General features: G+C 38.4%; 2 protein-coding genes across 11 annotated transcripts; both read right to left on the bottom strand.

Moving 5' to 3' along the window:
* Positions 1-13,498: 13,498 nt before the first annotated feature.
* On the bottom strand, positions 13,499-58,248 carry limk1a (LIM domain kinase 1a). Of its 3 annotated transcripts, XM_088428158.1 has the most exons (16): positions 58,085-58,248; positions 55,107-55,206; positions 37,911-38,049; positions 24,381-24,490; positions 23,118-23,333; positions 22,838-22,943; positions 22,317-22,528; positions 21,728-21,914; positions 21,202-21,288; positions 20,049-20,180; positions 19,911-19,970; positions 19,612-19,677; positions 19,149-19,317; positions 18,983-19,038; positions 17,061-17,218; positions 13,499-16,208 (listed from the first exon to the last, which is right to left on the bottom strand). In XM_088428158.1, exons 1-16 carry the CDS (start codon positions 58,140-58,142, stop codon positions 16,040-16,042), a joined length of 2,025 nt encoding a protein of 674 aa, XP_088284284.1. In that variant the 5' UTR covers positions 58,143-58,248; the 3' UTR covers positions 13,499-16,039. The 3 variants fall into 3 exon arrangements, with proteins under 3 accessions (XP_088284284.1, XP_088284285.1, XP_088284287.1); XM_088428159.1 differs by lacking the exons at positions 55,107-55,206; positions 58,085-58,248 and adding an exon at positions 38,259-38,394; XM_088428161.1 differs by lacking the exons at positions 37,911-38,049; positions 55,107-55,206; positions 58,085-58,248 and adding an exon at positions 29,398-29,628.
* A 2,728-nt stretch (positions 58,249-60,976) lies between these two features.
* elna (elastin a) lies at positions 60,977-116,670 on the bottom strand. 8 transcript variants are annotated; one of them, XM_088427908.1, is made up of 54 exons: positions 116,566-116,670; positions 104,749-104,808; positions 101,501-101,548; positions 100,850-100,945; positions 100,651-100,677; positions 84,039-84,104; positions 83,845-83,919; positions 82,803-82,832; positions 81,978-82,013; positions 81,809-81,889; positions 81,189-81,236; positions 81,040-81,102; positions 80,807-80,836; positions 80,662-80,727; positions 80,308-80,349; positions 80,130-80,216; positions 79,996-80,046; positions 79,790-79,912; positions 79,614-79,646; positions 79,359-79,505; positions 79,142-79,288; positions 78,858-79,020; positions 77,743-77,876; positions 77,228-77,371; positions 76,978-77,127; positions 76,037-76,162; positions 73,852-74,022; positions 73,655-73,720; positions 73,119-73,220; positions 72,899-73,000; positions 72,536-72,778; positions 72,212-72,364; positions 71,709-71,840; positions 71,455-71,586; positions 71,214-71,336; positions 70,990-71,118; positions 70,796-70,912; positions 70,581-70,673; positions 69,514-69,621; positions 69,025-69,150; positions 68,781-68,852; positions 68,570-68,695; positions 68,447-68,482; positions 68,135-68,185; positions 67,116-67,142; positions 66,640-66,693; positions 66,320-66,373; positions 65,775-65,855; positions 65,613-65,669; positions 65,053-65,121; positions 63,568-63,612; positions 63,440-63,475; positions 62,832-62,906; positions 60,977-62,249 (listed from the first exon to the last, which is right to left on the bottom strand). In XM_088427908.1, the coding sequence occupies exons 1-54, from the start codon at positions 116,639-116,641 to the stop codon at positions 62,200-62,202; spliced, it is 4,779 nt and encodes a 1,592-aa protein (XP_088284034.1). In that variant the 5' UTR covers positions 116,642-116,670; the 3' UTR covers positions 60,977-62,199. The 8 variants fall into 8 exon arrangements, with proteins under 8 accessions (XP_088284034.1, XP_088284035.1, XP_088284038.1 ...); XM_088427909.1 differs by having other exon boundaries at positions 72,218-72,364; positions 79,614-79,649; XM_088427912.1 differs by having other exon boundaries at positions 68,781-68,828; positions 79,614-79,649.
* Positions 116,671-127,936: the final 11,266 nt, after the last annotated feature.

Genomic DNA, 127,936 nt, shown 5'->3' on the forward strand with positions numbered 1-127,936 from the left:
AGAGGTCAACACAGGCCACAGGTATGTGTCCATGCTTATGTGGACATTAAAAGAAACAAACCTTGAAGCACAAGGGAGTGATCCCTGTAAGTGGGTTAGATGATTTCAGAAACCCTGGCACTCAATCAAAAAACACAAGCAAAGATCAGGTGGAGAAGAAAAAGAAGTTAGTCAAAAAAGGAAAAAAGGTAGGGCTCAAAGATAGAGCAAGTGAGGCAGGGGCCACGTCTGCTTTGATCCTTCAACGAGACCCATATGTTGTGGTTTGGAATTCTCAACACTCACAGAAGCACATTCTGAAGCTTCCTTCCTTTAGTCATACTGAACAGAGGCCTTTAAACAAGATCGGTCAATTCACAAACCATCAAGAACAAGAAGAATCATGGTGTCATCACAACATGACAGAAATCAATACACATATGAACAGACCTGGTAAAATTTACATTGAAATGTTTGAACTAAATGAAAATAATCATTGGATAAAATCACTGATTTCTTACATGCAGAAAATCATCCATCCATCCATCCTTCCATCCATCCATCCATTCATCCATCAATGCATCCATCCAGTGGGCGGGGTACACCTGTTTGGCAGCCAGCTGCAGGGCACACAAAAACGAACAACAATCCTCATTCACACATACACCTAATGACAATTTCCAACACACCTACAGTGTACAATATACCTACCCTGAATGGTTTTGGAATGTGAGAGGAAACAGGAGCGCCAGGAGAAAACCCATAGAGGCACGGGGAGAACATGCGAACTTCACACAGCAAATCAATGACCTTCGGATGTGCTAACCAGTCTGCTACCATAAAAAAATTAATAAATAATTATATATATATATATATATATATATATATATATATATATATATATATATATATATATATATATATATATATTACTTTTTTAAGATGATTCTATCAAATTGTAGCTATTCCTAGAGTTGGTTAGGGTTAGGGTTATCTTACATGATCACAATTACAGACACACTAGCAACAGTAATGATTGTGTTGCCTGAGCTGTCACCTGGTAATGCTGCGGGTGTCGATAATATGGCAAACTTCACTAACAGTGCCAATACAATGACGATGCCCATTTCTTTTTCTACTCCCAGCTCTTAAATGAAGACATTAGGTCAATTAGTTCCCTGTCTTATCAACTGGGAAAGAAGACGTGATTTGCGTTCTGCGGACATAAACATCTTTCACTACATCTCCACCATCTCTTCCTGCTCTTCCTTTTGGCTTGCCTGGCATTTCCTCTGGCTATCCCGGGGCATCATGAGAGCATCTGGACATATTTTCTTAAGGGTGTGAAAGGAGCTGCAGCTGATGACTGCTATGGTCCCAACACACACATCTGACAGCTAATCACCTTGCATCAGGGAAAACCTCAACATAGAAGTGTGGTTGTTGAACAATTTGACATGCAAAAATATACTATTGTAAGATAAGCAGTTTCAATCAATACATAAATCTTGTTAAGTGTACTTGAAGGCGGTGGCATGGCCCGGATGCACCACAATTATGGTTGGGAATGAATCGACCATACGGGAGTTCTCCCAAACTTTCCGATGCCCACAACGCCTATGCTGCAATTTTATTTGTATATCCCCCCTTATTTTTTGTGACCTTTGTGACTGTTCATGACATGTACCATCATACAAAATTTATGACATGGATATTACACATATGAATCTTCAGTGGAACTCTACATACCAGTCTCCTCCCAAGTTCCAGACTGAAAGACTCAGAATTGAGAGTAGAGTTGAGAGGTTCGAGGTTAGGAATGGAATTCCACTGTAAATATGTTATAAATACTTGAACGTTGTAGACATGGACTGTGGGTGTGAAGAAAAAAATGGTTGGAATTTCATTGTGAAGTCATTTTCACCACTACGTCAGAAAATGTAAAAAACAGATCTTCAAACTTCTCAACTTGATGTGTGCATTGCTCTTTCAGCCTGAGGGGAGAAATTAAGAAGGCTCTACCATGAACTTATATTTTATTGCTTTCTTTTACTATGCAAATTTTATTTAGCAGAGAAGGTGATCAGCTTTTCTGATGTAGGCCTTGCATTTGTGCTTTGCTAGCTGAGCAGCAGGAACCAGTTGGGGGCCATGGGAACTGGGCTCAGATTATTTATAGCGGGAGGGGGGGGCTTGGCAAGCGCTACATCTACTGTATGAGGCTTTGGAGGAATTTCCAAGGTTGCCCTCTGACCAATATTTCTGTTGAGTGCTGAGGCTGGAGTAGCTCAGGCTCAAGTGGGACATCTGGACTGCTGAGGACAATTAGCTTGAGGGTCTGACAAGAAGACCCAGCAGGAAGTGGACAGAAGTGATAAGTACTTGGAGCAACGTTTCATTAAGGACTGTGTTTGAAGGGGGACCACTTATGAAACAAAACGTAATCAATATTTCAATTAAAAAAAAAAAACATGCACTCTAAGGTAATCACCGCAAAACCAATATTAAAAACATTTTAGGATGAACCCTAAGTCTGTTTCTGGCTTTTTGCACGGCAAAGTTACAAGAAAAAACAAACACTAATGCAGCACATCACGTGATGCACATTTTGGATCTTGAGAGCGAACATGGAAAAAAGAAGAAAAATAACATATTCTACAGAGTTTTCCAAAAGTCATTGCCACATTTCAAGTCCTCATATCTACTAATATATGAATGGAAGACCATGTATGTAAATGGTACAATTTTAAATCTAAATTCATTGAGTTTTTGTTGAAAGGCTAATGCTTTATACAGTATGTATTTTTCAGGTTCAGTAATGGCACTCAATAAGAACGTGTTTTCTTTCCTTGAACTTTTAGCATTAATTAGCCGATTGGGTTGACCATTTAGAAAATGGCGCTTACAATGAACATCTTTGAGCATTTCACATAAAAATTGACGTTAAACGTTTCCAGAATTTGTCAGGCAGGTTTTTGTATCGTTAATGCTTTTAGAAATACTCAGCGTCAAAATGGGCCCAAGAGCTTTGGAACACTGTGTCTGACCAGATGTTATGTATCGCAAACTCACATAAAAAGTGATGCAACCCTATGCATTGTCACTTTTGTTGCATTTACATTTTACCTTCGTTAATTTCTTATTACACTTCCATAACAATTAAGAATGTTAAAATTATATTTAAGGAAATTGGCCATCTAATTAATAGTAATTTAACAAGTATTTTTAACTTTTAACCTAAAGAATGAGCATTTCTATTTCTGTATTTTCAAAAGCTGAACAAATTAGAGGTCTGCTGACCTTTGAGCTACTTGAAAACAGTCACACAAGTGCTTAGGCTACAATCTTTCGTTGATATTGGCTAGCTTAGCACACAGACAAGGCATCCTATGTGCTGCTATGTAAATGCCTTGCCCTTAAAATAGAACACTGGACACAGAAGGATGCCCCCTCTTGAAACATTCATCTTCGACTATGTCTTTGTTGTTAGAGTGGCCGCGTGTTCATTGAAGTGTAGCGCGCCTGCTCCCTAACCCGATTGTTTGTCCTTTCATCAAACTGCAAAAGCCCACAGGGCCGATTGTCAGAGCCAATCCCGCAAGCCCCGCTGCCAGCAATGTCTGCATCGCAAAGTGTGTCACTGCATTTGAGTCCGGACTTGTAAATGAGTGTGTCTAAACATTTGGAGGAAATAAAAGTTCTCCTTCTACAAAATCCGCGCCATTGCGGGAGTGTGGTATGTAAAGCATCATTTCCTTGGCTCAATCACAGGTGCCGCTTTGCTCCTAATCAACGCTGGTTTACCAATGCAATGTCAGTGACGTTGGTAGGGTGTGGTGCAACGTATGTTTAAGTTGTGCCAATCTGAATGACAACTGCTGGTTGGCAATTACAAGAGAAGTAAAAACAGACTATGAAGGGAAGCTATTATTGCAAGAACAGCGAGCAAGCTAATAGGCTAATAAAGTCCAAGTATAGTTTGGCATATATTGTACTGTCGTTTGGATGCTGTGGGTGGCAGCAGATGAAGGCAAAGAGAACTTAATGGCTAGTTCAGCAAAAGCCACAGCGGAACACATCACTCTGAATGTGTGGGTGAGCGCAGAGGCAACCACTGTCCTTCTGAATGCTTCAATGTGGACAAAGCTCCCGCTCACTCACTCAATACACTTGGCGATGCCTTAAACATTACATGTATGGAATCCAACTTTTTGGAATACCGTGAGTATGGGGAAAGACCTTTTATTTCCAACATGACTGAGCCTTGTTGGATGACTTTGACAACCTGACCCCAACCCCATCAAACATCTTTTGGATGAAGTAGGGGAGAGATTATGAGTGAAAACGGTCCAAAGACACACTCCTGTAAAACATATTTTGCATTGACAAACTGTATTTCAATCAAACCTTAAAACAACAACAACAAAGACTGGATTTATCTGCAATCTGGGTTCGCCCTTCAAACATTATTTGCCTTTAGTGACACCTCAACTCTGATGATGTCTGTCTGTCTGGCTCTCGCTCAAAGAATACAAATAACTGGGGGAGGGGCAGTCATCTAAGTGTTGAGACTTAGCTACCGGACATACAATTTTAATTAACAATTTTAAAAAAGTGGATTATAAAACACATGAAAAGGAAAACTGGTACATTTTAAAAATCGGTCTTGAAAGTGTATTCTCATCATCAGATTTATTTGACCTCAAAAAGTTAACAGTTTGAGATGAAAGTGTCAGATGAAATTTAAACTAAACCCAGGACAAATCACCTGTTCATTACAGGGTGAATTTGAACTGGCCACTGCGATGGAATTTGGTACCGCCCCAGTTACAGTTGCAGGGAACTCAGCAATGTGAACCAGTACACAATAAATGACAGAGACAATTAAACACAAAGGATCATGTAAAATGAATATACATAGATTAGAGCCTCAGCATTTATTTCTAAGAAAAGTCAGCTTAGTCACAAAGGTTTGTTATGTAGTTGAAGAAAGACTACGTTTGTCAAACCCATACAGATCCACTGCTCTCCAGCCACCTGTGAAACTCCTACGGCTTAAGAAAACAAACACACTCCCCTTTCCTCCCCATGCAGGGTCCAAACACAGCTGTCAAACTTTGACATCAGAGAGAGGAGGAATGACCAAGCGGATGGGGAGGGCAGGCTTGACAGTGAGGTGACAGTGAGCTGCCACCCACTGGAAAATGGACCACCAAACATCAGTAAACTGTACATCAGTACAGCTGGCTGGCTCAACAATAACCAAAATCGCAGTCAGCTGGAAGACAAAGTGAGCAGACGCACCCATAAACAGAATGCTGCCTACTGTGATGAGGAACAAGAAAATCTGGGCTTTGTTCAACATACCTTTTCTCGGCATAATCAAAGGAGCGCTCCATAGCACATATGCGATTTACTTGCGGGTTTGCTCTCAGTGGGTATCATGGTCATTCAAGGTTAACGTTTATCAACAGTTCAGTCAATGCTATGCCACCCCCAATCACCCCCCCACCCGCTACTTTTTCTTCCCACCGAGTGGTGGGATTAGGTAAAAGTGTGGCTTCTTACCTCCTCGTCTGGTCAGGGTTTGGAGCATATACAACCAAAGGCATTTGTGGATCCAGACACGGAACGTGGAAGAAGAGCAGAAAGAGAAAAATGCCGATAAGTTAAAACAGAATCTGAAAAGCACAAGCAACCTTTTGAAACACTGTTACTGGGGTGATAGTTTGAGAAATTCCAGTCATGTAATCGGCTTTATAGGTTCATTTGAGCCTTATTATTAGTACAGCATTTTAGGACTGAACCACTTTCATGGTACATACAGTATAAATCGGTACATATATAGGCTACTGAAAGAAAATAGTGCAATATTTATCAATCTAAATAACATCTGGGAGTGTTTAATGAGTCTAGAAATACTAAAATAAAAAAAAATTAAGGCATGTAGAGGTGGTTCACATACAAACATGAACAGTTTGTAGAATTTTGATCTTTACTTATTTGATAAACAGAGTGATACTATTCTGAAGCGTGACCTTTAGATTTTTCCAAAGGCAATAGTGTTGAGCAACGTTCATACTGGTATTGATTACATAATATGTTATTAACATTTGAAGTAATGAGGAACTGCACTGTCACAATGGGAGGTGTCAACTAATTTTCTTCCGTCAATTAGTAACAAAAGAGTGTCACAAACATTTAGAAAACACTGCACGAGCAGCATTATATTGTGTTAGTCACCATAATGTTGATGCTTTTCAATGTACATATAGCTGTGAAGGTCAAATGCTCTGCTTTCATAATTTAGGCCCTACAGAAACATCACCACCCAAATACCACTATGATAGCTGACAGATATTGCTTTAGCTGGATAAATATACATTTTCTTAAAAACCATCTGGAAGCAAAACTAAGTTTTAGGAGGATGAAATGTAAATGAATAGAAAAGTTCAACATTTTACATTTTACCATCTGAACCTACTTGCCAACAAAACGGCGTTTTATAAGCGACGCACAACACATGTGGTCCACATGACATTCTTGAGCAGCCCTACGGTGGCAATTTGCTTGGCTTATTCCTATCCCCAGCGGTCTCCTCCCTTGACCTACATGCCCAGATCCTCCACCAGTGATGCTGTCAGGCGGCCACAAACGGCATGCAAGGACAATCTCATTTGGGAATGCGTTGCTCTCTGTGCCACCAATTCACACACCGCTCACTCTCCGAATGGCTGCCTTTCCACCACGCTTCAATTTTTAAAAGATTCAAGCTTAAAGGGAATGTGTTGCTTTATTTATGTAGAAAGGTTACGGGTTACATTTTTTAATGTTTTGATTGTAAGTGTTTCCTGGCAGGTAGATAGAAAGATCCATGTCTGGACTCTGGAAATAACTGTCACATTTAATCCTAATCAAAGTGTTCCTTTCTGGAATGATCCCTGCCCTCTTAACACACCCAAAACCCAGACATGTAAAAACTAACATTTGAACATACCACTATGACGTCGAATCTAAAGGGCCCACAAAAATAAATTGTCAGGGGCGGGGAGCTGCGGGCATGACCATAGAACATGAACCACAATAATTATGTGAAATCACATTATGTTAAGCTCCGCATGTAACTAAATCCATGACAATAAAATGCCACAGCAACCTACATTGACGAAACATCGTTGAATTGAGGCCTTCCCACGTACCAATATTAACTGAGCATTATCTTTGTAAAAAGCTTTTTTAAAATTGACTGAGTATATCTCCATGACTAATCTGATATAAATCTACGGAAACCTCTACCCACTCTCTGAGTTAGATCTCTGCTCATCTCCCACATGTATTATCTTCCATCAACCATCATCCACCTCCTTAGAATAAGGACAATATTTAAGCGTGACTGGCTGCCTCTACTTCTGCATCGCGAGACTTCTCCGAACAACTTTAGTTACTCAGCTAGAGAGCTCATGAGATCATGAATGTCAACGTTCGCCACAATGAAATGCCAAAAGCCGCTTAATGGCATATTAGCGTGTGACAGATGTGCTGCAAGGGAAGTTGCAGTGGAGTGCAGCGGTGGGGATGATCGTCAACAATAGTTACAACCCCTGTTTATCACTGGGGATAGATTCCAGACCTCACCTGCAATATGTGAACATTTGTAGTATACCTAATGGTGAGATTTAAAAAAAAAAAAAAAAAAAAAACACTTTCAAGAAATAGTGTTACGCACCAACGGACTTTTTATTTGCACATATACTCATTCTTTTGCTTGCACAGTTCTCCAAATAATTTGCAAAGCATGCTAGCTTCAAGCTGTTTGACACTACTAGTTGATATTTACAGTAAAACTGACAGACTAAACCTAGGAGAATTCAGCATTGCACATTAAAACACCAGACGTGTAGGCCTAAAACATATCATTTCATCAAGCAAGCAAGTCTCCCATTCCAATGCAAAGCAGTGTTGACAATATGTTACCTTAATTTTAAACTTTCACAAATCACATTTACTGTACTTTAACATCCATTGAGCAAACACATACAAGCTGTAAATACAGGAATACTGACAGACGTATATTTTGATTTTTGGAAACAATGATAATGGAACATATTGGGGCTCCTCTCGACCTTTTCTTTTTGCTGTTATCTACAGTACTCTGCATCTGTTGCAGTAGAGTTTTACTGGTGCCTGGCACGCACTGTGAATTCAACTGTGAATTCAGATTTGCCTGTATACGATGAAATTCGCAACAGTGGGGAAAGGACTCTGGATGGGAGAGTGTCTTCCAAGTCTGTTCATTGGAACGGCCACAAATTTCCCATTCAGAGCAAACAAAAAGAGCCCAAATCAAGCACGGATCTTAAGATAGTGAGTAAGAGTGATGCTTCAGAGGCGAGAGTGAAAACATGTCTCGTGTTGAAGATTCCTGCAGAGTAAACAGGCAGTCTTTCTGCAGACTTTATCCGCAGCCCCGAATATGATGCAGTAGAGTATGGTTTGCTCTAGAAATAGTTGAGAGTGGTGAACAGTGCTGCTGTTCTTGCATAACTGCAGGGAGGATTAGAGGGAAAGTGCCATGGTGTTTGCGAATTTGGGTTCAGGGCAGCCTTGAACACCTGAATAATGTTGACACTCAGCAGCATCTAATGAGCGTTGACTCACCGTGTCTCCCCCGTGATGACGCCGTTTAAAGGGAACATTAACAATGACCTGAGACGGCCGGCCGACCGGCCGGCATTCCACTCACCGTGGTTGAACATTGCCGAGCGAAGAAGGCGGTTGCGGCCGGACGAGTACTCCATCGCGTTAACTTTCAGTTCAACCTTCTTCTCGCCCTCTTCTTCTATTCTTTCAGTTCCTCTTCGTCGTTCTTCTCACTCGTTTGTTTTCTTGGTCCCAAGACAGCCGTAAAGAGGTTGACACTTGTCGTGTCCGACCAGACAAACCCGTCCTTTCCCTGGCTCTGCGCGTGCGTGCGTGCGCGCGCGTGTGTGCGTGCGTAGTCTTGACTGACTTGCTCGCTTGCCTTCTGCTGGCTCAGTGACGTATGTGGCCATTATTTTTGCTAAACTATTTACAAAATGCCGCTTTCAACCCACACATGCACATGTACCAAAACATCTTATCCGTTACCACAGTTGCAAATGCGTAACGATAATCTACAAATGCGTGGATGAAGTCAAAAATGTGAAACGAGAAGAAATGCACGATGCATGAATGAATTAGACACACATTCGTAACGAGATTCTGAACGTGTCACCCAAATCTGAATAGTTTACGTATATAGAATCGCATTGTAAAATAAATCTGCTAGCGCCTGGACTGATTTAAATGCGCAAACACAAAGTTAAATAGGTTAATACAACCGGCCTCTTGATTGGTTGATTCTTACAAGCTTTTTTTTTTAAATTCCAAACCTGTCATGCGATTTGCAAACGCCGTGTATGGAGACTTGTGAGTTGTGCTACACATTCAGACCACCAGGAAACGCTAGTACTCTGTGATCCGAATAGTTCACATGTTGCACGTAGCATCAAACGTGGTTTTCCTCATTTACTTACTTGTCTTGGGAAGAGGGTTATCGTTCCTTGTCGATTGAAGCTCAATAAACTTGATTCTCACTGACCACTTGCGACAAATATTGGCACAAAAAGAACGACCTAAAAACTTTTATTTTAATTGTAATAAAATTGTATTTTTTTTATTTTATTTTATTTCAATACCATAATTATTAACAAACAAAATTCATAAAGGAAGTAATCCTACTCGTTATTTTCAAAAGGTCAGAGCCACTGGAGAAGAATGAGAACCATATGCAGCTCTTGGAGCCATGGGTTGCCGACACCTAACCTGACCTTTACCCTTGATTAGGCCCAATCGACACTCCAAAGAAGTGTATAGTATAGTGCCTTGAAAAACTGGTTGTGTCAGTAAAGTACACTGCAGTCCATATTAAATATTACAATTGCGCCATAGAAGCAACATATCCGACTTTATACTGATATTGTGTGGTTGTTGCAAAACAGGACAGTTCTGTGGTACATCTTGACCACAAGCACAATTGTTTTAACCTTCCAGCTCATACATATGCAACATAAAATTGGATGTACAGGTACTACCCTAGATATTAAAGTATCTAGTGACAGTTGTTTTATTTTGGCAATTTATCATAGATGAAACCAACACATTTCATTGGGCCATTACATTCAAATTGATATATCTCTAGCAGTTCCCCGTTGTAACTTTGCTGATTCAGATTTTCAGCTTATTAAAACCCTGAATCCTCAAACTTCAGAAAATTAGATTAATGTGAAAAACTTCAGTTTTGGAGGTGCAAAGAGTCCATTTCTAATCAGATATTAATCCAAAACACCTGCAAAAGGGTCCTGAGCCTTTAAGAAGTCTGTCTTATGTTGGCTCAGAAGAGTTCAGGCATGGGGAAGACTGCTGGTCTGACAGGTGACTCCCTTCACAAGGTGAGGAGAACACAGAAAGAGATAGATAGATGTTCTCAGAGTGCTGTCTCAAAGCTTACACTGCTAAAAGTATAAAGTCTTGCTTCAATGACCATGCTCGATGAGCCTGAAAAAACATCTGTACTGAACCCCAAAGAAAATCTTTGGGTCATTGTCAAGAGGGAACTGGACAGGAAACAAACAAACAAACAAAGGAGAGCCAAAGGCTGCAATCGAACCATGCTGCTCTTCCATAACCTGTGAGATATGCAACAAAATGGTAACATCCATGCCACACTGGAGCTTGGCAGTGATTTAGACAAAACGCGTCCCTACTAGGTACTAAACACAGGTGTAGAAGTTTAGTTTTGTTTAATTCACAATTCTGTTTTTAAAATCCTTTTTACATAGACTTTATGTAATATTCTGTTATTCAGAGTTTTTGAATGATTTTTTTTCTGAAAGACCTGATCAACAAAATCCAAGTAAATAAAACTTGAAATTGATATGCATTTTATTCATGTAGTTAATGCCAAATTCACCCATTAAGTTGTACTGCAGACATGCAACCTTTTCAGGATATTTTAATTTAATTGTATGAAAATGAATGCTTATTGTAGATTTCTTTTTTTCAATCTTGGATATGGTTTTGTTATTAACTTCTGTCAGATTGTTGGTTGCGCAACACGTTTTTTGTTTCTTTTACGTCCGAGACATCGATTTGCTATAGTGAAAAGTCCCCTGCTGTGAAAAATCTCTGGCTGCAAAAATGATTTTGTTGGAGTTCTACTGTATAGGCTACTCCATATGTAAAATATTCAATACCTTCCTTCCTCCCTGGGGAGTTTTGTTTAATGTGATTTTACATCTAGCCACCAGATTTCGCTTAGGGGGATCTTTTGAACATTCCAAATGACCAATTCACTCAATCATTGTTGTTCATTGTTTAATTTTTGCCATTCCAACGTGTGATGGTAAAATAAAGCCCTGTGAATTGTTCTTACCCTTCAAACAAATGTGCCAGCACATGTACCAACGCTTCATTTTGATTAATTTGCTCTCTGGCGGCATCAAGAGTTCACTAAAATGTACTAGAATCTGATTTCCCTCCACAAAAAAAGTGACACCATGTGCTTGTTTCATTGGTTAAAAAAAAAAAAAAAAAAGATTGACTGAGGCAGGTTTTTTTTTTTTTTTGGTATTTCTCCTGCTTTAGAATGAAAATCTTCTCACAGTGCACAGATGATAATAGTGTAGAAAAGGAAAAAAGGAAGCCACAGCTACTCTTTTTGGCCATTCTTACCAAGGTAAATTTTTGTATCACAATGTCTTTTCCTGCATTTTCTTTTGTGTTTGGCAGGTGAACTCAAACGCATAGAATAAACTCTTCATCCTCACTCCCAAACCAATTGTCATGTACTAGGCATGTGCACATAACGGGATTGGTGATATACCGTATTGTGATTTGAAAAGTCACGGTTATTTATAAGTGCTTTTCCCTCCCACGTCATCTACCTTAATGGGAAACTGCACTGTGCAGCAGGAGACACCTCTCATTGTGTATCATACATGATAGTGTGGCTGATACTGATAGAAGAGGATGACAGCAGCCAATCACATTACGACTGCTGTCGTCCACTTCCTGCTTCGCCGGCTAACCACCGCAGATAACTTGGCTAACATGCCATCATATGCTACTTTCGTGGAGCGCAATGTCCTATTGCTGAAAGTAGGACTCCCAAGCTGTAGGATAGCCAACCAAATTGAACTTTACCCCCACCCAAAAGAACCAATTGGATTATGTGGGAAGAATTCAGCTTTTGAATTTTGATCGGTGACCGTTGCATGTATGCTATGAGCTAGCAGCGAGCGAGCAAGAGAGACAGTGCAGGGGGGTTTGTAGCACGCGCACATGTGTGTGCTGAAAATAAACGCTCATCACTATGAACAGACTCCACATTGTACCAATACATGATACATAAAGTAGCTGGAATGATGGTAGTTTATTTCAAATCTATCATGTTATTCACATTTAAATTGGATGTGTTCAATCAGAAAGAATTCATGTAGCTAATGTATGTTTATTATTGAGCAAAACCCGTTTTGCTCACTGAAGGGTTATTTTATTTACAGATTTATTTTCATTTAGCATGGTAAGTAATATTGTAACGAATTTTGCTTTATATATTCATTTTAAAAAATTAATGTGGAAAAATGGCTATCCAGCAAAAAAAAATATTTTAAAGTGTTATGTGCACCCTAGTAAAAATTGTGTTGCGTGGAGTGCCCCTTCTTTTATTTAAGATTGGCATACAAACCTATTTTCTTTTTTTTTTTTTTTATCCATTTTGAAATAGTATCCTGAGTTTGAAATTTTCATACAAACCAGAAACCCCCTCGGCTGCACACAAGACACAAACTGACATCCAAAAGGTGAATGATGTTGGCGAAAGTTTCCTGACAGGCTCCCATGTCATTTAATTGGCCATTAGTAGACCAACAATTATCTAAATGTAGAAAATGTTGATTTGATAGAACGTTTACCCTATTAGTTTTAAAAAATGTTGTCTAAATATTACACAGTCCCTTTCAATTTGTACATATTCTCAGTTGTATGGTGTTTATTTTCATACATTGTTACAAGTATTACATCACTAACGTCAAACTTTTACATGAGTACACTATGTCAGAAGGGTGCGCGATGCCGACATACAAAGTATTGCGAGCGTATTGCAGTTACTGTGATGTCGGACTGGTGTTGTGACGTCAATACAAAATGAGAAATTATCCCACTTGATGATTTTTCATTTGACCAAAGTACAGTACTAAAGGTTGCGCGTGTCGTTCCCGTCATTGATAGCAACACTGCACACGGTTCAAATGACATTCGGTCTAACCGCCAAATCAGTGAACCACTTCCAGAATTAGTCACGTGGCTCCGGAAACCGGAAGCTGTTCATAGAGCGACAGAGCGCAGAGACACACAACAGTACACTGGAAACCAATATATTACATCGTGTATGGAGGTTATTTCTGATGACATTCTTATAAATGAACACAGACTGGGGTTTCTTTAAGGAGCAACAATTTTATTTTCAGCCGTGACAAAACAGGAAAAAAAAACACTCGGTTTCTTCAAGAGTCCGAATGTTCACGTTCAGGATTTAAAGTGCAGAATTGTTTTCACAGCTTGTGTAAAACTTAAATAAGACAACCAAAGAAAAACTAGAATATTAAAATATCTAAGCTGAGAGTGAGGCTCAGGAGAATATAAATATAAGTATCGACAAGAAGAAAATCTTATTACAAACCGTATCAGCAACGATATTCAGTCCACTGAAATCAGGCTCGCACATTATGATACAAATAAAAAGAATCACAAAATCAGGTCATTTTTCAAGTTGTTGGCAAGGCTAGCTTACAACAAAGGCACAGCATTGATCAGAGGTATTGATCCTTTGCAAAGAAGTGCTGCGGCAACATTCTAATTGATCATCACATCTTTCTTACAGACATCATCGACATGCTGACATGGCTCACTCGGGGATTACAGATAGTAACGTACACTAGTAACACATAACCGCGGAATGGTTTGCTATGAATCAGCAATTTTGAATAGCAGGTTATTACATGCGCTTTACATCTGTTACCACTGTGTTCTGGATTGACTTCATGGTGAAAGAACACCAGGAAATGACGGCCCTGAGCCAAAGGGGTGTGATGAAGAGGCATAAGTGTTGCTTTGGACAAAAGACTAAGGGTTAGTGTTTGCAGACCAGCCATCAGCCACTACACACAATACAGTTGACAAAGGACCACTGAGCAAGGCAGCAAGCAGAGTTGGGACATCCCATCCTCGAAGAAGCTAACAGGAAAAGTCTAATCCTCTGGAACTTTCAAACTGGACATGCTTTATTCTTGAAAATCTAAACTGTCACCGCAGATGATGTTTAATCGAAAAGGTGTTTGTAAAATGTTACATTATTTTACTAAACAAGTCCAGTTTGGTAAGAGGAGGATGGCTTTTTCCTAATTGTAACATTTTAAAAGGCTCAACCAGTGTCTTGCATCATTATAATCAACCTGAACCAAAAATATTTCCTTATCACAAGTAGCCCAAAGAAGGAAATAAAAGAAAAAATGTCTTAAACCACCCATTTGGTTAATATAGTGCAAATGAAAATCTATACAAAAGATTTCAGTGGTTTTCTTATATGTATAAAACAGATGCTGTTTTAATATCTATTTAAAAATGTTATTCAACATCACAATATTCAGGCTTATAAAGGCAGACCAACTCTAGCAATTGTACCATGCAGCTTGTGTGAACATAAGCCAGAAATTAAACAAAAGGTTTACAGCCAAGAGATTTAAAAGGTGCAAGTGAGAAATTTTGTGGAAGCAATCATTTTCAAAGCGGTACTATTCTGTACATTAACGAATGAACAGAAACAGACAGACGTGTAAAGACACACAGTATAAAGTGATTTTTACAGATAGGATGTACATGTAGATGGATACACATGACACAAAGGTATCTGGTACTATTAATACGAACAAGATATACTGTATACAGTATAAAGGGACATACTGCAGTTCTTTTAGAATTTCAGAGTTTAAAACGTTTTTTTTTTTTTTTTTTACATCCTGTTTCAAATGGGAAGGGAAAAGCTTCAATACAGGAAACTATTGGAGCTGTCACCCAAAGACTGGACTACACATTGAAATATCTCATGAGCGCAAATGGAGGACAGCGGCGTAACAATTATCTATCCAATGCTGACCCCTGTGAACTGCAGTCAAAACCTTCCAGTTTCCACAATTGTGAGTCAGACCAGCCAATAAAAATATGGCAATGATGCAAAAACGTATAGAAAATATGTCTTTACATTTACAATATTTAACACATTTACAATGTCGCCACCTATGTACACTAGTGCACGTTAGCAAATGGAAGATGAACCAGGAAGGAGAGATGCAAAAGATGACTGAAACACATTTCAGCCATAACTGTGTGGGGGTACCACAGTTGAATCAGTGCTACACAATCAGCAGTAACAGTTTTGGGACATGAATAATAGGATAAAACCAAAATGTACTTGCATGCATTCTCTCGACAGCAATAGAGAATTTTTTTGAAATTCGGTTGCATTTGTCCACATTTCGTGACAAACAACTAAATTAGCACTTGCAAATTGCGTGCGCGGGTGCTTTCTGTAGAGGTGCAAACTTGAAGACTCGTTTTACTTATTGTTTAGCTTCTTTAGCCGCATAAATATATTATCTCGTAACTGCAAATGTAAATCTACATTATACAAGAAAGGAGTTATGATTCGAAAGTGGATGCCGACTGCATAAGTCATGTTCTGGGTTAAGCATCAAATGCAGGAGAGGCCAGCTGTCGGAGTGACGGACTCGCCACTGGACTTAAGACTACGCGCACACATCTTGAACAAATGGCTTTTTGGATGCACATTTGTTCCCCTGAGTCAACTCGCTCGGCCTAAAGCCAGGCTGCGTGTCCTGCAGTCAGCTCGGGGCGTGGACAGACTTATGATACATAAATGGGAGTAGGCTATCACTTGGACCTGCTCCCGTCCCACCCAACGTTACTCAGGCTGTTCAGGGTGGATGTGCAGGCCGTTCTCGGACCGAGCAATGCTGTGGTTCTCCCAGAAGGCTTTGTGCAGCTGCTCTACTTCAGACACCAGTGGCAGGCCCAGCTCCAAATGCATCTTCAGGTTCTCCAACCATTCCTCCAGTTTGGTGAAAGCAGGGCTATCAAATTCAAAAGGAACAATTAACATTCACATACACTTAAAAAATACTTGTTGTATATATGAAAAGGACAATTCACCCAAACAAAATCTGGCTGTGAATGTGACTTTCTTCAAAGGAAATCAGTGCATCTCATTTGTAGTCCAACCCTGTCCTATCTGTCTTTGTAGTTTGTGAAAAGATTTGCAACTCTGAATAAAATATTGTGCTATTGTGTTATTAAATAGCTCAAAGGAGCATGAAATTTTACCTTTGGCACATTGGGAATTTTGAAATATGATTTTTTTTTTCTAACCAGGAAATTAACTGAAACCCTGCCTTTCAGCATGAAGGTGCGACGTCCCCTTCATGATGTTCTAAAAGCCGACCAGCCACAAAACACTAATGAGAGAAAAAAACTAACATCACCTTAGAGTATGAAAACTTTTGTGTGCACTTGATTTTACAAGAAACTCAAAGCAGATGTAAACAGTACTGTACATTGAGTGCTGTACATTGAGAAACCATTAGTAGCAGTAGAAAAATGCCCCACGAAGAAGCAGTCTTTATACTGCTTTAATGTGCACATCGATTCACATGCTTCATTTCTATACAATGAAGCTAATGTGTTCTTACAACTATAGCCTCTCCATTGGGTGCAACTGTGAGAATTGCACAACTAAGAATTCTCATTGAAAAGCCAAGGAAGAAAAATAAAACTTGGGGTGTGAGAAGTGAGTAATTAACATTGTAACATGGTTAAAAGCTTCAAAAAGTTGATTTTCCATGGCAGGGCCCCTTTAATCTGAATCAATCTTTATCTAGTGCAAGTAGATAACTTCAATTTTACACCTAATAAGAGGAACATCTGACCGTTTATCAGCGTCAAGGTCACAGCACACAGCAGCAATGGGGAAGAAAGCCGAAGGACAATCTGGAGGACAGTAGTGCTCAAGGAAGCCCGACACGTTCAGTCCAAAGTCCACTGCCCTGGGAAGGTAGTCTGGGTCAGCATTGACCCTGCCAATGATCTGAAAAGACACCCCCCCAAAAAAAATCATAAGTGAACAAAAACCAAAATTCTGCCCTTTCGTTGTTGAAAACGAATACAAGTTCTTGACCTAAGATGGTTGTCTCCAGCAGAGCAGAGCGACATTTTGTCTTCCTGGCAATAACCACGAGACAACTTTTAGCTTGCACTACTCATGTTGAAATACATGTTCAAATACATTCAGGAGTTTTTGCCCAGATTAGGTGAATGGCACCACCAGTTGCATTATGAGTGGATAGTTTTTAGTTCTTTGAAACTCTGGCGAAAGATTTCCTCTAACATGATCACGGGTGAACAAATAAGCATTGGCTCTATTTTGTGGGTTCACTCATATTATTGAGACCTAAATTTGCACTCATTGTGGGATGTTACCCTTGAAATGTGAAATGTGCCAATCTCACTCATTGCTTGATAGAACTTGTGGAGAACATATGTAGTTCAGCATATGAGGCTGAACTGCTAGAAAATGGATGGCTGGACACGTAAGACAAGCCAAATAATTTCTTCACAGTAATATAGTCTAAACAGCCACACTCGTTTAAACATGGTAATATGTCTACTATTGAACTTCTGGAACTCCAACAGCACAATACACTAGTTTTTAGCCATCTCAGGTGGTGAGCATTTTGGCATTTATTGTGAATAGAAAATGACACCGGCTCAGCTGGCAAATGTTACAAAAGCAACTATAAAACACAGTTGAGCCGTGATCTGGTCCTTATCTAAACAGATGGCAAAATAGCTGCCTCCTGTAGCGGATAAACATGACTGATTTTATCTCAGACATTTGACATGCAATCCTCGGTACGTGTTCATATCTTTTTCAATTATTTTTCAAGTGTTTATTCTAAAAGTTTTCTAAAAGTGTTTAAAAATGGCTGGTACTAATTGGAAATATTAATCGTTTCCTTTAAATAACTTTTTCATTAAGAACTAAAGTAAAAAAAATACTTTATGGATTAAAGTAATGAATTCATTGTGGTACTTTACTACTATTATACTTGACTAAAGTATATGATTAGTACTTCAATAACTTAAGTAATCTATTACCTTAGTACTTCTTTTTCTTCTTCTTTTTCATTCACCAGCCATTTTAACACTTTTACTCTCATTGAGACAATGTGTCCCACAGCTTTTCAAAAAAAATTGCAGTGGGAATAGGAATGGTAGCAATAAGATGAAATGGCATCCTAGTGATTCATTACACACGTACCTACAGATTCTAGTGGCATTAACCAACTTTTCCATACACAACAAGTCAGTGCTGGGCCGAATGTCAACAAGCTTGCTCAATTAACCATCTCGTACTGCGGAAATATATTGATAATATGTGCTATGTGTGTTACTATAGATTGCACTGATTACTATGTATCGTAGGCAATTGGTGATCATTTTCACTTCTCTGCCAAGTTTTTTTATACAAATATCGGGGTCTATGGAATATACAGTGGTGTTTCTTGGTGAATATGGAAGTGGGAATTTTTTAAACAAATTTCCCAAGTAAACTACACTTATAAACAAGTAGTTTATGCCATACATTTTTATTAAAAAAACAAACAAAAAAGAATCAGTAATGAAAGGGTTAAATTGTGCTCAGCCAAAAACCTGAAAAAAATTCTGGACTCAAGAAAATATATGTCTTTGGGATTGAATGCGTTAATAGTCCACTAATGCTTGTGTACATTTAAATAGAATGTTGTGCATATTCAAGTCATCACTAGTGACCTGGAGAATGATGACTCACCTCGCATAGCATAATACCAAACGAGAAAATATCCACCCTCTCATCGTAACTTTTTCCTAGGAAGGCAAAAGAAAAATAGATTAAGTATGGACTGATTACCTAACATTTGAAAAAAAAATCCTAAAGGGTGACCCTATAAGATGCATACGGGTGTCCTCATTCATACCATGGATCATTTCAGGAGCCATCCAGTAGGGGTTCCCCACCACCGTGTACCTCTTCCTGCGATCAGGCTTTTTCAGACCTGACAGCTCACCCTTTGTAAACTTCTCCCCGTGTTTGTCATCCACCATCAGCCGTGCCAGTCCAAAGTCTGCCACCACCACTGTGTTGTTCTTCACAATCACACACAAAAGGGCGTCAAGTTAGTATTCACTAAAATTGAAGGATCAGATTAAAAAAAAAAAAAAAAAATCACAGAAATGGCAGCATTATGCTTGAGACCCACATTCTACTATTTGTACGAAAGTAAGTGCAGCTTGTGCAAAAAAAATAAGTTCAGCCTTGTTTTGTAACTGGTCAATCCCATGGATTGAATATGGGGAAACAAAATCAACAGACTGTTGTTGTTAACAAAAAAAAAACAAACAAAAAAAAACACATCCTTGAAAGCACACGAGAGTTCTTACCTCACGGACAAGACAGTTGTGAGAGTTCAGATCTCGGTGGATGATGTTCATGGAATGCAGATACGACTACACGGAAATAAAATAAAATAAATGCTTTTAGTGTAAGTAAGGAAAAAAAAAACTAGAAAGGAGAACAAAAGCACTTTATTCTATCCACTTCAAGAGGGCAACATTGTAACAGCAGGAATTCAAGTAATGCATGGCATCGATCATTGTGCAAATGGCAAACTAACTACACAACAAACAATGAACTAATCCTGATGGAATTCATCAACGGTTGACGTTGTTTTACAACTCACCATTCCAGCAGCTATGTCCTTGGCAAAACTGACCCTCTGGTTCCAAGGGTAGTTGCTATCCTAGGAGAGGAAATTCATTGTTAGAAGTTGCAGACAAACCTCTGTTTAGAACCACACTAACATTCAAAATTCTCTCACCATTTTCTTGATGATTTCCCTCAAGGTGCCACCCTTTATGTACTCCGCTATGAAGTTCAATCGCTTGTCTTTGTAGAGGACGCCGATGAATTTAAGCACATTGGGGTGATCCAAGCAACGCATGACCTTCACCTGATGACAAATCACAGAACACTTTTAGGACTTGTGATCAAGAGCAACAGATAATTCAGAATGTCCTGTAACATATAGGAAATCCTCTTATGCGGTCAGTTTTAGATTTTAGAGGTGCTTACCAAATTGATGTCATGTTGAGTGAAGCTCTCTTAAATCAAATTCATCTACGTTACCAGGTTTTCATTTGTTTTGTCAACTAGTCAGTTCATTATTTTTTAGATTGTGATCATAAAGACTCAATTTCTTTTCAATGTGTTAAAATCAACCTTACAAACCGCACTTAAACACAACCGTGTGGGAATTGTTCTTCCAATCAAAACATCTACCCGCCATTAAACAATGCTTAGCTTAGCTTGTGTAGCCGTGTGCAAAAATATGAGAAAAGTACATTTTCTTTGTTCTTTGTTTATTACAATAGTCCACTCACATGCTTGAGTATGAGTTCACCTTTTGAGACCATCTGATTATGAGACATATGAAATACATGACTCTGAAAATGATACAAAAGTTGCGCCTAATAAAGGGGTTTTTATGTATTCACCTTTGACTAGTTCTGATCTGTGGTTATAGATAATAATAATAATAATATAGCATTGAGGGTTTATTAAAGACGTTTTAATATACAAAGTTTCAACACTGTGTAAATTTGTGTTAAGTTGTTTTATCGCCTCTAGGGGGCACTAGTATCTTGTCTCCAATGAAACTGTGATGACACTGCATGCCTGCATCCTTCCTCCTCGTCAACCACTTCAGGATATTATTCAAGGTGGTTCCATCCTCTGTTCTTTGACACTGAGCCATCACCATTAACATGTGGACCCCACCTACTGTCACCATGTTGGCTGGGACAAGCATCTATGGGGCCATTCTATCATTGTAAACCTACTTTCACTTGATCCGGCCGTTGCGCAATGACAATGTGATGAAATTAAGGAAATGTATTCCTTGACACTCAAAGGGGAGGAAAAACATCAGACTGACTGCACATAATGAGAGGAAAATATCCACACCCAATTACCTCTTTCAGGAAGGTTCTTTGCGTTTCATCATCGAAGCGTATCAGCTCTTTCATAACCATCACCTCTCCCGTCTCCCTGTGGGTCACCTGGAGTCAAGAGCAACTGGAATTAATACGAAGCATGGGACAATCTATTAGTTTTCTGTACAGCTTGTGCTGATTAGGGTTGTGGGTGAGCTGGAGTCCATCCCAGCTGACAGCGCACACCCTGAACTAGTCACTTGCTATAGAAAGGCACATCGAAACTAACGACTGCAGTCACTTCAGATAGGCTAATATGCTTTTTGGGGGGGGGGGTAAATCGACATAAGCAAGTATAGAATATGCATATGCCACGCAAGAGGGGCTGAGCTGACATTCAAACCCAGGTCGACCCCAGTCATATTGACCCCATCGCTGTTTGAGCGCTTGAATCCTCTCACTTTGACACGTCACATTGTTGCCACCTTCGGGATTCTGTGAGTATGACTACTAAATCAAGCACACTGAGATGAGCTCCACATAATTCCAATGCAATCATATGTACCTTGATGGCCTGTCCAAAGCATCCCTTCCCAAGCACTTCTCCGTGGATGAGGTCAGACGGGCGAAAGATGCGGTGCGTCCGGTTGGAGACGACTCGAAGTGACTCGGAACGATTGATATCTTTCTTCGGGGAGACAGGGGACGAGGCTTTGCTGGAGCTCGGCGACTTATCGATGCTGTAGCTCCTCCTGGAGATTAGAATTCAATTAAAGCTGTTTTTTTAATGGACCATCTGCCCTTTTCATGAGGGCTGGTAAAGTACATGCTCAAACAGCAACAACTTTAGTATTGAGAGCTAACAGAAGCTGTATTGAAATCCTGCTTTGAAAAATGGGATGAAACTCATGTGCAAATTGACACTTTCAGGGTTAAATATGTTCAATATGGATTTAATGTGCAGTTACTGATTTTCGAAGCAAAAGAGAGCATTACAGAAAGAACCGATGATACAATTAAATCATTGCACTGTTCGCTTAGTATAAAACAGTCTCTTAAGACTGAGTGGTGTCAATGAATTTGCCAAGCATTTCTCAAAATACAATAACTATATAATATACATAACTGTAAAAAAACTGAAGTTAATATCTTACGTTACAAGGCGCGATTTCAGTTTGCTCATGTCAGAGATGGGGGATTGGGTGATAGGCAGGATGGGGCTGGGCCCCGCAGACAGCGAGGGGGACAGTGGGCCATCCACCTGCTCTCCAATCTCTGAAGAGCTCCCCTCTTGCGACTGACTGTGTGGGTCATGCTCGATGGTTAGCTGGAGCCGCCGACTTGTCTCCTGAATCAGCAGGTCGATCTGAAAAAGATCATACTCAACGGTCAGTTATAAGTAACAAAAAAAATAATTGTTGATTGGTGTCGAAATGGTGATAGAAATTGTCATGAAATATGTCTGTCGGCTGACTTATAATGTATTGTAATAGAGAGGTCCCGAGCAAACTTTTTCTGCATCTGAGTCGAAGTTGAATTTCAAAACAGTTTTTCACCCCAGTGTAGAGGCACATAAAATTCAAAAATGTGTTCGGGTCACCAATTTATACAACAGCTATGAATCTGTAAGAGACGTACAATTAATACATTTTTTTGATGGCTGTGTGGTAAATACCTCATCCAGAGGAACGTTGTGAATGGGCGTCCCATTGATTTCTAGTATTCTATCTCCCACATGGATGGAATTTTTTACATCTGGGCTGATGCAGTCAGTATCCACCCTGAAGAGGGGAAGCACAAAACACTCATTCTTATTTGGACTAAGGCTTGTTGTCAGATACAAGCTTTCATCTCTCTAGTTCACACTCTCCTTTTTGTCACGTATCTCTTCTTAACCCTACCGTAATTTATTGCTCTCTATTTGACTTTTAAAAAACATAACTTTGCAGACTCACTGAGAGACCCTGACAGTGCGTCCGAGCTCAGAGTTGCAGTCTTCTTTGGGGCTAAACGGCTGGTCTATAGCCACAGAGAAGCCCCTCCCCCGGCATCCATTGGTACCCTCGGCAGAGGCGGGGATCGACACCAGAGTGACCGTGTGAGGGATCCGTGAGCATGGCGAGTCCGGAAGTGAGACGGGAGTGACGATGGTTTCGTAGTAACAATGACCACTGGTGCAAAGACGGAGAAATAGATCGAAATAAGCAATTTGGCAATCATGATTAGAAAGACATCACACATGTTTATTTTCTCATCACATTCTCTTATGGGTGAAGACTGAATACTGGTTGGCACTGTAACACTCACACAACCACTTAACTAACCAAACCTAACAATAAGCACTATTTGACACATATACTTATAAGCCTCCAAGGCATAAACCATCTGGTCAAACCGCCAGTCCAATTATTGCAGCATCTAAACGTGACCAGACGACTCATGCAGATTGGTTTTGTGTTTCCAAACTTTATAAAGCACAGAAACACTTATAATCAGAGTTTGGAAAGCATTTTTAATACATTTCATGTCGCTTCACAAAGACCTTGGAATATGTAAGTGATTTGAGCATGATTAAATAAAAGAGGGAGCTCAAGCTGTACTTTTACAGCTCATGAAAAATTCAATTTATTTTCTCTTTGGTCTACTGCTTGTTATTTGTGGTTTTGGGTGCACTTCAAAAGGCTCAGAATATTATTTTTTTTCATTTAAAAATGTGTTTCATCATAGCGATAATTAACTTCAATTCCGGGGAACTTAAGACAACCACTAACCACACTATGAGACCGGTTTGCAAGAATCCAGTGGCCAGAACGAACACTTAAATCAAATGCGATGCAATTTGGGCTGTAACCTAGGATTTCTTTTTCTTCTTTTTTTCTTCCAAATTAATCCACAAGTCGGCTGATGAAACTTATTCAAAAACAGGACATTATTTCAAATTGCAGTGCAGAAATTGCACAAATATAAACTGATTTAGTGGTTTGCTCCCTTTCATCTAATACAATAGGAAAAAAATGTTGATCATTGTTATCCAAAGTAGAAGTCATTTGTTCACAAATGTATTCTTCCGATTAAACAATCTAGGGCATTCTGTATGCAGAGCAATGACCATTCACATTCAGGCCAGAATTCAGAAGTGTGAAGTAGACCTCCTCCTAAACACTAACCGACCGTGCTGCGGAGCCATAATAAAAACAAATACTGACAAGTCATCTTACCAGTAAAGTTTGGATCGCTCCACCAGCGCGTATGTGTCTCCATCGCCGATGAATGTCCTGCAATTCAGACAGGTGAAGCATTCGGGGTGATACTTTTGCTCCCCTGCAACCTGTGACAGAGAGAAAGAGCAACATTAGGTGGATACAGCAGTTTTCTGTATCAAGCAAGCAACACAAGGCTTGTGACTGGTGTGAGAAGTAGGCCAAGGTCTAGTAGATTAGGTTTGCCGTTGCCAGATCTCTTGCTGAGCTTAGGGCGGTGGTGCAAAAAGCAAGAGAATTGAGTTACAGCCAAAAACAGACGCGGCAATGAGCAGATCTGCTCCCTGTACAGAGCTCATTTGTCCATACAAATGAAATTTAATCGCTAATTGTAAGATAAGATATAAAGTGCACATTTGATGCTGTTTTGTCTGAGGTTAAACAATCCACATTCAATCAATCCGTAGTTGTGATCTTGATTAAGTGGACATCAACGCCATATATCCATGTCAACCATTCATTTTGTCTTTTTTTTTTTCACGAAAACTCTTTCCAACTGATTGCAACTGCCATTGTTAAACATGAGGTCGGGTTTCATTTCCTCCCAATGTCAAAGAAAAGCCATAGTTATTTTTAAATGTGAACATCATTTTATGAGGCGTGTTAAACATTGAATTTATTCCCTTGAAGGCGAGGCAATTTTTTTTTACTGACTGTTCGTATAATTAACAATGAATTACGTACTGTAATGTGTCCAATATTTTTGTTTTTAGATGAAAAAAAATATACTATGGAGACCCTCTGTTTACTTCAGACAACAAGACTTCAGTCTTCAAACTAGTTGAAAGTGAATCAACAGCACCTCTGCTGGTTGAATCCTCGTATTGAACGCCATTAATTAATTACATTATTATTAATTATGCCCATCTATATCAGTGAGATGAGCATTTGTACCCAAATTCAGTAGAGAAAATCAATAATAATAATAAAACGTTGACTATAGGAGCTAATAGACAATTGATAAAAAAAAATAATCATCTCTGTATGTCATCTGTACAGAAGGCATGTAATGTGATTAACAATAACTGTTACAAAAATGCTTGGTAATTGTGTAGGTGTACCGTCAGCTGTGGCTATGCATGTAATTGCATATAATGTATATACAGCATATATTAGTTAAAAATAATCTGGAAATGATCTAATCAGCAATATATGTTTTTGTGTCATACAGTGTGTTAAAAATAAAATGTGTGCAAAAACATTTAATTAGCACCACGAGTCCATTTATAAATTGCCAAACAAACAAAATGAAATGGTGTCACTGGAGACAAAAAGAGGAAACATGGGCAGCATCAGTGCAAGTAGAATCAATTAAATCAATGTCCACGGCCACATGCCTCCTGCCACACCCTCTTGGGAGAGCAGCACTGACAACAGAACCCGGAGCAAAAATCTGCTCCAGCATTATTAGTCACAGAAATACCAATTAAACAATAAACAAAAGACCTAAACTGGCTTAAATTAAAGAATTAAGATGAGCTCTGCAGTCATAATCAGAATTTATGACATTGGCTGGGCATTGATTGGATGCATACACCATCTCATGCAATTAAATATTACAAAGAAAAGAAGCAGGAGCATAAATGATACATATCATGTAAAGGAAATTCATTGTGATATGACTTCTAGAGTAGAAATAATTTAATGCTGGATAACTAATCAAACGAGAGATTCAGGAAATGAAAGTAAGGTCAACGTGGTGTCTCTGTTGTGATAGAAACACGACCCGTGTGTGTGTGTGTGTGTGTGTGTGTGTGTGTGTGTGTGTTCCGTCAAATGGGAAACAGGAAGAAGAGAGGACAGCTGGACTGTGATGAAAAGGGTGTGTGGCGCTGCACAATATGACACCACGGGTGCTATTTGCTTAAACACACACACATACACACACTAAAACCACATAAGGCAGATGACAGCTGTTGTCGTCATGGTTAGGAAACACATCTACCCCAAGGTGGTAATTATAAAGGTGAAAGATATTAATGCTCGAGAGAAGTTGTGATAAAATGTCCAGATAAAAGTAATATTCTCTTCTGGTGTTTTGGGCATGTGACTGTTGAGCAAACTCAGAGATTCGACAAACATCACATGGATAAACCATCACATAACATTTTTACTATATGAGATCGTTTGATATGTCTTAGCTCAGGCTGCTGTAGTCTATCAACGGTGTATGATCTCATCTTGGTTTGGACTGTGTGAGCGAATGCTTGAGTCTGACAACCATGCGGCCTTGTGGCTTCACTGACAACACAACAAACTGTGACCAAACGTATTCCCCACAGGAAAAGGGCAGATTGTTTGGTGGATTCAGAGGAAAGCTTGTTATTTCACAACACAGTTTTGTATTTCAATGGCTGCAGGCTTTAAGTCACAGGACATTATGATCTAATTGTTTTGCTTCCTCCAATTTCAACATTTGCAGGTCCTCAAAAGGCTGAACGTCTGCATCGGTGCTTCGTATAATAGTTTCTATATTTCTTTTTGTTAAACGAAACGTAATTTTGAAGCAATCATTGCTTTATATGCCAGCAGTACACAGGGACCTACTTATTGCTAAATACAAGATGAATACAAGATGGCTAAAGTGACATTCAGTTAACAATAAAAGATAAATGGAATGTACATCAGCAAGTGAGCCATTTTTAATCTTCATTTGAAGACTCACCTCCAAGAAACAGATTACCGTATTTTCCGCACTATAAGGCGCACCGGATTATAAGGCGCACCCTCAATCAATGACATACAGTATTTTAAAACTTTTTCAATCACGAAATAGTAATACTCAAAGTAATAACAATAATAACCTAAACAATAACTCTAAACTCTCAATAGCGTAATAACTCAATTTCAATATGACCAACCTTGTTCAACTGTAAACACACAAAAGAAACAGGTAACGCTTACTTTATCAGTTCATTCCCCATATACGGATCCCAATCTCAATATTGATCCATATATTAGGCGCACCTGATTATAAGGCGCGCCATCAGCTTTTTTTAAAAAAAAAACAACTAAGGCTTTTAAGTGCGCCTTATAGTGCGGAAAATACGGTACTCCCTTGTGCATCTATAATTTATTTACAATATAGGACTACCACAACTTACAAGGGTTTTTGAAATATGTGCTGTCGCCGACTATCATTTTGATTTGTGAAATAAATGTTGAGTTATGAGAATTCACTGTTGTCAGCAAATTTCACAACAAGCAGTAGACAGTGAGTTTGTAAAAATAATGTATATTTATATTTATAAAGACAAGTATAAAGACAAGTTTCCTTGCAATCAGCCATATTTGTTGTTTACATTAGCTTAGAACAGACCAGGATAATTCTAACTTTTCTGGAATGCAGCTTTATTTGGAACTGCAATCATCATCTTTTCATCATGAAATACAAGTAGTCTGTCTTCATAAATGAAATTGACTGCCCCCTGGTGGCCTGGGGTGCAACCAGAAAGTGCAACAATATAAATAAAGCATGCTCTCTAGAAGGGACTGATTCTCATAAAGCATGGTCATGATGCAATCATTGTAATGTTTTAAATTGTAAGGATTTCTCCTATTACTTTGTTTTTTAAAGTGCAATGTTTTTACTATATGGTCATGAACCCAGTGTTTTTCTTTTTTTCAACTCTGGAAACCGGAAGTCTGTGCAAGTTCAACTAATGCACAACTCACTGCAGTTTTCTCTAACTAATATTTGTTAATTTACAGAATTACTTTGCTATTACACATTGTCAGTTCATCAAACACAGCTCAAGTCTACTTAATGTGGCATGGAGTTTTATTTTTTATTTTTTTCAAATGATTAACATGCATGACCTTTGCTTGTCTGTGGAATGTGCAAGGACACTTTTAAGCCAATCTGCTTGTGTGTGGAATGTGCACGGAGACTTTTAAGCCAGTTGTGCAATTCATGTCCAAGTCAAAATGTGGCAAAACATGCAGGTGAAGAGCTGCTTGGCATTCTCTGAGTGATAACATATATAAAAATAGATTAAAACAAGAAATTAGCAAATGATGTTCTATATAATAATTTGCATGAGATGCAATGAAAGAGTGTCTATAAGTACACATGTATGTATGTGCATTATGACCTTATCAAAAGTATCTACCCATTAGCACAGGTCAAACAGTCTGGCTAAGTCTGACTTAAAGACAATGACCTCATGACATCAGTCGAAACAACAAATAGAACAGTGGGACCGGGCGTGCTTTAACTCATTGTTCTGAACTTGCCCACGACACAAAGCCTAAATTCCACATGAAAGACAACACATTTGACGGCATTTAGCTATACGAATATCATAATTCGATTTGAAAAATTGGCCAAAGCAAGATATTAAATTGGTCACAGATACTCTTTTACAAGAAGAGTTCAAGCTCAGTCAAGTTTGACAAATGTTAAAACCATTTCCTGCGTTAAAACCCCGAACCTGATCGAGGTAGGCAGATGTGACGTTGGACTTCAGAATTACAGAAGACATTATCTTGGAAAATTCAATGAGTGTGCGAGCCACAGAGAGGACAGTAGGCGCAACTGATGCTCAGAATGGAAACCCCCTCTTACCCCAACCAGGAAAGCACACTACCGAGATACTTTGAAGACCCTGGTAATGTATTAACATATAGAAATTACACCAACTGTGGAGCTAAGGAATCATAGCCTGCAAAGGCAGAAAACAAGTTTGCATGATCATAGAATCAGGACACTCATCCGGGGCTTATCAGTTTGAGGTGAAGAAAAAGCCTTGAGCGCCTTTCAGAAAAGAGGGGAACACTGGTATTACGCGGCGTTAAAGTGACCCACATTGAAATGACACATATTCTGCAACTGCACAATATCGCCTTCCAATTTATAAAGGAGAAAAGATGGAGGGAATGGCAGACAGTGGCCGGCAAAGCATGTCAGCCACTCGCGTTCTCCCGGCTCATGCATACTATACATCACCGCATCAGCATCCGTACTCCCGCTCACCTTCTTGTCCCTTTTCCACAACCTCAGACAGCAGAAGCTCCAGAAAAACAAGTCTCCCACCATGTCAGCTACCGAGAGCCGGCGTCCTGTGCTGTTCTAGTGCATTCTCAGGAAAACCGGCGGCCAGAGTACACAAAACAGGCAGCGGTCACAGCGGCAGAAAGCTGAAGCAGCACTGGGAGGGCGGGAGGCGAGCAGACCTACGCCTCTGCAGCTGAGCTCATCCCTCCTGTCTGCCCTCCTACACCAAGTCCCCCTCCCTCGCCTATTTTAGCTATGACTTCATCACTTCCTGTGTGGCCCCGCCCCCTCTTGCACACGCGCTGGCCGGCTGTTTCACCCCCGACATACACACACATGCACTCTTGTGTCATCAGCAAATGCCTATTCTTACTTTCGAATCTCCGACATCGGCACATTTTCACCACAACAGAGTGACTCACATGTTGGAAAAAAAAATTGTGTGGCATTGGTTCAGTCATACTGATTATTATTACATGATTGTTATTATTATTACTACTATTACTTGGAATTAATTTTACATGTGAACCAAATCTTGAGATTGAAATATTTTCAACTGTACAATAGCTAATACTAGTTTACAGCTAAATGTATGCCGCTTACAAGAGATTGGTGTAGTAAATTATTGAATGAGTGATCAGGCCTCGAATCGTTTGAAGCAAATAGAGTGTACCACACTATTTGACATTAGGTGCTGTCGATTCAGGGACACAGTCTGTGTTATTGTTTAGGGAAATAAGAAAAACAAGATGTCAGCTATGAGAAGCTACAACCACACAGGCCTCCACAATGAACTACTGAGTTCATATATTTCAGAGATAAATTAATATTTGGGTGCACCTTCTTATTAAATGTGTTTTATTTTCATGATTATTTACATTCTAGATTCTCAGTGAATTCACCAAAACTATGAATGAACGTGGATTTAAGCATTTAAAAAAGGTGGATGAATAGAAAACATGTTTGATACACTGTTTTCTTCAAAAGAGCCATCTTGTGCTCTGATTACTGATTTGCACATTCTTCATTCAAGCACATTCAAGCGGTTATCATTTAAAATGGTTTTACACTTTGTTGGTGTGTCTAATCAGGGTATATCAGTAGCAGTAGTAGTAGCATCAGTTGTATCGTGCAGAAATTAGGTTAACACATACTCGACAGCCCTGTTGGACAGCTATTAAAATTCACATTATGGACAACTGTTAAAATTCACATTGTGGCAAGCTACCTAAAGAAAAACAAGTCACCATCATTCCTTTAAGAAAATGAATGAGACAGTGTGTCCAAACCTTTGACCTGTATTTGTTGTTAAAATACGATTAGTTGGTAAGTTGATCATTTCAAAATGCCCAAAGCTTACTTTCAAATGCATTTTTCAACATTATACAGTGCTATTCTGATGCAATTTTGCTGGTACTTTTGCAATGCCAGTAATTCTTATCCATTATTCCAGAAAATGTTATATTGGATGAGAAAAGAACAGAAAATATGATTAGACTGAAGATAAGAACTCATGGTATAATTTTAATTCCATTTTTCTTGCGTGTCGGTCATTTGACACATTTAGTGATATCACACATGAAAATGAAAAAGTTGAAAAAAACATAGTGGTCGCAATTTTTTCCACGGCTGTAAATTTAGAACTGTTAATGCTCTGATAGCTGTTTTAGATACAGTTCCTGAAATTACAAAAGTACACGTTACAATAAAGATGGAAGAAGAACAGTCTTCTCTACCCACCAAAACAAAACAAAACAAAACTGGAGCAAGAAGGAATTCACCAAATAACAGTGAACAGTATGTCAGTGTTAATAGACTGTACCCATGCTGCTCATCAGGCATGTGATACACAACGTGTGAGATCCGTTAATCTTATTATCACTGTCCTTCCCCTCTCAACCAATCTCTATCACACTGCTGTGTCACTCCTACGCCAGATCAGCGTCTCACTCGTCCTTGTCGTCTGAGTATGCTGATCCCGCCCCGTTGTTATATGCATGGGCTCAAGGCCATCTCAGCGGTGAGGTATTAATAGGCGGCCAGACACATTGCACGCCGTTTCTGCAGACACGTGGCTTCTGAGAAGTCATGAAACAACTACTATCGATGCTCTGGGAATGACAGCATTGTATACTATTGGTAAAGCTTTAAAGGGGGTATATTATGGAAATGTTAATTGTAATATCTGGTATACAAATATCTTGGTCTCCTGGAGTGTGTGTCCAGACTTCAACTGGGAAATTAAATAACCAAGCAAACGGTAATGCCACGGTTACCTAGAAGGAAGAAAAAAATAAACATAGGATTCTTTACTGATGGATTACCTGCCATTTTTTTCAACTTACGACACCTCAAACATGGCGGTCAGTGAGCGTGCGTGACTGTCAGTCGTTCCGCGCTCATATGTCTATACACACGTCACTCCCGACGTTAACTACAATGCTGGTCAGCTATTGGTCGGCATCACGACTCCCAAAGATGCTGGTCTGCTATTGGTCGGTGTCACTCGTTTCAAAGTGCCAGAATGTTAAAGCTTTGTTCTAGTGTGAGTGATTACCATATCATATTTTTTTGTGCATTTTAGTGCTTAATTCAAACTTAAATTGGGTCGCCATGTGTTCCCAGATTGCTTGTGATGTTAAAGAGAGATGTAAGAAGATGATTTATATGGGAATGAAGCTGGAAATGATCAAGAAATACGAAGAAGGCTAGCCTAGGCTAGGCTACCCTCACTAGGGAATATGGCCATGACAAGCTTGTCACATCGCTCAAAGGTAAATAAATCCTTTATATAATTTTTATTTTTGATGTTATTTAATTGTATACATGTATATTGTATATAAGTAGCATATACTATACTACTAATATACTATAGCACTACTATTTTTGATACCAATTTTTAATATGTATATATAATTTTGATGTTTTGATTTTTTTTTTGTTTTTAAACTGTTTTGCTCAACAATAAATGTAAATGTGAATTATTTTTGATTGAACCAATAATTTGTGGATAAGAATGCCTGCCACAAATATGACTACAGATGGATGTGGCTTATTTTTTTTGATGGAGCTGAGTCATGTAGCGATTAAAAAAAAACCAGGGTCATGAAAATATATAAAATAATCCAAATACTGTAAGCAATATACTGTAATCTGTGGTTAATATGGGCCTTATCAAAACATTCATGTAAGAGTAAGGTCTAACGACATTTCAGAAGTGAAACCTCTGCCTAAACAGGGGATTTTAGCTTGCAGATGAATGTCACAAATTCAAGGAAAGGGGAAGTGCTTGAACACCTCTGACTCATGTACCAATTTTACCTATATTTTGATGTAGCACCAGTTTGGAATTGAGGAAAATAATGTCCTGCTTTAATCTTGGGCCACTGTTTTGTGGGTAAACTTTGTCTCAAAGTACTACTAGTGGTACCGGTGATTACAATAATTGTATAGATTGGTATAGATTTATAGAAGAGACAATATGTAAGATTTAGACCATTTTTCATTAAAATTGAATAAATTAAATCATTACAAACTGTAAAAACTTGCAAATAAATGTGTTCTTAACAACCAACAGTATGATTTAAAAATAATCATAGGTCTAGTTATCATTCAATGATATTACATGGGGTGTGGGACTTCTTCGTAGGCTGCTATGTCTGTTATAGCTAATGAAAACCAGTCTAAATCTTACACATTGTCCCTTTAAATAAAATGGAACCTGTGATAACATAAGTATTGGTGTTGTTTTGAGTTTTGTAAACTTTATTCACTTTACACTGACAGTTGTAACTGATGAGAAATTGCGAAAACAGGTGTTTTAGTGCTTTGCATTTTTATATAATTTCTGTTACAGGGTAAATGTGCATTTTTGCTGAGATGAGTCCAAAACTGAAGGTAAAAAAAATATAATTTGGTGTTCCCATTTAATGTCTAGACATTACCGTGTTGTATCTAGACATGCATGCGTAGGTCTACAACAGTGAAAACTTGTTGAAAAAGTGTTCATATAGTTTATCCAAATAAGTATGTATTTAATAGGGCTGGGAATCTTTGAATGTTTCACGATTTGATTCCCAGGGAATCAGTGAATGTTTTATCATTTGATTCCCATTTTGGGGGTCTCCGGCTGGATTCAGAATTTAATTTGGATTCTGATTCATGACTTGATTCAATTCAATTAAAAATAATTTCCACTTCAATCTATAGATGTGCAAATAGTCAACATACTACTACAGTCTGCTTTGTAAAACAAAATAACAAAGGGAGAGTGTCTTTTTTTATACACATTAAGTTTTTAATTGTAAATCCCAATTATGTGAAAAACTGTTACCCAAATTAAAAATATTAATATTTCTCTACATTTATGACAAACAAGGTATGGAAGGAAACTTTTTTTTCAAGTGAGCAACTAAATTGACAATATGAAGCAAAGCATGAAACCTGCGCCAGTTTGTTCAACTTTGAGCACATTGGGAGCATTTTGTGTCATTTTATTTTGTGGACATACTGAAGTTTTGAGTTGGGTTGCATACAGACCATTTGTGTTCTACTTTATATGAATATTTGTTCCTGGTTAGCTCATTGAAATCACAGGCGCTCAAGAGAGAAAAGTGCGTTAGAACAGTTGGGTGTGAGGAGTGAAAGACATGACAACGCTTTCCCTGTCGTTGGATCTTTGCTTTGGCTTTCGACAAGACAGTTTTCAACGAGGGCGGGCGTTGAATTTACCCCATTCTCTATTTTCGTGCGATCCCTGTTGCGCAGCCCCCCCCCCCCCCCCGCGCAGTGCAGACTTGACTTTCCAAAACAGGCACAGCACGCGAACAACATAGTACGGAAGCAGACAGGAAGCTGATTGATTTCTTTTTATGTTTAATATCGATTTCCGGACCATTTAAATCAGTTTAAATTGTAGTAAATGACAATTCTGATTCTTATGTGAAATATTTTACTATTTACTATCCTAGTATTTACTATCAGAGACGTACATTTTTTTACTATGTCACTAAAGCACGAAGTACTGTACCTATTAAAGTTGTTATTCATATCAACACTACTATACATGTTTTTAATTAATGACAAAAAGTAGGTGAAGCGCTTGTCCAGGGAAATACGTTTTTACTATCAGGGAAGTATGTATTTACTATGTCACTAAAGCACAAAGTGATATTCAATTCTTTAAGTTTATCAACAATGCAAAAGTAGGTGAACTGCAAGTCTGGCATGCATATTAGCCACTGCATTTAAACAACCTCATTTCATCAGCTACCAAATCCTTAATGAAAAAAACAAAAGTTCACTCTCTCTAGGTCGTCTGACATTACAAACATTCCATGAAACACAAACCCACCTCACAACCACAGAAGGTTACCAAATACGTAGTTTCTTCTCATGCCTGGAACTTTCCATTGGTTTGGTTTTTAGTGTACCAGTGTTTGCAAATTCTAAGCTCACATACTATAGGAATCACAAAATAAGCTAAGTAAAATGAAAAGTAAGCTGTTTAGTAAAACAAGATAAAGCTTTTGCAACAAGTAGAACCACTGTCAAGTGTAAAATCAAAAGTCACAAATCCATGCAGGTTAGCTGTCCTTTAAATTATATATATATTTTTTACTTTCAAATAGAACCAGTTCCATATCTCGGTTTGTGGATGTCACTTGGATGGTTTTGCATTTCTTCTCATCGTCCTTGAATGATCGATGATACACACACACAGCAAAGCAGTGGCACAAGTTCATTTCAAAGCAAAACTGAAAACAACAGGCGGAAAGTACAGGATGTGCAATGCATGTGATGTGGACTTTCATTCACTGAAAAAATCTTTTGTGACTTTAAATTACCAACTTCTCTCATTGGGGATGTTTTGAAATGAAAAACAAAAGCTAAAAACATCCCCCAAATGCACCAAATATTAAGTGCGACGGCAATGGTATTACCAGAACATTCAATAAAAGTGGCACAGAGGCCGTGAGAGCCCCCTCCCCCACCAAAAAAAGAAAAAAACCTTAATCCATCATGATAGATCACGAAATACAGTACAATTCAAATATCATTGCGCAGCTTTATTTTTTTTTTTGCATTTTGCAACTTTTTCTACCTTCTGCAGAGTTGTTTACTCAAAGAAATTCAATGATAAGAGCAAAGTGAGGGTGGGACAGGATATATAGTAATTCAATTACAAGCGTGAAAGACTCAATTCAACACGTACACCCTCAGGAAAGTGCTTCAATGGCTGGAGTGGTATCTGACAAGTGAGTTATTGCCTCTGCAGGTGCTGACAAGGAAACCTAACACGTTTTTGCTAGTGCAAACAATATGGGGGGGGCACATATTTATATTCTAATGCTGTTTGCAAGGTTTTCATCACATGGATGTAGGGCAGCATTTTCAGATAGTGAGGTCGCATTTGTTTTTTTGTTTTTTTAAATGTGAATTTTCAATCAGAACTCTGTACAGTATACAGTGGGCCCTCGTGTTACAGCGTCCCTGGCTTCGTTTTTTTTTCATGTGGCGATGTGGAATACCCGTGCCTTCGTTTTTTTCATGTTGCGGTGTGGAATACAGAGTTTTTTCATACCCTCTTTAAAGTATTTTCCCGGATTTGCAACAAAAACAACTGCCAACTCCCAAGGGTCATTCTAGGGGATTTGCTGTATTTGTGTTGTTTTGTCTCCGTCTGCAGGCGTTTTTAGGTAATTGCACTTATTTTCTGTTGCCGTCTGGACGAAGATGCTGGTCTTCTATTGGTCGGCCTCACTCAATTCAAAATGGCGGAATGGTAAATATTTGTTGTATCGCAAGTCGTTACAAAACAATATTTATGGTGCATTTTACTACTTAATTCAAACTTGAAAGGGTTAGCCATGGGTCCCAAGATTGCTAGTGATGTTACATAGAGAAGTAAGAAGATGATTTATATGGAAACGAAGCTGGAGATAATCAAGAAATCTGAAGCTAGCCTAGCCTAGGCTACCCTTACTAGGGAATATGCGCATAACAAGTGCCACTCAACGCTAAATAAATCCTTTCTATATTTTTTTTATTTATGATGTTTCCTGATTGTATACATGTATATTATTTATACGTAGCACTTACTATACTATTTGGTACCAATTTTTAATATGTATGTACAATTTTGATGTTGTTACCTGGGGTTCTAAAGACATTAGCTATTTAACATCGGTTTGGATTGCCCGCCATATGGTGAATTCGTCTTTTGAGCCCAACCACGGAAAGGATTAATCTCGTAACACGAGGGCCCACTGTATATATGCAGCCAAAAAGCACAATGCCAGCTATACAGTATTTGAAGTCAGACAAAAGCCTAATGTAAAAAAATGACAGAGCCTTCCTGCATCTATGTCCACCACTCCCGCTATCACGACGGCTATCCTCCCTGCTACGCCGCGCCATGACATGGCGTTACCTACCGCTCAGGTATAGTAGTAATGCACTACAAACACACCACCATGTGCTTAATTTGGAAAACAACAACTTAAAAAAAAAGTGATGCCAGTAATCTTAAAAAAAACTACTCAACAAAATAATTGCCAAATAACAAATTTCACTGCACTGATTGAATGCATGCATGTCAAAATTTAGTGTGTATACCTGTAAATAAAATAATGACTTGGAATTCAAAGAAAAATAGAAAGGCAATACTTTGCTTACAATAAAAGTCTGCTTAAACATTTACAACGATACAATGACTGTGACTTGATTAACAAGATGCTGTCACATCGATCAACATCCTTGCTTACTTAGTGTAGCTGACTTTCTACTAGTATTGTAATCATACAGTCAGAAACTCACAAAGTCCCATTCAAACGAATGTGCTTAAGAAACTACCGTATGTATGGACAATCTCACATACTGTATAAATCAAAGACCATCATTTTGAGAGCAAGAAGAGCAATAAACCAGAGAAGGACACAGAGGAGAAGGGATGATGCTTATACACTTTAGACTCCGCTGTTCCATTATTGAGATTGCACAGCAGCAAAGGACACACACACACAAAATGTGTGTCAAGAAGTACTGCATTTCATCACATGTAATGAGTCTGGCCTGTTTTGCTGGAATCATCAATTTCCTGAGTCGGGTACTATAGTATGAAAAAAATGGAAAAAACATGCATAAAGCTTATTTTTCATTAACATAATTATTCAGTGTTTGCTCTAAATGTTTGTGCTGTAAGCTAAATGGTATGGATGCAAATTATTTTTATATAATTTCTGTCCAAATTCAAGAGTAGCCACTCCAATGACAATCCTATAAATTTAATCTTCTATTAATTGATACACTACCAAGGCTGACAATTATAGACATTTTGTTCATCCTCACAAATGATAAAGGATTTATTCTTCAAAGCTGATTTGTTTTGTTTTTGAGAAAGTGATATACTGCTGTACAGCTTCAAAAATGCATGTACCAACTGAGGCCCAGAAGGTATAAGAAAAGATGGGTTTGCAGTATAATCCTCTTACCATAATGAGGCCAGTGGTGATAAGGTCATTGCAGCCATGGCACAGCTCCCCAAACTTGGCCCAGTAGTCATTTTTGCAGAAGAGCCGTCCGTCTTTTTCATAGTACCAATGGGACAATGAGCTGCTGCACTCACAGCATCTAACATAGAAAATACAAAAAAGTAACACATGAACTTTTGGGTACAATGCATTACTGTACATTCTTATTTTTGTTCTTAAGGATATGCAACATGACCAATAAACATTATTTTAAGGATTAGCAGAATTGTTACTTTCACTTTCTTGTATAAAAACTTTTACATATGATGTGTATTATTTGTAGTTGAAGCAGTCTGACTAAAAACCTGCCTCACTGTCATTCTTCAACACCCAAGTCAAAAAGGGGGAAAACCGAATAAATCTCTCGTTCTGATGCCTGAGACCTTTACATTTCACGCAAACTCGAAAGATAGCCCTGCTAGTGATAATGAGTGTCTTTGTAAGGATTATAACAAGCTCCTCTAATGAGGTAGGACGAGCAAGACAAATGAGATCACATAAAAACACACAGCTATGAGTGGGCCTTTGTGCTCTTGTGAGTCTGCAGTGACTGTTTTTCAAAGACAAAAGCATTGCTGTTATCTGCAACATCATAATGACTGGATTGCAGTATTGCCCATTCAAATCCAAATGAAAGAATGCTGGATTTATACAAGTTGAAGACGTTGTGCGCTTTGGATTGTCCAATAATTGGTTGTTCAAATTTTACCTTGCTAGGTTTGATGAGTGCCAACATTCTGTTGACTAAAAATGATTAACCTGAGTGGGAGCTTTGGTGCATGGCTTTATATGGCGTAGGCTGAGCAGCTGCCTTACATCACCAAGCACAAGATCAAGTGTTGGAGTAGAGTAAGACACAAGTAGACTCTGGAGAAGAGCCCACATGTTCTTTGGAATGAACAACAATCCTCCTCTGCTTTTAACTCAACCCCAGTGCCAAAGGGAGTATAGATGCACCGAAACGCTCGGTTCAAAACTCAAACACTAAAGAGATTTTTTTTTTTTTTTCCCCGTACATTTTTTTTCGGTAGCCCAACAGACTAAAGGGGACTAATTTTATTTCGCTCCATTTTTTTGTGGTAAATATGATATGTAGGTATAACAAAAGCACGTTTATTCTTCATTTTGATTGACATAGCGACCACTAGAATGTAAGATAGAACATAGTGATTACATTTGGTATTGTACCTAAGTGGTTGACCATTTATTGTGGTTAAGTAAAATATCAAAGTAATTTCATTCTCATCATTTTTCTTGTGTTGGCATTTATGGATTGATAGGAAGCCCAAATTTAGGCATTTGCTGTTGTTAGCATTTAATGCATTGACAAACTTTTTTCCTGTCTGACTTTAAGATGTCTGATTGCTTTTGAATGCACCAAGTGAACTCCAAACATAGTTTGCAGGGAGACACTAGAGACTTGTGTCATATTCTCCAATGACACCATCATTGATTAGCTGTTTCTTAGCGTCCCTTATTAGCGACTGAATGATCTTTTCTAAGGTGCTGTGTTGATGCTGGCAACTCTGCGGTGTGACAACAATAAAAATGTGAATCACGTGGACTGAAGTTAGCCACTCCACTACCACAGCTACAAAGACTACTTCAAAATAAAATACTATAGTGGCAATTGAATTGTTCTGTATTATTTATTTGATGTATTTATTTTGAAGTTGGCGTATGATGCGATATTATTTATCTTCCTTTAGTCTACAGACAATGCCTTCAAATACTGTACTCCTAGATCAAAGTCAAGAGCATTTACTCTGTCCAAAACTGAAAAGTGTGCTAATCCCTACTTTTTATTATGCATGTGAAAAAGATGTGGTTGCTTGTTTGTTATCTGCCTAAATGTGTGTCTACCAGCTGTGACAAAGTGGGTGTCTCATCAACTTCCTTCCCACCAATTGGCCTTCTGAATGTCCAGTCACCGATTTACAACACACATGGTCATGTTTGTCCCTTTACTGGCATTCCTCAGCTTGGTTCCTAATGTTTATAGCTGTAAACCAGGGCAGGCGTTGATAATCTTTGCAGGTGCAGCAATTTCTTGCTTTGACTTTGGTCAAGGTTGTCTCCGTCAGCAAGGCTGCTGATTCCCACTCACCTTGCAGTGCCTGGGTGCACAATTTATTCACATGGCACTCCACTGCGGGCACACCCTCTCTCTTGTGCATCTGCAAGGAGTGCTTCTTAGTACACTATGGCGAGCTGCTTCAGTATGCAGCATGTTTGGGAGGGAGGAGACTTGGAAGTGGGTCAATGCTTTTAGAAGCATCTTGGCAGCTTCTAGACAGGAGCTAGTTTGCTGTCCTCGCCCTTTGCCCTTTAATAACACCTCTGGAGACAACATACACACCTCCTGCAAACCTGTGTCGAGACAGATTCACACCTAGGGGGTTCACATTTGATAAAGCATTTATTTCCATGCAAATACACGTAGCTGAGAGTGGCAGAATTAAATACTTTGGTTACTACAGTCTCGTGGTGACCAGATTGTGATGACCAAGATAGGAATCTCAAAACTGGATATATATATATATATATATATATATATATATATATATATATATATATATATATATATATATATATATATATATATATATATATATATATATATATATATATATATATATATATATTTTTTTTTTTTTTTTTTTAAATAGGGGGGTATGAAGTCATTATTGCAGTAATTTGTGTGCATCCAAATGTTCACATTTGGACATTTTTTTGTGTGACCGAATTTGGAGTTGCATAGCCCTCCATAAGAGGATTATCAGCATGAAATACTCAGTCTTGGCAGACTTGATTTTATGCATGTGCACTCGCTGACTCACGCACATGGACAGAATGTGAAAATATCACCAAGAACCCGAGTGATTTGTTGAACTTAAGGCACGTGCCTCGTGAAAGACAAGTATCATAAGATGTAATTAATGACCATGGAAATTTGAAGAGGGACTCAGAAAAGATTTGTGATATCCAGCTGGAATCCCCCAAAGGGTCAGAAAACAGCCAATACCTGAGGATATGGAAATGGGAGGGAAGTCCATAAATCTAAAGACTGTCTCCCTCCTCCTGTTGAAATCCTCAATGGAATTATCTTAAGTGTCTGACAGAGAAGTAAAATCCTTTTTCAAGGCTTGATCTCAAGTCTTCCACCATTTTGTGTCAGGTAAAAGGACTTCTTAGATTGTGATTGCAAGTGTGGATTAAGGTTGTTTTTCAAAAAGCACTTTTCATACAAAGTCAGCTGTGAGAGGCTCCAGCTCATACGTGGACCTTGTGAGGCTAAATTGTATAGAAGATGGACGAATAGATGGCATTAGTCTAGACACATATATTAGACCCCCAAGAAACAACCGCACAATTATCAATGCTACCAATTTTAAAAAATGAGCGCATCAAGCAAACATTCCTTGTGACTTTCAAAACCCTACAGTTTTGCTCTGGGATTTACAAAAGATTAGACACCAAACTGTTGTACATCGTGTACATAGATAGCTATTGGAACCAGTTGTGAGCAACAGGTTTTTAATTGTTCTAAGGTACAACTGTTTGGAAGGGGATTAAACACGATGCCAGGGGTGCCAATATATTTTTTGCCACGGGATCTACTTTTCCAGCAGCCAACCTCCTGTGACGCATGGGGGAGGGGATGGGAGTTTTAGTCCCATCCAGATGGTGACAACGTGTCCAAAGTTCAACATGGCACATTACCAGGAGAGTGACATCCCGTTGGCTGAAATCCTGCAAGAATGATGTGGAAGAAAATGAACCAAAAATAATCAAAATACTGCACAAGGGTTGAAGCAGCATGTGCTGTACACAAATGTCAACAAAACTGAATGACAGCCGTCTTGTTGTGCACACCTAAAAATGACTCAAGCTCATCTTCCAGGAGTTCCTCCACACCATCAACCTATTCAGTAGAATATATATTTACAATAGTATGTTGTATCTCGTCCCAATAGTGTAAAAACAATATTCTGATTAATATTATATTTTGTGGATTATGAATTAAGACACAAAATCCACATGATCTAGTTTTGCTCTGCTCATTTCTGTCAACTGAAAATGACATCACAGTTGCTCAGGGATCAAACAATGATCAATCACGGCTCAACTTGCAAACATCAAATGTCCAGATTCATAAAACAGGTCAACTGTGCATGATTGGTCGTTAACTAACCCCTTGGCAACTGTGATGTCATTTTCAGTCGACCCCAAGTGGCAAAATGGGCGCCCCTGAAATGTATAAAAGTGGGTGGATCTTGCTGCTTAAATCATACTCTATAAATGCAAGACTAATCAGAATCTGATTTTTTTTTGCTTCATTATTACTAAATAAAAGCTGAAGGTGCGTATTAAGAAAAACTAGCTGGAAACGATTCATCTAAAGCCATGAACGACATTTTTGTGTGTTTTTGCAACTTGTTCTTTCTGTGCTATTATGGGCTGAACTAAATATCAGAGTTGGATTTGTTGTGCGACATTGGAGATGGCGAGCCACCCCCAAACCCCTTGAACAGTTCAAGTTGAACTGTAATCTCACACTGGAGGGAAGAGCATTTGTTGGACAATATATTATTTCTTCAAACTTGGTTGGACCTATCCATTTTTTTCCCCTACTTCATCACAGCGCATTCTCCAATTTAGGATTGGCTATTCAAGTAAAACAGAAGAACATGATTAACTGGAGCTAGAGACATTGAATATTCAAAGTTGTACAGTCTGTCACTTATTTTCTTAGCCATACATCGTAATGCTGGAAAGTATCATTGATTTGTTTCAGTAAAAAAGGGGAAATGGTTGAAATGTATAGGTGTAAACTGAATTGAAACTATTCCAACAAAAGCGGAGTAGTTTAAATTGATTCAGAGATAATAAAAGTAGAATTTTGTAAATAAACCGGGTTGAAAATTATGTTTGTTAAACTGAATAGTAGGTTTAAAGAAAGAATAACTTAAGTTGAGAACCATGTCCATTTCAACGAAATAAGATTAAAGAGAGCAGGATTGAAAACTAGACTTTACAAAAGCGGGAAATCTTTTTCTCAAACATATGTTGAAGTAACTGTGAATTGTATGTTTCTTGTTAAGTCATTCATTCAACTACAAACCCAATTCCGATGTGTCCAGGACATTGTGAAAAATGGAAATTAAAAACAGTAAATTCATTAGCAATTCTGTTTTCAAAGCGGAATGAAGAAGTATCATGATTTTTTTGGACCCTCTATACTGTAGATTGACGTAGAAATATTTTTTAATTGAATCAAAACTTGCGAATCGAAAATTGTTCTGATTCTGAATCTAATCAGACAGTCAAAGATTCCCACTTGCATTCCTATTTGCACTCTGTATCAGTCTTTGGAACCTGATCAAAACTGCAGCCTCCATCAACGCCGCACGGAAATGCAAGGCGACATTTTCTTCATCTGAACAATCAGTGTATCTATTTTCACTGACGGCTTCCGATTCATCTGGCTCAAATATATAGTTGGCCCATTTCTTTTTGACTTTGGCCAGAATACTCAATTTTAGCAGTGACAACCTCTTGGTATATCACTTGGTGGGGTAAAGAAAGGCCCCGTCAACGACTTGATGTTAAATCTGTTCCCAAAACAGTGCTGTCCTTTAAAATGAAATGAGTGATTTTGGTCAAACTGTTTTGGCAAATACAGGATGAGACACAAAAATTGGAACTCCAGATATTTATCAAACATTACAATATAACACTCTTTCCCTATCAAGATCTCAGTTTTTGGATCTCAGGAGGTATACCCAATTTAATATAGGTTTTATTTTTGCAAATCTTTTTTCCCCCTATTAACATATTACACAAATTCCCAACTTCGTTCAAATTGGGGTTGTAGAATAAGCCAGCAGTTCAAACTTATTCATTGGTCTGTGGTCAATCATTTGGTTTATATTATCACGAAAAGTGAAGCAGTCAACCTTAGCAACTGGTCCGTAGTTCTAACCGACTGTAATCGCTGCAGAAGTGTTACACACAGAACATATTATGGTAAAGATTGTTTTTATTTGACTTCCCCTTTAACAGCAATTATTTTCATGTGCATGTAAAAAAAATTTTTAAATACATAATGACCTCCATATGTTCCTCTTTATCGGCCCATTCCTTCATTCATATTTATTAGACCCCCTGAGGTAATCATTAGACATTTTCATGATGTAATGTAGTTTGGAACATCTGTGCATCCTATTAATCATGTGGAGCGCCAGACACAGGTCAAAACTGAACATGATTCATTTGTCCCTGCAAGTATGAATGAGAGACAGTTTGATGAGAAAAATGTGCTAACGACAATAAAAATGTGCTACATGTTTTGGATGAAACAATGGGTGACATAAAGGTGCAAAAACAATGCAAAACATTACATTTGTACTTAATCTGCACCATTCACTTTTATATGGTAAATCTATATAGGATTTAATGGTTCCAGGACATGCATGCAATGTTCTCTACTATTTAACATATGGCACAAAGTGCTAGGAAGAAGCTTAAGGTCAAATGAGTTTGTGTGTTCAGGTGTTGCCCCTGGCCATTAAATGACATGCACATCAACACTTCTGCAGGAAATGAATAGAACCAAATGGACATGCTAGATGTGAGCCAAGGATCACCATCGGTTGACAGATGCAAAACTGAAAAATTGATGAGGACACACACCCATAACCTTGACTTCAGTCACTTCACATACTCCACCCTCCATTTTTTTTTCTTTACAGAGGTCAGCTAGAATAGTAAAAGAAGATTTTCTTCATTGTGTCACTAGACTATTGTTTTCATAACGGTAATTCTCAGACTATTTACAACAAATAACATATCCTTGATTATTTTTCTATGGCCAGTGACTGTGGCAAAATATCCACTAAATGAAAGAAGGTACGCAATTAATGAGTATTCACTCATTTTTGTCTGGTGATGTGTCAGGAGGTATTTTCAAAGTATACCAATAGACTTGGCTTAATAAAAGTCAGATGCTACAGCATCATGAAACATGCACAAATAACTACTCACACACAGAAATGTAGCTGCTTATGCATTATTAAGCATCCATCTTCTTGTATAAAGCTCTGAGGGACATCCATCATCTTTATCTGCAAGGCATGATGGAATGCTGTTGAGCTCTGATCAATATGAAGATATGTCAAGGACAAAAGAGAAAACGAGACAATATAAAATTAGCAAGACTTTTACAACTTCTCTAACTGACTGACGACGACGAAAAGATATGCATATGCTGCAAAAAAGTATCTTACAAAGCTGAAATCCTCACTGAAAAGGATGTACCCCCCCCCCCCACACACACACACACACACACACAAAATCATGAACACACTGCCTGAGGAAGGCATCTTTGATCCCGCCCATAGGATCATGCAAATTGAGAGGATTACGTTCCCATTTTCAAGAAGGAAAATACGCACAGGATTCCTTGACACACACAATAACACTCCTACTGGGACATCCTTTTACCAACCGAATTAAAGTTTTATTGCTGCTCAGCTCTCATACAAGTCCCAGGAACCACCCCAAAACAACGTGCCCCTTTTCAAACCCCATCTTTTCTCCTCCTCTCGCCATGGTAACCAAGAATGCCACAGCAATGATGTCACCGCCTTGTCTGAGAGAAGACATTAGCTAATCATGGTGACCTCCCACCTTCTCTCCATTGGGTAGCACTAAACCAGGAAATCTCTTCGCCAATGATTCCTGTGACATTGGCAATATCGAGTGAAAGTCTGCGTTCATGGTTGAACATTTACTCCATTTAAAGAAATCCCTCAAATGGAGGAAAATAAGCTCTGCTTTACTCTAGGGAATGAACAGGGGCTCCGGGCTGACAATGTCTGCATTTGTGGCACTATTCAGCTGGTAAACAGGAGTCCGGGTCGCCTGTGAGTAAAGGCTGTGCATGGCAGCAGTTTGCTTTGTGAGTGTTAAGCTACGAGCTCAGTCTGGGAACTTCTCACTTGTTTTACTGGCTGGGGAACGATAAACGAAAGCTCTGGAAGCTGATTATTGTTCAGTGGGATTCAGAGACAGGCGATTGTCTGCTCATCAGCATTTACAGAGAAGTCTGTGTCGGTCTAAAGTATTAGCATGAACACGGATCGACAAAAGGAGGACCCTTAACATTATAGATTTTTGCTATACAATATTTAAAGCGTTAAGCGGCAAATGAGCTTAGAGGACGCCGTTTAAAACTTGTAGTTGAGAACCATCCTGAGCAAGATTTTGAGCTGGAAAATTAAGTATATGAAAGCGCCCTCTGCATGCAATTGTTTTTGTGTCCCGCAGAGGACGACCAATCTAGTTTCTGTAATGTGACACTTTGATTATGACAATATGACAAATGATTCTTTTAAAGATAGCTTCATAAAAACGAGGGATGGTCAATTAAAATCTCGCAGGGTGGGGTCCTTTATTTTGTAAGCAAATAAAAAATGAATAACAAAAAACAAACATGTGGACTTCTGTAGGAGGCAAAAATATTAATGGATTCTGGCCTTATGCCAGAAAAAAACACCAACTTGGCAACTAATTTTTTAAAAAAAAATCTATAACGAAATGAGCAAATTACTGGTACTACTTATTCAATGTTCATGGATTGCCCTGAGGGAAAGGTCGCTCATGTGCATGCACCAAGCTAGTAGCTTGGTAGCTATAGTAGCTGATATGGCATGCTCCCACAATACACTGTGCCAAATGTAAAGAAATACTATTTTGGTAGGGTAGAAAACTTGCTACAAATTTGAGGAAAAAAAAAAACACAATGGAAGCCAAGCTGTTGTGCAATAGTGCAACAAAAACCTGGGACAAAGTCTTTTTCATCAAAGTAAGACATGAATTCAATTAAAATGGAATGTTGCCCGATAAAAGCTCATTTTATTGCTGCTTTCCATTGTAAAGCCTTGGTATGCTGCTGAAGCTATTCTGCCAGCATAACTGCATAAACAAACGCATAGAAGGATATGTCATGTGACGAGCGGAGGACTTACACCTTATGCTACTTTAATGAATAGCAATAGACAAAATAGTTCTACATTTTGGTCATGAATATTGTTTTTGAAAATTTCTGTGGCTTTGAAGCCTAACCTTAGCTCATAATAAATAGAAAGGTGCATGAAATTTGCAAAGGGGTATCATCAACAAAGAAAGAGCAATTGTTTTGAAGTTGCCCTGAAGTTGAAAATTTCAGAAAGTAGGCCTATCCATTCAGACGGCAGTTTATAATCTGATGTGCCTTAGTCCGAAAAATACGTTGTGATGAATGGAGTACAAATATTGCTAAACCCACAACTATTGATCAATTAACAGCCCACACTGCAATTTAACATTATGCTGTTGGCAGAAGCACCTCCTTTGAAAAATACATCACAAGCCACTTTAAAAATATCACACAGTATACACATTCACCCACGATAGACAAGGAAGTCAATAACCATGTTGTATATTTGCATCCAGACAGAAGCTGGAAGTGGTTAAGTTGGGTGATTGACGCCTGAGTATGAAATTAGGAAGTGAGCTGATCTTCACAAAGACATTTCAGAAGTGACATCCCTCTGAAAGAAAGACACACCTAGGAGTTTTCAGTAGCTCCATGCAATTCATTTTATACTTTGCCATGTGATTTATATCATCACCTAAGAAGGACCCAGTGTCCTAATACTTGCATAAACCCACAAAGAGAGGAGAAAGAACAAAGTCAAATGTATCACCTGACTGATCAGGCTGATCAATTCTTTGAATACAGTGAATTGATAATTAGAAAAACCATTAATTTTGTTCCTTAATGCATGTCTCCTAATGATATACATTTGTATTGTATCTCAATCCACTGCCCTTCAACATTCACGTTTATTGACAATTTGACATGTTTTTTTTTCAATTTGGATCTTGTATACAAAAAAATGACAATTTATGTTTGAAGAAGCAGTAAAGAAAATGTTTGCCTTTTGAGAGACATGCACAATAATATGCTTTTGGACCCCACTTCGCAGATAGAAAACGTCCACCCAGGAGAGGCCTCAATCATGTTTGTTGAGTTTCTTCGAGTCTATTTTGTTAGTTACGTTTAAGAAATACGTATTTATTGACTTTGAAGCAATTGTTTGTGGAAGAACCAATTGTCTTCTTTGGGTTGTGACTCAAGGAAATGTAGCTATATATTTTACTATTCATATAAAAACACACTTAATAGATGACATTATATTAAAAAAAATATTGTTCTGTAAATTGAGGTTAGAAACAGGTTTCTAAAAGGGTATTAGTAAACAGAGCTGTTCAGAAGTTACATCTCAGAGCTCCTCAAATATCTTAAAAAACTTCACTCCAGCACATGACTTTAGCCATTCAACTTACTTGGTGTGCTGAAGCTGTCTCTTGCTGTGCTGATTCTTTCCTGACATTTCCCCCACAGGACTGAAGGTGTCGTTTTTACACTTAAAAGCCACACTCATGTTCGCTGTGGTGATGCTGCACTCGCAAAGCGTGACAAGCTTCAGAGCCTGGCAGTCGCTATCATCAATGACACTCTCTAGTTTGCTTCTCCCTTCCTTTGTTTCCTCCCACAGTGCAGCTGCCTTTTTGGTCCCAACAACTTCCTGTTGCTGCTCTGTCCTCTGGGAACATACTTGCCTCTGTGACATCACTGGCTCAACCATTGAAACTTGCGTTCTTCACTACCCAATTTCATTCAATTCTTCAGAAAAAAAACGAATGATTTCAATAACCCCAAAAACACACTAAAATCCCCAGTAATGAATTGCAATTTTGGGGGTTAAAATAATAATAATAATAATCAGGGCTCCTTTAACCTCTGGGTGTCTAGGGATTTTTCACTAACCGGGCCTTATTAATACCCAACTTGGGCTGACTTTGAAAGGCGTCAAACATAAATATTTTTTTTTACTTTCAAACCCTCAAAATGTTGGCATCAGCCCTATACATATGTATATTTACCTACTCCTTTTAGAATTCAATCATTTTGTGAGAAAAAAATAAAAATGTTAATGGCGTTTTAATATAATAAGCATTGCATGAGCTTTGAGGTAACATTTAGTTCTTGGATTGAAGTCTTTTGCCAACTGCAAGTCTTGCATTGCATTGTAAGAACTTTGCATTATGAGAGTCAGGCTAAGCCACTCAATGAAGTTATTGAAAGGCTTACAAATGTCATAAGTTGTCCACTATTGCTTCCGGTGGTTTTATGGTCGCAACACAAACATTTCTATTGCAGCCTGTTAGCGAGTTGCCAATGCAAGGATGAATGCAAAAATCGAGGGAAATACATGATTAACAATATTTCCAAATTTGAATGGCAGTAAATAAGCCCGACATGGGCTAAATTTGACACCAAAAGGGTGTACCTCTTGACCTTCCGTATGCCAGCATTTAGAAGGGTCGTCAGGACGGCATATTTAAAGTTGAAATGTTTTGATGATCTATGCAATAATTTCTAGCTTTCTAGTTTTTTTTATTTTTGGTATACTTTTTCTTTGATATCACACAACAAAAACATCTAAAAGCCCGAGTTGGTTCAACATTTCCCCCAGAGGTTAGAGTAACACTAAGGACCTTTTCAAGCTTCCTAATTGTTGTTCATAACCCTTCTGATGAAACGTAGCAGTCGACGCATTAAAAATGAACATTTAATAATGCTCTGCTTGTCAGTTGCTGACACTGATAATGCTGGTGGACAAGTCCACTGACACTTACTGCAGCTCTGCTCGACTTGTGGTTACAACAAAATGCGTGGGCTGTGAAGTGGTTGCTTGAAACTAGCTACTCCTTGTCCAGCCAAGCTTCCAAGTGGTTGCCAATGGTGGGAGAATCTTTGTTTAATTCTCACTCACAAATCACAAATGATTTACTAGACTCGAAGTGCACGCTTGATGATTACAATTTTTGCCTATATGTTCCCTATCTTCAATATTTTCCTATTTTCTCAAAACTGAGAAAAGTACAGGCTTTGTTGCAAAAAGAGTTTGAGTTCACATACTGCAGCTTGCGTTGCCAGGCAGAGTTGCTTCTCAAGCAGAAGCAGCTGAGTCACTGCAGCCTTTTCTGTCGTCTGCTGCTGAGGCGATCCTCACCGTTACCACAGCAACATTATTTTGACACTTAGTGATGCAGTCAGAATTGTGTCAGTCTCAAAGCTTGACCAAACATTTTCTCGTTGTAAGTTGCTTGTACAGTATGTTGAGAAGACCCCCCCCCACACACACACACACACAAACTCCGTAGCCCTGTAGCGAGGAGAAAAGTGCAAAGCACAAGCTTTTTTTGCAGTCCTTGGGGATGACTGTCAAAGTGCCGATTGTCAAACTGAGTTAGTTTCACTGCGGTTGGATGCTGCTGCACGTTAATGCAGTATCACTGCAACATAGAGCACATGACCTCTGCAAATGAAGATGAACAAAAAGCATATTATACACATCTCTCAGTATGATGAATTGCAATACTGCACCACAACACATTACTGTACTACAAAACATTTCATACATACAGAAAAATATATTTTTCTCTGACCAACTTGCTCCGATAATTCAAATCGTATTGATCCTCCTCCAGAATGAAAAAGAGGTCTTCATTTTATGCTGATGCCTGCTCAAACCAAGCTTATTGATTAGGCTCTTCATGGGACACGTCCCACGCTAAGTCAAGCATTCAAGAAAATGACAATAATATGTATTATAAATGCCTAATCTCGGTTTTGAAATAATAATAATAATAAAAAAAAAAATACCGTTTTTGTTTCAAATATTGCTGGCTCTGAGATGTAGAGGAAAAAACAAATATGTGACATTTGTCATACATTACTCACTTGCCTGTCATGTCCCAAATGGGGAGGAGCAGTGTGCCCTCTTTTGGACAAACTGTGCACTGGCAACACTGAAAATGACCAGCGACATTCATCACTGCAGTTGTATTGATGCTAGCTAGCGTTTGTGTTTAGTTGGTTTAATAACAATTACAAATTACTGGAGTACAATGAGAAAGGCAACTAGAATAAATGAGAAAACTAACACCAATCATTAATATAATCCACCAAACTTATTTGTACAACAGATTTCCAAATTAAAAATATTTCAAAATGTCAAAAATGTAAATAAAAAGTACAACCCTTTTCTCCTTATTCAGAAACGTATTGCAAATCTATGTTGTCTTGCAGCAAATGTTAGTTACACTATTTGGAATTTAATCTCCTGCCCAGCTGAAATTACAATTACATTTTCCATGTGGGTCTCACTTAAAGCCAAGGCTTCTGTTTCCATGAAAATCCTTGGATATGGGTCGGGTGTGTGGGGGTGGGGGTTAAATAACATTTTAAGAGGAACAGCATATGGATTTAACGATAAATTAAACTTGCAAGGAGAAGAAATCTTCCGTGCCACTGATTTACATACATATGTAGGTGGTCAAAAATATGTATACATTCATCTGAGACAAGAATGTGACATTAACATATTATAATATTTTAAAGATGTATTTGAATGTATCTTTTCCACAGTAGCATGATTGACGCAAGATACTCTGTGGTGGAAATCACATTTTTGTTTTGTTGGGGCACTTCTGTCACATGCAAATTCCACCTACATTTTAGTTACCAAAGCTATGTTCTGTACACAGCCAAACAGACCATGGACTGAGAAGGTGTCTGCCAAAAAAAAAAAAGAGCTCATTTTCTAAAGTTAAATCTTCAACCTAGGAGTATGTTTATAGGGGTTAAGGCAAAGCTAAGCTTCAAACAAAGAACACTGCACTAACTGTCAAGCATGGTCACATGTTTTGGAGCTACCTGTGATACTGGTATAGTGAATAACAAAATGATTAAGTATGAGAAATATCATTAAACTCATGAAATTCACCTCAAAACTACATCACAGAAACATGGACACAACTGGGTAGTTCCGAAAGGGCAATATTGACAAACACACATTAACCCTGATTTTAGAAGGAATTAAGAAGGCCTGATCACATCATTTCCAGCTGATCGGAACTGCAAGAAAAAGATTGAGAATTATATTTTTATTTTATATGATATTTATTAGGAATCCAGAAGCACACAAAGCCTAAACAAAAATAAATTATATACATGCTTAGTGCTCTTGTTTGTCTGTGTCCCATGCATTATTTGCCAGGAACGCATACTGTTCAATCAACGTGTGTACATTGGACGCAACATTTATTTGTAAGGGTGTGCCTAATAAGTGTTTCACATACAGCAATTGCAGCCTGCAGCGACAACTTCCTCTTGATGTGACTCATTCTCTTTGGCTGCTGCAGCCAGTCACGTCCACTTCCTGGTTTGTCGGCTTCCGTACCACTGTAAGTTACTGTGGCTAACTACCGTGTGTAACTTGACTAACAAGCTATTGAGCTAGAGTGCTGGTCAAAAAGGCGAACCTATCGAACTTTTCCCTCCGACCAAACAAAGAAAGTTGTCTGGGAGGTTTTCGGCTTCGAGGAGGCGATATTGTGGATATGGTACGAGTGAAAGAGAGAGGGAGAGAGCGAGAGAAAGAGAGACCCAGAGCTTTTTAGTATTGCAATGTAAAATGAGCACTGCATGTTTTATAGTATACAATATGACAACACAACTGGAAATTTTGTGCGTAAACACAGCAATTGATGATGGTGGTGGTGTTGGGGGTGTTCAGGTGGTTGTTGCAGGGAGCTAACATGACACTAGCATCATTTAAGAGTGATAATGTCAGTCATAAGGAATTATTTTAATGTGGAAAGCGGAACCAGTGCAAAGGCGACTTGCAATGTGTAAAAGTTGAGCATTTTGGGAAAAAAAAAGTTGAGATTTGTTTCAAACAACTAATTTAATAGTGAAAAATTATACATCAAAATAAATAAATATGTAAAGTTTTAATTGGTTTAAATTGCTGCTCCACTAGCCATATACAAGACTTGTGTTTGAAAATTCTTGCTTAAAAAAAACAAAAATAAAAACACTTACAGCAATTTGGATACACGTTTTTCCCCTCAATAAATTGTGAAATTATTGGATTGGGAGTTCGTATCTGTAAAGCCTCTAACTCACATGACATGCAAAAGTAATGTGATCAGGGCATGGCTAGCTAAAACGTCTGTACAGCGTTTCAAAAATTCCAACCTCAACTTCCAGAATGGTTGTAATTTATGCTTGATAGCTGGACCAGAATTCTGCGAGAAGCTTGTTGATGGTCAAAGTGAAAATTGCTTAGGTACTTTTAATCAAACATAAATGTGCACACTTTCTGCTTTTAGCTAATTAATTGAATTTGTTGCATAGACTGTATATTAGAGCAGAGTGCAAAGACACTTTGAGCTGATATCCGACACTCCAAATGAATGTAAAGGAGCTGACAACACCCTGGGCTGAATAGGCGACATGAGCCTGCTTCAAAAGAGACGCAAAGTAGTGCAGAGGGCCATTAATGAGCATCGATTGTGAAGCCAAACACACGCACGGACGGACACCACTGAGGCCTACACACACGCACAAAAGATTTACTGCCACGTGTCCAGATATCCTCCTCATGTTTCCCCATTCAGACCACACCACCGATGGAAATCACAAGTGACGCACTGAGTGCTGAGTTTTCCACAAAGCGAGAGTCAATTTGCCGTGCGTCTCAGATGAACTAAACTGTGAAAGGAGAAGGGAAAGTAGTGCGGGTGGCAGAAACTGAACAGAAGCTTGGAAAGAGAAACTATATATATATATATATATATATATATATATATATATATATATATATATATATATATATATATATATATATATATATATATATATATATATATATATATATATATATATATATATATATATATATACACACACACACACACACACATCAAAGTAAGACATGAAAACACACACACACACAAGATGTGAGCAAAAAACAGATACAGATATTAACAAATGTCGCACTATAATGTATTAAAATAATTGAATGAATTTAGAAATTGCAATTAGGATTAGCGCACTAGCAATTACCCTTTAAGATCAAGAAACAACTAACTACCATTTATTTTAAACATGTACATTACAACCGTAATAGTGTCTATAAAGTCACTTACAGATTATGCTTCAACAATATTCCATGGGTAAACTTAAGAATGGAGCAGCCTGTTGGTCTGTTAGGTCAACAACCTTCTTTGCTTTTTGTAAAGTTCTTTCCTTTATTTTGGGGACCATGTGCTCATATTTTCTTTTGACTCATTCAATCTCAAAGATGCATTTTTATGTTTTTAAGAGTCCAAACATTCAATTCAGGGAACTAAATTATGTCTCTTTCAATTGTTTTTCAAGTGTTTGGCTAAAGGAGTGTCTAAAAACGGTTGTTACTAAATAAATTACTGTTGGTCCTAAAATAATCAATTACTTTAGGTCATAAAGTAGTCATGTAAATGATTACTTTAGGTAATTGCCAAATGATTGGGATTGAAAGTTAATGAGAGACCACTAACTACTGAATCACAAAGTGATTTCAAGCACACAAAGAGCCATTCGGCCAATAGGTGGTGCTCCAAGACATGCAATGGAGCTGCATGTAAAGACTGTCATTTCATGTTTTTTTTATTTTTTATTTTTTTTAAATACTGTTGTGGCATGCTCTTTCCACTTAGCATTAGTTGAACATTACTTTATTTTGTTACACTTTTTTTTTATTTGGAAATGAAACAAAACTCATGATGTTCCATATTTTGGGGAAGTCTTTTTCGCTTGCTGACATTGCAACCTTGCATATGTTTGCAAAAAACGACTGTGCAGAAAATGACAATGCGAACATGGTTCCGTTGGTACATCAAGGCAAATATTATTAGTCTACCTATTTTTCCAATCAACTTACCTGACTTGGTTGACTTTTTCCCCAGCATAAAATAAATATTTTTGAAAACATATACTTCTTAAAGATTGAATGAAAATTTATTAAACTCAAAAGTTAAAGTGAGGTGTATTCAGGCGATTAGTTCTTCCAGTATTCTTAGAGAGGCTAGTGAGATCTTGGGAAGCACAACTACTGTATATTGCACTTAAAATATCAATATTTAGTGCACTCCGTACACGAAGTATAAAGTCATAAATTAAGTGCATGGCTTAGTAGAGAAAATGTATTGTACCTGAAGCAGACGGTGTGCCAGTCAGTGTTGAGAGCCTGAAGATACTGCTCATCATAGATCCTTTGTTTGCATCCCGCACACACGGGCAAACTTCCTCCAGCTGCAATGAGAAGGACATAATTGGGGATTGAGTACCATGCAGTGCTGGCAGACACCACAGCAAAAATCAACTACCAAGATAAACCCATGTTAAAATCAATATGTCTGACAAACAAATAGGAGCATTAGCATGCAGTCATTTAAAATGAAGTTACAGCAACTATTTTGCCCCAAAGTACACCATTGGCTGTATTAGGAACGCTTATTCATGCTTGCATTTAAGAAATGCTGATTAAACCTTGAGTGGAAAGGCGGAAGTAGAAGCAAAAGACAGCGAGGCATAATAGCTCACTGAAGCACATTTTAAAGTTAATCCATCTAAAAGCATCACACATCCTTTTACATCTGAGGCTAAGGAGACACAGTAAATGCACTGAGAGGCTGAGTAAGAGATGTTAACGTATTTTATCATTGTCAGTCAATAAGTTGCCTTGTTATAGAGAGCACAAGTCATCGTAAGCTTACATTTTACGAGAACTTTCAATGAACTGTACAAGAGTACAGAATACTGAGTTCTGAGCACACACATTCAAAATGTGGTGTCACTAAAATAAAAACATGTCGCAGCATTGTATTTACTATTGAGCAAACATGTTATTAAATGTAATAATTACTGCAGATGTGTAACAAAGGGTACGCACAAAATAAAGTAATTACAAATAAACAAACATTAGGGCACAGTAAAGCTTACTTACCAGGCAAATAAGAGTAGTGAGAGAGGCTATAATAATATGTTAAATAGTACCTAATACAGTACTACTACAGTTACAACAAAGTAGTGACTGCTCAACACATGTAATGACAGGACGAACAACTACTGACTCAACAAAGCAATGACGACTCAGTTTAAGTGCAAGGTCATAAGATCATCATAACATGGTATTTAGTGCTGAAGAAAGGGGAATAAGTGCCATTACTGTGAAGAAACCAAGCAATGACAGAGCAATTACTACATACAGTAATGACTTTTGAAGTGCACATTTATTAAAAAAAAAAAAAAAAAAGACTACTCTGGATAAATAGAATACCATTTTGTCCATATGGACATTATCATCGTGTGACTGCATTAACATCACATTTTACATGAATTAACCAAAAATACCGTATGACAGCACCTAAACAAAAAATATACAGATTATTTAGGTAATAACTTATAGACTTAATGGCTAAAGTACAGCTATTTTATTGATCTTGACAAAGAGAGCAAAGCCAATAGCCACTTATGTCTCTCCATTCTCCAACCACCTCAGCTCTTCATTAATTCATATTTAGCACCTTGTCTCTTTATTATGGAGCACTTCACATGCTCATTATTGCAAACTTTGGTGTCTGCAACAGCTACGGAAACACTTTAATAGCTAAGCTAAAAGGAATACAAATAGGCAAAGCACAATAGCGCAAACACTTTTTTTTTTTCGGACTCATCTATTCACGTGAGCACTCACTGACTTTATTATTAGATGAGTCATCACAGTCAAGTAAGGAGGGTTTGCATTGCTATCGCTCTGGCACAATTATTAACTTTTTTTCATTTATGTATTCATTTTTTAAACAATGCGTACTTCAGAATAGAAAAAAGACTTTTACAATGAAATACTTAACTCAGGAACTGCCTGAAAAAGATGGATGAGTGACTGGCTAAACGTCAGATAGGTCGGTGGGTAACTAGATGTTTTGGCAGAATAAATGGTAGGTTGCATGAAAGGATGATAGCTGCTGTATCTTACGAGAGCGATAAATAGAAATGTGAGTAGGAAGCTACTTTTTCAGATACTGCCAAGGTCTGGGTTTTTGTGTTAGAATTTTAGTTCTGTTCACGTTTTCTTGTCTTTTGTGTTAGAATATTGTTAGTTTGATTGTGTCTACCTGTGCTGGTCAACCCACTCCCTTGTGTTAACCTATCAGCTCCCTATTCTTGTTATTTCTTGTCCAGATGTTCCTTGTTGCCTATTTAGTTTGAGTGTATTTAGTTACCTGTTTATTATCACATCTTGTCGGACCATTACCTTGTCATTTCATGTGTACATGCCAGCTTGTCTTTTGTCCTGTTTACCCGCCTGCCTGTGTTTTGTAGTTTTGTTGACATCCTGCCCCCCCTGTTTTTGCTTACTATTTTTGCTCATTAAATATGGCCTCCTGCACTTACTTACTAAGTCGAAGTTTGCATTTAAAGTAAATCCATTTGAAAAGCTAAGGTACTGTATGATAGAAATGATTGGCAATACATGCTCAAAAAGGCTCCAATATGACAAAATTCAAATAGTACAGCATAGATGCTAGGATCAAAATTTCTTCACAACAATGCAAAAGGTTTATCCAGCTGTTATTACAACTGCTTAATTTCAGTTACTGCAACCAAGGATGGCACAACCGAGTACTGTATTAGATTCAGAGGCAGCCAGGTTACTTTTACAGTAGGGCCAAATTAGATTAGGATATTTTCCCCCAGCCCAATAAACAAAATCTGCATTTTCAGAACGCATTTAGTTTTTACTAAATTTAGTTTTTCTTTGTAAATGAAACGTTTAGGTGTGAAACCTGTGTAAAAAAAAATCTGTAAAAAAATTCTATAAATCAACAGCACTTAAGATCGGAAAATAGGATGGCTATGACTTCAGCAGATTCGTATTCGGCACAGGAGGAGTGTGCATGACCTGGAGGTGAACAGTTGCACGCATGCTGGACGAAGAGAGCGAACATGGCCTCATTTAGACAACCATCTGGTCGTGCAGCAATTACAAGATATATTGGATAAGAAGAAACTTAAAAAAAAATCGCGAGCCTTGTACAGTGCAGTAGCATATAAAGTCAAGAACAAGTCCCGCCCGGGCGGAGTACTCGGGTATTTAATTCCTAACACCCCTTTTTTCTTCCTTTACCTTCCTCCTCTCCCATGCGTTCGTCCTTCCAGGTGCAGCAGAACAGCATCAACCGCATTCACTCTCCGATAGAGAGCCAGGAGACTCAGGTCGACGGATAACCGGTGCCCAAGCACCTCGGGCCGGCGGTGTCCTCGCAGCGGTTGGCTCTGTTTCTACCTTCTTGCTGCCTACTTCGGGTCCGCTCCTCTGTGGAGCTTCATTCAAGAGGGGCAGTAGACCAATCAAGTTGCTCCACTCGCCACAGGACGACGCTGATTGGTCTAGCGTAGTTGTGCCCTCCTTTCCTTGTCAGAGGGGTACGGGTGGGTTAGAAGAAGAGAATGGCTGCTGAAAACTTCTTATGATGGTTAATATTTAAACTTAATACGAACTGGTCAAACTCAACGGACACGTTGGTAAAACGTATGCATTTACACTCGAAATAATTTAAAAATGGGATATTTCTGAGCTCTTGCTAAGGATTCCACAGAAGAAAATGGAAGATGGATTGAGAAATTGAAAGGTGGGCATTTTATTTATGTATTTATTTGTTTGTTTATTTATTCATTCACTTATTTATTTATTTTTTGCTGGCTCGTCAGTCGCGAGTCGTTGATGCCCTATCCCCCTTGCGTAATCACCAGTCTGCCACTTTTGTAAGTGGAAAATTGCAATTGGCAGTCATCTCTCACTCTCTCATCACCCCCCCCCCCCCCTCAAAAAAAAAGAAACCCTGCATAATACTACAAAAATATTAAAATAAGTAATCCCCTGGAAGAAAACACAATTAAACCATACTTTCCACAAATTAGCCTGACTCAAAAAGCAAATGCTAAACTTATTTCATTTCCATCTGTCAATCCATTTTCTATAACCCCTTATAGACCCTTACACTTGGACAAAGAACCATTCACGCACCCAATCACACCTATAGACAATTAATTTAGTGTGTTTAATACTCCTGCCATGCATGATTTGGAGGAGCGCAGGACGAGGCCGGAGTGCCCGGCCAGGGCACATGCGAGCTTGGGGAGAACATGCAAACTCACAGGGAGGCCAACTAAAATTGAACTCTGGTCCCTTAACTGTGAGGCATACGTGCTAACTACTCTTCAATCGAACCACCCAGTTTTTGCTACACCTGTTCTAATTATGTGGGTGAGTTTATATAAGACACTCAGCACTAGATTGCAATAAGCAACGCTCGCCACTAGAGAGCAGACACATCCAACACCATGGATGTTCGATGTGTGCAGTTTTGAATTGTAATTAGCAGTCACGTCCAGCAGGTATTATCTTTGTCCCTCTAACGATTTTTAATCTTTGCAATCTGTCCATCCATTTATCTTAATCACTTAAAAAAAAAACAATTCAAATGCCCCTTACATAAAATAAAATTCACATTTGACCACATCTTATTTGTCACATACACGACAAGTAAAAAATAAGGTTTTGCTGATTGTAATTTACTCGATAATGCTTTTTTTTTTAGGGCAATTTCAAAACATCTACCTTGCATTTTCTGGCTAAGACCCAATCAGAATGAGATTTTCACTTTACGATGTGCCCATTGGTTACTTGAATTGGGTCATCTATTTGTGTGCATAAAGGCATTGCAGAATGCTTTGCTGAACTACGTGCAACCGATTTATTCATTCAAATCATATAAAAAATACAAAATTACATACAAACTCTTCAAACTTAATTCTTAACTTTGATTATTCATCAGGACTGTACAGTGATTGTGTTGATCAGGTTTTTGTACACATACGGATTTCATCTCATGAAACCATGACTGATACTCAGCACAAATAATGTGCTGAAAAATTACTCTCATGAATGTACATCAGGTGATTTTTGCTTGCTGTAATACATTATTAACCCTGTTTCTTGTTGCAGCAGTATCCTTATGCTTTACCACTCATCAGTTAGCCCTGAGTGCATATTGTCTAATTTCAATATAATTTATACTCTCATGCTTACATGCACAAAGCAGCTTCATCATTTATCATAAAATCTGAGAATTCAACTGGGTGACAGATGACAATTACAGCGTGTTCAGTGACATCAGCCAAATATACTGTATATATATATATATATATATATATATATATATATATATATATATATATATATATATATATATATATATATAATATATATATATATATATATATATATATATATATATATATTTATATATATATATATATATATATATATATATATATATATATATATATATATTTATATATATATATATATATATATATATATATATATATATATATATATATTTTTTTTTTTTTTGGGAGCGGGTGTGTCCCCCTTTGTACCTATGTACACAAATTGTAAAAATGCAACACAAGCAAAAGTAACTACGCTGTACAGTATATTTGTTATCTCGTAATTAGAGTATAATGACTTTTGACAACTTCTGCATTATGGGAGTCCAGGCTAAGCTAATCATCAAAGTTATCAAAAGGCTAAGTTGGTCACTCGCGCCACTCGGTGGTTTTGGGGTGTCAGCTCAAAAATTTCTACTGCGCCCAATTTGCGGGTTGCCATTGAAACAATTACTGCAAAAATCAGGGATGCATGATAAAACATCAGGCTTTCAATATGTCCAAAATTGACAATATTTCCAATTTTGAAAGGCACTAAATGAGCCCGATATGGGCTAAATTTTACATACATGCAACCTCCCGTTTGCAAGCATTTAGAAGGGATGGCAGCGTGGCATATTGAAAGTCGTCGGATTTTAGAATCAATGCGATGTTTTTAGCCTCCTAGTGTTTTTGTATGTTTTTCCAATATCGGACACCAAAAATATCAAAAGACCGAGTTGGGTCAAAATTTCCCCCAGGGGTAAAACGAGTTGTCAACAAATGGCTCAAGTACTGGCTCATGTGTTTTTAAAAACAGATTTTATTGAATTATTTGATGATGCAAATACAATGGCAGGCTATATCAAGTCGTGAGTGTGTGCATGTCTGTGTGAAAACATTTTTTTTTTAAAAGTGCAAAACCACAATGTTCCTCCTTGTAGAAATAGTCTTAAATAAAGATGAAGTGTGTCCCACAGCACATCTGACCCAGTGAGGCTCAAGGTGCTCAGAGTGGACGAACCAATGCCAGCAACCTTCATATTAGTACAAAATACAGTACATAATTTCAAAAAGAAAAAAAAGGGCCATTTAGCAACGGCACCCATGAACCTCTGGTCAATGAAGCTTTTTCTTTTTTTTTTTCTTTTTCTTTTTTTAAATCTAAAGCAGCTCAAGTACATGAATAATGGGGCTTGGGTGCACCATTAAACAAAAGTGTTATTCTGTCCTACAATTCTTGAATACATGCAAGGGCTAGGATTGACTGAATGCCCACACATATAATAACTGTAAGATATGAGTTAGAAGCCTGAATGAACCTTATTATATAAGCAAATAAAATAACTCTTGAAATGACACATGAGAAAAGGCACCACAAAGTGAATGGGCAAAAAAGCAAACTATCTAGAAATACACTGGAAAAACAATAGTATATAAAAGGAAACACCATTTTTGAGACATATCTCAATAAAACATTTGTTGAAAGTAGAAATGCTTGGGCAAATAAAATCAGAAAAAAAAACATTAATGAGAACAGAAGGGCTGGCTGGAGTCCAATTTCCCACTACTTTAGACCCATTAGAGGCTAAAAATAATGTAGCATAGAGGAAGAAGGCGGGCCCGAGACGATATTGCCACTTGGCCATAAAAAACAGTCTTCTCACGGGTCCGAGAGGTGCTGAAACATTTCAGCCTGCCGTGTTTGACAATTTATCATGGCGCTCCAGCATCCTGCACAAGTCACAGTGACAGACAAGCGTTTCAAGCAGTCTTTCGCTGTGTTATCATATGTCTAAAGGGGGGGCCTAAAGTAAAACGAAGTTCACACATTTGTAATTAAATGCACTGTCGGCAATAAATGAAAAAAAAAATACAAAACTCTTGGTCGGTGGGTTTGCATAAGAGCAGACATTAAAGTCAAGTAAGTACTAACAACATTGAATGTTTGTGTTCTAAAATGTACATTCTAGTTCATGCAGTAGCACCATGGTTTTCTTCAGGCCACATCACACCTCAGAAGTACATTTACTTCCTCCTGCCACAGTATTTGCCCTGGCATGCTGCTCCTGCTCCGCCTGTAGAAAACAATCAGCATACACAGTGACATGTTAGCATTGACAACCGTTTACAACAGAATAGCATTTTTGTTCCATCTTATAAAAAGAGTGGCCGTATGACACTTCTAGTATTCAAAGAACATCACAATTATTGTGGTAAAATACAGTATGCCTTATACTTCTGTGTTTTGCGGCATCTTTGGATCAAGTATAAATGGGGAGGGGCTTCATGAAAAGGGACTACTCTCCAGGAAGCTAAATGACTTTAAATGTACTTGCATTAAAAATTGAGACTCTATACATGTGGTGACCTAAAGTATTTACAGTGCTCGTCCTCTTTTAACATTTATTTAAGACTGATATGCAGCTCCAGTCCAATATACAATACCTACAATGCATGTTTTTGGGAATGCGGGAAGAAACCGGAGTAACTGAAGAAAACCCACGTGGGCATGGAAAGAATATGTAATCTCAAGATGGAAGGCGAGAGCAGGGAACCACGACCTCTGAATTGTGAGGTGAACGTGATAACCAGTCTGCCACTGTGCCATCCATATGGTATACGCATCTTGTAAACCTTACAAAATGTATGTCTCTTACCTCTGTAAGCTCCTCCTCCTCCTGCACCACCCAGAAAGCCTTGCAATGGATTCCCTATGTACTTGGCTGCTTTAGCTGCAAAAAGACACACAGACTGTAAGCCGTTATTATGCTATTGATTTGACAACACAACTAGGTTGGTTAGAAGCTTATGAATATTTTGTAACCCATGATGAAAAGTAAGTGAAAAATCACTATAATGGCATAGTTAAAGACGAATGAATAAAGGGTGGCAGTTGACCTGTTGGTATTATTATTAGAGCGATCAAAATTCCTGGCATTGGCACCATGAACTACAATGTAGTTGGTTGCTTAAGCCACATAAGCTGTAGAACATCAACCCAGCCACCTAAGAAAGCAGATGGGGTTGCCTTGAAATACTGGATTACCACCAACAATAATCTCCACTATTCAGGAAAATGCAGATTATCATACATCCACACTGGTTGTGTCAAACCATCTGCAATGATGAACACACACACTGCATTGACCCCCTATTTCATCCAGAAAATCTGGTGTTTGTCACAGAAGAAAACTGGAAAATGAACCGAGGTGCTGAATATATTGTCATTGTATAGCTATCATCATAGTTCATGCTTGCCAGGTACCTTGTTGAGGAGTCAGTGGGGCTGGCACATATCCACCTGTGTACAGATGGGGAGGAAAAAAAACGATGGTGAATTTGTCTAGCACTGATGGGAGGAGGGATCATTACTTAAAGTGAGATGATCCTTACCTGGCTGAGGCTGGTATCCACCACCACCTCCAAGATTCCCATAGCCTGTTCATAATATAAAATAAGTGAAGGGAAAAAAATGCAGTACAGAAATAACAATTTGTGATTCATTTCTTGTCTCGTTATCCCAAGTGAACTCACTCAATAGCCTGAGTGAAGTTTGTTCTGGTCTACTTTAGCTAAATTACATCAGAAGTCTCCTTGGCTCGATGTTATCTTCAAAGAGTCACACTTTTGATGCTGTGCAGCCAGCGCAATGCAACAGTAATCACAGTCTAATGGGAAATGATGCCATGCTCTTTGGCAAAACTGTAAACCACTGCAATGTGAGCTCATTTCAGTGAACATCAACGGTTTAGCCATGTCTGACTATTGCTTGTCAGACCAGTGCTTTTTCCTCACACGCATATATATATATATATATATATATATATATATATATATATATATATATATATATATATATATATATATATATATATATATATATATATATATATATATATATATATATATATATATATATATTAGATTAAATTTTGGGACTGATCGATTACCGTTTTTTGAAATTATTGGCGACTTCAGGGGAAGTTCTGAAAGTTGTAATTTATTTATTGATTTCACCAAAACAAATCCATAGAATAGAAAATGCTAGATAATAGCATATTCCTGATTAAAAAAACAAAACATAAAATGAGATTGAGGAAATGGACCATCCTGAGAGTGTCTCTCACATTTTGATTTGTCCTTAAAGTGACACTTTGTAAGATTTAGACTGTTTTTCATTAAAAATGAATAAATTCAATTTTTATAACTTTCAAAAACTTGCAAATAAATATGCTCTTAAAGACCAACGATGTGTTTTAGTATTATAGCTACGGACAACGGTAAATTCAGCACCTCTTTCTATCCGTAATGGAAATCTAAATCTTACACATTGTCCCTTTAACAATCAATTCTAAACATTGCTTTTTATTTGAGGCCTGTACAATGAATGTGTTGAGCAAAACTGTGTACAGTGTGCAGTTTCAGTTTATGAGACCATTACTGAAACCTAGCGCAAACACTGACCTCCCAGCCTTGCTGGTTACCCTCAATGAGGAAAAAGTGTTGCTATTTGTTTGCTTGCTGCCTATTTAAACTGTGTTTACACTTCCATGCTTCCATGTACAGTATATGGCAGTTTAAACATTTCTCAGACAAGTAGAAGATTTAACTGGGTGAGGTGACAAACTGTTACGAAGAGTGACAAGTGACACAGGTGGTGAAAATTGCATTGATGGATTAAGATGACAGACGAAATCTACTGTTCTGTTGGTCTTAGTCTTTAGTTGTTTTTAAAATGTTTTCATCATTCGGCGGTCCCTAGGCAAAACGTTGGTCAATCACTGATGAACTGCCCACCCCCCCTCTGTATATTTCATTAACAGCAGTACTATAGCACAGCTCATACTTTAAAAACATTTTTGAGTATAGGGTGCATACCTGGTTTGGGGGCTTTAGCTCCTCCCCCGGCACCACCCAGTCCACCTGCTGAGGCATATGGCAAACCACCTGAGCAAAAGGAGACTTGCTTCAGATGTGGTTGTGTTAAAAATGTCTGCATGACTGATTACTCTCCTCATCCTTCTAACTTTACACACATTAAAAAGACTTATCAGCTTTGTGCACAGGAAATGCCAAAGTGATGTTCTTTTCCTGACCAACTGTCACTTCTGTCACTGGGCTAGAACATTGTTGCTTTTGTTTTGTTTATTTATGCATTTGCAAAAACCTCATTTATAAATACCCTTTCCACACCCACATTGATAAGGACTGTATCCCACTGAATTGTGATGACATAAAAATGGGGCATTGTTGTCCAAAACATTCATGAAGCTTCCACAGTGTGTACTTATTGTGGCTCCCTAGCAAGAATACACAATGAATGCAATTTTTCCTGTTCAGATTTTTTTATCTCATTTTTGTGTCCGTAAAAATTCCATATTTGATGCTGAACCAAAGCAAAACTCGTGTTATAGTGCAGAAATGTAATGCTGTCTGACCTTGATAGCCTCCTGCTGCTAGTGGGATTCCCGCGCCACCTCCTGCTCCCCCCACAGCTGTGAGAGCAAAAGCAGTTAATAGAGAAACAGCATTCTACAATGTTGATGAAATATTAAATACGCCATATATTTTCAGATTTTTTTTATTGCGTGTATACATACCAGGAGGCTTCAAGGGCTTTGCACCAGGCAGCGCTGCAGCTCCTGTTCCAGTTCCTATACCAGTCCCAGCCCCATAGGGAACTATAGAATGGGGGGGGGGGGGGGGGGGGGGGGGGGATGATAATGTGTTGTTATACTATAAACTGTAAATCAGAAGTACCGCAGCAAAACAATACAGCGAGAAGCAAAGTGTCAATTATGATGGCAGATATTTGCCCTGAGCAAACGATATTACACATGAACGTAAAGAAAATGAAGGCAATCGAATATGTATGTATAGTGTGGAGAAAATTCACATGGACACGGAGCAGAAAGTGAACCCACAAGCCTGCCACCATGTCACCCATACTGACATTACAATATAACCCTTTACCAAGTCATTGTACTTTGCACAAAAGTTGACAACAATTCAGACTACAGAACTACAGTATAAATAATGGTCTTAACTCAAATATGTCACATATATAGTATTGACTCACACAGGAATGAACACATGTTGGTCACTTTATCTTTAAACACTAATTAATACAAAACAGGTAACTTGCCTCCGTAAGGGTAACCTACTCCTCCGGGATTCACACCTGTTGCAACACCTGTGCCTGTGGAGCAGAACACAATTAAAAATGTGAATCTATTTTATTCTGAAGATATTTTATAATTAACATTGCATGTGTAAGATGTATTTATATGTTCAATGCTGAATGAGGAATTAACTACATATGTTTGTTAAACTGCTTGAAACGTCCTAAGTTTCTTGTGTTCAAACCAAACAATTATGAGTTTATTATTTTGGTGTACTAGTTAGGATATAAAATGCAATGTACTCATGGACGGCATGTAAAAGTGAACATATGGATTTTTGAACCTTGTGGGAGTGGTTTTGGTGCCTTGCCCGCAGTGCCAACATCAACACCAACCCCTGCAAACAGGAAGCTCTGATCAAGCTGGTTTCTTTGTCTATGTCGCCCCCATGTGGGCACAAGCACGTATTGCATTTTCTAAGCATCCATATAATGTGCTGGACAACCTTCTATATACTTTTCTTATCACATTATATTACACAGGCTCCATTCACTTTACATAATCCGTTATGATGTTGCATTCAAGGCGATGACTATTGAGGCAGTGCATACACATGCTATGACATGCTGTGTTATGTATTATTCAAAATGATACAGTACTTGTTTGGGTGGGGGGGGCAAAGTGAACCGTATTTAAGAAATGTATAGTTTCACTTGAGAAGTGCCATAACTAAATCAAATCTGAGATGTTCAGAAAGTGTGATGAAAAGACCATGTTCTGACATTATAATTCTAAAAATGAGAGCTGGATCACACTTACCAGTTGGACTTTGACCTTTCGTACCAGCTAAAACATGCAAAGACATTGAGATATAGTCATACCGAAGCAGGAAAAATGAAACAACATTAAGTATATATATTAAGTATATATATATATATATATATATATATATATATATATATATATATATATATATATATATATATATATATATATATATATATATATATATATATATATATATATATATATATATATGTAAAATATGGTATAATATGGTATGTCTACAGCCATGGCAGTGAATGAGTTTTTGGCCTATGGGATATACATGGTGGTGCAATTTTAATGTGTGATTGTGGTTGCGAGAGCAATTAAAAAAAATGCAAAGCCAACTTTGCAGTATTCTACAGCAGGGGTGTCACAGGTCCAATCGTGATCCGAAACAGTATATTAAGTTAAATGCTAGCTAGACGAAAACTTGGTCAGTGCAGGTAAAGGCATCCTCATTGTTACATGTAATCTTAAATAAACCAACAAGGAAGAAAGAAATGACATTGCCAGACCACCGACATTAAGTTTAAGTCTAATGTTGCCACCGTGTTACACATATGGCTGATTTGTGTTGGGGAAGATAAGGAAAGTTTGCGACCAAAAAGACTGGAGCAATCACTTACTAATAGTGTTTGGATTAAAATGGACTGTCAAAAAAACTCATATTAATTTGTTTTGATTCATGTTGCATTTTCTCTAATAGCAAATAATGTAAGCACTATTGAAAAAAAGTAACTGCCCAAAGCCCAAATTTTTCCATCTACATATTTACTTTAAATACAAATAATGCTACTCCTACTACTACTACTAATAATAATGATCAGGACAATAATAATTTATATGTTCTGGCCAGAGGTATGACAGTGTCAGCCCCATGTTACTTGACTGCGAGCATTTCAGTACTGTCATTCTATCTTTGTCGCCCACATCCTTTCAATCCCGCCTGAGCTCAATGTAGACCTTAACAGATGGCTAAAGAAAGATCGCAAGCAAACAGTTGGTCTTACTGGGCTGTGGAAGCTCTGTGGCCTTGCCATTTGCGGCAAAAGGTGTGGGGCCTGCCAAAAGAAAGGAAGCACAGGTGGTTTGACCAGAAAAGTTAGTTAATGTGGCCGCAGCAGGAAGGCTATAAGCTAAAGGTGGTTAATAGCTGGGTAAAGAAGCGATATAAAGTAACTGTGGTGTACAAGTATTTTGCATGTGTGAAAAGATGATTTACTGTATATGACTTTGTTAACTGTACTAACTAGTAGTGTGACTAAAATACGGTCTTGTGGCTAAGACAATGTCTATAAGAAGGGAAAGGAATTTAACAGTACCTGGAACAGGAATTCCAGAAGGGCCTACATCTTTTGCTGTAGAAATAGTAACAAGAAAATCAGTGTAAACAAGTACATAAACAGTCACGTGAGAAACGATGGTACCATTCCCCTGTGCCTTACGAGGCTTTCCAGCTGCGGTCACACTGGTGCCACCTGGGACAGCAGCAGCAGAACCATCAGGAAGGCCGCTAACTGCAGTGTGTGGTGTGGCTCCAGGCAAGGCAAGACCCACTCCTGAAATAGCACCTGTGAAAGGTTACAAAATAATAATAATATCTTTCTTTCATCATTCAAATGCAGCATATTTTTTGCAGAACAGTGTGCTGATCACCTCCAGCTGCTCCTGGTCCTACTCCTACTCCTCCTGCTGCTCCAACACCTGCAACACCTCCTGTTGAAACCCCTAATACAAATAATCGGGCTAAATTATATATTGACTGGGAAAGGCGGTATATTAGAACTTGGGAAATAAAAGAAATCTTGGTCAATCAAATAGCTTTTTAAATCTCTGTGTAATGAGAACATCTGGCGTATTTGAATGTCTTAATAAAAGCAGTGTGTGTTATTTCCTCTACCATATTTGGCTGCCTTTGCAGCGGCAGAATATTGTCCGCCTCCAACTCCTCCTGGTACCAAACCAGGCACTCCTCCAACTCCTGTTCCACCCAGTCCTGTTGTTCCCAATCCTGTTCCTGCTCCTCCTAGAAAGAGTTTAAGAGAAATGAAAGCTAGTGAATCTTTATCAAATGACAACAACCGTGAAGTTAAACATGAATATGAATGTAAACCTTTCTGAATGTAAACTAAAGTAAATCTACACTATTTGTAGAAAATGGGTGAACAACTCGGCTACTCTTAGCTCCTGTCTTCCATACAAAGATGTAGAAAAGTTGAGATGTACTTCTACAATATTTTGGTACGAATCGTTAACTGTGGCTTTAAAAAAAGCCCAAATTTGTCCACGAAAGGTGAAAAAAACCCCCCACAAATAACTTAAGAATAGTGAATTACAAACATGACAGTTCACTGGATGCCAATGTCTAATAAGTATTTCCCCTTCAGACCATATTTGGCAGCTTTCGCAGCAGCAGCAGGGTATTGTCCCCCCCCTGGGACTCCTCCGACTCCTGTTCCCCCAAGACCTCCTGTTCCTAATCCTGCTCCAGCACCTCCTGTAGAGCAAAAAAATCATGTTGCTGTTAGTTTTCTTTTTCCTGCACCACATATAGAAACTTTTTCTGCATTTATTATATATTTATATTATAAATTATATAAACTATATATAAATTATAATATTATTGTATTATTTATTATAAATATTTTGTACAATTCACAAACTTAGTGGATTGATCATCCCAAAAATGTTATACTGTGGACCCCTAGTTTTTTTCACCTTACGATGTGGACCGCGACGTTATTTTGTCCCCTCTTAACGCCATGTTTTTCACTTAACCACATTATATAAAAAAAAAAAAAGATCTCTTCTCAAACATGGCGGTCAGTAAACACGCCTGTCTACTTGGGGCAACGCGCTCATATGTCACTTCACACCTCACTGCTTACATCACTACAATGCTGGTCCGCGATTGCTCGACTCCCTAAGATACTGGTGTACTATTGGTTGGCGTCACGGGTCACTAAGATGCTGGTCTGTTCTTGGTCGGCGCACAGGTTCACAAAGCTGACTCCCTATCTTAATTTTTTTTATTTATTATGTTATTTAATTGTATACTTGTATATTATATTTAAGTAGCACTTACTTCAGTATACTATTTTGATACCAATTTTTAACATGTATATACAACATTGATGTTTTTACCTGGGGTTTTACACGCATTAGCTAATTAACATAGGTTTGGATTGCACACCATACGGCGAATTTGCGTTAAGATTCCAACTGTGGAACGGATTAATCTTGTAAACCGGGGCCCACTGTGTAAATATATATATATATATATATATATATATATATATATATATATATATATATATATATATATATATATATATATATATATATAGAGAGAGAGAGAGAGAGAGAGAGAGAGAGAGAGAGAAAATACTTTTTCATGGAAATGCTTATATTAAATATTATATTTAGCAACTTTTGCAGCAGCCATTTATTGTCTACCTCCAACTCCTCCGGGAACAAAACCAGGACCTCCACCAAACGATCCTCCTTGTCCCCCGAGGCCTCCTGCTCCTAACCCTGCTCCTGCCCCTCCTGACCAAAATTAACATAGCATAGCATGTTTACTAATACATCAAATTAGAATGATAGCCACAGTATATTAATAGAAAAATTATATTAACTGTGTATAAGATGTTTACAGGTGTTCTGTTTACCATATTTAGCAGCTTTTGCAGCAGCTGAGTACTGTCCACTTCCAACGCCTCCTGGAACCAAACCAGGTACTCCTCCTAGTCCTAATCCTCCTGTTCCTAACCCTGCTCCTGCTCCTCCTGTATGTCAAAATTAGGGAAAATGAAACAAGTATAAGAGACATTCTTCTGAACATGCAAGGCTCTGTTTCCTGTACCATATTTGGCAGCCTTTGCAGCAGCAGCATAGTGTCCACTTCCAACTCCTCCTGGGACAAAACCTGGTCCTCCACCTACTCCACCACCTCCTCCCAGTCCTGCACCTCCTAATCCAGATGCAGCTCCTCCTGTAGATCAAAATGATTGGAGATAAAATTGGTTTGTTAAACTCTAAATATATTTGAATGTGAAATTAATATCTGTGTTACTGTATTTACTATACCATATTTGGCAGCTTTTGCAGCAGGAGAGTCTTGTCCACCTCTGACTCCTGGTCCCAAACCGGTTACTCCTCCTATTCCCGTACCTCCCAGTCCTCCTGTTCCAAACCCTGCTCCTACTCCTCCTGTCATTCCAAATGAAATAAACCAGGAATGGTATTTACTTTTTAACTTTTGCCTTCAGGAATGATTCCATAAGTTTTATAGAGTATTGACTAATAATAGCTGAAAAACTGTTTATACCATATTTTGCTGCTTTGGCTGCGGGTGAATATGGACCTGAGCCTGGAAATCTCTGAACTCCTGGTACTGCATATGGTGCTCCACCTGGAACACTGCCTGGTACTCCTCCTGGTACACCACTCGGTACACCTCCTGTTGAACATTTAGACATTTTTTCAAAATAAACGAAACTGGACTGGACAATATCTGAACTTGTGTAACGATTGAACATGATATTTGCCCTGAAGGTTACCCACCAAAATCAACCATCATACCATATTTTGCTGCTTTGGCTGCGGGTGAATATGGACCAGAGCCTGGAAATCTCTGAACTCCTGGTACTGCGTAAGGTGCTCCACCTGGAACACCACCTGGTACTCCTCCTGGTACCCCACTCGGTACACCTCCTGTTGAACATTTAGACCACGGGTGTCGAACTCCAGTCCTCGAGTTCCAGCCGGTATCCTACATGTTTTCAAACCTTTTCCCTCAAAAACACCTGATTCAAATGATTGGGATCATTTTGAAGCTCCCGCAGAGCTTGCTAATGAGCTAATTATTCGAATCAGGTGTGTTGGGGAAAGAAAACGGGAAAACATGCAGGATGCCGGCCCTTGAGGACTGGAGTTCGACACCTATGATTTAGACATTTTTTCAAAATAAACGAAACTGGACTGGACAATATCTGAACTTGTGTAACAATTGAACATGATATTTGCCCTGAAGGTTATCCACCAAAATCAACAGCACATTTATAATTGAGAAATGTGAAACGTACCCATACCGTATTTAGCTGCTTTCACAGATGGTAAATATCCACCACCTGGTATGCCACCTGGAACCCCACCAGGTACACCACCTGGAACACCACCAGGTACACCTCCGGGTACACCACCAGGTAAGCCTCCTGGTACACCACCTGGTACACCACCTGTTAAAGAGACCCAAGTAAAATGTTTGTATTGTATGCAGCCTGATCTAATTCAACAGATTGAAATATGGATAAAACTGCCCTAGGTACCGTGACCTGCTTTGCACAGTAACCTGTGCCAGAAATTGAACAAGAACGGAAATTTATCACTGAAAAAAATGGTAAATATACCGTATTTCGCTGCTTTGGCTGATGGCAAATAGCCACCACCTAGAACACCACCTGGAACCCCACCAGGGACTCCACCAGGGACACCACCAGGGAAGCCTCCAGGGACACCACCAGGGAAGCCTCCAGGGACGCCACCAGGGACACCACCAGGGAAGCCTCCAGGGACGCCACCAGGGACACCACCAGGTACGCCACCAGGGACACCACCAGGTATGCCACCAGGGACACCACCAGGCACGCCACCTGAAAAGGAGACCCAAGAAATATGGTGATAATTTAATGAAAATTGAAAATATGATGTTTTTTATATGTGAAATGACATCTATGCATCTGTTTTGTATATCATTAGACCATTGCACATGCCATATTTAGCTGCTTTAGCTCCTGGTTGATATCCACCGAATCCTGGTACACCGCCAGGTACACCTCCTGGTATGCTTCCTCGAGCTCCACCTGGTACATTACCTGTAAAGAAGGTCAAAGAAAGTTGTATGCATACACATGGGTACAGTCCACATGAGCTAAAGCAGAAAAAGCAATACCACCAACATTGAGACTTGTGATCAGCATTCGGCTTCCATACCGTATTTAGCTGCCTTAGCTGCTGGTGAATATCCACCACCCCCTGGCACAACCCCTGGTACACCACCTGGAACACCCCCTGGTACTCCACCCGGTACACCACCTATCAATCAGAATCATGCTATGATGAACACATCACAGTGTTAGCAGTAAAATTAAAAAGCAAAAAACAGTTCCACCAACATTGAAAACTATAGCCGGCAAAATTAGTGTTATAGTATATTTAGGTGCTTTGACAGTATGTGAAATAATGATTTATTATATAATTGCATGTTTTTCTATACATATACTTCACCTGTACCACCTGAACAGTGACCGCTGCCAGCAATGACACCTTGATACAATTGTGATGAATAGAAATGTGTCCATATTGTACAGTCATAAAACTCCAACCTTTGGAGTGGTGTCTATATAATACTGCTCTGGATAGACTCATCATCAGTGCTATCTGAATACCAATGCCAAGTAGATGTAATAGGTATAAGCAGAGCAATGTCAATAGTGTATTATCTGCTTTGGCGGATGATTGATACCCACCAAATCCAGGCACACTGATTGGTACACCCCCTGGTACACCACCTGGCACACCCCTTGGCACACCACCTGTCAAGTAGAACACAGAAATTGTGTAAAACTATAGTGTATAAAGCATTCATGATGTTTACACACTTTGATGGCAGTAGCCCTTGAGACAAATTGCACAATGAAACTGTGAGAAGCAGTGCTGTTCATACCGTATTTCGCTGCTTTGGCTCCTGGTACATATCCACTACCTAGTGGTATGCCACCTGGTACACCACCCGGTACGCCACCAGGTACGCCACCAGGTACGCCACCAGGTACGCCACCAGGTACACCACCAGGTACGCCACCAGGTATGCCACCAGGTACTCCACCTGGCACGCCTGTTAAAAAGATACATGTAAGATTGTTTTGACTGCAAATTTTCAGGATTTCTACAAATTATGAATTATGTTTTCTGTTTGAGATGCAGTTCAGTAAAGTCCACCTGTGCTGCAAAGTATATGTGTTGAGCAGTGCTCAATTCACCTCAGATACTGTAGGGTTCCTGGGACTTGTAATACTAAAAAGCAATGGGTCCCAACAAAAATGTTTGGAGTTCCAAAAATTGTACAATAAAAAGGACAAAATCAATTTAAGTTTCAAACTGCATTTATAAGACATGAGCAAAAACCAACTACAAATATTAATAATAAATGTCACAGTAATAAATAATAGGCTGATCTGATCTTTAACATCATCTTCTTCATATTGCAACTACGGATATAACTTAGTCCATTTTGGTAGAAAAGCCCACTTTTTACTTTTAGTGTTCGTTTGTTTAACTTCAACATGTTTGTTTTGTCCCTCTTCTCAATCTTTCAAAGTATTTCATTTTCACTTTTCACTTCCTGAGTCATTGTTACCTGATTGTGTACTACTTGACTTGTCACTGATCCTAACAAAATTGTCCAGTTAATGTTGTTTCAGGACTAAGGATAACACTTTTATGAGGCTTTTTTTTCCCCAAAACGAGTTCTTGCAAAAATCTCACTTCAATGAGATCTTGGGTAAAACGAGACGGGACCTGCGAGATCAAATAATATAATAATATAATAGAAATACAGTATATTTACATTCAAAATTATTTTCAATTCAAAATGATTTCTACTTCAATCTATAGATGTGCAAAGAATCGTCATAGAACTTCAGTCTGCTTTGCAAAACAGATTAATGGGAAACCGTGTCTTTTTTTTTCATTCACTAAATTTGGATTTGTAAGGAACATGCCTTTTTTCCCCCCAAAAAAGCATTTGGCCAACTGCTACTTTTTCAAGCTACCCATGAGATACAAATATAAAAAGGTAGAACACTATACATTGTCATTTCAGAGGAAAATGCAGCACCATTTACACCATTTTAAATATGTTAAAAACTGTTGCCCAAATGAAAAACATTTCTTATTACATTTATGACAAATGAGATATGAAAATAAACTTGTGAGCAGCTAAATTGTATGTGCAAAGCATGAAACGTGTGCCAGTTTGTTTATCTCTGAGCATATCGGGAGCATTATCAGTCATGATTGTACCACAGTATTTATTTATTTTCAATGTATATAAGTAATCAGTCATGATTGTAACATAGTATTTATTTATTTTGAATGTATATGAGTAATATGTGTGTGTGTGCGTGTGTGTGTGAATTAATTTGGAGTTTGCATAAATTGTTTTGTATTTTTTTTGTTTGTTTTGTTCTATTTTATTTTGTAGACCTGCTGAAGATTGTGTTGTGTTGATTACGGGCCATTTGCTCTCTGTTCTGTATGAATATTTGTTCCCGATTAGGTCATTTAATTCATGTGCGCGAGCGAAAGAGAGAAAAGTAGAATGAGGACACTGGCGAAGACTGACCTTTATTCCTGTCGTTGTTGATTTATATAGTAGGAAGGCGGCAGAAACATTAGTAGGAAATGGTGCACTCACATTTGTGGCCGCGTGGCTTTCATGCATCACACAAGTTTACATAACACGACACGACTGCTTTCAATTAGGATGGAGTGGTTGAATTTCCTCCATTGTTCGTTATTGTGTGTTGTGCTGCCATTGCATGACTTTCCAGAACGGGCTGTGTGGTGACGTCATTGCACAGCGTCCAGCAAACAAAAGAAAAAGCACTGAACCGGAGCATATTGATTTCTTTTTTTAACCTAACATTAATAATGTGATGTTTTAAATCGATTTAAATAGTAAATGAGTATGAGTATGAGTAGTAAATGAGAATGCCTATTCTTGTGTGAAAGAATTTTTTAGCACGCCTCTACAAAAACCTTGCATCCCTGACAAAAGTTGTGCATCTATGACAAAGGCAATCAGGAGCACTGGTTAAGAATTGCAACCATCAAAGTGGTACGCTTACCGTATTTAGCTGCTTTGGCTGATGGAGGATATCCACCACCTCCTGGTACACCCCCTGGAACGCCTCCTGGTACACCACCAGGTATGCCACCTGGTAAGCCCCCTGGTACACCTCCAGGTACGCCACCTATCAAGCATGACAAGACTTTGTATATACTGGAATTACACGCTCACAAAACATCAGGTATAAAGCTAATTCAGCTTTATTTGTCAAACATAAAATGTGCTATAACCTATCAAGGTCAACAACCTTCATAAAACCTTTGAAGTCACATGTGAATCTTGTCAATAAGAAGACGAAGCTGATCAGCGAAATTAAAAAAAAAAAAAAAAAAATCTTTTGGACCCAGGAATTGACCAATACATTTCCCAAGATGCCTTCTTCTATACATTTCTGCCTATTGATCTAGTCTCTGTGTTGCAAGCGGCTGATATATTTTTGAAGTGTCACTGTCAGATTAGTGGCTGTTGTATTGGTCTCATGTGTCAAAATGTGATCGCTACAATAAAAGGCATAGTTTAAAGACATATTCTATTTGAACCGGGAAATGTATTGTTGCCAAGTCAAGGATCATACACCTTTGGTGAATTTTAATGTTTGGTTCAAATAGAAAGTTGCACTGAAACATCGAGCAGCTGGTCGTCAAAAGCGGCAATCAAAAGTTGTAATGAGTTCAAATGAATATCTGTAAAAGTTAGGGTGCATTATAAGTTCATCCTGAGATGTCAAGTAGCACCTCAATTTCCTGAAGCTTTTGTAAGACGTCTATTTATATTCTGTAATAATAATAATCAAATGGTAAGTATACATAGAATTATTATTAGCAAAACAGTAGCTACACAAAATCAAACTGCTTTGATTAGATAATATTGATTGTAGAAATGCATAGTCCTCTCTGGATATATTAGTCCTTCTGTGCCATTTGAACACTGGCAGCGTACCATATTTAGCTGCTTTGGACGCTGGTTGATATCCACCAAATCCTGGTACGCCACTTGCCACACGGCTTGGTACACCACCTGGCACACCCCCTGGTACAACGCCTGGTACCGCCCCTGGTACACTTCCTGGTACCCCACCTGGTACGCCACCTTTAAAAGAGAATTGGAACAGTTGTTGTTCATGATACAAGGTACATCATGGTGTCTGCCCTGGATCAAAGCCACCTTTGCCACAAGCACCATCTCCTACCATATTTAGCTGCTTTTGCTGATGGTAAATATGCACCTCCTGGTACACCCCCTGGTACGCCGCCTGGGACACCGCCCGGTACGCCACCTGGTATACCGCCCGGTACACCGCCTGGTACACCACTTGGTATACCACCTTGTACACCTGTCAGATGCACAAGTGACTTTGTTTTTTAAGTGTCACTGTAAGATCAGCGGCTACCTCCCTCTGAGAAGATCCTACTATAGACGAGAAAAAGTATTGACAAATGAATATTTTTAGGTGTTGTATTGGTCTCGTATTTCAAAAGGTGATTAGTACAATGAAAGTGATTGTTTGAACATTAATTCTAGTTGAACTAGGAAAAAAAATGATCCAATCAAGTATTAAACACCTTTTTGCGAATTTTGACGTACAGCTTGTTGAGCCAGTCATTCATAAATGCATGAATTTCTCTGGAACGAGTTCATCTGTGCCATTTGAATACCACCAGCAACAATGAGACAAAAAAGTTATCCACAGTGCAATGTCCATACCATATTTCGCTGCTTTTGCTGCTGGTTGATATGCACCAAACCCTGGTACACCACCTGGTACACCGCCTGGTACACCGCCTGGTACACCACCTGGCACACCACCTGGTACACCCCCTGCTACACCCCCTGGTACACTACCTGTAAAGAGAGAGAGAATTAGGACGGATCTTGCTCATGATACGAATCCCTGATATAGCATATTGTCTGCAACCTTTGCCACAAGCTCTGCCAAACCCATTAGCTTTGTACCTATCATATTTAGCTGCTTTAGCTGATGGTAAATATCTAGCACCCGGTACATTCCCTGGTTGTTTATTCCATAAACAAATTAGGACAATCCATTTCTTACTGTAATTGTGATTGATTTGTGTCGTCTTTTTTTTCTCAAGAATGGAAGTGATACTATAGATCAGGTGAGGTTAGCTTACAGTCTAAGTAGCAAAATGGCTGGTCAAGACCAAGTTGATTACAAAGTTGTTCGCAATAAGAGGTCAAAATCATCTATCTGGAAACATTCCGGTCTTAAAAAGAGGAAGACTGACAACAGCGTTGTGGATAAAGTTGTGTGTTTTCATAGCAAACGCACATGTATGTTCAAGTGGTGAAGGACCAATTTGACAAAGCACATGCGGTGTCACCATACAGCCACAACAAACATGTCTGAAGCAGGTTCTAGCAGCAGTCAGCCATCCATAACGGATTAGTTTTCAAACAATTGAACAGAGGAGTATGATAGCAAGTCAGCAAAAGCCCAGGAGCTGACCAAAAAGATATAAACAAAATTCTCCATTCCATAATTTCTGTATTTATTTACAATGACATTTTTTGTGGGCAAGAGCATGCTTGAAATGAATATGTGTGCTCATAGACGTCAATGCGATGCTGCTTCTGAAAAAAAAATGTAATGAAAATAATTTCTCTATTCTATTAAAATATTTTCTGTTTTTTTTCAGTCGTTGTTAATACTGTATATATGCCATAGAATTTATTTATTATTTTTTTTACCAACATTCTCCAAAATACGTCTTGCAAATTGCAATGCACTTTCAAGCCACAATACCCAGCACTTGAAGCAACCATTTCCACTAACTCTACTAAACCCATCAGCTTTGCACCTACCATATTTAGCTGCTTTTGCTGACGGTAAATATCCACCACCTGGTACACTCCCCGGTACAGCTCCTGGGACACCACCAGGTACACCCCCTGGAACACCTCCTGGTACACCACCTGGCACAGCACCTGGCACACCCCCTGCTACACCGCCTGGTACACCACCTTCAAAGGAGAATCAGAACAGATGTTGCTCATGATACAAAGTCATGATATTTCATAGCGTCTACACCCAATGGAGGCAAACTGGCACAAGCACTACCAAAGCCATTAGCTTTGCACCTACCATATTTAGCTGCTTTTGCTGATGGTAAATATCCACCACCTGGTACATTCCCTGGAACACCCCCTGGTACAGCCCCTGGGATACCACCAGGCACACCCCCAGGTACACCTCCTGGTACACCGCCAGGTACACCACCAGGTACACCTCCTGTCAAATAAAATCAGATAGACGCCACCTTTGGCAGGAGGACTACAAAAAGTGTTAGCTTGGCACCCACCATATTTAGCTGCTTTTGCTGATGGTAAATATCCACCACCTGGTAAGCCACCTGGTACACCACCTGGTTGACCACCGGGAACACCACCTGGTAGGCCACCTGGTACACCCCCTGGTAGGCCACCTGGTACCCCGCCTGGTACGCCACCTGTTATACCAGCAATGAATAAATCTGAGTCACTAAAAAATATAGATTGTGTTATTTGTTTAAATGCTTTCACATTGCTGTATAAATAAAAGCTGACATATTAGTTACCGTATTTAGCAGCTTTGGACCCAGTTCCATAGCCTGCTGTAAAATAAGGGCAAAATTTAATGCATGCATTCATTTTACGGCAATTAATCTTTTTTAAATCATTCCACATATTGTCTCTCTGATGAGACCCATATCATAGCAAAATATTGTTGGGATTTCAGTTCAAGAAAGGCTACCTCCTGGAACCTGCCCTGGATATTGTCCACCTGGGCCGCCAAAACCACCCACACCACCTAGACCAGGACCAAAACCACCTGCACCACCGGCAACAGCACCAAAACCACCAGCACCACCCAAACCTTAAGAAATACAAATATATCATTTGTTAAATACAGTTATGGCATGAGACTCATAGCACTTGAATATTATATTTAAGGTTGACCATATTTGGCAGCTTTAGCCTGTGCAGGCGAGATGCCACCAGGGCCCACTCCTGCCAAAAAGAAAAAGACAATGCTAATTATGTAACAGGATTTCAGCTTTTGTGCCTCGTGCTCGCAAAAAAGGAATACTAACCAGTTCCAATAGGAAATCCAGGCTTTGACCCAGGGCCACCTTTACCTCCTGGAAGTCCAGCTCCTTGATTACTGAACCCCCCGTAGCCTAGAACATTGCAACATGACATATGATCAACATTTGGCTGATCTTGTGATTACAGCAAATCTTTGTAACAATGAAATATGAGCAATTTTACCAAAGGGAAGTTTTCCACCTCCAGGTTTTGCTCCATGGCCACCTGAGGACAAATTAACAATACAGGATACACTGAAGCATTGGATGTAGAATTAAGAAATATAAAGCAAATCAACTCATTCTCATTATTAATTACAACTGTATGCCTCAAGTATCACTTGTGATATTTCCTGGACAGGAATGAGATGGAGACCACAAATGAATTAAACATTTTTCATCAATCAAAGCAGGACAGCTATAGTAGATATATAGTTGTAGCTCATTGTCAAACAAAACATGCATCTAATATAAAGCAAAGCACATCCACTGATGTATGAAAAGGATAAATCCACCACTCATCAATTTTTTTTAACACCTTGAGTTTTGGGTGATTTCAGAGGGTATCCACGGAACACTCCAGGCTGCATCTGCCCACCATAGCCTGCGTAAAGAACACGTTTGAAAGGTTTGAAAGACAAAAACGTACTGCATATGAATCTAAAATGCAAAAATGATCTGACCTGGTCCCGTCCCACCTTGTCCCCCTCCAACTGCAGAAGAAACATCAAATCATCTAGTTATATAGTATACATAAATTTTGAAAAATCTTTTTAAAATATGTTTTAAAACCATACCTAATAAAGTGAATTATGTACACAATAGTAAATCTTTATACCGTGTGCTATTTTAGTTGTGTCCATTTTTATGACGTCTCTCCTAAGTTCTAACTATCAATGTACAAGAAAATTCTTACGTGATTTTTGACTGAGACCATTGCCTGTAGCTACTCCTGGAAGAACTCCACGGTTACCAAATCCTGAGTGCACCAATCAGAAAACAGTAGTAGAAGATTGCTGTACAGCACTTTTATCTGCCAGTAATTGATCAACGAACTGGACATACCATTTGCTGGTACCAATCCACCTTGATAAAGCCCTGGAACACCCACACCTGTCGGAACCAATGATACAACTTGAATGTGTACGAAAACACAGCAACAGTCTCTCTGGGTCTATGTGAATTTAAACCAGGTTTGAACAGGAGATTAAGGTACAACATATTCTTAATGACTGACGACTGTATTCATTTGTTCTGGTTTGCCCTCACAAGATGCTCGATGGAAAGCTTCAAATGAAAGTAAGCAAACCAATTAAAGAGGACTATCAGGGTAGGGATGGTTCATCTTTTGAACTGGTAATATGACCAACAAGTTCATGGTAAATATTGAGAAACACTCCAGATGGCAAATGATTTCTACTTTTATTGTTTCTTTTGGGGATAATAATGTGAATATGAACAAATCGAGGGTTTAGCAGCCTTGGAATTGTTTACACAATAATTACAGGCACCAGTGAGACTCGAATCCTTACTGTGAGTCACTATTCTGAAACTACTACAATAGCCCTCCCATGCAAAAGAAGACCAATTTGCTGTAATTTCTTCTGCATGGATAGATTACATAGAAATAATATCCGGTCAGTTCATGAACATGAAGAGTAGATTATGATTTGATTATACAATACCTGGTACTTTGGAAGCTTTCTTTCCTGATCCAGCACCAGCCCCTCCTGGCAAGCCTGTCTGGGGAATAACGGGGCCTGGAACTAAGGACACAATGTCACATGAGGTGAGTAAGAAAACACTCATGTAAGCATAAGCAAAGGCAAAAATATACAAAGTTGTGTGTCTTGCCTCCAGCAGGAAGAATTCCAGTTCCAGTTCCTGCTCCTGTAATAAAACGTAGTGTAATCAGAAGTCATTTATTAAGGCGACTGCATTTCGACTCTGTCTAACGTCACGTCAAATACCTTCCCGATCAAAAGTGACATGGCTGACTTTTAATATAATTATGGAAGGCAGTCACTATGAATGTCATTAGCTGTGCTCATCAAATGCCTCATTTCATTGGCTAACCGCTCATGTAAGAAATGAGCTGTCAGCCTTGCAAGTAGGCTAGTTTGGCTACAGCAAAGACACAATAGTTTATTTGTTCAGCTCTTTTTTTTTCATTTTGAAATTCTTAAATTCCACATATATTTGCCTGAATAGACGTTGCGCACTACCTGTAGGTATGTGGCCCCTCGAGATTTGTTGAGGAAAGTTTTGGCAAACGAATGCTGTTTTATCTTTGCTCTTTCATGGGAATGAGACGTTATTCTGAGTATAGCCGCAAAAAAAAGCCAGACTTATTCGAGGGAAGTCTTTTATTTCTGCCAACCAATATTTAGGAAGGGCTGTTTGCCAAAGCCCTCGTCATGAGTGGACCCAGGAGTATATGCCTCATCAAGCTGCCTAATTTAAAGTAAATCATACGGACATAAACAACACAGACAGTGAGGTCACTGTAGTCTCTGTGGGAGTATGTTTCTGTCCAAAACATTATTTTTCATGCTGAATTACTATTAACATGATGCATTGATTTCAGCTTTCAGTTTTTAACAGAAAAAATACAAATCATTAAAATTTTTGTCAAAGTGTTTGTACAGTAGTCCATCAGTGTACCAGCAGACGTCCTACCTCCAAATGGTAGCAGATGGCTTCCAGCACCTGTGATTGGGAAAGGTTTGTTAAAATCTAACAAAACAACAACATATACAGTAATTGTTTCGTTTCTGTCATTTACGCCTCTCCAAAAAGTTTGATTGAATGAAGGACCAGAATTAAAACTTACAAACCCAGGCCACACTTGTTGGGATCCCGACTAAGGTAAAGTGATGATGAAAGTTACTGTTTGGTACTGCTTCATTGGTTTTACTGTTTTATTAAGAACCATACTAAAACCCTGTACTGTAATTTAGTAAGTCAGAGTTCGCAGTGGATTTCTTTCTTAATGGAACCCGCCGCATTTTGACAAACATTTCTAATTAAAGTAGTATCACTCTCAAGGCATTTAGCTGATTCAATCTCAAAAATGTATTTGTACTGCATGTCTTGACAGAGTCCAGACATACGATCCTGGGTACTTATTTACAGCATTATTCCTTTTTATATTACAATAAACGAATGTCTGAAAATTGCCTGTATTGACTTATTCAATTCCAAATACGTATTTATACGTCTTTGTAATGGCCAGACATTTAATCCCATGTACTTATCAATATTTTTTTTTCAAATATTATGCAAATATTATGCTAGTGTGCGAAAACAGCACACTTTTTTTTTAATTCATAAAAAAAAAAAAAAAATGGTCTCCATTTTCTGTTGTCTTCCATGGAAACAGTTTTGCGTTGAATGAAAGTGAAACATTTGCATTTACTTTGAAAACCGTGACCTACATTTTTGCCTTTTTCTTGACACATTATGGAACAAAAATATTAAGTGATGAAGAGTTTAGTCTTTTTCTGCATTGTTCATTTGAAATGTCGTATTTTTCACTAAAGGGATGGAAAGTAAAATCTACCGAAAAAAACGTAATTCAAAAATCGACTAAACAAGTGACTGATCAATTATTGAGGAAGTCATTCAGATATTCACCAAGTATGAGTTTACCTAAATAATTGGCAAGTAAATATCAATGTACTCTTTGTTACATTTTTATTATCCCTGAGTTATGACTAACCTCCTTGACCGGCCTTCTGTCCAGCTCCTGGGAAAATTCCAGAGGGGACGCCTCCATACCCTCCATAACCCCCTACTGTAAGTGTGAAGAGGAAACATTTGCAAGTTCAAATAAAGTATTTCTGAAATTGAACAAGAGTTATGAACTGTTTCACACTGCATCCATGTAGCTGAAAAAATAACTGTAGTACTCACCACCACCTAGGCCTCCGGCTCCATAACCACCACCTCCAAGGACCCCAGCTCCTAGATTGCCATAACCTGGGAAGAAGATAAACTCGAGTTTGAGAAAGTAGCAACAGATAAACAAAATGTACAGCAATGCTGGGCAACAGTGCAAGGACACTCTAAGCACCCTATCCATGTAGTTATCATATACAGTGCTACAGTAATGTTCATATTAGACCTTGGAACTTAACATTACATCGTGAAATACAAATATAATGTGAATACACACACACAACATCATAATGTAACATAGCGTAACATCACTTAATGCAGTGTTTCTCAAATAATGGGTCGGGCCGCCCTCAGGTGTGAGGCCATGCCAGGGGGAGCGCAGATGAGCCCAGGGAAAAGGATTTGGTTTTGCTATGTTAACTGCAATTGTGATTAAAAAAAAAGAAAAAGTATTGGCATCTTTCTTTTCAGGCTCTTTGATGCACTTGGGTTCTTTCTGCTTAAACCAGGTGTGTCAATCTCATTTTAGAACAAAATCCATCACATTGGCAAACACAAAGGTACTATATTTGAACAAGCTGAGCTGGGACAAGCATACTGGAAGCATAAAAGCTTTTGAAACAAGCCAAAATAACAGTCACACAAACACCTAAAAAGGGTCTAAAAGTTGGGTGTGAGGCCATGTGAACAAGAGAAACAAGCCAAAAAAAGGCAGCAAGACAGATAGGATGAGATCTTGGAGAGCACCCCGTAATGCTCAGCATGAAGGTAATGACAATGATTAGTGATGATGACGAGGAATGTGTGAGGAAAGCAACAGTACACGATGAACCTTGCCAAAGGCTTGACAAACACTCAAGGCATGCAACACGAGCCTCTGCGCTGAGCTAAGAGTTCCTAAGTAATCTCCTTCTTAGACATGAAATGTACATCCAGGCACACCTCAAAGTTAGCTTCAAGTCAAATTTGGAATCGCCGGTGTTGTAGCAGCTGAAAAGGAGGACTATTTACCGATTTAATTTAATAACTTTGACGGCTAGACTACACCATTCCACCAGAGGTTCACTTGTGAAAAGCGACGCACCACCAGTGTTATTTTTTCAAAAACAAATCTTATTCTTAATACAGAGCAGTGATTCAAATGCACTAGAGCTGAGTATCAAGAGTCATTTCATTAGTGTACGGTCTGACTTTGTAATCTTCTCTCCTCTGTTGGGGAGTACTTACAATCCTACATTCAAACAGCCTAGTGCATGTGATTGGCCTTTACCAATTATTTCTACTGTGCCCTTGTACTGTGCATGGGCAGGGGCACAAATACTTCAAAAAGGATAAGCTACAAAGATATACTGTACAACGGATCCTCAAAATGTGTATAATAAAATGGGAGATGAAATAAAATTGTACAACACCAGATAACCTTCGTTTTCTTCCTAAAAACAGGTTTTTATCAGCCTTCATTTACAGTTTTTTGTGAGTACGTATACCTTTGCACATAAAAAGTTGAGGTCAAAACAAAAACAAATGTATTTCCCGGAGGAGTACTAATCAAAAATGTTTTGCTCACATTTTTATTTTCTCATGTCTTATTCATGACAAAATTTACCTGTGATTCTAGAAAAATGTTGCAATATGCCGATTTAAATAACTTGTTGAATTACCGCATATACTTTTATACTGTTTCTAGAATATCAAACAACATAATATATAATATGAATGAAATCAAACATTTTGGAAATGTTGAACCATATTATACTCAAAACCTACAGAGATACACGGGTAAAAACATCAATAACTTTTGGAAGTCGTTGAAAAACTGGCCAGACATTAGGTAATTGTTCAGTCAGCTCAAACAAAAACATTATGAGACAGAAATAATGAGTGCATATTCTATAACTATATTCCTATAACTCAGTACTTCTCAATTACACTTTGGCTGTCATGTTTCCATTTTATGTTTCCTCCAAGGCTGTTTTGTGTTTTGCAGAGGTTTGGGGTTTCCTTGATGGAGCGGGGGGGCGGAATCACCGGCCACACACCTGCATTCCATCACCTGACTTCTTAAGTGCGGCCGGAGCAGACGGGTGATCCTGGATTATTCTACGCCACTCTTGTCGTGTGATCTAGTGTTCCTGATACCCGGTATTCTTGATGTTACTTGCTACTTGGTGTTTATTTGCCCTGCTTCTTTGTTGGTTTCCGAGTGTTGCTTGCTCTAACGTTTGTTGCTACATTCAATTAATAATTTGAAAATGTCCTTCTGCTGGCTCCGTTCTCCCATTGGAATTTTTTGGTTAATATCTTAGTTTGTATCTGTGTGTCTGATTTATTTATTGTGGAACTTCTCAAGTGTGTTTTGGTGGCTACTTTGACATTTTTGTGTTTTTTCCGTATTGTTTTTTTTTGGACTTGACATGGTGAATGCACTTTTTGTTAATAAATTGTCAATTTTTGGTCATCCTCTTGAGTCCAATCTGTTTGAGGTCCAATCCTCATCAGTGTCAGTGTTGCAACATAACAGTGGCCCACTTGTTTTTAAACGTATGAGTTAAGTTGTCTCCACCAACGGCAATCAGGGTCAGCCAGCATCTGAATCAGAAAAATCTCTTGTTTGAGATCACAAGATGAGATGCAGACACATAAGTGAGTCCAAGACGATGTACGGACCAGGCCATGATTTCGGCACAAACCGCTTTCAATGTTCTGACTTTACTTGAGAGTGAGAAAATGGGCCAAATATAACAATATATATTCCCTTAGTAAATGCATCCATAGAAATGGTCAGATAACATGCAAATATGCTCTCTCGTGGCTCTGAGCAGCATGTGCGATGCTTCATATGTTAATGTGGGTGCAGCTCATGTGAGGGGATCACAGAGGACAGAGGTTGAGAAAAGGCTATTTCATGGCTTGACATGTGAAGGCACAGAACAAGAACGCTCTGTTTGGCTCTACAGTATTACCAAACACCTTGTCAGTCTAGACCATATTTTTGTTGGACACGTATGACAACAGAACATCAACTCACACAAACATGGCCCTCATCATTTTCAGATAAGTGGAAGTATACGTCACTTTTGTTTGTCAATTTACCACCCACGGAACTTCTGCACAAAAGCCCTTATATCAAACGGTCATTTTCTGTTGGTGGTTTTTCCCTGTATTTATTTAATTTCTGACAGGTTGAAGAATTTCCATATAACGTCTGTATATTGTAGATACATTTCTATATGATCAACTCTTGGCAAAACAGGAACCTCGTGGGACCTCCTCTGTAAGTATTTGGATAATGGACAGAACATTTCAACAAAAGTTCAACAATCCAATCAAATATGGAAGGGCTAGAAATGTAATACTACTCCAGAGAGTCAACAGCAGAAATGCAAAGGTGAATGAAAAAGTACTGTGGTGTATCACAGGCTTGATCCCTTTAGGGCCCTTTCACAATGGACTGATTTTTTTCTTTATTTTTTAAAATTAAAATTCATCCTGTTTTGGGCTGCTTGATCATACGACAACTTCATTTGGGACAGGAACGACAAACCAGTAGAAATAAATTACTCCCAGTCCTCAAATCAGTTCCTAATGTAGTCTCCCTAATGTGGGGTAGAGTATTAATAGCACACAAAAAGATAAGAAAGATAATACTGGTATGCAAATGACAATGTTTTGAGGCATTTTTGAAGCTCAGTCTCATCACAAATTTCGTCCTCTTCAAAAAATGCTCAAAAGTTTTAATTTTAGTAAAATGTTTACGTGTTATCCTTGTAGATTTAGTATCAATAAGCAATACATGCATTAGTTGGAGGGATGAATGGATGTCAAAAATGAGCTTAACAGTCAACGTCCAGAGGACAAGATCTCATGGATGCTGTTTGCACCTATTTCAGAGCTTACAAGATATAATGTTACCAAGACATCTATTTCAAGAGAAAATTGCCTTTATAAGGATCAGGTCTGTGACAAGTTGTTGTTGCATCCCTAAAAGTTTTTATAAAAGCGTTTGAAGGGAACGCAAGAAGAAGGAACTGTACACCTCTTGGTTGTAGAAATAAGACTGACACTAGCCAGACAACGTGGCTAAGACTCAATCATTGGTCATGTTCTCAGCACAAGTGATGGATATGAGCCAGTGTGAACAGGAGTATCTGGTTTCAATCTCACCCTTCCAACATCTCGCTCATTCTCCATTGGGGCGGGGTCAGACAATATGGTTTGAGAACCGAGGGATACAAAAGCCATTAATCAAAACGCTGTCTTCGCTCCTCACTCTGTCTCCTTCACTTGTTCGCCATAATTTTTTATGATTGTCCAACACTTTCTGTGAATTTATGTAGCACATACACAAGGTGTTAATCGCATCATTGGGAGGGAACCACACACTAGAGAAAGACAAATGCTGTAGGTTCATTGCTTCGCACCTCTTCTGTTCTCCACTTCTCGCTCTCTATTTTGGACTTTTATTCAAACGCGCTGAAAGTAGCAAAGCGGAGGACAGACCTCTGATGGGTCGTTAGATGCATTTTTCTTTTCTTCCTTCTTCGTTTTTGCTCTGTTACTTGCAGAAAAGCAGCTAGAGACCCTGTGAACGGGTGACCCTTTCATTCCGGCATCTGAACCAGAAACCGGTGTTAAAGTGCAGAAATGAGAAGTACAACACATCCTGTATCTTGTTTGCCCTAACTGTGAGATCATTAACACCAAAAGGTGCACAGAAAACAGAGACGTGCTTTGGCAATGCACTCTGCTACACTTTCTGCGACGTGCTGGAAAATCTTCTCACTGACTTCATCTTCAAAGACTTGACATATTCCCTGAAGAATCAGCATTTTTCTTTGATTGACAGGTGGGTTCAGTTCTTTGGCTATGGTCTCCAATACATTTTCACTTTAAAAACTAAACCTATCATTATGTCCTTCGTAGTCATCACACACGATTTTTATCAGTATCAAATTATCGAGCTGTACAACTTCCAAGTTGGTGGATGGATTGCATTTTTGTGAGGTGATGCAGGGCGAGCCGGATAAAGCAGAGTGATGTGAGGTGCTCTAGTCATTCCACATTGCGTGAGACACAAGCGGATACACTGAATTCCATTCCCTTCTCCCGTGACCTCCAATTGTCCTTGTCACTTCCAGGTTCCCTGTGCTGTCACTTATCTGCACCCAATTGCGAGACTCAAGGTTTTGTACATGTTGGATTCATTATATGTTCACACTCTGCTGCAAATATTAACTCTCCTTTACTTTAACATGTGATCTTGCAGACTTTTGCAGGATTCCTCGTATTGTTTTTCATTTATTTTTTCCATAGAGTCATGACACTATCAATGACAATTTCCATAAGTGCTCAGTCAATCTATTTGTCGTCATAAGTGAGTTATTCCTGATAGAAATGATTGTAGCCCAGTTCTTCTTAACCCTTTACTGGGCACAGCGGCCACTTTCAGCCGATAGCAAAAATGGCTGTTTTTGGCACGTTTTTCTTTTTTAAATCCTAAATAGGCAAGAATTTTCAGAATTTTAGAGACATTTAGGAGTATGTTGAAATTCAAGCAATGGCTGTTACGGACGCTTTCGACCGTTTTGCCTCTTTAGATTATCGGCCAAAAGCGGGCGCTGTGCCCAGTAAAGGGTTAAAGTTCTATGGTTGAGGTAAATACTTGCATGTTAACTGCACTTCTAAACTGCTATACTAAACACTATATCGAGCAAACCAGTGTCTCCCCCACAAATGGTATTAATTGCACTCACAGTGGTCTACAGAGAGATTTAAATCTTTGAACAGTTAAGTCCTTCCTATGGCATTATGGTTAAATATAATGTACAATCTTGTGCATTTTTATTTCTTCCTATTATATACATAGAAGAAACATCTATGTTAACCAACTATCACACAGCGGTGTGTTCAGCTCCACCCAATCATTATTGACCCTACTGTAGCCACTGACGGAACCAGGAGAGGAGGATGGAGGGTGGGGGCTTGGCTTGGCTTGGACCTTCCAGGAGCCACTCAAGATAACTGCCATGTCATGGTAACCACACAGCAACAAACATGTCTGTAATGCTACTTTCAGACAGCAGGACTTAATGCTCCATTTAAATTTTTTTTTTTTGGTAGGTCATTCACATTTCCAAATAAATGCAACATCTATCTGACCTGTGTGTGAACTATAAATGACCCCAAACTGTCCCGAATGTGCATTGAGAACAACGTGATGTATCACACAGTGGATGTGCTTGACTTTAGTGCTTACGGAAGTAACACGATAGATAGCCGAATTGACTATGTGGTAGTGCCGAAATGGCTGTCGTACAATTTAAGGAGGATATTGAGGAGGAGAAGGGTGAGGTTTTTCGATTCGTTCACCATTGTTGTTTTGTTTTTTCCAACCTGCCTACCTTCTTTAGCACATCATTGTTTGTGACCTTTCGCTTCATGGTCACGCGCGGGTCGGATGAACGCAAATTGGCCATTTATAGACTGAAGTCACAAGACAGAAGATCGGATATGGATCAGTTTTATGACCAGATACCGAAGAGGCCTGAGTCACATTGAACAAAATCCGGGTCCGGGATCCGGGTCATTCAAACTGCCATTAAAATATTGTGTACAGGTTGCATAGGAGCAAAAAAATCTGAATTGAGTCAATTCAAATTCCTATGTGAACGTAGTATACGATGGCACAAATATATATACAGTTAAATGCAGCACCCTGAAAAAAAGTTAGCTAAAAAGTTAGCACCCTCTACTGGTAAAATGTTCATAGAAACGGTTGCAAAAGATTCCTTCCACAGTGTCAACTATCTGTAAAGAAGAATATACTCAAGTAACAATTTCTGAGATAACTTTCAGATAGATTGCCATTGAATATTCAAATTCGAAAAACCTTCAAAAAATTCACACAAAATGTTGCAAAACAAAACACAAAATTAAAATGATATAGGCAACTGATATTAGTGTGCAAATTTGCCTTACAGTAACACCGGTGACTCAATGGGAAGGAAATGACACCACAGAGAATTTCTCAAATAATTTAACATCTCCAAAACATAGGATTAATATTTAAGCTGGGTCAAAGGACCGAAAGACTACATCTAAAAGTCATAGATTTGATTATGCTATAGTGTGAGTAGAAAAAGAGAGAAAGAGAAAAAGAGAACATTTTTTATTTATTCATTTATATGTTTTTAAAAGAGTCTGAGCAACTGTGAACCTAGACATTGTGAATGTGTGCATACCGACATGTGCAAATTGTATTCAATATGAAATTGGGTGTTGATGTTGATGATATGATGACAATTTTTTGTTTTGATGACCCTCTGAGAAATCCTTTGCCCCTCAAGGATAACACAGTCTGACTGTGCCACTGACTGTGGCACTGTCCTTGGTATTCCGACGGAAGGTTCACAAACCTGCATACCAAACTATTTGTGCCAAACCAGTTTGTTATGGAATGGTTATATGTCGGTGGAAAAATGATTAAAAACACATGCAAAAAAAAAAAAGCGAGAACATTTCAAACATACAGGCGTTTATCAATACTTTCTCATGGCTTTATACAAACCATAAGTGTGAAAGTTTCTGGTTGCACGCCGAGCTACTGTGCTGTTGTGCGAGCTCGCCTGAATAATAACTCTGGAAACAGTTTGATGTAAAATTTTTCATGCGCTGCCTTAATTACGTCCGCTAAATGTTATTTTTGTGGAGTTGTTTGTTAATCTGTCTGTCTGTCTGTAGCACTTCCAAAGGTAACTGTTCTCTCTTTTCCTTGTATGCCAAAACATTAAAACGGGGGGGGGGGGTAATATGACTAATACACCTGAGGTCATCGCAAAGTGCTGCTACTTCTCACACACAGTGGGAAAGCCTCATTTCCCACAACAAACATTCACACTTACACACATGAAGTGAGCAATAAATCTGTCAGGAGCAATGTGTATTATTAATTAAAATTATCTTTGGCAAGTCATGGTGAAATAACATTCTAAATGCTGGTGAGTTTGAATAATCCCTGTTTAATGTAGAGCTGTAATTCCCAACAAGTAGTTCACCATGAGAGGGGATCCATAGGTGGGATATTATCCAATTCCACTAAACTGAACTGAAAGTTAGTACATAATTGATCATTACAAATATATTTTGTTCACCTATCGGTGCCAGTTAAATACAGGGACAGGCAGAACGATTAAATGTTATTCTAGTAGATGGCAGAAGGTACAGGTTGCCTGTGTATCTACCCATTGTCATTCATACAACAGATGAAGTCATGGTTTTTTGCAAATAAAACAGCTTTCTGTTTGAATAAGCAGGCTCAAAATATACAAGTCCATTTGTGAGTAAATGGAGGTGAGATCATCATGATTTATTTCCAATTCAAACTTTAAGTAACATTGTTGTTTGATGGTGTGCCGTGAGATTTTTCCAATGTAAAATGGATGCCTTCCCTTTATAAAGTTTGGCTAAAACCAGTCTACAGAACAAGAACTTTATGTTCAATTCGGCAATGTTGTCGTTCCGTCTGCGGCCACACTTGTTGTTCCTGTTTAGATTTGAAACTGGACTAATTTGTAAACCTTGCATTACACCATTATCCAACGGAGTCAATGATGTCACTGTATACACTTCAAGTCATACGAAGCCGACAGCAGCAGACCGTACGCTTTCAACCTCACCAGAAAGTGCGGCCCTTTCCTGGTTTTGGTTAGAACTGAGAGGATCTGCTACTCTTTATCCACTTTGAAGGAATGTCCCCACTGCTCTGCCAACTCTGAGCCACTGAACATGTCTGAAGAGTATCTACAATTCAGTGCTCATCAACCATTTGAGCTTGGCACACAAACTTGCAGCATGTTCAACAAAGGCATTCGAACAGGGCAGGAACACATTGCAAGCATTAGATTATGGAACATATGAGGAGAAACATCACAGATCTGAGCAGCCAGCCCGGGGAAGATTAATTGTACAAACTATGAATCGGGTTAGAACTCATGTCCAAAAGTGAAGCCTGGAGGCATGGTATGTACAGTTGGGCCAAGTGTGTTTCCTCTCCCAGATGGTCCACATGTGCATCTGACTGCCATTGCACTGAATACTTTTCTGACAAGTCAGGGTTGAGGAAGGAGATCAATATTGGACAGGTCGGCTGCTAACATGCACAGTGAAACATTGACGCTAGATGCACAGGCTCCAAAGCCTTTTCCAAGTTCTTCCGTCATAGGAAAGGTTGCGAACACAGTGCAGCCATCTGTTGCGTGTCACTGCTGCAATCGTTGGGAGAAGAATACTAAGTGAAAGAATTTGAAAAGATAAATTATGTCATGGATGGATGAGCAAAATACAAGGAATGAACCCTGAAGAATAGTGGCCTGTTGCACTGAAAGACCTTGATAAGCCGCAGAAGGTTACAAGATCCTAAACCCATCAAAAAGCGTAATTGTGGAACTCCATACAATTTGAGGAATCTGTAGAGACATCTGTATTACCATCTGTGTAGCCCTGTTCAGAAGCATGGAGACAACCGCAATTCACTTGGGGTGGAAGCCAGGCAAATTAGAGTGGTCACCAATAAATTGCTGGTCATTTACAGTATAAAACAAACCAAAGAAATGTATTTGATTGATTTTGATTTATCAAACAAATCTCATCCTACCCCCTTGTTTTCTATTAAAAAAATATAATAATAAACAAAAAACATGTGATTTAGTCATGTACAAGTGAATTATATGAATTGTATTGTACCCAAATAAATAAAATAGAAGAAATATCTATTATCGATCTATTATCGATGAAGAATGAAGCATGACGGTATAAGGTACAATTATTCAGGTTTACATTTGTCGGTATCTTTGTTGCATTGTATTTTTTTATCAACATCTTTTTAAACATAGTAAGAGATTCAGACTTTTTCAATTTCTTTTCCTGATTATTCCATAGTTGAGCATCTTTTACTGAACCACACATTATCTTTATGTTTGTTCTTGTCTTTGTTTTTATAAATACACCTTCCCCTCTGAGGGCATAACAACTCTCTCTGAACAGCTTTTGGAAACAAGACTGATGGTTGTATACTTTATACATGAGTTGAGGTATTTTGAAAAATATTTAATATATGGAATTGGTTTGTTGACTCTATGCATTTAGTATTTTGCATAGCTTTTTTTTTTTTAGTTTAAAAATCATTTGTTTGTTTTAAAGGTATTATCCTAAAACTCCACACAATGTCAGATATGGCAGTAATAACAAACAGTGTAATGTATGTGTTGATTGCACATTCAGAAGATCCTTTGTTTTTTACGGGATACTTATCATTTTAGATATTTTTTATAATATTACCTATAAGTGATGTCTAGCATAATTTCTCATCAATTATTACTCCACAAATTGAAAACAAGCTGCACAAAAATAGCCACCGTATGTGAACTACTATGACAACAAGAACCCTGGCAATCTGTCTTTTTTCGTGGTAAATATGCAGTTTTTTTACCTACTTCACAAAAACCAGTCCATAACTTCCCTTAAACAAAAAGGATGAGGTCCGCACAATTTAGAAACAAGTAAGAAGCATTTCTCTCATCAATGATCAAATAATATTGCTTTAGTGTATGTCAGACAAGGACATACATGCATGATGCAACAAAAAATAAGGTTTAACCCTCCTTTTCCTTTTTATCAGACAGTGAGCGACGTAAAAAAAAATACAATTCAAAAATAAAAACTACACTCTGAAAAAGTCGGACGATAACACCAAAACATGTCGGGTAAAACCTTTTGAAATTTTAAAATTTTAAAGATTTTATGTTTGAATTTTAAAATGTATAAGTATCTCACTGTTTGATAAAAAGGAAAACAACAATTGATTCTAAACTATATACAGAATGAAGGTTGTTTAAGAAAAAAAATAAGGTTGTAGAGTTTTATAAAACATGTATTTTGTATTGTTTTCTCCCAGCTTGTGATTGAGCAATGGCAAACATTCGACTGTACTTGGTCTAATTTGGCTCATTTCTATTTATTAGCACAATGATAACATAATAGTCAGGATCAAACGTGTATTTAAGGTGTGTTCCATTTGAAAATGACTTTGAAGCAAGTTACAAATGAAGTCAATTTTTCTGTAGTGTATATTGTATATCTGTATTTGTATGTATTGTGTATCTGTATTTGGTACAAGCAGCATCCACTTCAACCTGTGAGCCTGGAAGGGGGGCTCCTCCCACCTATGGTCCCTTCTGAAGGTTTCTGATGTTCCCCAAATTGGGGTTTTTGTGTTTTTCCTTCCCCTTCTGGGAGCTTTGACAGGGGACACTGTTGTGTACCTACACTGAAAAAATGTCTCCGTATGACTTATTTTTTTCAAAAGAAGTCTCGACATGACCTCTTTTCTCTCGTGAAACCCTTTGAGACTTCGTTGATGCAGGGCCATACAGATAAAATATGATTGATTGAGTGATTGATTGATTGAGGACAAAAGATTTATGTGTTTGCTGTTGAACTAACATGGCCAACAGAGCCCGTGTGTAACAATGTGCAATTGTTATGGAAAATGGAACGGTGCAGTAAAACCTACAACATCAACCAGAATCAGATGGTTTTATGTAAATTCGGTTTAACTGTAAATATTTGTGTGGATTTGTACTTTGCCTTCGTTGTTCATAACAGAAATCAAATATGCCATCGTTTGGAATGGGGAGTTCCGCTGGTTGTGGGTTTTAATTTACAGTTTAAGAAACTAGAGCAAGAGAGAGCGAGGGAGAGAGAACCTCCATCTGTGTCTAAACAACCCAGGGACAATTTTGCCAGATGGACAAGGACAGAGGTTCATACTCCAGACTTACTGGAAAACAAACGCTGGAAGATTCGCTTGACTTTGCCAAGGGATGGCTCATCAAGTAACACGGAGAGTACGTCAGGATGAGACTCAAGCGTGTAGCATGCAAAACTGATTAGACACAAACAAAAACTAATAAAAGCCACAACTTAACTTTCATTGCTTTTCAATTACAATACTTCTTGGGAATATTGTCTAAGATTGTGGAGATGCTCAGAAAATCTCATTACATCACTCAAGAAAATCTTTTAGGAAGCAACTTTTGCAGTAAGAATAAAAAAGCTCTTGTGTTGTGTGCTGCCTGTGTACACGTTTTGGTGACCTGACAAAAGGGAAATCTTCACAAATATTTGGACGCCGGCCAAATATTTTTAATTGTTTGCAGCAGTGTATAATGGCTTAATTATGAAGCCAGTCACTGTTTGACAGTTACTTGAGGATAATAGTGTAATTCAAACTGACACACAGTGCTTAAGAGCAGAAAGGTGGAAACCAAGCCTAAAGTGATGCTACAGCTTTTTGTTTTTGATGCAAACTGGGCTGACGTTTGTCTCCTCCTAATGACAAACTACAGACACCAGTGAGCTATCATCTTAAATTAAATTTATTTTGTACTTCAGATTTTATCATAAGAATTTTTTTATTTTTTTTAAATTGGGAAGGTAACAAAGACATTAAGTAGAAGTAAGCCGGCCAAAAATCTGAAGTCGTTCAACATCATATTTTTCTGTCAAAATGAATATTGCAGGTATACCTAGCAGTTATGGTAACTATATATAATCTCAGCCAACCACAGTGTAAACTCAGCAGGGAAGTCTGAAATGTAACAGCTTCCAGATGTATTAACATTCAATTTTTGACCTGATGCTTTGTGACATTAGATTGCTTTCACAAGGAGAAATTCATAAAGTCATGCTGTCTTTCTAACTGTCATGAATTGTTGCATGCTATAGACATCAGACAAAGAAAAAAAGAGTTGTAAGGAAAAATGCAAATGACAACTCCTTCTTAAACCGCTTGGGGATCATCATAAGTTCAAAAACTGATCAAAACCTCCATAGATCTCAGGGGAGGTGTTGCTCAGTGATAGAGTCATCATCTCCCTACCAAGAGGTTGTGGGTTCAATCTCCCAACCAATTTGACCAGTGATGGGAGTAATGCATTACAAAAGTAATGTAATTACTGCAATGCATTAATTTTTACTGTAACACAGTAAAAATACATGTACATAAAAAAAAGTACATGTAATATTTTACACACAAAAAAGTAGTAATATTGTACATGAGATCGGATGAGAAAAGTCTGTTGCAACATGTTTACTTGCTGATCTACTGCAGTTGAAATGAAATGGCAGTTTGAATATGGACAATATGTACACATGATGGACATACAACCATTACTTTCAGTTCTCCAGAGATAAAGACGAGAAAAATATAATTGTTAGGTGCACTTAGTGCCCAAAACCTAAAAATCTGTCCACTTCATGAAATAGGACCAGTAATTTGACAAACTGGGGCCATAGTAACATTAAGTTAGCGAAAAGAAAACACGCAGAGGATTGCGCTCACTTGCTGAAGGATGACACTTCAACATCAAGAGGTTAGAAAATTCGATAGGAGGCATGCTGCCGTTTTCCACAATTGATTCACCAGCATTTGGAAACTATCAGCACTATCCCAGTTGCAACTGGCGATAATGACAAAGTAAGCTAACGCTAATTTTCATTGTACAATTGTTATTAATAATAGTCTATAAATATTTCTGGTCAATGTGTAACAAAACTCATGTTAGCCAGTACGTTGAACACCTTAACAATGATGTAGACTAGCTAGCTCCACTGAAACCATCTATTTTTGTACCATATGTCTCTAACCTAGCCAACTGATCTTGAATTTGAATATTAACTGAAATTGTGAAATGCACTGACTGTTTTTGCCAAGAGCATAAACAATGCATCACTGTGCTGTGAAGCTAAATTATAAAGGGATTAAAATGCAAAACAATATTTTGTATCTTGTCTTTAAAGATTTACAATCCAATATAGATTAAATGATTTATACTGGTTTTAGGCTTAAGCCAACCTTTCACTGGATGTGTAATGGGCGTAATGAGCTACAGTTAGAATGGCAAATCCTTATTTCCAATTATGGTGGTGAGAGTAATAGAAAAGTAATGCAATAGTAGTGCAAGGCATTAAATTTCAAATGCAGTAATATTGTAATGTTACAAAACTGTAACTTAAATATTACTTCACTAAGGAATTACAGTTTTGAAGTAACTTGCCAAACACTGATTGCTCCTAATTCTGCGTCATCAGAAGGTATATGAGTTGTCACTAAAGCGCTTTAAGTTCCAAGGTGCAAAAGTGCTGTCCAGTTGCTGAATCTGAAAATTGTGCCATTGAGGGGCTAGTTTACTTCCCAAGTACTGCAGTGGTGCTCTTGAGCAAGTACAGTGGAACTTTTAAAGTCAAACAATCAGTTTTGGGGAATAGGTTGTGAACTGTAGAGAAGTAGCTGTTTGGATTTTGCATGCTGGGGTGCTCTTAAAAATGTAAGGTTGAGTGACTAAGTTAACATTCTTGATTGTCGTAAATGTAAACTGCTGTGACCAAAAAAACCAAAAAAAACCTGCAATGACTGCACAAACAAATCAATTTAAGCTTGACAATGCATATGCCACGTAACGTGCCTTCTATTTTAAGTGAGTCTGACTATGTCCTTTTTTGCAAGGATTGCCATTGGCCACAAAACGTTAATCTGATTATATTGTATCCTATTATGTTGTCTCACTTCTTGAAAGAGAATGAATGGTATAAAGGATATATTTTGTCCAATTACAGCGTCAAGGATTCAGTTCACCTTTGAAAGAACACAGGAAAGATGATGGTGTGCAGTTACTCTTCCTCAAAGGAAGATTTTTTTTCCTGGGTTCAGAGCATTGTCAAAACTGCACACTTTACAATTAGTGTGACGTTTACAAGGCTTTGCAAGAGCTACGCTAAAATTCACTATAGTCACGCTACTCATTTCACCAGCTGTTGCCCTGCATAATTGTCTGGGTCAATTAGGAGCTTACCAGTGGAATGCAGCGTCACTATCGGGCCTCAACTGAAGAATGATTGAAAGGTTTCTCAATGTGCACAGGTACAGAATTTTTTTTATGTCAGCATGTAATCACTGATTGCAAATGTGTCTTGCAGAGCGACCAAAGAACCAGAGATAGCAATCACCACATGAATTTTGAGACCTGCTGTCTCTTACCAAAGACTAAGAGCAACTACCGATCGATTGCAGCGGTCGTGTTTTCCATTCATTTGCTATACTTGTTAGCCTCATAGAGTCACAGCTAAGGTAGAGCCTATCTGTTAACTGTGGAGCGGTTGCCAGTCCAGTGCGGGGCATGGACAGTATAAGCATATAATATACACAACATATACATAAGATACATTTTAATTGTTATGCTCATGAGTGACAGTAGCATGACCTACATGGATGAAATGGCTTGTTCAATACCCTTCAAATAATCCTTGCCAAAATCAACTTCCACTTTATACAGCACTGGAAATGAGGTCATTTACACAAAGTTACTGCCCTGCCAGTCTCGGTTGAGGGCAGGGTTGTGGCACTCCACAGAGTCCATTCTGTTATCAGGCCAGTACGACATTTGCTTGTTTCCTTATCTGTCCGAACACATAGAGTAATGCTCAGATTGTATCAGTAAATGCTTGTGGAAATTAAACGATGGCCAAAAGTCACTAAAGCTACCGGTGAAGTGTAGACACAAATACAGCAATGGAAAATATTTATTGTACAGTACTGGAGAAAAGGGCCGTGGCATATTTCAACTTGGAGGTTTCCAGATATTGTGAGGGTCTGACGGTAAAAAACAACAAAAAAACACCATCAGTCCTCTGGATCCATTGTTCAGCAGGCGTGGATGTTCGAGCATACTCCGCCAAACGTCATTCACTAATGCGACAGACGTGTAGCGCAGTACAATCAAGTAAACGCTCACTCTCAATCAAGATGTCTATAAGCGGTCAAGCTAATGTAAACCGACAACACCGGGTGATAAGGGCAGCTAATTAGAGACAACTCATTGAAGGATGTTTACCTTTGTCTAGTGGCTGGACGATGAGTGTGAGAACATATACTGTACTACAGGGGATACATTAATTTTTATCACCCTGTAAATGGTCGGGAATTCCCACCAATCAAATTAAAGTAGTTTACTACAAAGCTTTTAGACCCAGCTATCCTGTATTTTGGCAGATCAGTCACTTGCCCAAATAATAAAATCTTACAATAAACCTTTCCTGTAACAAACACATTTACCAGACACAACTTAAGGTACCATACTTCCGCGTGATCCAATGAGCGCAAAACACGCAAACTGTTCACTAATGTTTTTAATGAATAATGATAATAAAGCTTTGTTTTGTTTTACACTATGGGGAATCTATTCATGCATGTATGCTAGTTATGTAATAGTTTAGTTTTAATGTTGTGTGAAGCACATTGAACGTCTTACATATGCTATGGGGATACAGCTACCTTCTTTGTGTAAGTGGTGTGGCACTTGTACTGAATTATATTGTGGGGGAAATTTTTGTTTGAACCCCTCATGGAACTGAACAAGGTAGACACAACATAAGAAAGTGAAAAATGAACATTTTCACGAATAAGAAGGAAGTTAAAGAAGCTTAATACATTGAGAATATATTGAAACATGTGTCTGTCCGCTGTTTAGAGTACCTTAAAACGTTCAAATATGTTAGAATTGTTTCATCTTACCTGGTTTAGGTCCTTTCCCTCCTTGTCCTACAATAAGTTAAAAAAAAAAAAAAAAAAGGAGGTTATACTTTAGCCCACATGTTGGTTTTTGAAACAACTCCTCAGTTTAGCCCAAAGGATTGGATTGGTTTAATGTTGCAATATGGCACTGACTTTTCATGACCATTGATCTTTATTGATTAATGAAACCTTTTCCTACCTGCTCCAAGTCCTCCTATACCAAATCCAGTCTGCGCAACGCCTCCTGGCACAAGACCACCTGGGCCACCACCTTGTGCTCCACCTCCATAACCACCTAATTGACAACGTAAAAGAGAGAACAACCGATCTGTGGTCATGTATTGCTAACAAAACTATTGTGATGAATCGGGCTTAATAGCAGTGGTTGTACCATTGTTCACTTCTATAACAATAGCATATCAACTTGTCTGCTTGTAGTCACATGCCATTGGATTCCAATGTCTTTCTCCAGAGTTAGCCTAATTAAAGTTGAGTTTTGGTCAGAAACTGAATTTTCATTAACAAAACGGACTATTTCCAAGTGGGGGTGTGGTGTGTTTTTCTTTCTCGTCCCATCTGTTTAATTTAACATTGTACTTTCAAAACTAAGCTTAAGCTTGTAACTAATTTCACATAGTACTCAGGGCACTTTTTAGTTAATGCACACATTCATAAAAAATAAACATAAAAATGTATTATTCCTCCAGAATGCATTTTATATGTGCATTTTATTGCTATAATGGATAAAAAAAAAAAAAAAAAAAACTTGCAAGACACAACTCTTGGGTCTCTTTCTTGAGGGGGGGGGGGGGGGGGGGGGCAGATAAATGTAATGTCTGGTTCCACTCACCTGCTGCTTTAGCTGGTTTATAGCCGGCGGGCACACCTCCCGTCGACCCTTTTAAATCAAATATAAAATATTTCAATTATGGTGTGTTTACATGTCATGATAGCATACAGTTCTTACACTTGACTTACTCTACCTTCCTTAGTCCCACATATTTGCATGCAGTGTGGCCAAGATTCTGACATTTTGGGCCCTATTTTTGTCCTCAGTGCAACTCTAGCGCGAAGCACTGTCTAACTGTGTGGAGTTTTATTTGTTTTAATATTTTTCCATTCATGTTATCACTCAACAAAGAAAATCTAGGAATACTTTTGATAAAAAGAAAATGAAAAACGTTTACAAGAAGTTTAAACATTTTTTTTTAAATTAATACAAACAACTTTTTAAGCACTTTTTAAGCAATAATCCCTCATTTTTCGCAGTTAATGGGGACCAACCCCCGCACGATGCGTGAACAACCGTGAAGTACTCCTAAAGACGTAGGCACCAATGAGGAGTGGATTTCAACTTCTGAGCGGGAGTGGGTTACAACTCCTGCCCTCATTGGTCAAGTGTCGTGCTGGGAGCCTATCACGTGTCTTATAGGAATGCCCACATCTTGTAGCAGTGCCCGTTGAGCTTCTTGACAGATTGCCTGGCCAGTCAGGTGAGCACAGTACTACTTATTATTTTGTTTGTTTTGGTCATTGCGAGTGGCTGAAAGAGATTGGAAAAGAGGAAAGAAAACTTTGGGATCCTCTTACTTTTTATAATACATTGGAATTTCAAGTGTAAACTCTGCTTTTTAATCATGTTTGGTCAGATACTTGCTTGACTCTAGTTAAACGTCTGAGCGCCTACTCATAGGGCAACTGCGGCTCACCGTAATCCTGACTACGTACAGCCAAGACATGAAAACGAGAAGGATTGACAGTACTACAGTTACTGCATACTGTAGGGTTTAATAATGGATTTAAGTAAACATGTGTACTGCAGTAGTTCTGCATCCGAGGAGTGCCCATGGTGTGCGCCTTTACAGTTAACTCGTCTGTCTGGCATGTAAGGAACCTTCACAGCATGTCTCTCTGCAATATAGGTTTTTTTTATTTTTTTATTTTCATGAAAACAAAATCTGCAATGCAATGAGGGTGTATCAGGGGGAGTGTGAAATAGTGACTAATCACTTTATATTCAGTAATGTACAAAAGTCAGATGGAACTGACATATTCATTGTTTATATTTTAGGGCAGTGTGGTGAAAGAGAGGTTAGCACATCCACCTCTGTGAACATAGGAAAAGGCCACATCCAGACTTGGATCTTTATTCATTGGGTTCAAGCCATTCCTTGCAAGAAGGTTTTAATTTGATATGCAAAGTATGGATGATGTTGAAAATTAATTGGTTTATCAATTAAAAGCGGATACATTTGCACGTGCCCCTGATGGAAAAGTGTCTGTAGCTAAACACTGGACAGAAAGACCCGCCACTTCTGCCTTCTGTTAGACTTGGACGGCTGACATTTTGCAGCCAACATCATCTGACACCATTGGAGCAAATTTGCTGCATTTTAAGCGCCAGTACTGAGAAATGATAGAAATGCATCATTTTTTACCGACTAAAATAGATGGTATGATACTGGTTTTTGATGTAACACTACTTTCATGTCTACTGTCTATTTACATACGTAGATTGCATACGAATGTTTGTATGGTTTAAATTACTGAAATTACACCCGCAAGTGCAGCCAAAATGACAGTGTACGCTGGTAAAACATTTCATCTGGTCACACCACGCGAATACAATATTTTACTGTATACTGTATGTATGTAGATGTGATAATGATTCACACCGTGAGAAAAGGACATATACCAAGGAAGAAGCAACAATAATAACGCCACATGCCAATGACCTACTACGATGGCCAACTTCAAAATGAACACACCAAATATTACATGGATGACGACGCAAGAGCTGTAATAGTTATTTCGGAATTGGGCTTTGCAGCTGTTGTCGCAAAGAGGCTAACTTAATCATCCTTGTGACTCAGATTTTACTGCCATCATGTAACAGTTAATAATGTCAACACAATGCCATTAAAAAAAAGTCCTATTAAACCGCTGAAAGATGTAAACCACTAGTCAATAACGCTGTCATTGTAATATATCGCACAAGTTTAATTGTGTGCACACATATGCAGTCAGACATTCCAAATTCAGACAGAAAAAGTCCACCAATGGATTTAGTGTTAATAACTGCAAATATCAAAAACATGTGAGACTTCTATCAATACATAAAAGTAGACACGTATCTAAAAAAAAAATGGTGTTGAAATTGCGTTGATATTTTACTCAGTTATACAATAAATGGTCCATACAGTCTATATCAACAAATATGGTCATGCTGTACATTTCTGAAAAAGCATGCAACCAAATCCTGTTCGGTGCGATTGCGTGAAAAAGTTGATAGAACCGGTGCTACCACCACAAAAAATTAGTACAGAGCCCTGTGTAGCCCTATTTGATAGCTTTTTTTTTAATGCCTTATTTTTTATCACTCTTCATAAATCAAAACTAGCATGATCAATAACATGCTGCAAAACAAAAATGTTTCCACTGCTCCAGATTGAGAAATGCAATTGCTCCATTATTGTCATCATTCGTGTAGAACGCTTCACTATCAGTGTGACCACGTTGGATTTAGCTTTTGTGTTGTGTTAGTCGATAAAGGCCATTCATTGCCCTCTAATTCCTTGTTCTTGCCAGAGCATACACTGCTGATTGCCCTAACAATTGCCACTACAGTGTTGCTGGACAAATTCAAATACAGGGCATCATACTTTTCCTTTCTCGTTTGTTAGTGAACTTAAAACACACACACACACACACACACACACACAAAACCTAATCTAGTCTGTGAATAATTTGTCTGGGGTAAAAATAGATTTCACAATGTGTGGCCTCTGCATTTATCAATGCTTAAAAGAGGGCTGGTATTGTTTAATTATAAACATTATATCATGAGAGGCCAAAATTACTTTTTGTGGTTCTGCAGGACCATATTTCACGATTGCCAAATAATTATCATGAAACTAAATTTCTACACTAAGTTTAGTTGAAGTTCTTTCATGCTTTATTAAGTTCTTTTTTAGTATGTATGCGTCAGCGTAGTAAAATGTCTAATCTGCGGCAGCAGCATGGTTTAGCGGCAATGAGTTGTGGCTGGTATAGTTTATTATTGTAAACCATCCCAGCAGACGAGGGAGCCTTTGCTACCTGGAAAGAATCCAGTTCCTGGTCCAGTGCCCAGCCCTGCACCAGGTGGTAAAAACACGCCTGCAACACACAGAAGGAGAGCAAAGGGTCATTCTTGTTCACCTGTATGTATTCCCCCAAATGTTAGAGAGCATAGATTGAAAGATTTCATCTCAAAACTGGTAAATCTCAGAACCACTCAATGACCCAATTTATTATATACACATTCCCCAACTCATTTATTAGTTTTGACCCAGACATCGAAGTGAAGTTTATCTCAGGTCACGACTGTGACGAGCTTACGTTGAAAATGAACAGCTCCTGTGAGGCTCAAGATCAAAAGACGTGCATCAAAATGAGACAAAGGTCAAGAACAGTTTTAGTTTTCATTTAGATGAGGTAGTGTATTTGGATGACTCTTTACAGAGAGTTCCACTGTGGACCCCCTTAGCCCCCACCTGCAGCACCCCTGGCCTCCTTCTCATCTGATTCCTTCGAGGGTAAGGGAACAACAACAAGAATAAAAGTGAAGGGGAATGAAAAAAAATGACTGCCTTTGTTTTGTGGCAGCTAAGGAAAAAAATCCAAGGGGACTGGTGAGCTCAGACCCATGTTACAGCGTTCAATGTTGTGAGGGAGAAAGCTGGTTTGTATCACCACAAACACAACACAATGGAGAGAATTGTGCCGAGGGGAACACGGCAATTTTGTTTAACGGTCCTTTACATTCGCTAGGAGGCCAATTGATTAAAAACACATGTTAAAGGAGTTTGTGTGTGTTTATTAATGCATACTGTGTGAAGGCCACACTTTGTGCTCCGCCTGCATGTACGCAGGGAGAGCGCAAGAACATTACAAGGCATTAGTGTCTGAACAAGCATAATGAAAATGTATGACACAAACCGCTGAAAAGTGCCAGAAGATTAATCCAAAAATGTAAACATGATCTGAGAGCTTTCACTAATAATTGAGAAGTATTTCATCTTTCTGCCATAGTAACATAAAAATTCTGTTTATTGTTAGAGTTGAGGTTAGTACAAAAATGTCAAGGCTTACAAAAACTTCAAGTGCATAACATAAAAACAGAAAAAGAAATTTGCAGTGAGAAGAAACTATAATATACACTGGACATTACTGTAATGATAAATTAATATATTTGCAACACTTATACTTATGTAGTGACATCGTAATGAGTGCACTCCAGAAACATACGATACGATACTGGATACGCTTGCTCATTCTCTGCGTGAGAAACATATCTTTAGTTTAAAATAGTTGTAAATTACATAATTTCATATACATGCACACACATACACACAATTACACACACCCACGCACACTTTTAGGTCACAAGTTAGGTACACTCACACGATCTAATGTGTTACAAGAAAAGAACACCTGTTCTCACCCTACATCAGTGCTTCTCAACTATATTTTGACAAGCCCCCCCCCCCCTCCGCCAACTCGACATGCTGACTATAAATAAGATCCTTTTTAACATTAACAATGGAAAAAAGCAAAACAAATCAACTTTCAACAACTTTTTTAAAGACATTTTGACAGGTTACAGCTTAGTCTAAAATTGAAAAAATGACCCAAGTACAAACATAGAGCCTGGAAAAAACAGATGAAAATTCTTTTTTTATTGAAGTGCCAATTCACATGACAAAAACAAAGCCTTTTTCCTGGGGTTAAACGCACCCCCCGTCACCTCGTGCCTCACCAGGGGGGGCCGCCCTGCCATTTGAAAAGCTCTGCTCTACAAGGATAATAATGCTCATTTAAGGTCATGAAAATGTGTGTGTGAGTGTGTGTGTGTGCTGTGTGTCAGTGCCACTGCTGCTGTGACAGATGTGTCAGGTGCAGGTACCACCCAACCAGGGTGGAGAGCTTGTTCCGTCATCACACAATCAGAAGGATTTCCTGTCTGGGCTTTGCTCGCCAGGCAAGAGGGAATGCATATGCCCCAGTTTTTCCTCCGGTGGTGGGCTACTGTGCCATTTTGAGAGAGGGCATCAAGTACGCAGTCTACCACTATGTGACCTTATCTGCATCAGATTATATTTATTCAATTTCATTACAACAGACTTGCACAGTTACATTGCTCAATAAGTATTCAACAGTTGATTTTGAACCTGAGTACAGCTTAAACGAATAATCTTGAGGGAAAACAATTTGAACACTTAAGCCAAAAATCCTACTGGTGATGTTATCTGGAGGTTGCTGTCAACTTTGAGGTCCTTGTGTATTACTTGTGATTTTGGGGTCAGGTTGACTTAAAACTACTGATGAAGCGATGAAATTTGGTATGAGGATAAGTACTTTTAGTGCAGGGGCCATTTGATAAACTCTTTTAATAAATTAATTAAATTATGGCTTCAATATTGAAAACAAAAAATTACCTACAACAAGCAGACGGCACTAGGTCTAGATTGTAAAGATCATTTCACCACTTCTATATTATAGTGTGGTTAGATGTCTGCAAACTTTAGTTTTGCGTTTGAATACCCGCTTTGTGGAGATTTTTTGTTTTTAAAGTTAACTTAAGACTCTAAATCGTGAGTGCAAATAGTTATTGTCTATGAACTGTATGTATGCCCTGCAACTGACTGACCAATCTCGGGTGCAGCCTTGCTCATGCCCAGTCAACTGGGATACATTCCAGCTCTTCCTTGACCTTCAACGGGATAAACAGTCGAAATGAATGGTTAGCTAAACCAATATATTCTGAATTGTGTTGTAAATATGAGGTACAGGTATCAATTTCTGAAACAATTATCCACATCACAGTTGCGTGTGAGCTGGGGTCTCTATAACTAACAGGGAGTAAAATGTTTTGCTTGATAAAACCGGTGAGGTATAGATTTTGTATTTGCAACTTACATTTATTTATTTTTTTTGCTGCTCCGTCATTCGTCAGAGCTCCACCCCCTTTCCGTCATCGTTGGTCCATCATTTTTTCAAGCCAGACAAAATTGTAATCGTCAGTCCGTCTGTGCATTTTTCCATAACCTTTAGCCACCACCGGAGGGCGACAATTGACTTTTTTTTCTAGTCTGTCATTTGTCAGATGATCTACTTCTGTTTGCACATCATACTTTTTTTTTTTTTTGCTGTTTTTGTACTTACACTTAAAGTTAACACCATGCCTGTGGTTCTACAGTTACACTGCAATTGATACACAACACAGTAATATAAGCGTAACACAAAAATAAAGCCATCAAAGGGGTTTAACCCTAGGCTATAACACACCATCATATTTATTAACTCATATCTATAGAGAATGCAGATGAGCCAAGAGTGCAATTAGGAATCATGTCCACCGGATAGCATTATTATGTTTGACATGACACTCAAATGGTGGATGTCGGTTCTCATTTATACTGTAACTTCCTGCCCTACAACTATAGAAGATGGTTTCATTAACATTTGGATAAATGTGTCCAAATTTCATCTGTCACATACACTACAAGTAAAACAAAGGATTGCTGAGGTTGAATTTACCGAGTCTAATTAGGGAATTAAAAAAACTTCTATTTTGCTTCCTGGCCATGAGCCAGACAGAGAACGAATGGGTGCAGACCCATGGGTTATTTGAAAGAGTGAAGACTTTGCAATTGAAATGCATCCCAGAATCAGCAAGAAATTTTATTTAAACATATTTAAAAAGCAAAATAACTAAAAACATGTCCAATTCTAAATTTTACTGAGAAGTTGCGTACAGTATGAGTTTTGGTTTAAACCAGGACTGAAAAAGGGTGCAACTACAAATAAATCTCCGCTAAACTCAACTGTGTCATATCTGTGAATGACAAGTTGTGAATTGAACCAACCAAAATGATTCACTCAACTCAACATGTTTCTCCACTGCTTGGTGGTACTGTAAAGTTACTCTTGTCACATTGACTGCAGGCTGATTGCAGTTATCACTATAAAGATGCAGCAAATAATCATGCAAGACAGTTGAATTATAATTCAGTAAATAAAAAGGGGCATGGCAGGCTAACTGATGTCTGACGGACATCTGACGTAATGTCTATCCTGACAATTACAACAACGAATGAAAAATGCAATTCCAACATTTTTAATTCACCGTTTTTTTAGCATTCCCGTCATTTGTCTGCGACGGACTGACGGACAGTCGGTCAGTGGTGACAGAGTGCCCACCTCTGCCGTCCACATAGTGAATGATGACTGACGTGCAAAGAGGTTAGGAAAGTCGAAATCACAACTTGCTTTGTTTCTGCATACAGCAGTGATGTTTATTTTCCGTAGTGCCTCCCATGTTAATGACAGTTTTCACAATTGCTCTCTGTGACCTTCAAGAGTGCACTTTTTGCTTCATTTAAAAAGCAAGCTAGTGAGTAATGGGCCATTTCCACTACCCAGTACTGCGGTTGTGCAACAACTGCACATGTATTAAATAGCTCAAGAGCTGTTGGAACCGTTTGTATGTTGCTTGAAAAAATTGAGAAAATACATGCGCAACATTGCTCACATGGGTGGCCTCACAAAAGTTGGTAACAGTCCACATCTTTAGGAAAAGTAAAACCTGACACTTGATCTATGAAGCCTGTTGATAAATTAAAAAATAAAATGTTTTAACTACAACTGTACCAATTTTGGATTGTTTTCACAGTAATCCAGAAACAAAGTCCCCCATTGAGATAGTGTTGGGAAAATCTCTCAAAGCATTGCAGCAGCATGGTCAAATTAACTGTGTGGATCCTGGCACCCTTACATTATCAAGCATGTGACAGCTGTCCTTGTCCAACTATCTTGTCACTCTCGCCACCGCCTGCTGGATGAGAAGCATGACGGTGTGAGGAACATGTAATGCACCTTAATCTGACCCAGAGCATGAGCTAAATATGCACTGGAAAAGCAGACATGGTGGTGTTCAGGTGATTGTGTACTGGCTGACACTACGCTTTTTGAACCTGAAGTAGGACACCTAACCTTGCGTTTAGACTGAAGGTCTTTGCATCCAATTACAATTTAGAGGTTATTGTGGACCTGCTTTATTCAGTTTATTTGAACTATTTCATCTGACTTTCAAGGTTCCACTGTGTGTACTGCAAAAAAAAAAAAAAAAAGGCTGGTAAAAATAGAAGTACTAAGGTCAAATGAGGTACAGTTCAAAATTTGAAATACAAAAGTACAAATGAATTTGGGCTGGAACGTGATACCAAACCTGTTTCAATAACTTAAAACAAACTGTGTCACAAGCAATATATGTTCCGTTTGTTTGAACTGAAAAATGAAAATTGTCCTCCCAAATATTTCAACTGAAAAAAATACTTATTTAATGCAATATGTATTAGTCCTTTGATGTTCCCCGCCATATTTAAAATATGAAATTATAACTGTGTTTGCGTATACTAAAAACAGAAAAAACCCGCATACATTTGCCCCCATAGCGCAGGTAACCAATCACACCCTTGTACATAAAAAAGGCAAAATTGGGCAAAGATACCACAAAAGTGACGGAGAGAAATGGAGACAGATGCCGACCTTATTTAATGGTCTACACACCACAGAGTTTTGCTGTAGCTTAGGTTTTCTATAGCCGTTTTCTTTGGACAGACTCGCATATCACAATCATTTCAGTAACATTCAGCTCGCGAAGACCAGGTGTAGCCGATCTTACGCAGCAGTCACATTTTCAGATATCTGATTTATAAATCAAAGTTTTACCAATGTACAATTGAGACCTGATTTGCGTCTGAGGATATACAATTACAAGGGTTTACTTTTTATGCTCTCGCTGTCATTACTCATATCTGGACTGGATGGGCCATACAAAATCTAAATAAGTCATGCAGCCTATAACTAGAAAACTAAATTTGGGAATTTTATCTTATTTTATCATAGTTGGACATGACATTAGAATAAGACACGGTTGAATTGATTAGACCCAAAAGTGGTTTCCATAATTTAGAATGGTTTTGGATGATTGTGTAAATACAGATTAAAGTGTATCAGGAATTGTTCCAGGTTTTTTTTTCTCATTTTGCATCAAGGCAAAAAAATTGATGCATTTCTTTGACTTCATCATTGCTTCTCAATTTGTTTTGCCATGCCCCTCCTAGGAGAGAAAACTTTTCACGCACTTTTCAACGCGCTGACTATAAATAAGATTATTATCTATAAAAATTTTAGAAGTATACCTAAACCTGTATCCTTTTTAACATTAACAAAAGAAAAATACAATATAAATCAACTTTCAATAACTGTTAATTATATTTTACATTGTTTATATGGGTTACAGCTTAGTCTAAATCAACATCAACAAAAAACAAGTTAGTCAAAGTGCCTGAAAAAAAAAAAACGTAGTTTTTCTACGTTTACCTTGATTACTTCACCAAAATCACATGCAGCACCTGCACCTCAATTTAGATCTGTTCCAAGCTGATGTAAAGTCTACTTTCTGTCACTTAATTCTGAAGTGCACCTGGGATGTGTAAAGTAATGTACCCTAAGCTCGCAGGAACGTCCAACATGCCACATTCCCTAACACAGTAAACTAGACTTGTCATGGCGCAAAAATGAACATGTGCCGGTTTTTGTGGTAAGCACACGTGCGCTGTCTAAGATTATATTTTCCTATAACGATCAACTATAACGCACTATGAAAACAGCTCAGTCCAAACCACCAGTCTGAACCCTGTAACACCTTTCACAGTAGTTATGGTGGTAAGAAAATCCATTTGCCAAAAGTTTAATGGGTTCTGGCCACCGCTGTACAGACTTCAGCTTTAATGTAAAACTGAATGCTGAGGATAAAATTGTCATAGCTACCAGGACTTACCTGGTACAGAAGTAGTGCCAGGCAGACATAAATGTTAATAACAGTCCTTTCACACTAGCCAAGCCATTCAAGGCTTTTAAGCAGGCTCCTGGCCACATGAGTGAAGTCACAGACCCGCTAAATGTCTCCAAACTGGAATGCCTTCGTAAATGATGTGCTGGAAGGCAGGAGGGAAACCCGCATCATGAACTCTGGTGATGATTTCTATGATTGCAGAGTGGACCTGATCACCACCGTGATCACAGTTCATCACTTGAATCCAATAAATTGTGGTCGCGTCACACGCAAGCCAAAATTGGATTGAGATCTGGGTTCACAAGTCTCTGTCAACAAAGCCTGAAGCACCGCTGACCTTGGGAATCAAGATTTGTATCTCAACCAGAAGTCCTGAGCTAATGTTTGAATCCCTCACAGTTTTGGATCACAGGGATATGTCTTACTATCTACACTGATTGGTTTAAATGAGCTAAAGTAATTCCCACTAGGAGAAAGCCCGAATGCAATTAAGGCAGTGAAATTCCATTTTGCCTTGTGTCCACAGAACTTGGCAAGCTTGCTATTATTATTATTAAACAGGCATATGAGCAGAAAACATTTACCTTGTTGTTTTCACATTAAAGCACTAATACAATTATAAATACTCCCAATATTATTTTTACACTTTCACCATTGCTGTTGACCAAAATTCAGTTAACTCATTCACTGTCAGCTATTTTAAAGAATTTTTACATTTTCAATAGCCGCACTTTATTGTAATCAATGATTATATATGAACTGCTGGCCCGCCCGTTCGCTATGTTTCTGGTTTTGGAAGTTGGCCCACGGGAACTGTCGGCTTGAACGATGCCGACACGAGGCCGGTGGCGATGCTCCCATTGCGGATCATGTGCAGCATTCAGTCAGTGTGGTGTGGTGGAACGAGGAGCTGCGCTCCTTCCAGGAGGCCCGCGGCTCGTCGGACATGAATGACGTTAGTTCGGCTAATAGTACAATTCTGAGTGGAGCGAGCTCCAAACAAGGGAGACCTCCTTATAGATATTAAATCTTGGAACTAAAATAAAGATATTGCAACAACATCCATCCATTCAAACATACAAACATCCATACAAAGACATGCTGACGAATCTGTCACTACCATTATTATTGTAAATTCTTTTATCCATCCATCCATCCATCCATTTTCTAGAGCCTATTATCCTCACAAGGGTTTCAGGCCTGCCGATGCCTATCCCAGCTGTCTCCGGGCAGTAGGCATGGGACACCCTGAACTGGTTACCAGCCAATTGCAGGGCACACAGAAATAACAGCCATCCATGCACCCAATCACACCTATGGAGAAATTTGTATGTCCAATACATCTGCGATGCCTGTTTTTAGGAGTGTGGTGTGGGAGAAAGCTGGAGTGCCCGGAGAGAATCCACACGGGCTCGGGGAGAACATGCAAACTCCACAGGAAGGCTCGAGCAATGTGAATTTCAACTCAGGTCCCATCCCTGAATTGAGCAGCGGACGTGCTAACCTCTCTTCCACCGAGCTGCCTATGATTTTATATCACAAAATAAAAATAAAAAAAAAAATCATGAAACCCTGACTGACTGTGCATCCCTCTCTCTCTCTCTCTGGCCATCCCTTACTGAGGTATTGTGACACCCTGGCCACATCATAGAAGAATTTCTGCCACTGGCCTGCAATGTCTGTATACTCTATAGATGGGAAGCAATGCAGTCAAACAATATCTTCAGTCTTATCATTTATTTACTTATTTAGCTCTGCTTCTAGACAAAAAAAAATAGTTTGCCATTGAAAGTTGAATATACTTTTTTTCATTTACCGCTTAACCTTATTCTAAGTGGCTTTTCTTCACAAATGAGTAACACATTTCAAGTTGCAAGACAACTTTGTTTCATGGAATGTGTGTAAATAGTGTAAATAGTTCAACTTTCAGTTGAAGTTTGTTGGCTAGTTAGTTTTTTAAGTGCCTTGCCAAATCCACCTGATGCTTTGGATTTGTGATACAAACCGATTCCCACCATATGGTTTTCTAACAAGACAGTGGACATATTTATTAACAAAACCTTTCCCAGTTGTTTCCCCTGGGACCATATATCATTTACACTTGTCGATGGAAAACCTTCAGACGTGCCTTTCGCTCGATCATAATTCAAGCAAGTGCAAGTGCTCGAAGAACATGAAACAAGTCCAATTGAGTGCTAATAATATTAATGCAATTCATAGATGTGACCCTATGACTCGGCTCAATGAACCCCCACCCCCTCCCTATTAGTTTTTGTACACACAGATGGAGTTGGTTTGGGAAACATGATGTTATGGGTGGACCTAATAAGGATTTTGAATAGGTTCAGCCAATACTGATAATTACTGCCCTCTGACCTGCTACATAGTGCAATGAGAACCGCGTGCTGAAAACAAGGCTGTCAGCTTGGAATATTTTAGACGGATGATCTTTTTTTTTTTTTTTTAAGAGTCTAACAATTTCATCTCAAATCTCCCGAGATCCAAAATGCCACTTGGACCAAAAAAGCATTTCAAACAAGCATTCAAAGTGCAAATCTCTGTCAAGGAAGCTGTGTTTCCACATAATCCTTACAATCCTGTTGGGAAAGGGAGGGACCACCAAAATTCTGTGTGAAAAATGCTTGATGATTGATGAGCTCCAAATTTAATGGTTCCTTCTTTGGCACTTGTTTCATACCTCCGCTGAGATAACTGAAAATAAAAACGCATCCAGCTAAAAACAGACCCTGAAGTATGACATTTGTGTAATCAAATGAATGCAATACAATTTGGTTTGGACTATTGTGTGAGACAGACACAATGTGACTGTTTTTCACTGGTTGGCTGACACAGATCGAAAGCTCAACCAAATCAAAGTAGTGTAAAACGGGATAAAAAGTAAACTAACAGACAGAGTGAGTGTGGGAGGAAAGGTATGCACACACAATGTCTCTCTCTGTCTGAAAAAAAAGATAAGCTGTGAAGTCAAACGGCTCTTCAAATGAACATTTTAAAAAGACTTTTTTTGGTGGTGGTTTTACATTTAATTGATTCTTGGTAAACTTGGCAGATTCACACTGTCAAATAGGTCACTCATATTCTCTCTGTCTCCATCTGGCTCAGAGTCCACCAAGGACACGCTGTCTCGCCCACGTGTTATAGATACACACATGGTCTACATACACTGTGTGCATATGTGTATGTCTGAGGTGAATAAATACAATGATGTTTAGTTTATAACAAAAATGTGGATTTAAACAAGAATATTGGCAACTGCTGAAGAAAGTACTTCATATATGACAGCATGTGGAGCAGCTGTTGCTTCTGTTTAACATCAAATTAGTGATAAAACAGTCAATGAGCAAGCCAGTAGTTATGATAAAGAGAAAACTAAGCGCAATAAGAGCTAACAGCCAGAAGTTGTTCTATTTGTGTCCATACCATGAAGTTTCGCTTGGACGTGAGGCTTTTAATCAAATGATATCCAATACGTGAGCAATTCTGCTTCAAATAAGATATTGATTGGTTTTGAGTCACTGACGATGAAGTAGTGCATTTGTCTAACTTGAGTGCGGGGGCAGCAGTGGTTCAGTTGCCAAAGTGATTCTGGGAGGGGGATTGTGAATGCTTGTCTGTCTCTATGCGCGCTGCATCTGATCGACAACCAATCCAGAGTGTAGTCTAACACTTTTCTGATTTCACCTGGGATAGGCTTCAGCTCTCTTTGACCTTGAACAGGATAAGCTGTTCCAAAAATGCATGGGTGGATGGTTGATTTCACATTAGGCGGCAATATTAATAAATATTCTAATTCTAAATTCTCTGGCAACCAGTCAGCTGGGATAGGCATCACCTAGCCAGTGCCCGAGTGAGGAGAAGCGGCTACAGAAAATTGATGAATGAATGGATGGATGAATTCTAAATTGTAATTTACCCCTGCATAAACTCGCTCTATATGATGCAGTGCTCTGCAAACTTCAACCACATTAACAAACACACTAATCAACAACAAACCTCTTGGATATGCGTACCGTCTATAAAAAAGCTGTGTTATTCTCAGACAATATTTCTGATTCGTCTCATTAGATTATGCAGGTGTACAAAACATTCTGCTCAGGTACAGGTGCTGTTATAGCAGAGTAAAAAAAAGGAATAACCTACAATTTTCCATTTGAAAGTGATGCAGTAAATTCATTTGGGAGACACCTTACACAGAATGAAAAGGGTTTGGCACATGGATTAATTTAGTTGAGAGTGAGACAACAATACAAGAGATCTTCTAATATTGGACTCTACTTCTTTGGATGAATCCTGCAGGAATTCACCTAACATGCATGCTAGAAGTAAACAGTGTGACACACTTTGCAAGCATGCGGAGATAATTTCTTTATTAGAGTGGTGAGACAGAGTTTTGGATTGCTGTCAATGTTCTTTAGTTGGAAATCACTCAGCACACTTGTTATCAGCATATCAGAGCATTCTTTCAGATGAGCATAGCCTTTTATAAACACATGTGAACTTGTTCCATCTTGCTCCAAACTGGAGAGAATTGAATCTGAATTGATTAAATATGAACAGTTTAGTATGTAACAGAATTTTATTTGTTGACGGTTGACGTTTTATTGTGTTTAGTAAACCTATGAAGCAAAGAGGCCTGAAAAGAGAAAACGCTGACCATCATCTCCTACTTATTAGCAATCTGTGTATAGATACACTGCCAAGAATGAAAGTATTAACAAGAATGTGCTCTCAACAGAGGTTTGGTTTCACATCTACTCCGAGATTCATAAAGTAAGCTGAAACAACAGAAAACGAATCAATGTTTTCAGTGCTGAATATTATAATTTATGCATAAATTAATTAATTAACATGGGAAGGTCATTAAAAAACCTAATTCTAAAAGTGTCTTTCTGTCCTATAAACAAGATAAAACCTTTCCCCCAAATTAAATAGGCCAAAAGTAGAAGCTTTGCACCTGCTAAGAGTTCAATCTACCTGTGACACATGCTTACCTCCTTGCAGAGTGGGCTGAATCGCCGCTACGAGGAACAGTCCATGGAGGAGCAGCTGAACCTTTCCGTTCGCCATCTCGCTCCCAAATGCACCACCCCTCCCCAGATGAGCTGATTTTATTCTCCGCTACCTAATTGACACAAGTTGAGTAGTGGTGAGGAAAAAAGGAGAACAATATAAGGATTAAAAGACGGCAAAAGCCCAAGTTCAATGGATCACTTTGCTTTTCTCCCCTCCTCCCTGTCTGTTGTTGCTGTTTTTATTCTGGTCACTCTTGCCAGCAGTACAAGTGCTGTTGCCAGCAAGGACAAGGGGGTGGCGAGGGGGGGAGAGGAGAGGGAAAGAGACACATTTTGTGGGAGAGAGAAAGTCCCCCATCAAGAAGGAATTGAACTATTTGCCAAACACTTGCTTGGATACAAAGCATTCTTATCTGAGAGCGTCAGCTACAAGACTGAGGAGCAGCAAGCCAGAGCGCCAGACAATTACCTCTCGAAATGGCTTTAAATTTTCAGCCGCTTTGATTTGTCATGTCAACTTTTGTTACTAGGGAAAAGTAACTGAATACGAGACCTTATGAAGTCACCTTCGGCACAAAGAGGCAGCAATCAGAAGGACATAGTGGCTGGCAGTGCATTTATGAAAAGCCTCGGTGGAGGTAGTGAGGACACTCTTGGCATCAAACACAGATGAGATTGCCAATCGAAAGAAAAAGCAACCTGCCAGTCTCATGCCGTAATCTTGAGTCAGTTTTGCTAAAGTAAAGGCAACTGTCAGTCTGGAAACAAGAATCATAAATTGGGGCACCAGAACTTCAGTCCATTGTGATATTTAAAGGACTCGAGAGACTGTCTGACAAGAGAGCAGAACATAAACACATTGTGTCTGTGAATCATTTCTAAAGCACAGTGTGCAATGTGGTGCTAGAACATGATGACCTGCGTGTGGAACAGAAGCCACCAGAATACCCAAAACCAAGCGAGTGAATGATTTGGGCACTTAGATGGCAATAAGGAGAAAAAAGCCAATAACCACCCCCATATGTTGATTTCTTTAGTTGTCACCCTGGTCGGTTGTCACAACATTTGACATCTCGGCACCAGAGGGTGGTGTCCCTCAAATGATGTTATAAAATATCTGCGAAAATGTGACCAGGGATTAACTACATAGTCTTCTTTGGATCAAGATGACTGAATTTGAGAATAGAAGACTTTTTATGTTTTCTCTGTTAAATTGTCAATATTCTGCAATTCCTACTTTTCTTTTAGGCCTTTCCAAATGGACTTATAAGAAGATAACGCTTAAATTTCGTAATGGGGAAACTACAGTTATTAGATTATTAGTTATCGAACAAATTGTCACACAGTTGTTAGCCTTGGTGCCAGCAAGGAATTTTGTTTGATTCGCTTGTCATATTCTATGGGCTTGATTCGTGGTGAATGATCACACACACGCCTGGCATTTTGAAAGAAATACTGTTCTCTGAATTCAGTCCGCATTTTACAAATACATTTGAATGACTTCATACAATATGTTTGAATATTGAATATAATTTTATGGATATGTTGGAATGACTTTGCATCGTCGAAACAACTCCACCAATATTTGAATTACTTTACAATACATTCAAGGGACATAGCCCAGTCAAATACTGTAGGTCAACCGCACATTGCCGGTTCCTTGCTTCCATACATTCCAATATTTAGCTGTCATTTGCACTTGCTACAGCACCATTGCATCACTGCAGAACATTGTAACATCCATTTCAAACACCACTCAAAATCCTTGCATTAGTTAGGAAATATCTAAGTGATGACAAGAATGTCATTGTCTATATCTTTGTTATCGTTTTGGGATTTTAAATAGAAGAGACGGAGTAGAGGTACTTTTTACTGGCGAATGCCGCAGACGAAGCCATTACTCCAACTGACAGAGCTGCATGTTGCACGAAAGCTAATAGGATGTGCTTTCCAAAGCACACAGTATCCGTCATAGTAGTGGCATCCACTGTTAGTGCTCATACTTCCTCATGCTGATTTATGTAAGGTTGGGCCAAAATTCAGCCGCTCAGACTAAATACAAGGTATGCTGTACTTGATTAAAAAGAGAACTTATGTAGTTCCTCTCCAAAAGAAACCAAGTAGATTTGTCTGATATGTCTATGATGTATACTGCATATATATATATATATATATATATATATATATATATATATATATATATATATATATATATATATATGTATATATGTATATATATGTATATATATATATATATATATATATATATATATATATATATATATATATATATATATATATATATATATACACAATAGAAATACCACGCATATATATATATATATATATATATATATATATATATATATATATATATATATATATATATATATATATATATATATATAAATATATATATATATATATATATATATATATATATATATATATATATATATATATATATATATATATATATATATATATATATAAATTGATTTTGGATTCAAAATGGTTTACAATTCAAAATGATTCCATTGCTTCAGTCTGTAGCTTTGCAAAGAATCATCATATTACTTTGGGGATGGGGGGTGCGTGGTATTATTTTCACCAAAGTTTAAATGTTAAAGTTTAAATTTTATGTGTCAATGCCAAAAGTCAGAAAGACAGAGTTAAAGTATATTTTTCTGTGTGCATTTAAGTGTTTTAACTGTAAAGTGATTTTTTTTTTCCCCTGCAATACTCGGTCACAAGGTCTGATCTGGCTGCTGTTTCTAAACCCAATGGAGATAGCAAAAATTAAGGTATATGTAATAAATATTAAAGTGGTAAATAATATCAACTACTGTGTGGAAGATAGTGATAGCTCAAAAATACAAAAGCATATTTTAGGATTGCCTCATCTAATGCATGGATGTATGATGTAAAATAAATAAAGAAAGAAATGAACAACTACCTAAATTAATCTCATTAAATGTAATTTAGCTGCACATTATTACACTGGGAATCAAACTCATGGTCGATAGAAAAGTAGGTCTAATGTCGCAACTAAATGCCGACTGACATTGAAATGGTCCTACAAGCTGTAATCTTCTTCTGGGCTCCCTGTTATACTGACTTGACGGGACAGTTGAATGATTTGTTTCATTAAGCAAAGACACAACCCGCTGACAGGTGCTGTCCCTTGTCAAGTTTGGCGCCTCAGCATACAGGTACTGATGCAGTAATACAGCGGCTATATTGGTCACGTGATTTTTCTGAAAGCGATACATGAGTCGACACAAGGTTTCACTCTATGAGTTTGACACTTGAATCTGTGTTGCTGGTTCCATTACTATCAAGCAAATGTTTCACCTTCTTTCTGTATAGATGTGCAGCAGTACTGAAATAAATAGATTTAAAATGAACTTTCATACATGAAAGTGCGTTTATGATATTAATTTACAAAGACAATAAGTATGGACATTTTTACTATAATTGTCTTAATTTTCTAAAAAATTCCCATTCAGGTTCAGTCTATTTGTTTAGTATTTGTAAACTATAAAAACCAATGATCTAAGTTTTTGTTTTGTTCCGAATTTTTTTTTTATTGCTGTAATTTGTTTCAGTTACATTTTTTCTATAAGTGAGACATTCATAAACGACACCTTACTTAAACATACTGAACATGACATAATTGTGTACAAAGCAAATAAAGTGGTAGAGTGAATACATAAAAAGTGTTTGCAGACTTGGTTGTTAACATTGCAAAAGTGTTATATACCTTCACAGAACATATGACATTTAATCAAACAATTCAACTCATTTTACTCCCAAAGTCCCACTGCAGCAGGTTACCACATCCTCAGCCAATCACAACTTGTGCCGCACGATATTCCGAACACAAACATTGCATGAAATAACAAGCTTATATGATTGCAGTAAATCACAAATTAGAAAGCAAAACACAAGGAGGACATTGACCAAATACTGTAGTCTGCATGTGACCATTCTTTCCATGTTTGATTTGTGACAAATTGGACCAGCTGAGTTAAGGTACAAGTGTATTCTGGACGAGAAAAGTGTTTGTCCTCATTTTCATTCGCTTTTTTTAAGCTCAGTCTGGTCCCCTTCCTTTGGGCAAAGTTAAATGTTGTTTTTGTCAAAAAGGCTCTGATTAAACGGAACACTGAAGCATGGGGGAAGTCAAAATGGAATTTATGGCGCTGGAAACTGAGTGACTCTTTTACGGCTGTCATGTTGCTGTAATGGAATATTGCTATTTACATTGACCATGTATTATGATGCTTGTGTTTTAAACATGAAAGTAATCCTTTCTTCGGTACACTCTTTCTGACACAAACATAATGCATGAACATGAGGTCACATGGGACGAAGCCAACATCTGCTCCTAGAGCAGAAACACATTATCTTTATTGGTAGCATCTACAGACATCAAACTTCCATGACTTTGTTGGTTCCATGTTCAAATGACAAGTGCACTTGCACAGATGGTGTTTTTGTTTTTGTCTTGTTGTGCTGTGTACTTCTTGTTGCATTAGTGGGAAATTGCTGTGTAACACTCCACATATGGGTTGCCGTTGATACAATGAGCCCTTGTTCAAGGTACACTGTTGGAGTGTTGTACTGGATCACAACTGGGTCAGGTATGATGCAGATGACCCCTGTCACTCTACTGGACGGTTCAGTCATGTTTCATGTAAGTCATGCTTCTCCCAACTGTATGTTTTAATTTGGTTTCCCACCATATTGTTTGAAAAGTTCAAGCCATTAATGCCAGCCCTCACTCATAGTCTTCCTACTTTCTCCCCCATTGGAGGCGTGTTGGCACAAGGACCACTGTTTCACTCTTAAAACCAAAGTTCCATTCCTTAACCAGATCAAATTGTGCTTCTCTTTGGAAACAAGAGTTATTCATCCCCACTTGGCCAAATAGCCTTTTGATCTACAAGTGAACACAATTGCCATAACTGCTTTATACGATTCCAAGTCTTATTAGGTGCTGGCGTTCTCTTTGGCAGGTGGGCACTTTGCAGGGAAAAGCACAAGTGTCGTGGCGCAATTCATACAAACCAAAATGACCATGGACGTTGCAGACAAGCCCTGTCTCATTTTCCAAGCTTGATATACTCACCCAGACCAGGCTCCAGGGGAAAACTGATGAGCCCTTGCAAGAGCCAGACCTGCCCACATTGATTCGTTTTTGGCGTTCGCATTTTCAAGAACAACCTGAGGGAAAGCCATGCATGCAAGCAGCAGAACATTCAAGTTTCTGTGTGTTCAACTTGTCTAATGAATTTGATTATCGTATTTTACGCACCATACGGCGCACCTAAAAGCCATACGTTTCTTTAAAAGCTGATGGTGCCCCTTATAATCTGGTGCGCCTTATATATTGATCATATCATGTGCTGACTGCATAAACTGCTGACTTCTCTGATCATTGAGTTGACATTCCTAGAGTGCAGCTCCATCTAGTGGATACATAACAGAATATAAATGCAGCCTCGGCCACCACTGTAGCTTTGATTCCATGTAGCTTTGGTTCCATGCGCCTTATAACCCAGGTGCGCCTTACATATGAATTTATTTTTTATTTTAAAGTAGGCCATTCATTGAAGGTGCGCCTTACAATCCGGTGCGCCTTTTAGTGTGGAACATATGGTATATTTCAAATGTGTCTGAAGAAAATAAGTCATAGAATCAAAGCCAAGTCAGAATGGTTATTATTAATTATTTCATTCACAAAAGGGTTTCACTGTCTGTATATCCTCAAAATTGGACGCGCTGCAGGAGACGTATCCACCATATGTCCATTATCTTAACCACTTATCCTCTCAAGGGTCGCAGAGGATACTGCAGCCAAGATCAGAGCTGTTTTCGGCCAGTAGACAGAGTACACTGTCACCTGGTTTCAAGGCAATTGCAGGGCAAACAACCCTTCACACTCACAAACACATCAATTTAGAGTGTCTAATATACCAACCCTGTGTGTTTTTGGAATGTGGAAGGAAACCGGAGTATCCACAGAAAATCCATGCAGGCGTGAGGAGGACATGCAAACAACACACAAAAGGCCGGAGCTGGAAGAAAACCCATGACCTCTGCATGTGAGGTGGATGTGTCAACCAGTCCGCCTCCGTGTGGCCTGCAGTAGATTATATTATTAGTAGTAGTAGCATTATTGTTGTTATTGGTATAATTATTATTAATGTCAATGATAATAATAGTTTAACAAGTTGGCTTTGTTTTTACGCAAGACAATAGATTTTGCTGATATGCATCGTATGAATAAAAAAAAAAAAATAAAAATGTTGACAATAGAAACAAGGAAAACGATTATTAATGCTATTAAAAACAAAATAAACCCTTGCTTCAAGTCCCTGTGATTAGCAAAGTGTCAAGAATTAGCAAAACTGTTCTTTAAATAAAAACTCAAGGAATGGAATTAAAAATAAGAATTGATATTTGAGGAGTGGTATTCTGTAGGAGGGTAAAATGATGCAAGTTCATGAAAATGTCATGAACCACAGTTGGCTGTGTTGAGCCATAAAACACAACTGATGTGTACAAGATGTTAATCATTTGAAAATTGAGACAAATCCTTTTTTTGCATTTCTAATACTTTTCACCTTATTATTTTTAACCTTGTTTGCATTTCTGAACATACTTTATTATGAGAGACATTGAAGTCTATAAGTAAAAATATATAATTTATGACATTAAAAGAATGGAACCTTGAATCTTAAATATCATTGCACCGACACCCCATCCATGTAAAGTAAACAGTTCAACCAAACATTCAGTGTGACTAGTTTGCATGATGTAATACTGCTAACGTTGGGGCTAATCAATGCTAAAACTTCCACTTGGTTTACCAAAATGGCTTTGTTAGCCATATCCATAGCACAGCTGTTTTTCCCCTATCAAACACAAAAAGCCAACATGTACTGAGCTCCATTTAGCAGCTTGAAAAGGCATTGCAGAGATACTGCTGTATTTGATGCTTTAATAATTGGAGAATGTTTAATTTTAGCCTTATCGTAGTTCTCAGGCCTTTGGTTCAGCAATCAGATCGAAGAATGTTTGATACGCCACAAAGATTGTCTGAGAGGGAGAGAGAAGGAATTTTTTAGGCAGTCTTAGCCACCGATGACATGGCTTTTCATCATGTCACTTGATGTCCAGTGAAAGACGCACTTAAGATATCGGGGTCATTAAGTGAGATGGTGACAAGCCAACGCGGGGTTAACTTAAGACATGGGAAATCTTTCTCCTAAAACAGTGACGTTATCATAAGAGGATAACAGTAAAATTTCCTGCTCCCTCACAATTTGGGTACATACATTGTGTGGAAACTATAATGTAGAATTCGACTGCTGTTCTTCTTGGCAATGCCTACCTTAAGTAGTGTTACACTCATTTCCCTCACGCAGACACACTTCCTTGACATTGTTAAAACTTCCTCATGCCGCCACAGAACGGAATTATTCAGGCAGATAGAAGGAGGAATTTACCGCACAAGCAATGCCTCAATTTTTAGTGTGAGACACTTTATGAATACAATGGAGCCTCTAAGGCCAGCGACTAGATGAGAAGCTACTTTCAATAAAAATCAATTCATGTATTTTTGGGGATAAAAGGTGCCTCGTAAATGAATATCGGCCTTTCAGTTTGTCTTTGATTCCAATTCCCTCCTTTTTACTTAGCTAATCGTTGAGTAAAATCTTTTGATTCAAATTCCTTCCTACTTTCTACTTTACCCTTATAGCCAGTGACATTGTTGCGCCCTCGGCAAGATTTTTTTTGACACTCCCTCTATCGACCATTTTTAGTTTAACACTTAATGTATTTACCCACTTATTGCCGCCTCCTCCATTGACAACTTGTAATTTAATCGAAACATTTTTACTGTACCTCTGTGTTACAGTTAAATAAGTTCTTTAAAAAATGTATATATTATTACTACCTGTTGATCATTTGCGGAATCATGTGGAAATCATTTGAGGATTAAGTGTCCGGTTCTCTTAGCTAATGCTATCATGCTAGTGGGTGAGCTGGTCTCGGGTCCAAAAAATACCAAACATGAGTCTTCGAATGAATGAATGAATCTATGATGCAAAATGTCATCATAAATTATGACATAGTTTGTTTCTTTTGACTAATATCATTAATTAGAAACATGCAATGTAACTTCCTACTAGCATGAGAGCGTGTCGTGTACAGTTAGGAAAATACCACATTTGTTATTATTTTATTTTCTAGTTTTACGATGCCCTAAAGAGATTAATGGACGGAGGCAATTGTTTAAATAAAGCAGACTAAAAGAGGAAGCAAAGTCGGAGTATCTGAAATGTCGTTATCAATCCGTCTACAAGTAGCTAGTGAGAAACTCTCGCTTTGGAGCGACGACAGCAAAGGAGATAAATCTAGAAATGAAGTTGAATAAAGTTAGACTTTTTTTCACTTCACTGGTTTGATATTATCTATGAAACGCTTACTGGTAAAACTCCTTTTTTATTTACAGTCATTACATCACACTGCTCGCAGTTTATGCTCCAGCAGTTCCATTCATCTCAAAAGTCCATACTTATTTTTGTCACTCCTCTTTTCAGTTTTCTGCTGCAGATGACTGGAAATTTTTACAGCAAAACTTTAAAGTTCAGTTCTTTCATCCCAATTTCTGCCCCCCCCCCCCCCCCCCCATTTATATATATATATATATATATATATATATATATATATATATATATATATATATATATATATATATATATATATATATATATATATATATATATATATATATACACAGTATATAATCTGTTGTGGAGGAGACTTGAATATTTTTCTCTTTGAATTTACTCATCACTGTGACATTAATATCAACAAGTGGGTAGGCGCATCTTGTCCCTAAATATAGGACGCATCTTGAGGTCCTTGTGAGAGCCTCACAGTCTCTAACCTGCACTGCTACAATAATCACTTTCTTCTTGAAAACTGTATGCGAACAAGAATGGACTCGGTCGCTGGTTCAGTCCGTTCATTTCTTTTGTTGAAAATAATGCTATAACAAACTCAGCTAACATGAGGAGCGTGTTAGTTGCAACCAATGCACTCAAATGACTTGCTCAACCCTTTACCGTAATTACCTTAAATAAGAATGCGTCTGATATGGAAATGTGCATCTATATGTAATCACTCAACATATATGGCTGATGGATGGATCCATTTCAAATGTCGGAGAAAAAACAATTATAATCTTTAAACTGCAATTTGTGGGACACACCCAAACTTTTGGCCTTCATTTTTGAGGGAAAAAAAAAGTGTGTCCTATATTTGGGAAATTATAGTACAGTACATTTTTTTTCCTTATCTGAGAGATAAAATGATAATTGACTGGAATAATGGTTGCAAAAAACAAAAGCAAAAATATGTATAGTGTGGCATCACACGGAGATGTGTGGCAGAGGGACGCTACATTCCATTTGAGAAGCCCATGTCACACCCCAAAATGGCTGACGTTCCAGACACTACATCACCCAGCATGCCTCACAACACCAGCAGGTGCGGCTGCTTAAGCCACTTGATTAAAGCAGGCCTGGCTGAGCGGAAGGAGGACAGAACTGGGAAGCAGAGCAATGGGAAATTTTGCATTATCAACCGCCTCAGATATCTTTGATTTGAACCTTGTTTTGTCTAAATACCAAACACATATTTTGTTGAAGCATCCCCTTTGTGGACTTCACCTGCCCTGGCACACCTCTGGCAACATCACATAAAGTTAAACATTTAAGCATTTAAGCATAGACATTTAATGCTATTGCTGAGGTCTCCTTTCCCGCAATATGTTGTCATCTTGGCTGCCGCTACCTCAAAATTCGGTGACTTTTGAGGCAATGAAATACTTTTCTGCTGCGGAGGCCTTTTCCGGAACTTTTATTGGCTTCATTCTTTTCTCACATTCAACTTGAGGTTGGCATGCTCATTTCTGAGTGTGGTTGTTGGCACAAAGATATGGATGTTTAATGAGACAAAATTACTGCATCATGTATGTGAACGGTTCTCTGAAAGTGTTCAGGAAGGGCTTGGCATCATTGTTCTCTAATATGTCTCACGTAAGGGAGATTGTTGTGACTGGAGAAATGAAAACACCACAGTTTTCCCAACACAGCGCTTGCTCTGAAGCTCTTTTTGGTCTGCTCAGCATGTGGACATTTTGAGTAAAATCAGATGTCCTCTCTTCAATTTCACCTTACTGTAGTTTTGTTTCTATAGGTATTGAGGGGTTTCCTTTAATGTTTCATAGAGCTGCCATAAATATATCCATTTGATATAATTTTAGGAAAAATTATTATTTTCTGCAATATTTTCTTACACAGTACAACAGTACAGTAAAAAACGATATTTGTTTAGAAAAGGAAAGCCCAGAACAAAAAGGACAAACTCGCATAGAAAATATGTTTTCTTAGTTTCAGTAGGTCTGACTCAGAAAACAGCTTTTATCTTTATAGCCTTAAAGAGACTGTTTTGTTACCTAAATAAATCAAATGAAAATTGTGGGTATAGTTTCATCTGGATAACATTTAGTCATTTCTTTTCAAGCGCCTGTCAACAAGAGATTTTTAAAAAGAATGTTACCCAAGAGGACTACTTCAAGATGTGGCCAAAAGAGTTTTAATTCTTCATTGTGAAATGCAACAAAAAAAGTTTAAAATTCAAAGATATCTTCATTTCAAATGCCTTATAATCCCAAGAAAAAAGGAAATATGTGCACATAAACCAAGCTGCAGGAAAACAAATAATAAATTAAAAAACAATCGTCAAACTTTTAGAAAACGAATGAATCATCCTTTTGAAAGGATGAACATCTGCAATTGACTGGTACGTCCTCTCCTCAGAACTTGTTACTTTACGTGGATTTTTCCTCTTGAAACGTTGCAAGGCTTGTTATGTATATGCATAGAACATGCAAAGTCCAATTAGCTACATTATATCGCCAGAGTTAAGAAAAACAATAATGCAGTTACACTGTCAAGATAATTCATTTAACAATGGGCCTATTATAATTACAGTATGTTGAGGTACATGATTTGACTGTAAATATTTACCTTTAACCAGTTTTGGCTCTGAGAGATAATGGGAAAATGAGGCGCCGTCATCACACACCAACCATAATACTGGGACTCTAGCAAGAAGATAAAAAGTATATTTGCACTGGTCAAACAAATGCACAAGTGTTTATTGCAACAATGACTGGCGGATCCTAAAACATGAAAAGCAGCAAATGTGTCAAGGCTGTTGTTCTTGGATGTCGTCTCCGTGACCCTCCAACTCTCCGAATGTGATT

The sequence above is a fragment of the Hippichthys cyanospilos genome, chromosome 11 (genome assembly GCF_059441005.1).
Source record: "Hippichthys cyanospilos isolate Australia breed blue-spotted pipefish chromosome 11, RoL_Hcya_1.0, whole genome shotgun sequence".
Lineage (NCBI taxonomy): Eukaryota > Metazoa > Chordata > Actinopteri > Syngnathiformes > Syngnathidae > Hippichthys > Hippichthys cyanospilos.

Coding starts and splice junctions, on each gene's coding strand:
- limk1a (XM_088428158.1), bottom strand. CDS start 58,142: ATGCGGTTGATGCTGTTCTGCTGCACCTGGAAGGACGAACGCATGGGA. Junction 24,491..37,910: donor TCACCACTGGCCTCATTATG/GTAAGAGGATTA, acceptor TCTCTGTCACAG/GTTGCAGGGGAGCAAAAGTA. Junction 21,915..22,316: donor CTGAAATCGCGCCTTGTAAC/GTAAGATATTAA, acceptor TCTAATCTCCAG/GAGGAGCTACAGCATCGATA.
- elna (XM_088427907.1), bottom strand. CDS start 116,641: ATGGCGAACGGAAAGGTTCAGCTGCTCCTCCATGGACTGTTCCTCGTA. Junction 83,920..84,038: donor AGCCGGAGGCCTAGGTGGTG/GTGAGTACTACA, acceptor TCACACTTACAG/TAGGGGGTTATGGAGGGTAT. Junction 71,337..71,454: donor AGCCAAAGCAGCAAAATATG/GTATAAACAGTT, acceptor TTGGAATGACAG/GAGGAGTAGGAGCAGGGTTT.